We start from the raw sequence: 144,179 nt of genomic DNA, 5'->3' as shown, positions 1-144,179 counted from the left end.
TTTACCTCGACCGGACCAACTATACGTAAAGACACCATATGTCCTTCTTCAAATTGATGGTTGTCATGCACTATTAGATGCTGAAAAAAGAAAATAATATCACTCTACTTTACATACAATATAGAACACACACTTTAATAGATGTATATACATAGTATACTTACTGCGTTAGCGGGATATCCAGGTTGAGAAGTCGCCGAAGTTGTTCAAATGACATTTTTTTAAATGATTCAAGCCTTGCTATTACGGACTGACAAGACTGGCTGACTGATTGACAGACTGACTGACTGACTGATTGATGCAAGCAGAGCCCATTTACTTTACAATCAAATGTACGTGATTTATCTTCAATATGCTGACATTTCATTGTTCTCATAGTAAATTGAGACCACCTCTATGCAATTTTTTATCCTACCATGCGGCTTAAATTTCCGATAACAACCGCATCTTGGAAGTAGTGATGCAACCTCGCGATACTAATTATGGTATAGGTGACATCATCTGAGGAAGCGCACGTGGACATTTCACGGCGACTATTTTTTGCCGTGTTGATGTTTATTAGAAAAAAAGGGTAAGGCCTAGCAGAGCCATCTAGCCAATACAAACGTAATTCTGAACTGGCTACAATAGTAACATTGGTAACTATAGAGAATATATATATATATATATAAAATCAAATTCTAATATAAAAGAGCAGCCGAAGATTTTAAACGCATGTGATAACTTCAAACATATCCGCCAAACACAGTTTTGGAAAACAAAACAGCAATAATATAATATTACAGTATAAAATAGAGCTTATGTAAAAATAAGAATATAATACATTGACAAGAAATTCGAAGTAGGAGAAATCATGAAAAAAAAACTTAAAGACGAAGGATTTCGAACTTATGTGATTACAGTTAATTAATCCTAAAGCAGTATAAAACACTTATAAGAAGTAACATTGTATAGTATTATACAAACACCGCCATTACATTAACTAGTCGTTGTACAAAGACGTAATCAAGAATATCACTCCTGATCAACTAAGAGATCAGTTCAGGTATCTTAAGTGGAGAGGATACGCTAAATCCTAACATAATCAATAAACATGAATTATATTTAGAACAAAATAAAAATGAACAGTGCAATGATTATGAACATATCGTTAGTTAGAACAGACTTAATACATACATAAAATTTCCTTGAGACAGCTAGAGAAAAAAAAATTACATTTGAAAATCTGAAAAAATTCGAGTAAATTTAGTCTAAGTGGGGAATAAAATGAGTATATAAAATAGGAAGGTTTCCAATAATAATAATAAAAAATCACACAGTTATTAGATAAGTTGAGGTCGGAGTTCAAGGATCATAGATACTACAGGGGAAAGAAGTAGGTATAAGCAGACGCGAACGACATCACGTTATATCCTGATCGGAATGGTATCAATAAAAGCAGCTAACGCAGAAATAATGTTTGGAACCATAGTATGTAAAAATTATTTCACGCAAAAAGGACCCACTAAATTATGGGCATGTAGAGTGGGGAGAAGTTTTTTTCTTTGGTTGTTAAGCAATTCACATTGCCAAAAAATGTGATTCAGAGACTGAATGTTATCAAATTTGCACAACGGTGAATCAACGACGTTATGTTTAAACAGACATTCCGCCAATGTAGTATGACCAGATTTAATCTATTGATAGATACAATGTTTTTCCGCTTAAATTTAAAATTGTTAAACCATGGTTTGCGATTTCTCACTGGAAAACGCTCAAAGAAATACAAGCCCTTTGTTTACTCTTGATTCTCGGTCCAATCAAATAAATTGCAATATACGAGGTGTGTTAAAAAAGTAATGGGAATTTTTAAATTTCGCGGGTTTGGAGAGTTCGACAGTCAAATTTTTTTTTGTTTATGTTGGTATACATGCCCCTGAAGTATGCTGAAATGTTGAGCTGTATTCATTGTTTACTTTGTCTGTGGCAGCCGCTAAGGTTACACGTGTTTTTATGAGCTCGGCAATTTTCGTTTCTGAAAAAAAATGGATCAAAGAATTTGTATCAAATTTTACGTAAAAAATAACATAAAGTGTAACAAAGTGTGTGAAATGTCAAAAAAGGCCTATGGTGAGTCTGCTATGAGTAAAACAAGAGTTTACGAATAGTATAATCGTTTCCAAGATGGCCGTGAAGACGTTGAAGATGACGAACGCCAAGGACGCCCCAGCACATCAAGAACCGATGAAAACGTCGAAAAAGTGAAAGAAATGGTTATGAACAATCGCCGAATCACAATCAGAGAAGTCGCTGATGATATTGGTATATTAATTGGCTTATGCCATGACATTTTTTCGAATGTTTTGGGTATGAAACGCGTGGCAGCAAAATTTGTTCCAAAGTTGTTGAATTTTGAACAAAAACAGCGGCGAATGGAAGTTGCTCAGGAGTCATTAAATGAAGTCAATGACGATGCACAATTACTGAAACGTGTTATAACAGGTGACGAAACATGGGTTTACGGATATGACGTTGAAACTAAGGCTCAATCGTCCCAGTGGAGACATTCTGGCTCGCCAAGACCGAAAAAGGCTCGACAAGTGCGGTCGAACGTGAAGGTTATGCTCACTGTGTTCTTCGATTTTAATAGCATAGTGCATCATGAATTCTTGCCACGAGGTCAAACGATCAATAAGGAGTACTACCTACAAGTTCAACGCCGTTTACGTGAAGCGATCCGAAAAAAACGCCCGAATTTATGGAAAAACAATTCATGGCTTTTGCACCACGATAATGCACCTGCTCACACTTCATTGCTTGTTCGTGAATTTTTGGCCAAAAACAATACTGTAATGATGCCCCAGCTTCCATATTCGCCAGACATGGCTCCGTGTGACTTTTTCCTATTTTCAAAAATAAAGAGAACCTTAAAGGGCAGTCGTTTTACAAGCATAGATGACATTAAAAGCGCATCGCTGAAAGAGCTAAAGGCTATCCCAAAGATCGAGTTTGAGAAGTGTTTCGGGGATTGGAAGAAGCGCTGGCATAAGTGCATAATATCTAATGGTGACTATTTTGAAGGCAACAACATTAATGTAGATGAATAAATAAATATTTTTTTCAAAAAACGAAAATTCCCGGTATTTTTTGAACACACCTCGTAGTTTGTTCCTCCAAGACGAACCTAAGTTGGAGGGGAAAAGAAGAAGATCGGAATTGATTCTCGTTGAAACAGCCTCCTTCGCCGCACGATCCACTCGCTCATTACCTGCAATGTTCGAATGGGCTAGGACCCAAATTAGAGAGACGTCCTTACCTCCGTGCTTTAACTCTTTCAGGGTATGTGTAAGGTGGTGGAATGATAAGGTTTCGTAATTAATACGATTAATTAATTTAATCTTCCTTTAATCCCATCAATTAATAAAACAGGAATTATAAATATAGCACTGTTATTCTGTGTGATGTGTGTCAGTGTATGATGCAGTCGCCGTGTTGATCGTTTACTTTTCTTCGTATGATCCGTTTCGCTGGACGTTGACTTTCCTTCGTCGGAGAATCGTCGGCGAAGAGGACGGTCTGTCGCTAATCTTCTATGGAGTTCGTCGTCATGCACGGCGATTGAGAAATTGCCGTTAGGCCGACGAGGATGGCGAGATTAGGTGGCACCGAAAGTGCCGGGCAAGTTGTTGCGCCCTTTTAACGCCCCGGTGTTGGGGGCCGAGGAGAATGCGGCGGTCTGTTCTCCTTGTGTTTCTTCTTTTTCTTCTTCTTAGATGAATCATCTAAGAAGACTGATGAATCATCAGTCTGTGTAGCTGTCGCCTTGAGCATCCTCGAAGTATGAGTGGCCTGACTTTGTCGCTTTGGCGTTTTCGGCGGTTGTGGATCCTTCGCAGATTCCTCCGGAATCTCAATAGAAATCAACTTTCAAGGTAAGAAGCTGACTCCAGGATTTAGATGTTGTACCAGATATTCCTGGTAACACCAGTTACAACACTGCGGATCCCAGGGATCCAAGGTGATCGATAAAATCGATTGATAAAAGTCACCGATATACACAGTGGACGCCGAAAAGGCTTCCCGTGTACGGGTAACAGCGGCAGAGCACGAGGGAGCTCTCCACGCGAGTGGTTAGTCGAACAGCGTATCCAACAAAATATTCGCTGGATTGCGAGTTGAAAAATCCACCGCGGCGACGCCTATTTGTAGGCACGGTGGCTGCACTTTACTCCGGAGTAAGGCCTCGCGGCGGCGCTTCAATTCACCTGTTTGTTTGGGCCCCACTTCGGCGGCGGCAGCGGCGGCGGCGACGCGCGCGCGCTTGCTAGCCACTTGCGCTTGTTGTGACGGCCGGAGCATTGGCCGTCACAGTATGCAAAATGCTAAGAATTAGATAGGGTGAGTTTTTCCTGCTCTTTTTAGACAAAAGAAAGGCACGCAGAACACTTCTAGAATCAGAGAAAATAGATATTCTTTTGGATGGAGAATTGGAAGCAAGTCTTAACGCCGAAAAAATTGTCATAGCTTCACAAGTAAATATAAAAACCTCATTCAAAGTACGGTAACAATAAGCATGGTCATGTGATATGTCCACTACCGCAAAGCCCACAAATGGATGATCTACGGATTTAGAACCGTCCGTAAAGAACGGCTCTCGTTTGACAATAAGGGGAACAATCGCTCAAAACAAGCCGGTAAGTTGAGGTTGTCGCGAATGATAACTCCCTCTTCCAGAAGAATCCGTGGAGAGACTAACATAGAAAGGAAAGTTGCAGTAGTATGGAAATTCCGAAACAATAATGAGGTGAGAGTATTGAGAACAATTAACAAAGCACTTGTACAAAAAAGGAAGGGGAGATCTTATAATAGTAGTGAGACATTTGGCGAAATTATGAATACTTTCCATAATTGGGATTAATATATTGTTGTGCTCGACGAGACAAGCACACAAAACACTCGCGAAGGGAAGAACAAACACACAGCACGAAATAATTAGACATTCTCTTTTATAAAAAAAAACACTGACTTTAATTAAATAACTATATACAATTAATTGGTAGCGGAATTATTCAAATATTGCTTGACAGCTCCGTGTCCTGAAACAGAACAAAAGTCGGCCGCGCTTCTTTTATCAAATCGATTGATCTTCCTTCGGCTAGCTTCTCAAGCTCGGCTGAACGGGCACAACACTGCCGGGAGGGTTTCAATAGCGCACATCCCGATAGCCCACCAACTAATCATCTTGACTTATCTAACCCAACCTACGGAAAATCTCTAGGCATCTGCCATTGTGAGTGGTTTGTGTGCGCTATCGGGACCCGCCGAACACTGCCCCCCCCCTCCCTTTAAAAGTTGTTGTCCCGACAACTATTTTCTCTTAAATGCTATCAGACTTCTTGTCGTCTTCAGGACTCATCTGAGTGTTACTGTTCATAAGATTCTGATCCATTTTTCCTCGAATCCAAACGACACTACTGGAATTTTTGCTTATTGAAGAAATCCTCCTTTCTCAAAGAATAGCCTCTTAAGTGTCGTCTACAATACAGTCGTTACGATGTTGCGACGTTGCGACGGGCCAATCAAAGAAAAGAATATATGATTTTTTGTTCTTTGATTGGTCCGTCGCAGAGTCGTAACATCTTAATGACTGTATTGTAGACGCCCCTTTAAGAGAAATTTTCTTCAAAAAACTGATTTTTGAGGAATTTTCTTTCTTCAAAAACTTCGAGCAAGGTGGGGGTATTTACCGTGGACCCAACGTCGAAAGACTCACCAAGCTCCTGCCTCGGCATTTACTCTTAGTCCCACGGGGAAAACCACGGCTTAAAAACCCGGGGCGAAGCAGTCTTCTTTAAAAGAAGTACTATAGTGATCCTCCATACAAAAAACGTTATTTCAAAAGATCCTTAGAACTGAAACGAAAAACAAAATTCGACGAGTATTCAATTCTAAATAACAAAACCTTGCAAAGAAAAACTTTAAAATCAATAATTTTTTCCCCCTACATCTTAAACAAAATTCTAAGATAAAATTTTCCCGCAAAAGACTTAAATCTGACGACTTTCTGCTCTACCCTGTTCTCTTGCCTCAGGTTACCGAGCGCCGTCTTCTACAATTCAGAAGAAAAAGAATCAAAATTTACTCTCAGCTCCTGACAAAAGAACAATCTTTAGAACTCATCTCACAAGACAAGGATTTCTAGGGAAGCTTGACGACTTCCTGCTCTACCCCGGGCTCCTACCACGAGTTACCGAGCGTCACCAGCGTCACTCCCAAACCAACACCTTTCTAGGAGAATAAGAAATCTTAGATTCTTCCGTTCCATTCCCAGCTTTTGCCACGGGTAACCGAGCATCGTCCTCCGCGATTCAGACCAAAATGACGACCCACTGCTCTACCCTGGGTTCTTGCCACAGGATACCGACCGTCGTCCGTGTCTGCAATCACAATCCGCTCGATGACCTTCTGCTCTATCCTAGGCTCCTGCCACAGGTTACCGAGTGTCGTCTCGAGTAAAATCAAACAAAAAAGACAATTTTTTGTTCTCACCCGGGCTTCTGCTTTGGAAAACTGAACACAGTTTGTTGAGAATTCATTCCCTTGTGCCAATCCAAGAAATTCTAAAAAAAGAATCAAAACTCATTCTCAGTTTTCGAAGAAAGAACGATTCTTCGAACCCGTCCCACAAGGCGTGGACTTTCAGAGAAGCACGACGACTTCCTGCTTTACCCCGGGCTTCTGCCACGGGTTACCGAGCGTCGCCCGTGTAATTCCCAATCCAATGTTTTCCAGAAAGAAAAAGAAATGAGAGAACGTCTTCCTCCCCCCCCCTGAGACGAAATTTCAATTTCGAAAAGAAGAAATCCTAAATCTGAAACCGTAACTCTCTCCCACATCTTCTATTTTAAATTATTATACAAAACCCAAACTGAAACATTCTCTACTTCTTTATTTTCCCCTTTTTGAGAAAAACTGTTTTCTTGAATAGTTTTACTTGCTTTCGCCCTCTCAATTGCACAATGCAAGGAAGTCCTTCAAGTTGGAAAGTGCGTCTCAAAAATCCATCAGAGATTGCGATAATAAATTGAGCATAAGCAATCTTGTCGCGCACTTTCTAAGGACACTTGGGGTAAGCTAAACGCGCAAGTCGTTCTAATTCCGCTCCAAACGAAGCCAAATCTTCTCCAGATTTTTATTTACGATTCGTGAATTAAGCGTAAAAAGTTTGAGACAAATGATATTCTCCAAAACGTAATTCAAGCTTTGATTTAATTTCTCCATAACTACAATTTTTTAATTCCGTTATTCCATCTAAAATTGAACGCGCTTTTCCCCGCAAACTCGAAGCTAACGCGACCGCTTTCGTAGAATCTTCCCAATTACTTGCCTGCGCAATCAATTCAAATTAATCATATATACATAATATCTTGCTCGCGCGCGCCACAAACTTGGATCCGCAAGACGAAATTCTGAAATCATTTAGCTAAGCTGTGCAGTGTTGCCGGCTTGTCTTGTAATGAGAAAAAGCGAAAATGCTCGAGACAAAAGAGGATAGGTCGAGACAGACCGCTTGAGAAAAAAGAAGACAATAGAGCTCGTCGCCTTGGCTGCTAAATGTATGCTCACTGTTGAGACGGAGAAGATTTTTTTACTTCCTTTCCTCTCAAGCGTTTCTTTTCTCTCTCCAACTATCTTCCAACGTTTCAAGTTGTCTGCTTTTTTCTTGTTGCAGCTGTAAATACATAATTTTTGATTTCGATTTGCTGACCATGCAACGAAAATTATGCAGTATTGCATTAACAAAAGAAACTCGGTTTCTAGTTATCGATTTTATAAAATTTGATATGATTGTAATATTTATTAATACATTTATTACTGTAGAAAAAGTTATTCAAGCATTCTTGATAAAATACTTTCAGCAGCTATAGTTTATTTTTACATTGCATTAGAAGAATTGTAAATCTATTCCATGGCACAACGGCTATAATACTTGAATATTATGCTGAAGGTACCAGGTTCGATTCTTCAGGACGAGAATGTTTTTTTTTTTTTGTAAAATGGAGTATTTAAAAAAATCCAGAAATTTGAAAATGCTCTTCTACAATTAAATTAACTTAAAATTGAGCACAAAACGTATATAAAAATTGTAACACTTTTTTGACGTTCTTAAAACACTCAATGTAAATTTTCATGGCAAATATATCTTTTGTGTACTCGAGACAATTTAATTCAATTAGAAGAGCATTTTTAAACTTCCTTATATTTTTGTATAATAACGTACTTAGCATTAAATCAGGCATGGCCCCGTGGGCGCACACGAAGCATGCAAGGAGGAGAACATGCTCCCTCTTCACACGGTTGCTTCTTCCCGTCTTTCCTTCTGACTCCGCAATCCACCTATCCCCTCCATACGACCGCTCTCGGTCCCTACTATGCTACAGTATGTGACTCGCGCATGTGGAAGGGGAAGCGGAGAAGCTCGAGCTATAGTTTGTGGGCCATGCCTGCATTAAATAATTAAAACTGATTTTCAAATTATATATATAACGATTTAAAAAAATATATTAGAAAGTTTAAAAATGCTCTTCTGTTATCAATTGAATTAAATTTTTTCAGGAACACAAAAGATATATTTGCCATGAAAACTTACAATAAGTATTTTAAGAACATCAAAAAAGTTTTATAATTTTTATATATGTTTTGTGCCTAATTTCAAGTTAATTTGTTTGTAGAAGAGCATCTTTGAATTTCTGAATTTCTTTTTAAATACTACATTTTACAACAAAAAAAAGAAATTCTCGTTCTGAGGAATCGAACCTGAAACTTTCAGTATAATAATGAAGTATTATGGCAACTGTACCACAAGGCCACTTTTACAATTCTTTTTCCATAACGGTACTATAGCTGCTAAAAGTATTTTGTCATTTTTTCAAGAATGCCTGAATAACGGATTCTACTGCAGTAAATATATAAATAAATATTACAATCATATCAAATGTTATAAAACTGATGACTAAGAACCGAGTTTCTCTCGACGCAATACTACAAAATTTTTGTCGCATGGTCGGCAATCAAAATCAGTATTTAAACCTGTAACGTGAGAAAAACAGACAGTTCAAAACGGTAGAGAATAGTTGGAAAAAGAAAAAGAACGTTTGAGACAGAAGGAAACAGAAGAGTCTTCTCCGATTTTTGATGAAACACGGCCGTCCGGCGATTTGCAAGCATCCCCCTTGCCCTTCACCTCATTTATGCATGCGGCCGTAATGTTGAGCCGCGAAACGGGGAGACGGCAAAACAATATGAAATCGCGCTACATTTACCAGAGATAAAAATCGATCAAGAATATATGTCAATCCCGATAGAAAATAATAAAAATAATAAAAAATAATAAAAAATTATTGTACAAGTTTATACAGGGTGTTTCAGACCACCCGTACACCCCTTTTCTCTTCGCAGGATTAGGACCAATCAAAAATATGTTCAGACGAAAGTTGTTGGGTTTCAAAAGATCTATTCAATGATCTTATCAGTTTGACCTTGGATGGCGTCGCCAAGGTCAGATCGTAATCACATTAAGTTTTTTTAAATGGAACACCCTATTTTTGATTCCAGAATCTAATAGCTGGTGTCAAGACCTTTCCAAAACACTATAAGAATGTTTATTTTCGTTGACTACTTTCCGAGTTGTGCGGCTTGAAAGTTACACTACCGCCAGCATCAGCATTACTCAAGATGTACCATGTGGTGGTTACTTAGTCGGATTTAATCTTGTGTGTGGGTGTGTGCATACGTGCATGCGTATGTGTATGGGGGAGGAAAAGGGGAGTCAAAGTTTTATGTACTCTGCTTTTGTTTATTAACTGGATTGATTATGTTTGATGATCAATCATGTCCAGATTGACTGTATGCATTTTCCCGTGCTTAGCATTATCCAGAATGAACGACGTGGACGTGACCAGAATTTCATCCCATTGGGGTGCTTGATTCACGTGAGTCCCCTTGCCTCTCACGTTTGTGGTGCTTGATTCACGTGAGTCCCCTTGCCTCTCACGTTTGGGGTGCTTGATTCACGTGAGTCCCCTTGCCTCTCACGTTTGGGGTGCTTGATTCACGTGAGTCCCCTTGCCTCTCACGTTCGGGAATGAATGAGTGTATGTTTTGTTAAGCGACTAAATGTTCAAAGTGAGCACCATTCTCTGCGATGCAAGCATCAACTCTATTTTGAAAATCATTGGTTGCTCGAAGAATTTCCTCGGCACGTAAGGATCGAATTGCTTCACTTATTCTACGAATCATATTATCCCTCGTAGTCAGACGTTCATGATAGACCAAGTTTTTTATCCTTCCCCAGAAATAATAATCAAGGACGGTGAGATCTGGTGATCGGGGTGGATAATTGATTGGACCGTATTTGCCTATCCACTTGTCGGGGAACATAGTATTTAATGCCGCACGAGCAACTCTCGATGTATGAGACGGACATGCATCTTGTTGGAACCACATGTTCAGGCGCAATTGCAGAGGAATATTTTCTAGTAAGACAGGAAGATCTGTCATTATCAAGGCGGAATATCTATCACCGTTTAGATTTTCGTCAAAGAAAACAGGACCTATGATTTGACTTCCAATAATTCCACACCAAACATTGACTTTCCAAATGGTTTGATGATCTACTTCTCTCAACCAGTGAGGATTATTTTGTGCCCAATAACGAGAGTTCCAAGTATTAACAGATCCATCACTTTTAAGTGTACATTCGTCAGAAAATAAAATTTTCAAGTGGAAATCAAGTGGTTGCTGTCTTATAAAGCTGCAAAATACAAGTCTCTGTCTAATATCGTTATAATTCAACGCTTGATGAACAGACATTCTGTAAGGGTGAAATTTGTTATTTTTTAGAATGCGCCAAACACTGATTTTACTAACACCAGAATCTTGTTCTCGTCGTCTTAAAGAATCATAAGGGTTCAATTCTGTCGATGCAAGAATTTCCACTGTTCTTTCATCCATAATCGGACGACGAATTTGTGTACCTTTGTTATGTTGAGGCTGAACGATACCTTTAATTTTGATTCGTTTAGCCAAACGTGAAAAAACATTTCGCGAGTGAGGAGTCCGATCAGGATAACGTTCCCGCCACAATCTTTCCGCTGCAATGAATGTACCTCGACACTCACCTAAAATTAGCAGCATATCATATGCTTCTTCATTGGAATAGGACATGGCTAAATAAACCTAGACTAATAAAGAGGGTCGGATTTTTGTTGCGCGATTGATACTGATATGACGGTTATTGAAGACGTAGGTGACAAGTTTGAGAGAGTTATTGTCACTCGTGTTGAGTTGAGTCACAATAGCGTTGTGGTGAATACATCTCTACTACATCCTATGCAAATAACAATATGTATAAAATCACGAGTTAGACATCGTTACGCAGAAAGCCGCGCTCGTTATTGCTCGTGTGCTACCGTTAAAGTAATAATGTAATTACATAATATTATGACATACATATGTATGTGACTATCTACGGTCGCGACAGCTAACTTTCACGATTTTTCATGATCTGTTTTTGTTGGCCCGGCTCGCGTGTTTACTTTCTTTGTGTCGGCTGCACGGCTTTCTGCGTAACGCGTGATTTTATATTGTTATTTACATGGTGTTGGCGGTAGTGTAACTTTCAAGCCGCACAACTCGGAAAGTAGTCAACGAAAATAAACTTTCTTGTAGTGTTTTGGAAAGATCTTGACACCAGCTATTAGATTCTGGAATCAAAAATAGGGTGTTTCATTTAAAAAACTTAATGTGATTTCGATCTGACCTTGGCGACGCCATCCAAGGTCAAACTGATAAGATCATTGAATAGATCTTTTGAAACTCTACAACTTTCGTCTGAACATATTTTTGATTGGTCCTAATCCTGCGAAGAGAAAAGGGGTGTACGGGTGGTCTGAAACACCCTGTATATATAGGGTGTCCGGGAGCTAGGGAACCTACCGCTTTGAGAACATAAAGGAGATGAAAGGGGACAAAAAAGTCTTATACCATTTTGCGATATTCGCTATAATTATCGAGTTATAAAATAAAATGTTTGACCTAATGTGCGGTGACGCCGCGCCATCGCGCCTAGATCGTAAGTAACGGCGCACGGCGGGATAGGTGGCGCATCGTTGTTTGAATTTGCACAGCGCACAATGCGGCCAAATTGGTTTTATTGGGACAAAAATAAAAATTGTGTATAAATTGTAAAATAAGTATATTTTCAAGATTAACAATAATTTAAATTAATGTTTGAAGTTAACAAATAATTATAACAAAGTTAAAATTGAAAGTAACAAGTAATTATAAATGATATTATACAAAACAAAAATAAGAAATCTAAATATGACAACTAAATACAAAAACATATAATTATTATAAATTATTATTATTATTCACTATCAAAATTGGTATCGCTCAAATGTAAGTCATGTAACCCATCAGGTATATCACTTGATGTGCTTGGTGAATCTATATTAATTAGATAATTTTGAATATTTGAAGATTTAAAAATTTTTTTGAAGTATTTCTTCTACGATTTGAAATTAGAGGGTCTGAAGTAAGCAAAAGAATATTCATAAGGTCTTTATTTGTATCCTCTCTATTTGTCTTACGAGTGTGATGTAAACAATGTTTTCGGATTTCCTTATGTCTGGCCTTCAAAACCTCTAAAAGGAGTTCTATGGGTAGATCAAAATAATCTATTACATTTCACCCATGTATTAATATTTTATGCACGCTACTAAACATATAGTACGAACTGTATAAAGCTAAATGTGGCATACGAAAATCTGCCACCAATATGCGCGCGCGCGCGAGCGCGGAGGTAAGCTGCGGGCGCCAGCGTGGGCGCGAGCGCCGGCGCTAGTTCAGGCGCTGCCGCTAGGCGGCTGCTTTCTCGGAAGTCAAATCCAACCACCGAGCGCATATAACACGCGACCGCAACCCGTTAATCACGCATCCTCCGATCGAGGCTGGGCCCTTCGATCACGAGAATCGTCACTAGAGGTGTACTCTTTTCCGAGTTCTTTACCTTGGTGTAACCAGAGGTGCGTTTCGTACCGGGCCCTTTATCTTGATGTATCTAGAGATGCGCTCCTTTCCGGGCTCTCTACCTTGGTGTAACCTGAGGTACGCTCCTTTCAGAGCTCTCAGTATTTTGGTCAAAGAGCTTCATGGCACGTCAAACTGCCTCGTCGACGTCTTCGACGGGACCGTCCCGGGTCGATACCCGCATCTGGATTGTCCGAGCTGCATCTGCCCCGACGACCCTTGGCGCCGGTTCACCGCAGTCTGCGCGAAGAGTCAAGAGGCCCATACATCGCCGTCCGCTCCGACTACATCCTGGGACACTTAGACGTCGCCTACGTCTATCGCAGGCACTCCGTCAAAGTTCAGGCACAGTATAAGAAAGAACAGTAGGCGACTCGGTGTCGGCACCTTTGATATGATGACTACAAAATCGCCATGTTGCTGGGTGTGCGTAGATCCAATAGCGTTTGCGAGCGCAATGGTTTAACTTAACCTGAGTCGGGTTAATGCTGCCATATGCTGGAATCATCCAATCAGAACTTAACCGCCATATTGCTGATTGTGCGATTTGGTCATGCGCGAAGGACAACTTTCGCCGTGCTTTATGCCGGAGTTAACCTACTGTTCTTTCTTATACGAGGTGTGTTCAAAAAGTATCGCGAATTTTGTGTTTTTTCAAAAATTATTTATTTATTCATGAATATCTATTTTGTCCCCTTCAAAGTAATCCCCATGAGATATTACACACTTGTGCCAACGGTTTTTCCAATCTTCGAAGCACTTCAAAAAATCATTTTTTTTTATCTTGTTCAGCTCCTCCTTCGATGCCGTCTTTATCTCGTCAAGCGTAGCGTAACGTCGTCCTTTCATGGGCCTCTTCAGTTTAGGGAACAAGAAAAAGTCACAGGGGGCCAGATCTGGGGAATACGGTGGCTGCGGCATCATTAGTGTGTTGTTTTTGGCCAAAAAGTCGCGCACAAGCAACGATGTGTGAGCAGGGGCGTTATCGTGGTGCAAAAGCCAATTTTTGTTCTTCCACAAATCCGGGCGTTTCTGGCGGATTGCTTCGCGCAAATTGCGCATAACTTGCAGGTAATATTCCTTATTGACCGTTCTACCCTGTGGCAAGAACTCATGATGCACCACGCCCCTGCAATCGAAGAAAACTGTCAGCAAAACTTTCACATTCGACCGAACTTGGCGCGCTTTTTTCGGTCTTGGTTCGTGCGGCAGCTTCCATTGAGATGATTGAGCTTTGGTTTCCACGTCATAACCATAAACCCACGATTCGTCACCAGTTATGACCCTCTGGAGCAAATTTGGGTCGTCGCGGACAGAGTCCAACATCTCATTAGCAATGTTCATGCGATGCTGTTTTTGGTCGCAATTGAGCAATTTTGGTACGAATTTCGCGGCGACCCGTCTCATGCCCAAATCATTGATAAAAATCGAATGGCACGAGCCAATCGATATGTTTAGGTCCTCAGCAACTTCTCTAACGGTGATTCGACGATTGGCCAATACCATTTTCTCCACTTCATTAATTTTTTCGTCTGTTGTTGAAGTGCTCGGGCGTCCGGCACGCTCTTCGTCGTTCACATCTTCTCGGCCTTCTGAGAACATTTTGTACCACCGATAAACGTTGCTTCGGTCCAAGGTAGCTTCTCCGTATGCCACAGTCAACATTCGGAATGCATCCGTGCACTTAATTTCGTTTTTCACACAAAATTTGATACAGGTTCTTTGATCCATTTTTTTGAATAGGTAAAAATCGAAGACGATCCAAAACACGTGCAAGCAAAGCAGCTGTCAACAATTAAGTGAACATTCAAAATGGCCGAGCTTGTCGGCATAAGTGAGAGACATGAGTACCAACATAACGCCACAAAAAGATCGAAATTCGAATATACGTAACCCGCGAAAATTCAAAATTCGCGATACTTTTTGAACACACCTCGTACTGTGGTTCAGGAGTGTCGCCGTCGTCCCCGTTGCATAGATTACACACTTACGCAATTACACTTATACCAAGTAGAATTTTATTAAAGAACACGTGAACATAGAGCGTGTGTTCATTTGTGGAACCTTCTGATGCCATACGCTAACCCACACTAAATACAATTCTAAAGTATCTTGCAAAAGTATTTTAAATTTAATTGTAGTTATTACCTTACCACTAGATAACACTCTTAAAATTAAATAAAATTTGTTTATTTTAAACTTTTATCGATGCCAGTAATATAAGAATTAATTTCTGAGATACTGAAAAACCTCCGTGCAGTGTTACCATCATTGCTCGTACTGTATTCTGGTTTTGGCTTATTTACAATAAGACCTAAGCGAGATTTAAAATTTTCTTGTACTTCTTTGTATATTCAAAAATTTTTTGTACTCTTCACCTCTTACTTGATATTTCTTGAATGAAAGTCTATAAAAAATGTGTAGGAGACATTCGAAGAATATAATCCAACAATGTAGCATAGATAAGCCAAAACGAAAATTGTCAGTATTTGGAAGTTTCTCAGTAACTCTCATTGAGTTCATTTCTTTAGGAGTTGCTCCACATATAAAACATTTAGAAATCGCATTAGTATTGGATAAAATATTACTGACATTACCGTCTAGCATAGTAAAATATTAGGAGTACAAATTGAAAACCGCCGTTTTCCAGTAGATGGCGCCAGTGGTAAATGCTGGCGCCAAACGTTAGATCAAAAATTTTAAATGTAAGGTTGGGCATCTGGCAACAATTCCTTATCATTGCAGTTGTGAATTTTTATCGGCGTTATATATTTTTTTCTGATCGAAAATGTCGAAATTTGTGCCCAATAAGCGTCATTTGCGGGAAGTTTTGCTTTTTGCCTTCAATTCGAAAAAATCTGCGGCTGAGGCGCGTCGAATGATTGTAAAAACTTATGGTGAGGCATCCATTAGTGAAAGAACGTGTCGAGAATGGTTCCAACGCTTCAAAAGTGGTGATTTCGGCGTAGAAGACAAGGAGCGTCCCGGACAGGAGAAAAAGTTTGAAGACGCACAATTGGAAACATTACTGAATGAAGATTCATCTTAAACGCAACAGAAGCTTGCAGATTCATTGGGCGTGACTCAACAAGCTATTTCACATCGTTTGAAAACCATGGGAATGATCCAAAAGCATGGACACTGGGTGTCATACGAATTAAAGCCGAGAGACGTCGAACGGCGTTTTTTCGCGTGCGAACAGCTGCTCCAACGACAAAAACGAAAGGGTTTTCTGCATCGTATTGTAACCGGCGATGAAAAGTGGATCCATTATGATAATCCAAAGCGAAAAAAATCGTGGGGCTACCGCGGCCATGCATCAACATCGACGGCCAAGCCAAACATCCATGGCTCGAAGCTCATGCTGTGTATTTGGTGGGACCAGCTCGGCGTGATTTATTATGAGCTGTTGCAACCGGGTGAAACCATCACAGGAGCTCACTACCGAACACAACTAATGCGTTTGAGCCGAGCATTGCAGGAAAAACGGCCACAATACGAGCAAAGACACGAAAAAGTGATGTTGCTGCACGACAACGCTCGGCCACATGTTGCTCAGGTCGTTAAAACCTATCTGGAAACATTGAAATGGGACGTCTTACCTCATCCGCCGTATTCTCCTGACATCGCCCCTTCAGATTACCACTTGTTCCGATCAATGGCGCATGGCCTGGCTGAGCAGCACTTCCATTATTACGAAGAGGCCAAAAACTGGGTCGAAGCGTGGATCGCCGCAAAAGACGAACAGTTTTTTCGACGCGGGATTCGTATGCTGCCCGAAAGGTGGGAGAAAGTAGTGGCCAGCGATGGACAATACTTTCAAGAATAAGTATGTAACCATTTTTCAACAATCAATCCTCAAATTTTGACAAAAAACGGCGTTTTTCAATTTGTACTCCTAATATAACTGAAAATCAATTTGCACATTATTATCGTTCCAATTAATTATGTAAGGGGAAAGATTTTCAATTTTGGCAGTTATAAGAGATTCTTGTTCTTTTACTAATTTCTCATTTTTTTCCATAAATATAAATTTAATTGGGCGGCAAAAGAATGTAGATGAAGAATGAAGATTTACCCATGACACTCTGTTATTTCTAATATATACTAATTTAAGAAGTACAAAAACAATTACAAACAAATTCATTTATAAAATATGAGATTCATGCAAGCATAAATATAAAGTAAATAAAAGCGGCAAATACGAGTCGAGCGCGGTAAACAGTGCGCAAACGAAGTCAACAAACAGTTATGACTTTCACATCAAATTTAATTACTTATAACAAATACGAACGTTTGGTTCTAATTTGAAGCCATCTTTAGTGCAAATACATTAAGAAGCCTTAGCATTGTTAGATTAGTTTTCGCCTGTAGTGAGGTTGAGGTCTTCCTCATAGAAAAGTAACATGAATTGCGAGTTATTCAGCTTGAAAGATGTATACATGCTCGCACTAAGAATAAAAATGAAAAGAGCCTGAATATTAAAAACAATAAAAAAAAGAGAGAAGAAACTCATTTTAAAAACAGACGTAGTCAAAAAATTTTAAATGATGTACGAATAAAAGAAGTCACAGCATCAAGAGGCGCTCAGAATTTAACTTAAATAAATAAGACGTTGCAGAAACAGTTATGATAAGTGCCATCAAGTACGGAGGTTAAAAAAGCACTGAGCCAAGCAGATGATACAGGTCTGTTCGGTTATGAACTAATATAAACATATATAGAATAAGGGTACATGAGATGGGCAAAACAAATTATAAATCGTTGATGATCGATAAAAAGCGTGGTGCAGACATTTAGTATCGAACTGGAGGTTGAGGCCATTTTTTGTCGATTAATGTGTAGCATTTCTGAAATGAATTGCTTATGAAATAATCTCTCATGGTCAAGAATTCGGACATCGTCCTAATTAAAATCGTGACCAGATTGTATTCTGTGATCTGTGATAACAGAATTAGTAGAGGTATCTCTACGAATGTGGTTTCGATGTTCAGAAATGCGCGTTTTCAACTGCTTGCCTGTTTGCCCGACATAAAATGCATCGCAGTCGCGACAAGAAACTTTATACACGACATTTCTATGAGAAGAAGTTGGAAAGGGGTTTTTTTGAACTTGGATGAAATTGCACACCTTGTTGAAACTGTAAAAGTCAGTTTTAATGTTTAGATTTATAAAAATGTTATTAAATCTGTCGGAAATTAAAGGAAAATAAGGAACTGTAAACCAAGTGATTTTTTTACCTACATCTGAGGTGTCGGATATTTGTTTTTTAGATTTTTTTGAGAAAAGGCATCTCAGTCGTTCACGGATAACATCAAAAATAAAATCCAAAGAATAGTCGTTTTCTAAAAGAATATTAACTATAAGTTCCAAGTTTTTCTCGTGAAATTTTGGATGAGACAAAAGAAAGGCGCGACCAGGACCATAACGACACTACGTTTCTGTGAGACAGGGTACCAGGAGTTAAAGTTTAGATACCGATCTGAGAACATTGGTTTGTGATACCAATCGAATTCAACAACACCCTTGTTCAGAATTATGGTGGTGTCTAAAAAGTTAAGCATTTTGTTTCCTATTTTAATCGTGAATTGTAGACAAGGATGAAAAAAGTTAAAAGATTCTAAAATTAAATTTACTTTGTCAGAAAGTATCGCTAAAGCAATATCGTCGACATATCTGAAATAAAAAAAAACGTGAAAATCAAATGTTACAAGCACCACTGTCTCCAGATCTTGTAGTCTAAATCAGCAATGACAGGAGACAACGGAGAGTCCATGGGAGTATCGAAATTCTGTTTATATATGGTGTTATTGAATTTAAAGTAAGTTGATTCCAAAATGAAGCGAACAGCATCAAAAAACTTATCTCTTGGAATCTTGCAATTTCTAGATGTATGTTCCCACCTGTTGTGAAGGCTGTTCATGGCTAGATCGATGGGTACGTTAGTAAAAAGAGACACCACATTGAAAGACACAAGAATGTAGTTGTCTTCCAAATGCATGCCACTAAGTTTTTTGACCAGTTAAAAGCTGTCTTTAATATTGTTGGTGGATTCCGGAATGCTACTTAATATAACAGAGTGTAAAAAACCGGCCAATGAGTGTAAGGGGCTGTCAATAGAGGAAACTATGATTTGCAGCGGATGATCCTTTTTGTGTAATTTCGGTAACTAATAAGCCCTCGGAAGCAACCCATCGCTGCAATAGAGGGACCTGTACACGTACTGAAAAATATAGTAAAAATTTTTTCATCTTGCGAGCAAAACCCGAGATTTGTTTGTGATTTGTCGGATGGGATCTTTACTGACTCTAGTGTACGTATCATCAACTGGCAGCAAGGAGACTATCTTGTTCTTCATATAGGAACTTATAGTCATCGCGGTCCATGGCTACAGTAATGTTGTCTTTCTCTGCTGTGATAAAAATCAGGTCAGGATTATTGCGAAGAAAGGTGTTAGTTGTGGCAATACGTTTAAAGATAGATATTGCCGGACTAGAGTTGCGTAAAGGAGAAGCATGTTGCAAATTGTTGATAATCGGGGATGATGCGGTTTCTAATATTCAAATGTGAAACAGCGGGCAATTTGTTGGTGTTGTTTTCCATATTTTTTATGAATTTGAAAAGTATTTTTTTGTGGTTATGGCAAAGGAGAGAAAAATTGTCACCAAGCTATAAAAGGCAACAGATGTCCCTAGGAATGTCAGTGGAACATATATCTAGGTGGGAACATACAGGGGTGTCCCAGACCACCCGTCTCACCCGACTTTTTCGTAAATGCGACATTTTAAAGAAAATGTTTTAGACAAAAGTTTTGTGACTGAGAGGGACATAAGATGATGTCATTGGTTTGACCTTGGATAGTCATTTAAAGATCACGTGAAGGTCACTTTTAATTTCTTAAATGGAAACCCCCATTTTTCAATGCATATTTTTGTAGCTTACCTCGAGAGCTTTCCAAAACGCTATAATAAAACGTTTTTAATCAGTACTTTTCGAGTTATGAGGGTTGAAAGTTACGGTACCGCCGGCATTAGCATTACCCAAGGTGTACCGCGTAGAGGTTGCACGGTCGGATTTACACCTTTGGTGTGTGTGTGTGTGTTTGTTTGTGTGTGTGAATGCGTGTGTGTCAACAGAGATAAGAACCCCACGGTTCGTCACGCCCGTAGTATTTATCGACTCCAAAACCTCTCTGCTGTACGCGCGCGCGCGCGCGTGTGTGTGTATGTGTGGCTGATGTTATTAGGCCTGGTGTTCGAAATGTGTACCGTTTGCTTCAATGCAAGCAAGTACTCTTTTCAATTATTTGTTGCATGAAGAATTTCATCAACATGTAGAGAACGAATAGCAAAACGTATTCTACGAATCATATCATCTCTTGTCGTAGGGCGTTCGCGGCATACTAGATCTTTTAGTCTTCCCCACAAATCGTAATCTAGAACAGTGAGGTCCGGTGATCGTGGTGGCCAATGATGTGGGCCTATCCATTTATCTGCAAACATTTCGTTCAACCGTTTACGGGCAACTCTAGATGTATGCGCTGGACATCTATCTTGCTGGAAAAACATGTTTAGGCGTAATTATAGATCAATATTTTCAAGAAAGGGCGGAAGATCATTTTCAAAGAAATTGGCGTACCAAATACCGTTTAGGTTTACTTTAAAGATATGCGGTCCAACGACATGTTTTCCAATAATTCCGCACCAAACATTGACTTTCCAAACATGTTGATGGTCAATTTCTCGGACCAATGAAGATTTTCTTGTGCCCAATATCGACAGTTCCATGTATTTACAAAGCCGTCACTTGAAAATGTGTATTCAACAGAAAATAAAATTTTCTGATGAAAGTTGCGCGATTGTTGACGAATCCAATTGCAAAATTCGAATCTGTATCTAAAATCGTCAATCGTCAATGCTTGGTGAAGAGACATTCTGTACGAATGCAGCTTGTTTTCATGGAAAATTCGTCAGATCGTGTTGCGACTAATTCCAGAATCTTTTTCTGTACGTCTTAATGAATGGCAGGTATGCAATTGAGCGGATGCAAGAATCTCCGGCATCCTTTTATTTCTAACTTGGTATCGAATTTGTCTACCTTTATTGTGATCCGGTTGAATAATACCTGTATTGGTAATTCGGTTAGCTAAGCTAAAAAAAACTTTGTACGAATGAGAAGCGCGATCTGGGTATCGTTTTTGCCACAATCTTGCAGCTGCTCTAAATTGACAATCACATTCACCTAAAATAAGCATCATATCACAAGCTTCCGCGTTTGAATACGACATGGCTGGTAAATAAGAATTTTGTTACACCTTACGTGACAGTATCAGACATGAAAAACGTATATGACAAGACAAGACGTTTTGAATCGATTCAAGGCTGAAGTTGTTTTGAATGAATTTTTGCGGTTGTTTGTACGTAAGAAATGCTCGTGGAGAGTTTTTTTGTTACTACTGACGAAATTACTGAATTAAAAGGAACAAAAGAAAGAGAATGTGCATGTATACGTGTGTTAGACTAAAGACTAAACTAAACGAGAGTCAAATATTTGGTTCTTGGTTTAATTAATGCAGCGCGTAAAATCGGACATTTCCGACGAAATCTACTTTCTTTCCGCCATTGCTTGAAAATATTCTTCTACAATTGCGCCTAAACATGTTTTTCCAGCAAGATGAATGTCCAGCGCATACATCTAGAGTTGCCCGTGAACGGGCAAACACAAACACAAACACAAACACATAAAACACACACACACACCAGAGATGTAAATCCGACCATGCAACCTTCACGCGGTACACCTTGGGTAATGCTAATGCCGGCGGTACTGCAATTTTCAACCCTCATAACTCGAAAAGTACTGATTAAAAAAACATTTTATTATAGCGTTTTGGAAAGCTTTCGAGGTACGCTACAAGAATATGCATTAAAAAATGTGGGTTTCTATTTAAGAAATTAAAGGTGACCTTCACGTGATCTTCAAACGACTATCCAAGGTCAAACCAATAACACCGTCTTATGTTTCCCTCGAAGTCACAAAACTTTTGTCTGAAACATTTTTCTTTAAAATGTCGCGTTTACAAAAAAATTAGGTGAGACATATGGTTTGGAACACCCTGTATATCTAGAAATTGCAAGAGAGATGAGTTTCTTGATGCTGTTTGCTTTATTTTGGAATCGACTTACTTTAAATTCAATAACACCATATGTAAACGGAATTTCGGTACTCCCAAGGGTTCTCCATTGTCTCCTGTCATTGCTGATTTAGTATTACAAGATCTGGAGACAGTGGTGCTTGAAACATTTGACTTCCACGTTCCTTTTTATTTTAGATACGTGGACGATATTGCTTTAGCAATACTTTCTGACAAAGTAAATTTGATTTTAGAATCTTTTAACTCTTTTTATCCTCGTCTACAATTCACGATTAAAATAGGAAACAAAATGCTTAACTTTTTAGACACCATCATAATTCTGAACAAGGGTGTTGTTGAATTCGATTGGTATCACAAACCGATGTTCTTAGAGCGGTATTTGAACTTGTAACTTCTGGTACCCTATCTCACAGAAACGTAGTGTCGTTGTGGACCTGGCCGCGCCTTTCTTTTGTCTCATCCAAAATTTCATGAAAAGAACTTGGAACTTACAGTTAATATTCTTTTAAAAAAACGACTATCTTTTGGATTTTATTTTTGATGTTATCCGTGAACGACTGCTTTTTCTTGAAAAAAATCTAAAAAACAAGTCTCCGACGACACCTTAGATGTAGGTGAAAAAATCACTTGGTTTACAGTTCCTTATTTTCCTTTAATTTCCGATAGATTTAATAACATTTTTAAAAATCTGAACATTAAAACTGTCTTTTACGTTTTGAACAAGCTGCAATTTCATCCAAGTTCAAAAAAACTTCTTTCCAACTTCTTCTCGTAGAAATGTCGTGTATAACGTCATATTAATGTCCTTGAGTGTAATGACCCCCGAGTCCTTCTCGTGTTAGTTGTGGTGCATTTGAATTTACATATTTCACTACGAGATATTGAAAAATGATTTGGTATTCCAAGAAGCACAACTCAGAGATTTTTGGCCTTGCATACAATCCATCTATATCACATAACATTGACTCAGGCACTAACACCTAATGATTATCGTCAAAGACTTGAATTTTGTAATTGAGCTCAGGCTGTTACGGCAGGATCAACAATTTTTTAGGTTTATTATGTTCTCAAATGAAGCTACTTTCTATAATACAGGCACCGTCTAATTGATCACCAACATTGTTGGAGTCTTGTAATGTGGTGTGGTATTGTAAATGGTTACTTAATTAGACCCTTCTTTTTTGATGGAAACGTTAATTCAGCAAACTACTTGCATTTCCTTGCACATGAATTGCCAGTCCTCTTGGAAGACGTTGATCTAGTGACAAGAAAACGCACATGGTTCCAACATGATGGCGCACCAGCTCACAGAAGTTGGAGAGTCCGACAGTTTCTACACCGTTTCTTCCCACGTAAGTTCATTGGACTTGGAGGACATGTTGAATGGTGTCCCTGATCTCCGAATTTGACAAGTTCCGATTTTTTTCTATGGGGATCTATAAAAAATGTGGTTTACGCAGAAATATCTACAATTAGAGACAATATGATAGACCGTATAAGAAACTGTTGCATTTCTATTTTTAGGAATGTCCTTCTGGAAACTGCTCGAAATTTTGTACGTCAAATTTAATTATGTATTTAGAATGAAGAAAAAATTTTTGAACACTTATTACGATAGAAAATTCTTAAAATCTTGCCTTAACTGGTCGGATTTTTTCTGATCTTACTTTGACTGGTTGGATCACCGATTAATCTTATCTTGACTAGTTGAATTATTCTCCGATCTTTCTTCGAACACAAAAGAGGTGTAAATCCGACTGAGCTACCTTCACGTGGTACACCTTGAGTAATGCTAATGCTGACGGTACTGTAATTTTCAAGTTCTGTAACTTGAAAAATACTTAACGAAAAAACATTTAATTAAAATGTTTTGGAAAGGCCTCGAGATGAGCTACAAGAATATGTTATAAGAAATAGGCAGTTCCATTAAAAAAATTGAAGGTAGACTTTACGTGATCTTCAAGCAACTATTCAAGATCAAATTAATAACACCATCTTATGTCCTCTTCGAAACTATGCAACTTTCGTCTGAAACATTTTTATTAAAAATGCTTTATTGAAGAATTATCGAGGTGTGTTTTTTAAAATTAGACACTGTGTATATATTTTATGAAACTTCTTGAAACTTTATGCGTATAAAGTGCTATTTAAAATTTATGTTTATTATTAAAAATAATTATAAATTAGTAATATAATATAAAAGAAACATAAACAAAAATACAACCTAATGGTCTAAACTCTTATTAATTATCTAGTGATTTACTGAAACATTGATGTTGTATCCTGTTAAAGCACACTTTGCCACTCAACTGATCCTGCATCACTCAAAAAATAATCCCGAAGCATGTTACGCTGAGTATTAGCTGCAAGAGTAGCATGATTTGATCCAACCTGATGTAAATTATACATCACCTTCCATATGATCTGATACCATTCCCTAAGCACTACAGTTCCATCATCTCTCTCATGATCAATTAAATTTGCAAGACAATATTTCTTAGAATTACTTGACAAAATAAAGTTGTGAAGTACAATCAATGCAAGAATTATTTTATGAGCTGTTTCTTCTTTACATTGTATTGATTTGCGTAAAATTCTCCAACGAGACACAAGAATGCCAAAACAATTTTCTATGGTCCTTCTCGCTCTTGATAAACGATAGTTAAAAATCTTTTCCAAATCTGTCTTCAACGATTTTCTTGCATATGGCCTCATTAGGTATTGTTTTAAAGGGAATGCTTTATCTGCTATAAAGGTACATGATAGTGTATCTGATGTTCCAGGCAAAGTTCTTAAAGGTGGCAAATCAGCAGTTTCAGATTCTAAATTTTTGCCAAGTTCACTATTAGCACATACTCCACCATCAATATTTGACCCTGCATGCATTAATGTTTCTTTATTTCTTTGTACATAAATACTATTAAAATATACTATAATTATTGTAGGAAATTAAATTATTTAGTGCAAATTCGGAAAATGCGCATCGAAATCAGAACTTAAGTCTCACTAAATTCACACTCACAATATTTTAAAAGGAAATCGCTCAAGATAACGTAAGAAAATGCAACGCGCCAAAAATCACACACACTATATCGTTGCTAACAACAAGCTCTAGACGCGTTGCTCCAATTTTTCTTGGTGCTATCTAAGACATTCGTGCCTGTTCACACACCATACGCACACGCTTGTAATCACCAAATCATCCCACACTCGGCCATTCTGCATGGATATTTGACCTCGAATATTATTATTCTTCATCGTTAGTTAATTCATTATCTGACGAACTTGGCAGGGTTTCATATTGTCACAAGAAGAAGAAGTTGTATATGGTCCTTCATTTCCGCTTTCTCGTTGCACAAGATATCTGTCATTTCGCAAAACTCTAGTTACTTTGTAAGGACAAAGGAACTTTGTTGCTAATTTTAAACCTAGTTTTTGCTGAGTTTGTCTGATTGCTACTAAATCACCTTCTTTATAAACTATCGCCGCAACTCTTTTTTTATTATATACTCGCCAATTTTTTTGTTGTAGCTTTAACATATTTTCTGTCGCACGCTCTCTCAATTCATGACGTTTTCTTTGAAATGCTTTTATCCACTCAGTTTCAATTAATCTACGAATTTCAGGATTATTTTGCAATCGAGCTTTAATACCAAATTGTAACGAAAACCAAATAATAAACGAAAAGGATTCGTACCAATACTTTTATGTACAGTAGTGTTCATATACTGCTGCGCACACTCTAGATATCGATACCACTCATTGCACTTGGGATCAGCTAATTTTGTTAACAATGGTATAAGTGTACGGTTCACGCGCTCGACCTGCCCGTTTGCTTTCGGCACTCCAGTTGTACTCAAAATGTGTTCAATGTTCTCGCTCATACAATATTCAGAAAAGTCTTTGGAGGTAAAGGCGGTGCCTCTATCAGAAATTATTCTACGCGGATTTCCAAAAATAGACGCCTGTTTACGAGGTTTATCTAAGATTTCACTCGTACTCGTAGTTTTAGTTAAAGCCATACAAATTTAGAGAACGCATTTACTACAACAAAAATGTATTTATAATTTTTCTTTGTAGAAGGAAGTGGCCCTAAATGATCCACATGATACGTATCAAGAGGAACATCTCCTTTCGCGATTGGATTTAAGAATCCCTCTTGCCTACCGTGTTTTTTCTCCGCTAAGATACACGCGACGCAATTTCTTATTATTTTTTCAATTTTTACTTTCACATTTGGTATTCAATAATCGTTATGCAATATTGCCTCAGTTTTTGCTACAGAAAAATGTCCTACTTTGTGTGCTTGTCTAATTACTTGTGACTGCATATTTTTTGGTACTACCACTAATAATTCACCGTTATTCTCGCGAAAAAGTAATCCACCCCTGACAACATAGTCAGTCGTTTTATTTGACTCTGATAACTCAAATATTTTTTTGATATTACTATCCTCCAATTGTGTCTTTTTTAACCGTACTGTTAAACTATCTCTTTCTCTATTTATTAAGTTACATTCCGGTAACAGGTAAAGACTTAGGGCATCTATATGTTTCATACTTTTTCCTGGATGATGCTCAACACGGTATTGAAATTCTTCAAGCCACAATGCCCATCTGGCAATTCGTACACATAAGCGGCATTTGGTTACGATGGTGAATGGAATCCCTAATAAATAAGGTCTAAATTTTTTTAGTGCTTTTACTATCGCTAATACCTCTAATTTGTAACTTGGATACTTCTGTTCTGCAGACGTTGTTTTTGTGACTACTATAATAAACAGGATGCAATGCATTGTCAACTTCACCTCTCTGCAACAGTATTGCGCCGAATCCATGCATGGACGCATCTGTATGCAATTCCGTCTCACTACCTATCTTATATATCTTTAATAAAGGCTTTATATATAACATTTCTTTTAATTGAAGAAACGCTTGTCTTTCTTTTTCTCCGAATTTAAATTTAGCGTTTGCTTTCAAAAGATCACTTAATGGTCGCGCGATGAGTGAATATTGCAGTATAAATTTACGGAAATATCCATTAAGACCCAAAAAACTTTGTACTCGCTTAATACTTATGAGGTCAGGAAAATTTTTAACCGCTTCAATTTTATACTCATTTGGAGATACATATCCGTTCTCAATGTCTGAGAAATTCAACACGCTTTTTCAAAAAGCTACACTTTCGCCAGTTAATTATTAAACCAGCTTCGCTTGCAACTTGCAAAACTTTTTCCAAATTTTGTACTCCACTCTTGTAATCAACTGTTGGCACAATTAAATCATCTAAATATGTTAATACAATTTTTTCTTGAATAAGATCTTTGAATACAACGTTAATAAATCTTTGAAAAATAGCCGGAGAATTACATAATCCAAAAGGAACACGCAAAAATTTATAGTGCCCATCAGGAATGATAAAAGCAGTATATTTACGACTTTGTTCATCTACTCTGACATGAAAGAAACCGTTTGTTAAATCAAGAGTACTATAAAAGTTTGCTCCTTATAACGCGTTGTTGTACCCTGTACAACTACGATAATTACACGCATAGCAACAGGAAATTAAGATTCCTATTGCTATGCATACGCATAGCGGACTCGAATTCCGCATACGCTAGAAATATCGAAAGACGCTGATGGTCTGTCGGGCTTCCGGCCATCGCGCTGCGCCAGCTAATGCTGAGTCGCTTTCCGGTATTCGGATTTTGGTTAAGCGTGGGAGCTGCATGCCGCAAGGAATACGATTGGCCAAACCAAACGACGAATTTCCGTATAAATATCGCGACAAAATCGGAAAGCGACGGAAGAGTTTGACAAACAGCTGTCCGGTGTGTTACTCGCCGTGCGTGACTTACACGTCGAGCTTGTAACACAATCCGGAGATAACAGCCAACCTATATATACCGGGCCGTCCGGGAAAAGCAAGCAAACGAGCGACATATATAATCATACTACAAGTGTAACGAGGGCAATACTGAAGAAAATACATTATCTTAACATTGGAAAAAGCAAGTGTTTTATCTTCGATCACCGAGCCCTTCTTACGAGTCCTAACTCCTAAGGCGCCGAAAAGATCCCGATATACCTACCGACGTCCCCGGAGCCATCACTGGGGCACAACAGCGTCAATTTGATCATCTATTAATGGCAGCAGAAATCTATCTTTTATTATCTTTTTGTTTAACTGCCGATAGTCTACGCACAGTCTTGTGGAACCGTTTTTCTTTTTCACCAATACAATCGCACTCGCATAATCCGATAGCGATGGCTGAATTATACCGTCACGTACCCACTCGCTTATTTGTTTTTTGACTGTCTCTCTCAGGCATCGCTAGACGTCTCGCTCGTTGATAGACAGGTTCGTCATCTTTTAGTGTTATTGACATCTTTAAATCTATGTCTCGTTTTATTCGGTTTATAATTACGCACGAGTTTCTCAATTTTTTCTCTATGCTTCGGTTCCGGGACGTGGGATAAATCAATATCAGTATCGTCGACATCTATATTAATCTTTAAGATCTCTGGCAAATTATCGACACACTCTGTCTCCGGTAACGGATTAATAACAATTTTTCCCGGTTTTATCATTAACTCAACTGAATTCAAAAAGTCAGTGCCGACAAGCAAATCTTGGTTTAACAACGTATCTTGCACGACGCGCATAAGGATGGGATATTTGTAAACGTCTATTATTATTTCCGTGTTAAACTCGCCCATCGTTGAATTTCCGGTCGCACCCACGCCACGAAATCGAATTTCTTTTAACTTTAATTTCGGACAACCTAATCGAACATATGCACTAGCTCGCATTAAATAAATGTCGCTTCCCGTATCAATGAAAGCAGGAAAAATGCACCCGGCTACGCTAATATTTTTTTCACATTTTTTATTCACGGTTACCTCTACGTTTTGCACAATATTTTGTTTCTTACTGCATGTCGCGACAATCTTCGCTCACCACACTGAAAACATTTTGGACCCTGCGCTTTCGTAGGACAATCTGCAGCCGTATGTTCTTGCTGACCGCAGTTAAAGCACCGTCTCTCCGTTTCGTTGCTTGCCGCCTCCTTCTTTTCACTCTTGGTTTTCTTGTCCGTCCGCCGATGATGATCTCCGTCATTCCGTCGTCGCCGCTCCGCACTGTCACCGGTATTGCTGACTGAGACCTTGTCCTTTAGAGTCACCTTCTCAAACGCTCTCAGTAACGCTGCCTCGAAATTTGCCCAATATGCGCCTGATCTTGCATATTCGTCTCTGGTATTCCGTCTATGAGGTATTCCACCACCTCGTCTTCTGGGATAGGTACTTGGTTGGCCAATATAACTCTTTTCGTGGACGTATTGATGGAATGTTTCACTTGATTTCCATACACGCTCCTCGAATCGCTTGCGCAATTTTATTTTACTTGGACGATGATCGTCTTGGACATCCCGCGAAGCTCTTCAAGGAGATCATCAAGAGATAACTCGATATACTCAGGTTTTGACCGAAGCCACTCGGCAGTTTTTCCCTTTAAGCGCATGCCTATCAGAATCCTGACATAATCGTCAGAAAGACGATACGTTTTCTTTAGCATATTGAGTTGTAGTTCCCAATTTTCATAATCACCAGTGCTACCATCGAAATGACTTAATAAATCCGCTATGGCTGAGATGCTTGCCTTTGCGATATCACGGGAAATGGTTTCTTCTTCTGCTATTTGTCTTCAATCCGGGCGCTGCTGCGCTTCTCTCAATGATTCCATCTCTCTTCTCATTATTTGCATTTCTCGTTCAACTAACTCTTTTTTTTGCGATATATTTCAATTTCTCGTTCATGCATTGTCAATACTCGCGTTTCACTATTAGTGCTAAATTGATCTTCTCGGGCACTTGTGCTCGGCCCTGGTGTTTCTCAACATCTTCTTCCAGCCATCCGCCGGTCGGGTTTGCCTCTTGCAGACGTTTCAGCAACTCGATCTTGTTTCCGGTAGTTGGCAAATCCATTTCTCGCAGTCTCTCCTTAAGCTGAGCAGTCGTACGATTTTTGAACGGTTGGAAACTTATCTTAATGCACTAGGGATTGACCGTCCCTCACATACACGGATAATATTATGCTTCGATCTTCTCTCACAATTTTGATTTTGATTGCGCTTCCTGCAATGGCTTGTGTTGTTCACAAGGACGAGTCCCCAAAGTTTGTAGGAAATTAAATTATTTAGTGCGAATTCGGAAAATGCGCATCGAAATCAGAACTTAAGTCTCACTAAATTTACACTCACAATATTTTAAAAGGAAATCGCTCAAGACAACGTAAGAAAATGCAACACGCCAAAAATCACACACACTATATTGTTGCTAACAACAAGCTCTAGACGCGTTGCTCCGATTTTTCTCGGTGCTATCTAAGATATTCGTACCTGTTCACACACCACACGCACATACTCGTAATCAGCAAACCATCCCACATTATGTAATACTAACCGTAGTCGCCAACATCAACCCACGTAAATTTGTAACTTGCATCACAAGTGGCCATTAATATAAAGCTATATGTCTTTTTATAATTAAAATGCATGAAGTTACTCTTTGGAGGTATCTGAATTAAGATGTGTTTGCCATTTAACGCCCCTACGCAATTGGGAAAATTCGATTTATTCCAAAATTCATCCATGACCGCTGTTTGTATCTGTTTTGTTGGATATCGTAGATATTCTTTTTGAAGAGCTTTCCATATAACAGCACATGTTTCTCCAATAATTTTATGAGCTGTTGATCTGCCAATACGATATTCTCATGATTTTGATCTCACACTATCACATGAGCTAAAAATCTGCATGAAAACAAAAATTATTATTGTCGTAATTACATACAAGTAATTATAAATTAGATATATGCTATACTCATTGTAAGGTTATTGCCATGCACTCTTCCACAGATATTGATATTTGATAACTTCTTTTTATTAGATATAATCTTATTTTATTACACAACTGATCAAATTGTTTTAGAAGCATTCTTGTCATATTGTAAAATTTCTCGTGGTCTGTTTCATACATTTCACGAAACAGATTATTGAAAAAACCTTACTGTGTTCTAAATCGATTTATGGGACGCACCCATCATCTACATTGACGTTTCTTCTTTTTTATATAGAAATACATTGATTGCAAATGAATACGAAAAGTAATCAAAAGAGATAATGAACAAATCACAGCTTGACGATTCATGTTTAAAGAAGTGCAAAACAGTGCGAAAGAGCTGCATACTTTTTATCTTTGCAACTGTTTGCGACTAATGCGATTTTACAATTTTATGTAGACAGTATTCATATTGCGACTGCGCCTTTATCTACGCGACTCAAAACTGCGACCGCGTCTACGACCTCAACGACTTTTATTGTAGACGATCCTTTACTCTCACGGCCGCGCGCCCGCCGGGCCAACAAACGCATCACGCTCGCTGAATTACGAATGTCGATCGAGTACATACACGTGTACGGGTCGACGACAGTTCGCGTGCACGAAGCGCCGTTACATCCTATTAGGGTTTTTCTACTAATTTTTATGTATAAATAATTCTATATACAATATTTAAATAATTATACATACATATGTATCAAATACTTTTGTTTATAACAATAATCTGATTAGCTTGTATACAAATTAAAGTGAATTCAATCCACTCAACCAAACAAACGAGAAATGGTTCATAAACCTTTCCAAAACCGCAATTCCGAATGAAGTGTCCAACCTTCTGCAGTTGGGTATTAATTTCTGCTTGCCTCACATAAATAATAAAAAAATAGTAATACATGAGGTAATAAAAGAGGGCATCGAGGGCAATACCACCAAATTTAACGCACAACATAAAACTGATATTTGAAACATTATAGTTTCATAATTGCAGCGGTTTTTAGATACTCGGATAAACAATAACGATATCGACAAAAAACTGATCTCCATGTTTAAACACACAACACAATTTTTAAAACAAAATGACGATATTATAATCACGCGGACAAAGAAAATACAGTGATTGCAATGGATAAAGAGGATTATCTAGTAAAAATGCAGAACCTACTTAACGACAAAAACACGTACTCACTAGAAAAAAGAAACCCTACACTTAAATTAGAAAAAACTGCAAATGATTTGGCCAAAAAATGGCATGAAAACAGATATATCTCAAAACTAAAATTCTACTCCTTGCGGGAGTGATTGCATGTTACTTAAAACTTATGGCCTGCCAAAAATACAAGCCTAACATTCCTCTAAGAATTATCGTGTCTTCGGTAGGAACAGCTCTTTATCCATTAGCGGCCTTCTTACAAAACATTATTTTAGGCAGTATTCCGTGGGCGATAGGAATAACAGTTTTGAATTCTGTAAGTTATTAACGAACAAAAACATTCAGGACTCTGAGACTTTGCTCGACGTAACGTCCTTGTTCACTAATGTGCCTGTAGATCTCGCGATCGAAGATATTAGCTCTAGATGAGAATTCATAAAAAAAAGACCAATATCCCGAAAGACGAATTTATTGCAGCTGTGCAATTTGTTTTAACGTCAACGTATTTCACGTTTAATAACAATATTTACAAACAAACGTTCGGAGTCTCTATGGGCTCACCATTATTACCGGTGATAGCGGACATAGTGATGCAAGACTTGGAGTCTAAAGTTCTAAATAATTTAAAAATTATTTTACCGTTTTATGTACGTTATGTAGACGATATTGCCTTGACGGCACTCGTCGAAACAATTAAAAGCATTTTAAACGAATTCAACGGATATCATAGCCGATTACAATTTACAGTTGAACGTGACAAGAAACGTAGCCTCAATTTTCTAGACACGACAATTAGAGTCGAAAACAATGTCTTACAAACTGACTGGTACCACAAAGACACCTTTTCAGGAAGATATTTATCGTACTTTTCTCACCACTCGATGTGTCGAAAAATAGGAACCAATTACAATATGGTGGATAGGGCGATCTTACTATCACATCCCCAATACCACAAGAAAAATCCAGAATTTAGTATTAACATCTTAATTAATAATAGCTACCCGTTGGAGTTAATTTTTAACAAAATCAACATGAGAATCAAGACGTTGATCGATACGAAATTAAATAACAGAGTTCAGAACTCGGTTGACGAGATTGATACGCCCGTGGAAAGGAAAAAGTTCCTGGTCTCTCGTATGTAAAAGACTTCTTGGAAAAAATATCAGAGTCTCTGAATAAAAACGAAGTGACGCTTGGTTTTAGATGTTTAAATAAGCTAGACCAGTTTATCAAAGTTCACAAAGACAGGAGCAACAAAACAGAGTGTAACAATGTCATTTATAAATTAAATTATAATGACTGTAATGCTTTATATGTAGGACAAACAAAAAGGAAATTAAAAACAAGAATTAAAGAAAACATGAATAACATCAAACTTGAATCATCCAAATCCGTTATTAGTGAACATAGATTGCAACAAAATCATTCTTTTAATTGGGATAATGTTAAGATCCTAATGTTAAAACTTTGAGCCCAATTACTATAAACGATTGATTTCCGAAATGATACTTATTAATGAACAGAAAAACGGGCTAAATCAAAAAACTGATACGGAACTTCTCGACGATTGTTACAGCTTTATTTTGAATAGACTTGCCGATATATAGAGAGACAAAGTAAGGTATATTATTGTAAACAGCAGAATATCTTTCGCGCTCGCTCCGCAGCACTAGCAGCGTTCATTCTCTCTTGTCACGCCGACCGATAAAGATATACTTTGTATTAAGTTTTAAGTGACCAATGATTGAAAATGTTTTATAACGACTCTAATGACGAATTGTAAGTCTTAATTACTTGTTACAATTGACACGGTTTAAATAACACTTACAAATATTATTCTTACTTGTAAAGTTTCGATGGTCGAGATTCGAATAAATTGCATGAGTCATATGACGAGATTCGAACGGTTGCCGCTTCGAAAAAAGTTGTTAGCATTTTAATGTAAAAGTCATATACACACTGAAGAAGACTCCGTACTTTTTGTTACAGTCGAAACGACGGCGACAAAAAGTTATTATTAAATACAAACTACACTTTATATGAACATCTTGAATTTTTTGCTCGATTTTTGTTTATATATACATATATGGGATATTCCACCTAAAAGTAAACTGTTTGGGATTTTTAAAATGATAATGAAAACATGTTAGTGGATGTATTGTATAAGGTTAATGATAAAAAAAGTAAGCATTATATGTCTTGCATCAAAGAGGTTGAAGGCTATCGTTTAAATTAAAAACATTTTTTTTTAACATTTTTAACTAAAATTAAAAAATTTTTAGAGACATGATTTTTTTAGGATTTTTTTTGTACTTTTAGATAAAAATATTAATTTTAGTGACAAAAATTTAATAGTATTGAAAAAGGTAATTTTTTAGTTTTAAATAAAACAATAAACAATTTTTAAAAATCTAAAAAAATTTTTACAAATACTTTAATACATGTAAAATATCGCACCATAAAGCAAATTTTGGAATCGCAATAGGATCCTCTCAAAAACGAATATTTTTTTCATTACAAAATTATAAATTTAGCCAAAAGTTAGATAATATCAATTTTTATTGGCTAATTATTTAGTACTACGTAAATAACATATTTCTAACAAATAACTATAAAATAAAAAAGAATTGTGACCTCTGCATTATATATTATTTAGACTTATTTATTTTTTTCTTTATTTTTTTGGAAAAAAGTCTTGTTCCTCATCAAAACTAAATTTTTTTAATATTAATTAATTTTTTCTCGCGGGAATAATTGCATGATATTTTAATGTACACGGAATCGTTTTCGTTAATGCGAATCTTGGTTCTAAATCTTACTTAATTTGTCGTGATTTGTCTTCGAACTAAATATAATTATTTTCATATCATTTTTAGCCAACGAGTACAATATTTCAGCATTGAGGATTATACTTCCTTGCAAAGTAGCTTTTCTTACTAATTGTTTAAAATTTCCACCAATACCATCACAGAGTCCTTTCCCATGTGCTGTAGTAAAGAAGTGCCATTCGGCCGATATCAAAAAATTGATATCAAAAAATCTCGCACATGGTAAAGCAAATTATAATTTTTAAATTATACATATTAAATTAGAATTTGCTTTACCATGTACGTGACTTTTTTTGGTATTACGGCCGAATGGCACTTCTTTGTTACAGCACATAGGAAAGGTCTCTGTGATGGTATTGGTGGAAATTTTAAATGATTAGTAAGAAAAACTACTTTGCAAGGAAGTGCAAGGAAATAATCCTCAATGCTGAGGTATTGTACACGTTGACTTAAAATAATATGAAAGAGACAATTATATTTAGTTCGAAGATAAATCACGACAAATTAAGTAAATTTTTGGAACCAAGATTTGCATTAGCGAAAACAATTCCGGGTACATTAAAATATTATGCAATTATTCCTGCGAGAAAATATCAATTAATTTAAAAAAAATTCAGTTTTAATGAGAAAACAAGACTTTTTTCCCCAAAAAATAAAGAAAAAAATAAATAAGTATAAATAATATATAATGCAAACGTCAAAATTATTTTTTATTTTATAGTTATTTGTTAGAAATATGTTATTTACGTAGTACTAAATAATTGACCAATAAAAATGATATTATCTAGCTTTTAACTGAAATTATAATTTTGTATTGGAAAAAAATATTTGCTTTTGAGAGGATCCCATTCCGATCCCAAAATTTGCTTTATAGTGCAATATTCTACATGTATTAAAATATTTTTGAGAATTTTTTCAGATTTTTAAAAATGAGTAGAATTGTTCATTTTTTTATTTAAAACTAAAAAATTACTTTTTTCAATACTATTAAATTTTTGTCATTAAAATCAATATTTTTATCTGAAAGTACGGAAAAAATCCTGAATAATCATGTTTCTGAAAATTTTTTAATTTTAGCTAAAAATGTTAAAAAAAAATTTTTTTTAAAACTTAAACGATAGCCTTCACAATATCTTTGATGCAAGGCATATAATGCTTACTAAAGTATTATATGCATATAATGCATATAATACTTTTTTTATCATTAACTTTATACAATACATCCACTAACATGTTTTTATTAACATTTTAAAAATCTCAAACAGTTTATTTTTAGGTGGACCCCTTTTACGTGGAATGCCTCATATATATGTATATACAAAAACAAAAAAAGAGTTAAATTTACAAAAGAATACAGAGCTTCTTTATTCAATATATCTCAATTTAATTCGGTGATTCCAATTTTTTTGTAAACTTAAACTAATTTTGTTAATTCCACGTGAGTGGTGGGAAATGACAGAGAGGGGAGATACATATATACACACTTTTCCCCGACACATTATCAGTGTTACTGTAAACACATTACATTCACATTAATCTTGATCTCTCTTCCTAGAATTCAAGGTAATTATTTGTATTATTTATTCTTATTTTAATTCTTGACTTATATTGGCGAAAAAATTCTCACATTATTGTTAATAGATTCAATTATAGATAAAAAATTTTTTTAACTTTGAACTAATATAAATTTTGGACGTAAATAAGTAACGAGGGAGGAAAGCTTATAGCCGTTATCCTTGTTCCAATTCTTGTTCGAATTTTCACTGAGGATCTATATCATGGATCGAAACGTTTGGACGCTATAGAATTATAATAACTGACATCATTGATTTTGTATTAGTTGTTGAAAAGTTATATTTGTTTTTATTGATGACGGAAAATTTTAAGTGGTATTTTATTTGCACCAACAACCGCGTAGGCTCGCATTGGCAAATTAATTTAAGTTATTTTTTAATTTCGGAGCCAATAAATTTATATTAGTTTTATATTTTATTTATACAGTTAGTAAATTAACTTAATCTTATATAGCTAGCAATTTACTGGCAGATTGGCAACAGGTCAATCAGACTTTGACTTTAGATTAATCAGTTCAATTATAATTTATTGATAAAATTTGCTGTATCATGCAAGTTGACGTATTGTATCAGCACTAGTGATAAAAATTGAACAAGATTTGCGCGCGTAAACAATCTGATGGCAAACTTGAAAAGAGAATTTGTTGCGAAAAATAACACTTTAGTCGGTATTTTTCGTAACAAATTTTTCACAGTTTTGTTGTGCCCATGTGGTGAGCACAGCACTAAATTAAATGTATATAAGTTTGGAATTCGCTTTTGCCCAAAGAGTTGGAACTCACGGGATAGTAGCTCAGACGGATTGCAGATGAAGACACACGTTTTATCACAACATATAATGCTGGTTTATTCTTAATGCTCATGTACATATAGTTTATTAGCTGCCCCATTATATTGGACCGATGTTCGCGTTATCGCCATGATATTGCGTCGCGGCTCGACGTATAGTATATGTTACGCACGGCTACGATGCTGTTTTGACGGTTGTTCAAGTTATTCTCCGCCGTTCAAGTTATTCTCCACCGTTTCCAGATTCGGATGACTCTTTTTATCCTCCAATATTGTTGATGCTGAATTGCAGGTCGGCAATCTGAATCGGTGGCGGTTCAACTTCCTTCGAAAGACTATCCGCGTCTTCCGTCGTTTTCGCGTTTCGGTCAATTCCGCGAATGTTCGCTTAAAATTAATATGTATAGCAACGAAATCGCTTTTTGTTGCTATGCACTTGTGTTAGCTTAGGCTACAACACTCTTCCCCCGTTGGAAAAGAAAAACGAAGGAAGTTTTTCTGTATACAACAGTTTTTTTCAGGAGGGAAAGGATTCTAATATTTGGATGCAAGTTAGCATCATTTATTATTAAATTGATTTCAATTTAATAAACGTGATATTACTCATTTTTATTTAATTCAGAGCTGTGGTGGACTGAAAATTTTAATCTATTCGACGCCAGTTTGGTGAATTTGAAGATGTATATAAAATCACACAATTAAATATAAGCACTAAGATCTAGCACTGAAAAATTATTAGTAATGCAGTTCTCTCTTCTATTACCAACCTTCTGTATTTCTCATTTGACATCTCAACCATAAGATAGCAGCCATAAGATAGTTGCCGTATTTTTTCTTATCAAGTAATTAGCCATTTTTATCTTTTTTAAAAACATTAAAACATGTTTTGCGGCACGGAGTGCCGCACGCGCTCGCTTATGTAAATAAAATCGTGTTAATTTATTTAAATACTGTTATTAATGCAAGATGTTCATTTCCTACATTTGAATTTTATTTGATGATAATCCTTCAGATTCGAAAGAATATTGCGCACCGTAAATGACGTGTGCGGGATGCATTTATGCTTTAAATTTAATAACTTTTTAACAAATGGTTGAAAATTAATTTTTCAAAAAAAATTTGAACAAGAAACGTACAGCTATAAATTTAAATAGTCAAATATTTTTTAAGATTCTTTTCTTTCGAATTACTTTTTATATTACGTTTTATATTTCAAAATTTATCATTTTTTTTACCATTTTTCACGACTTTATCAAAGTTTTTTGTTTATGGTTTGCATAAAACATTTATATAAGTTTTTAGCCAGAAAAAAATTATAAAGGAATTAAATATGAAAAAAAACTGTTTTTGCGATTATTTAAAGAAGGAGGATGATGGAAAAAAATGTAGTTGTTTTTAGGGCATCAAAATCCTATAGAAACATCCTTCAAATTTCAAAGCATGAGACCTCCCTCCTAAGTATAGTAAACCTGTGTAATTACTTTTTTCTGCTTTTAGAAGTTTTCTCATAAACAGTTTCTAATGAATAATTTAGGTTTCAGGCCAAAAATTGCCTTCGTTTAACATCCTCCTTTATTAGGAGATAACCACAATATAAAGTAACATATTGAAAAATTATAAAATGGTGACTAACCAAACTTTAAGTTCATCTTTTGACCGTTCTTTTTTTCAAATTCGATAATGTGCAAAAAATAATAAATTTTTATATTTTATGCTTTATTGAGATTCCGAGAAAAACGTTTTAAGTTAAACTGAATATCAGGTAAAATTTATAAGTTTAATCTACATATCTTAGATGTTAAAAATGTAAAGAAAAAAAAGTCAGTTTTTTTTACCAAAAGAAGTAGAAATTGACCTTAAGCTTGTTGTTTTTAAATAAATTTTTTCCACAATTCACCTTTTTTTTTCTTTAATTAGAAGAAAAAAATATATCATACAAAAAATTTAATTCTAAAGTTCGAAGAAAGAATAAATTGATTCTTTCAATTCGACATCAAAGTAATATTGAATCAAAGTAAATTTAATAATTCTGATATTTATTCGACTAGTTATTTTATAACTAATGGATTATAAATTAAAATTAGGAAATAATGAACTCAAGACTCATGCAAGATGTCAGACGCAAATAAATAAATCACAGCATAAATCCGATGTCAAACAAACGTTTCGACCTTTAATGACGGTCTTCCTCAGTACAGATTTACAAGTATATAAAACAACAAATTAATCGCACTAATTAAGATATGAACTTATCGAAATAAACAAATAAAGATCAAAAATAAAAACAAGTTACCGAACTAATATAGATTGTGCGAAACTGCGATGTACATCTTCTTTCAACGTCTTAACATAATAAACGACCTCGCAAAGCATGTGCAAAGACAAAAGTTTCGTAAAGAATTGATTGCTAACAACTAAATAAATAAGAAAGTAATATTAAAATGATGACTTTTAAACTTGTAACAGACAACAATACAAATTAAATAGTTAAAAGAAATAAATGGAGAATAAATAAAAATAAAAATAAATATGAAATAAAAGAAAGCTGTACGAGTCATAAGATATAAAATTATAAAAAAAAACATAAAAAATTATGCAAAATCAAAAATAGAAAGGAAATAATTGAGACAAAAAATTATATACAAAACCTCTAAGCACCAAAACTCGTGTCACAGCATTGTGAGATGGGATGTTACATCTCGGTGAGAATGGATGCAAATAATAATCAATTGCACTCAATAAACAAAGCGATACCGAACTCTTCTCGGATGCGTATTTTCTTATCCTCGATTGTATTCCCCCTTCTTAGGTTCGTCATCCCTTCTCCTTCTATTCCTTTCGTTCGGGCCACCGAGGCTATCTCGTTTCCGTCTTTATTATTTGTATCCATTTTCACCGAGATGTAACATTCCATTTTACAATGCTGTGACACAAGTTTTGGTGCTTAGAGGTATTTTGTATATAATTTTTTGTCTCGATTATTTCCTTTTTCTTTTTTTGATTTTGCATAATTTTTTATAATGTTTTTTTTACAATTTTATATCTTATGACTTGTACAGTTTTCTTTCATTTCATATTTATTTTTATTTTTATTTATTCTCTATTTATTTCTTTTAACTATTTAATTTGTATTGTTGTCAAGTTACAAGTTTAAAAGTCATTATTTTAATATTACTTTCTTATTTATTTAGTTGTTAGCGACCAATTCTTTACGAAGCTCTTGCCTTTGCATATGCTTTGTGAAGTCGTTTATTATGTTATTATGTTAAGACGTTGAAAGAAGATGTACATCGCGGTTTCGCACAATCTCTATTTGTTCAGTAACTTGTTTTCATTTTTAATCTTTATTTGTTTATTTTGATAAATTCATATTAGTGCGATTAATTTGTTGTTTGACGGACTTGTAAATCTATACTGAGGAAGATCGTCATTAAAGGTCGAAACGTTTGCTTCACATTGGATTTATGTTGTGATTTACTATATTTATTTGCGGCTGACATCCTGCGTGGCTCTTGAGCTCATTATTTCTTAATTTTAATATATTTATAAGAGCCTTAACTTTTGTTTATTTTGTTTGTTAATGGATTATGTTAGTACGTATTGAGATGTAGGTCCTTTCAAGTTCCAAAGTTTTTATTGAATTTCTAGTGGTTTCAAAAATTGTTTGACATTTAGCTATTTTCGAAAATTACTCAAAATTGAGCTGTTTTTGATAGAAAAAGTTTCTCGAAACCCAGCCCATCTGAATCTCGAATCGATATTAGATTTTAATCTCTTTTCGATGATCAAATTTCAATATCGTTTTTACTTCTTATTTCTATTGGGTTGGTTTTGGGACTTATTTTCTCAGACATTCAATTTTGCTTAGCTTAAACTAAGAGGGTATTCCCGTGTGACGGCCTGTCAAGGCGATTTTTAAGAATTAATTTTAAGTAAATGGTTAGACCTTTAGACTTAATGTTTTATAATTATATTTATTCATCTTTGAAGAAGTATTTCAATATTTTTCAAAACTTTTTATTAAGTATTATGGCAAGTACAAATGAATGAAGAAAGTGCAATTTTACAATTCTTCTCCATCGGGCGCCACGATTGCTACCGTCCTGGTCATCTGAAATACATAAATTTTTTTTATTTTGTTCCTAATGAATGTGGCTATGCCGTCATCTAAAAGAAATTGATTTGAAAAAAATTGACAAAATGGCAGCACTTAAATTGTAATAATCTGATTTTTACTATAAAATTCTAACATTTTGCCGTAAAAAAATAGTAATTTTAAAGATATCAAAATGATTGTGGATGATGCTATAGCCACATACGTGCACTACATTTGTGTAAATTTTCAAATCGATTGGCCCAATAGTTTTTGAGAAATCATGACGCTCGATTTGAAAAATGTCGTTATGAGAAAAACGCGTTTAAAGTTTTGCAGGCACTTTTGAGATGGATAATGAATAATTTCTGTAACTTACCCTAAGACAATTATGCCAGTTCTCGTCTCCTTTGCTTCATGTGGAGTCTGCTGCTCCAAACATTCGATGCGTTCGTTATCTCTCGTATTGGCAAGGATTTTGGCATTTTGGCCGATTTTTAATCCTACTATACTCATTATTTGCAAAATTGAATAAAAACTTTTATTGAAAATGTAAACGGCCAAAAAAGTTGCAATTTGCACCGTTTTCTTCTTGCAGTGTAAAAGTTTCGATACAAATGTCCAAACTAATGAATTTAAACTTTTGTTATTGTTTTATGTTTATGAAAACATTAAAAAAACACATAAATACTAATAACTCTAATAACTACTTGATATGCAACGATGCATCCACCGCATGGAAATCTCGGTCAGCGCGCTATATGGAGACTGCGTCTTTTAAATCTGCATAACTTCATCAATTTAATGAATTTTGTCTTAATATTTTAGGGACATCTTTTTGAGATTCCAAACTATAAAAATATGAAAGAAAAATTTTTTCGATTTTTTTGACCCGTCACACGGGAATATCCCTTTGATTATTGACAAATTTAAAACGATATTATAACTGCTACATTATCTAATGTATTAGATAATGAGATATTTTCTAATTTATATTTATGTCTTTATAGTTTTATTTTTATTTTTTGTTTAAGAAACATAATTCAAAAGTAAAATGATATATTGGTATGTATTGCGACTTTCCTTCACAAATACATGATTTATATACCATTAAACGTTTATCTACTTGTTTGTGCTACAAATTATTAATGGAAACTTGACGCGCATACGTGTTTTACGATCGTATAATTTAATTTATAATGACCGGAAGTTACGCAGTACATAATTTCCACATTGTGTCATTTAATAAAAGTTGATCCCACGCTTTGTTCTAATTAGAATTGATTCATAATACTTATTAGTATAATACGGAAATTATGTGTTGCGTAACTTAAACTCATACATTTGTAGTAGAAAACCGATTACAACAGTAATTATTAAGCCTCTGGATTGTTCGGTACTAGTTTTGAAAATATTGTATTAAAATACGGAAGAACAGTTGTGAAGGAAAGGAAGTGTTTTTTAATAATAAAAATTAAGATAATGTCTTTGTAAGTATATATTTAATTCATTAATATTTATAAGTTAGCAATTTAGATACATTAATCTATCATATGAACCATATGCATATAATAATAATTATCATGTTCCTACATAAATAAAAGGATATCTTTTCGATTTTTAAGATATTTTGTTATGTCTTGAGATACAATATATAACATTTTTTTAAAGTTGCGAAAAGACAACTTTTAGCGATGTAAAAGATATCTTGTACATTGTGAGATACTTCAGATATGTGTGAAGACATCTTGAAGATATCTTTTAGAAATCTAAAGGACATCTTATGTGACGAATATATTAAAAATATCTTTTAAGATGTCTTTTAGACGTCTTCTAGAAATATCTTAAAGATATCTTTAATAAGGTATCTTTTAGATATCCACAAGTGCTCGATAATTTTTGGATTTGTGATTATTAGAAATATTTTGTTAGTTATTAGAAATGTAAAAATATTAATTTTTAAAGTTTAGGTAATGTATGTTATAGAAAGATAGTGTAATAATAAGATTTAATTAATCCTTTAATAACTTGATCTTTTTGAAAAAAAGATTTATGTAAAGAATATATTGAATGCATCGAAATTATTGTTGTTGCTTTTCCATGATGCCGATTGGTTCTTTCGCTGCGCTAATTTCGTGAGCGGCTCTCACCGGCTCTCACCGCATCATGTATTTTGACTTTGTGTATTAAGGAGTTAATAGTGTAATATTAAATTTATGTAACATCAAAAGTTTTGTAACGCACGCATAGCGCGCGCTTGTCTCGTCTGGTATTATAAAAAAATAATGTGAACGAATAACGACATTACTTGTACATACTCTCCGGGGAAAAAATTTTTATACATAATTATATATAATTATGATATAATTATATATAATTATGCATAAAATATGTGTAGAGGAGACCGAGGTTGGTTGACATTTTTTCTATAAAGTGTCTCAACTCTTTGATTATGTTGTTGTTATAAATGAATCTAGGCTTGCTAGATTCAGTAACTAATCAGGATTTTAATTTAATAATAATTTTATGTAACCGCCCATTAGAAATTACATAAATTAAAAAATTCTGAAAAAAGAGGCATGTAACCCCACACCAGGGGCTGGTTGTTACACCACACGGGGTAAATTGTTACAACAAAATAAAATAAAGTAAAATTATATTCTTATTTAAATAAAAATTCAGGCATACATTTTTTGGTCTTTCTGCCTTATCAAAACAAAATAAAGATTAAATAAAATTATAGTTTTCTTTAAAACAAAAATACAAATAACTTGTAAACTTGTAAACGAAAGTTATAAGCTGTATTAGAGAAACATCTTATTAAGAACCAACATAACATAAAACTTTGGCTATCAAAAAAAAATATAATTATTTTAGAAAAACTATCAGATCTTAAAAACAATAGTTCAGTCACTTCAATCGGAATAATCACTATCGCAATTTAAACAAACATAGGATAGTATATTTCCTTTAGCACATTTCACATGTGACCATTTTTTACAAACAATACATTGCACCCATTTTTCACCAGCTCGACTCTGATCAAATGATTCACAACATATGAGGCAAAAATGATCATCCTCTAAGCTATCTTTGTCAGATTTTTGCAATACCTTCCTTTTCACACTAATCTTTCTTTTCTTCTTAACTGGTTCTCCTGTCTTATTTGTATTTTCAGCCTTTTCCTTCTTGGTCACTTAAATTTTTTTTGATGTATTTTTCTTGCTTTGTTCCACTGTCAATGCTTCCTTCTCCGGCGTGTCAGTTAAAATAGCTGATTTTCGAGTTTTTTGTGTTATCTTCTTTGTTCTAACAGCAGCTTTTGGATAAGGTCGAACGATCTCAGGAGCAAAGGTAGATTCATCGTAGATCAAATCTCTGCTAGAACCTGCAACTGGGTTAGCACAAACAGAGCTCTCACATTCTTCTACGGCACCCACTTCAATATTATCTTCGGTAAATTCCAAAATAAGAGATGTAGTGTCATTCAAGGACACAAAGACTTTTCCTTTGCTTTGTTTCGTTTTTGTAAGTATCTTCTTAGCGTCATATGGCATAGTCCAAAATCTTTTGCGATGCCACGAACTGTTTTCGTTTTATCCTCTTCTAAAACAGATGCTGCTTTGTCATAGATGTCTTGAGATATTTGTCCACGCTCACTCTTTTTTTTATACTTCCTCATCCTGTCAAAAATAACAAATTTATATAATCTAAATTATACCAGTCAGCAAGAAGCACGACGGGGCAGATTGTGACAAATCACAAATTAATTGTGGTTCATAAATTAATTGTCGAGAAAATGTCACTTTTAGCCCCAACACCGAAACTAATCTCTTAAGATTAAATATTAAAATACAAAAATTTGTAAAGCTTATAAAAGTAAAGTTCATTGTAAACAGAAGGAAGTAGAGAGTATATACCACAACATACACATTTCTGCTTATTTAGATAACAAGTGCTAGACCAATTACTAAAAAATGAAAATATTACGAACCTGCGTTTTTGACGGCTGCTTGCACGGGCTCTTCTCACAAGAACGCCAGCGCCGCTAGTTCGCGCGGTATGTCGGCCGACAGTGGCGTGATTATTTATCTCTTTCTAACGTCACTATAGCGGTTTCGGTTTAGCTACCGTTGGCGCTGTAACAACCTACCCCTGTAACAACCAGCCCCAGTCTCCCCTAATTATACATTTTACATATCATTATACATAAATTATATTTAAAATTTGTCCATATATATTAAAATATATATAAAGTTGTACATATTTTAAATATAATTATATATAAATATGTATAAAAATTTTTTTCTGGGTCGTTGGCTGATGAAACATACATGTGAATTACAATAAAGTAAAATTATTATATATGGTGGCTTATATAAAATTTCCATAACAGTTTACTTTTGTTTTGATTTCTCAGGTTCGGATAACTTTTCTAATTCTAACACTAACAGATCAAAACTTTTATCAGGTGTCAAATCCTTAAGAGTCTAAACAGTTTGTTGAGAATTTTCTCGATTAATCGTACGGTGTTAAAAAAAATCGCTTAAAATTACAAGGAAATGTTCCAAATAGGTATTATTTTTATGTTTTACGATTAATCTTTCTATTTCCTCGTAATGTTTGTAATGCTGGAAATGGTATACTATCTCTTAAAGTAGAAATTGTTTGACTTATGCTAAAAGGTTCACATGACAATGGTGATAGTATAGATTTATTATATTCTTTTGGTTGTTTACGAACTTGAAATATTTCATTTTCAAGATTTGAGGCAATAAGTGCAAAATTTGTTTTAGTAATTATTTCTGATTGCGCTGTTGTAGATATTTTTGGTTGCACAATATAAGAATTCTTATTATTCATATATTTTATACACACATACACTTATATATGAATGTTGATCTTTATTAATATATTTATTGAAAATAAGAAACGTGATTGTCACAAAGTGTATCATTCACCTTATTTCTTGAAAAATTTTTTCTTGGGGAACGACTACCAAACTTGGTTACCGAAACCCTCTTAAAACAGGTGGTTGAAGTTTGGAACGTTCCTGGAGCGATTTTTTAAAAATTATTTTTCATGATTCTACTTTGTCAAACAATGACTGTTAAGTACTAGAAAACAAAACGCATCGTACGGTTGTAATTGAAACGGTTGTAATTCTCTGGCCTTGAATTCCAAAGAGGCCCTTTCACCCAGGGCCGATTTAACATCTAACAACGAAAGATTCCGAGGTGTCCCCTTTCAATTTTGACTTTTAATATGCTGTAGTGCAGATAAGAATATGGGACATGTATTTTTTTATACGGGCCTATATGACCGTTAAGAGGGTGAAATACGTTCTTGAAAAAAATCAATTTTTTAATTTATGTGGTAATATCATCGAAACGGTAAGAGATACAAACAAAAAGTTTCAAATAGAACTTCTATTATAATAAATATATATTTTGTATATAGTATATAATTAAGAAATTAAACGAACTTACAGTGAAGTTCGATTTTAATTATGCTGTCTCGTCCGGATGGATAGAATTGTAGTAGCGTTCCGCTGCGCTATCCTCAACAGGTCTTTTACCGTAAAGCAAAAGGGGCGCCACCCGCCTGCACTCGGGTGCGCCCCGGTTGCACCTTCATTATTTTAAAGACAACAAATCTGAAAAAGAAAAAGGGGGTAGGGGAGGGGTGGGACTCCATCCGGACGAGACAGCATAATTGAAATCGAACTTCACTGTAAGTTCGTTTAATTTCTTAATTATGCTACGTCTCGTCCGGATGGATAGAATTATAGATATTCAACGCTCAGATTTGTCATAAAAATGCCTCTATATATTAAAAAAGAACAATATAAACATAAGAAGTGGTAAAACTAAGTATCGCTTAAAATAATATTCTGGAAAGATGAGGTCTTAAGTATCGAACGATTATAAAACTGGGCAAAGACATCGGAGGATCTGCTCCAACCAGCCGTGCACCTGATCTCGTCTAGGCTAATCCCCTTACTCGCTGCGAGGGATGTAGCTGCGTGACGAGTAGAATGTGCGGAGAAAACGCTCGTATCTATTCCCGCTGCCTTGAGTTCTAACTTTACCCAGCGGGCTAACGTTTGAGTCGAAACTGGACCGTGTGGGGCGCGCAAAGAAATGAAAAGATGGTCGCAGCCTTCTCGCCGAAGCGCTGAAGTAGCTTTAAGATACCATTGTGCCAACGAAAAGACACAAACCTCCGGCTTATTCAGAAAAGGTTTGAACAAAAGTAAAGGTTGAGATCTTCCGATCCCGGAGGTCTTTAGACGCGAAGGAATCTTGATAATCAAGGAATCCGAGAAATACATATTTGAAATCCGAATCGCTGCCAGTGTTTGCATCCTCTGTGCAGTGGTGAGAGCAAGGAGCGTGATCAGCTTCCTTGAAATTTTTTCCAATGAAAGATCCTCATGAGGATATAGAGTAGCCAAATACTCAACTACCGGAGCAGGGTCCCAGACGAAGTCGTAACGGGAACGCTGAGGCTTTAATGTTGCGACTCCTTTAAAAAATCTCTTAACTAGAGGATGAGCGCCTATATTATCCGTAGAAATGAGAGATATAGCCGAGCGGTAAGTGTTGAGAGTGGCGTAAGAGCCCATCTCAGCGAAGGCGGACGATAGAAATTCCAAAAAAGAAGGTACTGATGGGGCGAAGAAGTTGAAATTTCTCTTTTTGCAGAACGACCACCACATCTTCATAGGCTTTGCATATTGGGCTAAAGATGCCCTTGAGAGGGAGGCAAGTGTCGTATCCAGTGCTGCGCTCGGAATTCCTTTTAGCAAGAATGCCTGCCGGACAACCTGGCGGCAGCCAGGGTAATCCTGTTCCAAGCGGGATGAGTGCTGCTGAAAGGAGATGACAGCATGTTAATATCTGGAGCCATGAAAATAGGTTGACTGATTAACAACCGATTAAATAAAGGGAACCAAGGTTGAGCTGGCCACCACGGGACAACCACCACTCCCTCTGCCTTGTCGGTAATAATCTTGCGCAGGACTTTGAGAATTAAAATAAAAGGGGGGAATGCATAAAAGTAAAAATTGCTCCAATCCAAGGAAAATGCATCGACTGCTTCCGCAAAAGGATCTGGAAGCCAGGAAACAAAACGAGGGCATTTTTTGTTAGCCGCCGATGCGAAGAGGTCAATCTCAAAATGCCCAAAATATCGATCAATTCTGTCAAAATACTCTTGTCTCAGAGTCCACTCCGTTTGATCCGAAACCAAGCATGATTCCGCGTCTGCTTCAAAATTCTGAGCTGAGGGGATATAAGAGGCATAAATGAAAATATTTCGATCTGCGCACCAATTCCAGATCTTACGAGCAAGGCTCGATAATAAGGGAAATTTAATTGAGCCCATCCGATTGATATAAGACAAGGCAGTGGAATTATCTACTCTTAAAAGAATGTCGGCGTCCCTTAGATGAGATGCAAAACATCTTAAGGCGTAAAAAACAGCTAAGAGCTCTAGATAATTGATGTGGAAAATCTTTTCCTCCGGCGACCAAAATCCATGTGTACGCTCTATACCACAAACGGCTCCCTACCCTGTGAGGGAAGCGTCAGAAAAAATCTCGAGGGCGAAAAGGCCCGATCTAATAAAATTCTTTTGAGATTCATCTGCAAAAATGGCCCTCCACCAAACAAGATCCTCTGTCAGCGACGCTGGCAGGGACATCCGCGCTTCAAAATTTTCTTTCGCAGAGGTAAGCGCTAAAAACTTTTCCCTTTCTAAAATTTTTGTGTGTAACATACCGTACTGAACCGCTGGACAAACAGAAATCAAGGAACCAATATAGCTTGCTAAATGGCGAATTCTGCAACTGTTCCTGGATAACATATCCAAAGTTTTCTGAAGAAGCTTCTTTCTCCTGTCCGGAGGAATGGAAACTGAAAAGGAGTCCGTGTCAAAAACGAAACCCAGAAATTGACAAGATCTTGAGGGAAGCAGAACGCTCTTGCGTTTGTTAATCAGAAAACCTAGAGAAGATAACAATTCCATTGTAGTGGAGATGTTATCTAGGCATTGATCATATGATGCCGCAACTAAGAGGAAGTCATCCAAGTAGATTACAGAAAAGAAGTTTCTTACTCTAACGGAAGATACCATCGGTTTTAAAATCTTCGTGAATATATAGGGAGCCGAGGCAAGGCCAAAAGGTAAAACTCTAAACTGAAAGAGTTGACCTTGAAAACGAAAGCGTAAGAACTTTCTGTGTTTGTTATAAATGGGCACCAACAAATATGCGTCCTCCAAGTCAATAGAGGCTAGATAATCACCCGGCGAGATGAGGCAAATTACGGTCTTCCAGTCCTCTAACTTGAAATGCGGAGCAAAGATAAAGCGATTCAAGTGTTTCAGGTTGAGAATAAATCTCCAACCCCCAGAAGATTTGGGAATTACAAAATACGGAGACAGAAATTGATTCTCGCAGTCTATAGCCCTCTCAATTGCTCCCCTACTTTGAAGCCTGGAGATCTCCTGAGAGCAGATCTGCTCCTCAGACAGAGATAAATGGACAAAGGGCTTGATGGCCTGAGCGGGCAGTTGTCCCGTGAAAGGCAGCTTGTAGCCCGAGATAGCCTCTAAAATTCTTGGATCAGAAGTGATCTGCCTCCAATGGGGCAAGAAAAGGGCTAACCTACCGCCCACTATTACCTCTTCTCCGCTTAATGCCTCCTCGACCTCGACTGAGATCTGGCTCGGTATGACCGGCGACTGGTGCTCGCCCCTGATCTCTTTGTCGCCGTCCTTGTGTGAGACGCAGGGGCTCGGGCATTTCCCGATCTGTATGGAGCCACCCGTAATGGTTGTGACATTGGCTGTTGCACTCTTCTATTTACCGCAAGCGGAGTCCTAACTATGTCCTTGGACGTCTTTTGCATGGAAGCTGCTTTTTTAATCTGCTCACCGAACGAGGAACCAAATAGAAGCTCGTCGGATGGGATAGCATCCGCCGTGGTCTTGGCAGTTAGGTTAAGCGCAGGTGTAATTTGCGCTCGTCTGGCCCGAGAAAGCCGGTGAAAAAGATCCGCCAAAATCTTTGCTCTGTCATTGACCTTAGCGATAGCTAGGCGAGCTTCGAGGCTGAGAGAATCCCGGGTAGCTGGCCTGAGAAAATCCGAAATGTCCTCGCCCAAGGCGCAGAGGGCTATACCTGCTTGATCCTGATTTTTCCCCGCAAAATCGTCTCTTTTGACTACCGCATTATTCTTGAGGGCGACCCTGCATTCCTGATTTAATACAGGGGCCTTAAGAAAAGCCATGGGCTCTGGAGGGGAGTATTTCTTTACAAGTAACTCGCGCTGATTGGTTGCCAAACCTCCACGAGTCAGGTCTCGCCACGTCTGGATCACGATGTCCTCCCAGGGTGAAAACTCCTCATTCTCACGATCACCAAACAGTTACCTGACAAGAGAGCCGGTATCGTCCTCGGCTATGTCCGCTATAGGCGGTGGCGAACTATTTTCGAGAGAGACATCAGGCTGTGCAGGGAGTGTCTCCACCTCACCTGCCTCACCTGCCATTGGAAAACGCAATAAACCGTCTGCAATTATGACAGGGAAAAAGGCTGTGTCGTCATGCCGCCTGTATTTCGCAAATACAGATCCAGCAGTATTCATACACACCTGGAGGGTCCGCTGACTCCTGGGGAGTCAATAGATCCGGATCCGAGAAGGATCTTGTAACAGAGACCTCCTTTGTCTCAATGCGTGACCCTTCCCTCACGGAAAATAAGTATTGAGATCTCAATACTCAGTATTGGCAATACTAAATTGGCTAATACTTTTTTGGTCAATACTCAGTATTGGCGAATACTCAGTAGTAGTATTGGTGAATATTCAGTGTTAGTATTGGTGAATACACAGTATTAGTATTAGTGAATACACAGTATTAGTATTGGTGAATACTCAGTGTCAGTATTGACGGGGATAATAAAAAATGCAAAAAATGTACACAAAACTCATTTTCCTTATTTATTGCACTAAGAAAATTTGTTTAAAAAAACTAAAATATTTAGTCTGATACAATTATTAACTAAACATTAAATTGATCATAAATGTTATTTAGTTGCACAAAAATAATTTATGTCAAATATTCAAATTTTGTAATCAAGGCTTAAACAAACTTAATATTTTAATATAATGTTTAAAAAAATAAATGTTAAAAATAGAATAAGGATAATACAAAATGGCCATAATTTGTACTATTTTTGTATATTCTGATACGAGTATTACTGCATACGAGTATTATTGCATTTGCGACGAATGGCTCTTTGTATTTCTTTAACAGTGTCTTCACTTCTTGTGAAAGTCGATTGCACATAAGCTGAAATAATAAAATACAACGAATTATATAATATATATAACTTTATCTTATATTTTAGTTTCAGTTTCAAGTATGTACTGTTTTCTTACACATAATGGCATCTACTCTCCGAGGGCTGAGTTTTTCTTTTTCCTTGGCTGCAGACGTATTTTTATTTTTATGAATATTGGCTACTTTGCCCGTTAACGATGAGGTAGCAAGTTCTTTTCGAGAAAATATTGCTGAAGTGAGATCTCCAGTCAATTTAGCAATACTCGAATGATTGCATTTATCCAGAATTTGTTTCTTTATATGGAAATGTATTGGTTCCTCACGCATAACGTTCTCTTCCTCATGTTTAACCACGTTTTCTTTCTCATGCTTTACCACGTTTTCTTTCTTACGCTCAACTACGTCTTCTTCCTGTAATAATAAACGATAAACTGGTAGTACATAAACATTTATATATATATATATATATATATATTCATTTATATAAATTCGATAAAACTTATGCTGTAATACTTACAATTGAAGAAACGTTATTACCAATTGCTGGTGTCTCAAGTTCTTGACTCTCATTTTGAATAATTTGTTCGTTGAAATCTTCATTTGTGTGCGCCGTTTTTTTTTAAATTTGTGTCAGATTTGACATTATATTTTTTATTTGGCTATCTATTACTGACAGATCTGAAAAAGAAACATAGTATTGCGTTATCTTATGTCAATTTTATGATCATAATGCCAAAGAATTCAATTTGTTACATTGACTTATTCCATTGAATTGAAATGTATTGTAAATTACGAATGATTACAATTGAAAACATAAACAGAAGTACATATAACTATAAATGAAAACATTCAAAATATTATTTCAATTGGTCTAGAAAAAATGAAACAATAAAGTAATATCTGTAGTAAACCACGCAAATTTGTGAAAAATAGTACCTTCGTTTATTGTTTTTAAAGTTCTCAAACGTTTATTGTCATTTTTTAGTCTTTCGATCTCTTTCTCAAGTGTGACGACTTTAGCTTGTAGCTTTGCTGTCATTTCTGACGAATTGTCATCGTTCTCATCATCCGAAATCTAAATAAAAACCACAAGAAAGTTAATATTGATTTACTGATTTTTTTATAAGAACTTATATTTGTAAATTAAACAGCATACTGTAATCTTTCTTTCGAACTGCTTGTCATTTTTCAACTGCATCCACAGTTTATTTTTATTTTTTACCTCAACGGATTGAGTATGTTTTTTAGATTTGGAGACTTTCTTCTTTGATCTAGTTTTCTACAATAAAAAAATGCTTTTAATGAATAATATTTAATCTTCATCATTCAGCACATACAGTTAATTTTTGAAAAAATCAACTACTCTTTTAATAATTTATTAATATTTAATAATTAACTAATTATTAATAACTTGTTTTCTTTATATAGACCGTATATATGCCGAAGAATGGTAGAGATTATTCATTATCCATTTGAAAGGAATCACGCTTTCACATTGCTGCACAAACATGCTATTTATGGGTAATATTATATCAGTGAAATATTACAAATGAACAACTCAACTCCAAATTATAGCACTTTTCGCAAAGAAAGTAAGAACACGAATCAAAAAGTTATGATTTATAGGGTGCTAGACTAACTCAAAATTTGTAAGAAATATTCACTTGACCATTCATATATGGAAACTTAAAAGTACATCTCATAATTTGTCACTCTGTATATATGACGAAAATATAGTATCTCCTTAATAATGTACAATTGATTTCAAGACATGAAAACGTTTACTGCAAGGATATAATATTATAAATTAAATTGAATTACGTTTTCAATCAACCTATTTCCAGAAGTATAATATACAATACATACTTACATCTTCATCATCGCTTTCGTCACTTACGCATTTTCTTTTTATTTCTTTTCGCTCACTTTTAGAAGACTTCATAAACCCATATTTTTCCAAATTAGATCGACGAGTGCACATGTCTGTCCATTCTGGAATATGATCGAATTTATATAATAAATGTAAGTATACTGGGGCATCGGGTATGCGTCATTAACCTTTTTTTTAATTATAAAATTGTTAATTAATTTTAGCAATAAACACTACAAGATGCTACATTTAACCGATTTAATGAATACATTAAAAAATAAGGGAAATGTTCAAAATATTCAATAATAATAATTACCCATAATTTATTCGTTTAATGTAGTAACCTGATATGCAGGTTCCTGAGTAATTAAAAAAATTTAAGTTAATTTAAGTTAATTTATAATATCAGGATGACTTTAGACTCTGTGCAACTTGTATAATATACGCAGGTGATATGCGGATTTTCGAAAGGCACAGAGTAAAAATTTTTCAAATTCTAATGTAAATTGTATCTGCATGATATTGTTTCGAAATTAAGAAACGTCTTGACGTACTTACCACCATGAGCTAAAATTTTTGCCGTGGTTTGCATCCATGAACATGAATCTATTTTTTTTTTATAGTAGCCGCTGGTCCGACATCCACATCAGGCCATTGCAATGTAACTTGTTTTTCTTCATTGATAATTTCTCGCAATTCACTATCAGTCACTTTCTTACACAACCATTCGCGGAACCCTACTGCAATTTTGTGACTCTCGTTTGTGAACTCATAAATTAAACATTGTGTGTCATCTATCATGTGCAAATTCGTCATTACTGTATCGTTGTTTGTCGTTCACTAGAACGAAGAAACGTAAAACTAACACGAAATCTCTTGCAAGGCGCGGATCGAGATGTGAATACAAGTCCGAAATCACGTAGCACGCTACACACACATGCACGTACGCACGTTGAAATGCTCTATCTATATATGACACACGCTTGGTTAGGTTCAGTGCGCGCCATGCGAGCGTGTTGTGTGCGGCGTGGCCGGTGCTACATGCGTGCTGCATATGTTTTCGGGCGCGAAATTCTATCACTAGTTGGGATTGGTCCGATTTTCAAATTGGCGGTCCAATGCTAAACGCTCATTGGTCCGAATTATATCCTTGCATCTGTATTTGCTGGTGTACGAGCGATATTTTGATTTTTCTTTCTCAGCTGCATTGCTTTGTCTCCCGCTCACATTTGTAAAATTGTAATTGTAAGCCTGTTCTTTTTAGCTGAACTGACTGCACTAGTTCACAGTTTATCTTCTTCCCTCCACGTTAAAAGAAGAAAGATAAACTCTGAATTAGTGCAGCCAGTTCAGCTAAAAAGAACAGGCCTTATGTCTCGTCGTCCGTGTGTAATTGTTGTTTCAAAGTTAATTTTGCGTACGTTAAAAATATGAAAAGAGGACCATATAAACGATTTTTGGAAGATGAAAATATTTTAATTCCAAGAACAACGCGACGTCCGCGTCGTTTAAATGAGGTATGTATACTGTACTGTACAACGATGTTTAACAATTAATATATGCATGATTGCATCATTTATATATATATATATATATATATATATATATATATATATATATATATATATTGTCATAAAATTAAAGTTGATTTATATTATGATCTAGAATATAGACGAAAACGAAGAACATCGTCATGTTGATGTAGGCATTGGTGCAGGCGATAATGAACCAACAAACGACGAAAATCAAGTAATCAGAATACTTATATATAATACTTGTTAGAAAAGTACAAGACGATTAGAAAAGTACACATGAGAGGGACAACGCGAACAGTTTCTTATTTCATATTTCTCAAATCATCGCATTATGTGAAGAAAAGAAATCCTAACCAATTTCATATATATTTCTCAATAGTAATGCATTAACGGTAATTTTATCGCAGCTAACCATAACATTTATTGGGTGATTATCATAACGGATAATAGAAATTAGATGAGCAACGGTAACTAATTTGTTAAAGTATAATTTTTATTATATGAATTGATCAAAACTTGCGTGTTTTTATGTATCTATTTTATGCTCGTATACCTTTGTTTTTGTTATGTATTTATTAATATACGTTTTATAACTGTTAATTGTAATGTAATTGTTATTGTTATGCAAATTGTATTTCATTTACTTTTACTTTGTGTATTTAAGAATTTACGAAGGCTCAGACGTGACAAAAGAAAAATTTAAGTATTAATATTTCAAGATTTACATAACCGAAAAAGACAAACAAAGATATCTGAAATGTAATATAGATATTATTATTTTTTACCATCCTTTCTGCAGATCATAATTGGTCGAGGAAAATATAAATTATATGTTGAGGACAGCAACATTCCAGTTCCACAGAGAACGCAATACAGAAGGAGTCAAATTTATCAAGTAAGGGACACACATATGCCTGTTGTCAAACTTTTGGTACCATTACATAAATAAATAATTTTTTTCATTATGGACATCTGTGTACAGAATATAGAAGAAAACATAGAGGATCATGAAATTTGTAATGCTAGAGTAGATGATGAGAATGATAATGACATTGTCGACAATGTCAATCAGGATGATCAAGTAGATTACGTAATCATTCCACAGGTATAATAAATCATTATACACTTTTACCTATAATATTAATTTGAGGCTCTCTTTTTCTCTCTCTGTCTCTCTCTCTCTCTCTCTTTGAAATAAAGTTATAAAATATAAACTTACATATGCTATAGGATGCTCAAGAAAATACAAGTGAAAATGATGAAGATGACAACAGCGATTGGAGTAACAATGAACATATTGAAAATGAGAATAGAATAGTAGACAATGAAGATAATGAAGAAATTCTGAATTCCCATCCTGTTGGTCCACAGGTGTTTCATGATAATACAAACTATATCGTAATATGACCTAAAAGTATATCAACACATTAAAATACGAAAACGGTTGTACCAGTTGTAAGCAGATCTTAGTTTTTAATAATAATTATTCTATGTGAATTTATAAACATTTACAAGATCTCTCAAATTGCGCGTTGTTTACTTGCCAGACTTAAATCACAGTTTCTTAAAAAGAACTGAGAACTGTAATATCACCAATATTAAATTGTTAATCAACTTAATAATTTGATACTTACAAGCATTTCTACAATATTATTCCCCCTTATTCCCAAAAGAATAAGATAGATTATAAAGAATATTTGTTGAGGTAATATTTTTCGCAACAAATTCTTCACAATTTTCGGGATAAGGATAAGGTACAGCCGTTTTCGTATTTTAATGTGTTTCATAATAATGTTGAAAAAAAGTTGTGCATCCATATTTTCCACGTTTATTATAATTCATTTTAATACATTTCCGTTTAATTGATGTAGACAAAAAACAAACTATTACATCGCTTTTTTGTACAATACTGCTATACAATGTAGAAGTATTAACTTGTGAGTCTTTTGCAAATTCTAAATGTAATGGTAATAATTTTAGTCCAAAAATTACATAAATTTTCTCGTTCCAATTAATTTATTTTAACAATTAATTATTTTGAAATATATTGCGTACGTGGTAAAATGACAGTTAATGAGTTCAAATTGATCGTCTAGTGCATACTGACAGTCCATGCCTAACTGTGAAACCCATAATAAGTAATTTATTTTCTTTTCGCGTTAGAATGCAATTGTTCTAATTTAATATTGATGACTGAATCTATGTGTATGTAATATTCTGACATCGTACGTTTATTTTTCTGCAACAGATAGGTATATATGGTATCGAGCTATGTCTGCATCGAGCTAAAATTTATCTATACTTTGTAAAATTGATCACGAATATATAATTCTATTTGTAATATATAATATTTAACATATATTTAAAATTTTTTTAGGAGAGAGTTCCTTTGTACAACGATTGCAATCTGACGCAAGAAGAAAGTGAACTACTTATTATGGGCTTCGCAGTTAGACATGGACTATCAGACTATGCACTCGACGATTTACTTAAACTTATTAACTGTCATTTACCACGTACGCAATATATTTCAAAATACTTGTTCTTAAAAAAATTTTCACCTGCAGTGAAGACTATATTCCACTTTTACTGTCCTCAATGTAAAAATAGCTTACAATTTGCTGATGGAAGACTTATCGATCGATGCGAAGATTGCAATAATGATTTTAAGAAAGATGATTTAAAAAAAGCAGGAAATTTTTTTTTACATATCCCATTAGCTGATCAGTTAAGAGGAATAATGAATAGTAATCTTTATTACAAACTTTCGAAAAATAGATTCAATGAAAGCGACGTTGTTAATGGACGAGTGTATCGTAAATTAGTTAATAGAGAAGTAATAGGTGAACACGATATAACGTTGCAGTTAAATACTGACGGAGTAGCGTTTTTTAATTCTTCAAAAATGTCGATGTGGCCTATTCAGGTTGTAATAAATGAATTGCCGTATCGCCTCAGAAGACAAAATGTAATGTTGTGTGGTTTGTGGTACGGAACTGATAAGCCAGTTATAGACCTTTTTATGAAACCTTTCGTAGACGAATTAATCATTCTTCATAATGAGGGTATGAAATGCATCACACCGGAACATCCAGAAACAATAAACATAAAAGTACATACCCTTATTGCATCCGTAGATTCGGTAGCAAGACCACTATTACAAAACTTGAAACAATTTAATGGAGAAAGTGGATGCTCTTTTTGTTTAAAGAAAGGAGATAGAATACCATTTGGAAGAAGGTACACTCGAGTCTACTGTGGTGACATAGGTGTACCTCGTACTACGTTGCAGCATGAAGCTGATTGCGAAGAGGCAATTGAAACGAATGCATGTGTACGCGGAGTGAAAGGACCCTCTATATTAATGAAGCTACCGGTTTTTAATATTATAAATTCATTTGTGCCTGATTACATGCATACTGTGCTTTTAGGCGTAACGAAAACGTTTGTATGCAATATTTGGTTCGATCCGGCTAACAAAGACAAAGAATGGTATATTGGAAATAAAATGATAGAATTCGATAAAAATCTATGCAATATAAAACCACCTTGTGAAATAACTAGAGTTCCACGATCGATAACTGAAAGACAATTGTGGAAGGCTTCCGAATGGAGAAACTTTCTTTTATATTATTCATCTGCGTGCTTGTTCAATTTAATGCATCGTACATACATAAAACACTGGTCCCTGTTAGTTTTCAGCATGCATATTTTCCTGAAGGACAAAATTACGGAAAATGAATTCTATGTAGGCGAAAGATCGTTAAAGAAATTTGTTTTCCAAACAGAAACTTTGTATGGACAAGAGTTCATGAAATTTAATGTCCATTTGCTATTGCATATTCCAAAGTCAGTATCTGCTTTCGGTTCATTGTGGGCTCATTCAGCATATCCTTTTGAACATTATAATGGAAGACTAAAAAAATTATATCACAATACTCAAGCTGTACCAAGGCAAATATGCAAAACATATTTTAGATTAAAGACTGTAGATAGAATAAGCAATAAGATTTTTAAGGATGAAAATTGTACGGTTCGTGGGAAATTGCTCTTTAATAAAATGTTTGGACCTCATAAAATAAATTCTTGCGTTGAATATGGACCACATTTACGATTATTACAACCATCTTCCAATATATCATTAAATATTGTACAGCAGGCATGTATTATACAATTATTGCAGGAAGAATTAGTGTCCGCCGATAATATTCAATTGTATAAGCGTTTTATTTTTAAAAATATTTTATATCATTCAGTTGACTACGAACGTTTTACGAAAAGAGAAAACAGTGTTATTCAATTGACAAATGGAGCTTATATTATGATACAAAACATTTGTATGGTTCAAAAAATTAATTGTAACGAGGACATTTATGTAATTTTTGGACTAAAATTATTACCATTAAATTTAGAACTGGCAAAAGATTCACAAGTTAATAATACTTCTACATTGTATAGTAGTATTGTACGAAAAAGCGATGAAATAATTTGTATTTTGCCTACATCAATTAAACGGAAATGTATTAAAATGAATTATAATATGCGTGACGATCATTATATTGTAATGCCGCTTGTCAACCTAATGGAAATTGACTGAATTATTTATGTAGTATTGTATTATTACACGGTATTTTGTAATTATTATTGTATAGTACTTTTAAAATTAAAAATACTTTGTGCTATTTATAATACAAAAAATATTCCATTTTATAAGTATTTGACTAATTCCTTTTGAAATCAGATAAGAAAAAATCAATCGTTTTTTAAATTAATTAAAAATTTTATTAATTCGAATATATGCAAAAAAGTGAGGACGTGTTTTTGTTTGTTCAAAAAAATTTATTTACCGAAATACGAGTTAATTTTAACGAATATTTGTATTTAATTACAAAATACGATATGTCCGGTTCGACTTATCGTAGTGATGAAGAAAATGTCATTTTAAAGCTAAAATTATACACTTTAATAAACAATTTTTCTTATGAAAAACATCAATTATTATTAATAAAAAATTAAACTGTTAAATATTTTTTTTAACAGAAAGCGACCTATTTGAAAAATTTGGAAAATATACATTTATATACAATTCTAGACAAAATAAAAACGTTCAATACGTTACATTATGTCCTATTTTATACTGATTTAAATTTGGACCGCATTTTAAATTTAATTCAGTGCAAAATAAAAAAATGCTTTGAAATCTTAAGTTTTAAATAATTGATCAATAACTGCAGTTTCCAATATTCAACAATAGTAACTATCAATATTTATCTGCAGTATTCATCAATACTTGTCTATCTCTAATATTTAAGTATTGATCAATACCAGTTTCTAATATTCAGTATTCACCAATAGCAACTATCAATACTCAGTATTCATTAATACTTGTCTATCTCTAATATTTAAGTATTGATCAATACCGTTTCTAATATTCAGTATTCACCAATAGTAACTGTCAATACTCAGTATTCATAAACACTTTGACTATCTAATACTTGAGTATTGATCAATACCAGTTGCCAATACTCAGTATTCTCCAATAGTAACTGTTAATACTCAGTATTCGTCACTACTTAACCTTTACCAATACTCAAGTATTCACCAATACTGACATGCAATACTCAGTATTACAACTTGAATACTGAGTATTGAAATCTCAATACTCAGTATTGAGCCTCAATACTTATTTTCCGTGAGGGTTGGCTCGTCTGCGTAATCGCAGAGCCGAATCTAACCTGCGGGGAGGGACATCGGGGCCTCCTAACCTCACTCTGGGAGAGAATGTCAATTAATCGTGACATCTTTCTCTCTAAACCCGCAATCCGGTCCGAAGATGAAATCCTTCTTCTTTTCCTAGATTTATGAGATGATTTTCCCATATCTGAAAACTTTAAATTAAAAGAAATAAGCGAACTGAAGGAAATGATAGAAAGACCCGTGTCGAAGAATCGCACAACAAGAAAACAATGAAGGTGCAACCGGGGCGCACCCGAGTGCAGGCGGGTGGCGCCCCTTTTGCTTTACGGTAAAAGACCTGTTGAGGATAGCGCAGCGGAACGCTACTACAATTCTATCCATCCGGACGAGACGTAGCATAATTTTGCAATATGTTTCATATGTATAGCATTCTAATAAAACTAGGCAAATTAAAAATTTAAATTAAATAGTTTTGTTTATACGCGGTCTATATGCTTTGACATTTTAACATTTGTAATTATAGTTAACCTTACAATCATACTTATAAATGAAATAACGTAAAAAACAGAGAATATAGAATTTGAATAATTTAAGTTATATTTGAGGCTTGAATACGGACGGTAAAAATTTAGTTGCTTAAAGAGAGCCTGAATTCTAATCTTAATCCAGCCCTGGTTTCTCTCACTAAATCATCGCCAGGTAGGGTCTCCTCGTTTTAATGTGCTGGATGCATATGCGTGATATGCGCAGTAGAAATAACACCGTTAACAGACCGAGATAGAATCAGGCCAAAAAAGAATCTAATGACCTAGTTTATATCGTTAAAACTTTGGTATTCGTATTAAGTTTGGTGCGCGTCAATGCTTTAATATAGGCTCGTTTACATCGAACGTACTAAACGTTTCTTACAAGACATTTTTTAATATGTTATCATTTCAGAGAGATTTCAGATTACTCAGACTTCAGATTACCAAATAAGATTACTTATCATAAGACCAATAAGGTCAATTAAGATTATATTCAATAGGTCTGATCCGCTACAAAATACGTTTTAGTGTTTACATCATCATTTGTATCATTCGGTACGCGTATCAGTTTAGTACGATACTCCTGCTTGATACGTTCGTACCAAGTTGATCCGGCAGCGTTTACACCGTGAGTACTAAAAATTTAGTATGAATTTGATACGAATATAGTGCTTAATACGCGTATTAAGTGCACGACGTAAACTAAGCCATTGAGTCGCCACGCCAAGGTGCCAAACAACGATAAGTAAAACAACGCTTTTTTTGTTCATATTTAATACTAAGAATGATTAAGAAATTTATAATGATTAAAAAAAGGAGAAAAGGGTAATATAGCATCAATTTTTATTTTAATGTATAACTTTGTTGTAATCAATATTTTATATGGAGGTAGTTGTAATGCCCACAGTAATATCTTCTTCTGCTGTACTAATAATATTTCAGTGATTATTTGACTAGTGCTTAATTATTAAATACTAACTTAATATTGACTCAATATTGGCTTGTTATTGGTTCAATTCATTACTTACTGTAATAAAACATTGAAAATTATTTATAATTACTGATTACATTAATGTATACGCGTGTAATGTATTACTGATTACATTCATTAATGTATATAAATGAAAAGTTTAATGTCAATTCCGTTAATTCTTTTAATATATAATTAACTAATATCATCAACTAATTATGAATAACGTTCAGTATTTTGTTACCACTATGTGTTTTACAAATTAGAAAGAAATTAAAAGTCATGAACTTTTAAAATATGTTATAATATTGTTTGTATATATATATATATATATATATATATATATATATATATATATATATATATATATATATATATACACACACAGTTATATTTGCTGGTTTGGAAACAGGTCAGCGTAATTTATTTTGGTTTTGTCACCAAGTTGATATAAGGATGGGGGCCATGCCCGCGGAAACAATGTTTTTCTTACTTTTATTTTATTTTTTTACAGAATATATACAATTAATATACAGAATATATATAATTAATATAACAGAACAAAATATACTTTATTTTGCACAATTACGAGCATGCGCTATTTTAATATGATTACGCGTATACCGTTGCGATTATGAAAATTATGCATAGAAGCTTTATTGTAAATCATTTCAAGAGCCTATTTTTTATTTGACACTTTTTTCTAGGAAATCAATATTTTCCGAGATATTTGTAAAAGAATAAAGAAAGCCTAGTTTTTACCTTAATTTTTTACCTTGAAGATGACCTTGTCGGTGATTTTTATTATCATATCCGTAACAAGCGCACTAAAATACAATAGTATACCAATTGGCAACCAAATCGGAGAGTTTACCTTTCGGAACTCTACCTAATATAATTTATATTTTATAGATGATTTTAGTTTAACGTACACGGCGCGATAGCATCCAGTACACGCAATCATCACGCGATCACAGGTTTATTATTTTATTATTATTTTTACTGAAAAGTGTTACAAAATTTTGGGTGGTTATGTATTAGTTATAAACACTTTATTGTGCACGAATTTACAAAGAGCTTTTATTTATATCCTAAAACGTATTGAGCGTACAAGCGCGTGGCACAAGAAGAGAGTAGGGACTTACAGAAGTGAGAGGGGAACAGGTTTAAGCGCGAAGGCAAGGTTAGTGCCAACATTAACATTAGTAAATAATATCTAGCGAGTGTTGCCAATACATAATATAAACTAAAAAGAAACAATTATTAAAACCAACATTATGCGTAGCTATTATAATTTTAAATTTGAAGTGGTTATTTATGTTATCTTATCTTTATATGTCGAAATTTGTTTCTGTAATTTTTTCTAGAAGGTTTAATTGTTTTAAAATTTACGTTAACGAATGCATGCGGATGGTGCGTAAAGTTAAAGGAAAATTTTGGGCACCAGACGTAACAAAAAATATTAATTTTAGTGACAAAAATTTAATAGTATCAAAAAAAGTAATTTTTTAGTTTTAAATAAAAAAATGAACAATTTTATTTTTTTTTTAATCTGAAAAAATTCTCAAAAATACTTCAATACATGTAGAATATCGCACCATAAAGCAAATTTTGGGATCGCAATGGGATCCTCTCGAAAACAAATATTTTTTCCAATACAAAATTATAATTTTAGCCGAAAGCTAGATAATATCAATTTTTATTGACCAATTATTTAGTATTACGTAAATAACATATTTCTAGCAAATAACTATAAAATAAAAAAATAGTTGTGACGTCTGCATTATATATTTTTTTACCTATTTTATTTTTTTCTTTATTTTTTTTTTAAATCTTGTTCCTCATCAAATTTTTTTTAAATTAATTGATCTTCTCTCGCAGTAATAATCGCATGATATTTTAATGTACCCGGAATTGTTTTTGCTAATGCAAATCTTGGTTCCAAAAACTTACTTAATTTGTTGTGATTTGTCTTCAAACTAAATATAATTGTTGTCACTTTCATATGATTTTTAGCCAACGTGTACAATACCTCAGCATTGAGGATTACACTTCCTTGCAAAGTAGCTTTTCTTACTAATTGTTTAAAATTTCCACAAATACCATTACAAAGATCTTTCCTATGTGTTGTAGTAAAGAAGTGCCATTCGGCCGTGATATAAAAAAATCTCGGTAAAGCAAATTATAATTCTTAAATTATAATTATTAAATTAGAATTTGCTTTACCATATGCGTGATTTTTTGGTATCATGGCCGAATGGCACTTCTTTGCTACTGCACATGGAAAAGATCTCTGTGATGGTATTGGTGAAAATTTTAAAAGATTAGTAAAAAAAGCTATTTTGCAAGGAAGTGCAAGGAGATAATCTTCAATGCTGAGGTATTTTTGAAATTCTTATTATTTATATTTAGTTATATGTAAACATGAAAATAAATGGCGGACGCGTAGTGCGCGCTTGTGTTGTTCTAGTGTTTATAAAAATAACATAAAAAAGAATTATTTAGTGATGCATATTCATACCGTTTTTAGGTATACAGAATAATCAATAATTTATTATAACTCTAATTACTGCAATTATAATAACTATTATGTAATTAAATCAGGATTCTTGACATTTAAATAATAAAAAATTTAAATTAATCTAATGAGAGTCAGCGCTGGTATAGGTGCGCAAACACAATTATTAATAATATAAGTATTTATTTATCTTAAGGGGGAACCTACTCTAAACAGCCGCTTCTTCTCGATTTAAAAAGAAATATGGCAAAATTTATTGAATGTAGACAAACTATACGGTAATGTTCACTATTTAAACTAATTAAAAAAATTTTTTTGATGTTGAAAAAGTTTAAAATGGCGACACAGCAACTGTTTGAAGTTGGCTCTTTGAATTTACGCCGGGAAATGCCGAGGTCACAAAATTAATGTGAAACAAAAAGAGTAACCCCAAATTTGGCCCATTTTTTGGATCTTGAATTTCAATTTTTTTTTATGCCAAATAGTACTTTATAATGGAACATTAATACCCGAAAAATTTGAAGATGAGCATAAGCGCAGTTCCGGAGATATAAAGGGTTGAAAGTGATGGTTTCTTATAACACAGGGCGTTTTTAAACTTTTGTTTTGTAGTTTGAATAAAAGTTACCATTTCCTGTTGTATCTTTGTGCGCTGAACACGAATTTGGTAAGCAAATTGTTTTATCACATCAGATTTCTTAGAAAAGTGTCAAAAATGATCATCTTTACCTCACTATGGCGTTGAAAAAAATTTATTTCTATCTATCTAAAAATCTATCTAAAAAAATATATTTAACAAAGTAAAACATTGTTTCTTATGAATTTTTATCCCGGATTGAAATATGACCTTAGTTTTCATCTAGTATGAAAACTTCCCGAGATAGATGGAGTTGAAGTGACTGCCTTTCATGAATCGAGATGCTTTTCTACTGAAAGTTCTCTTGCTTCTCACAGATTGGGGTGCTTTTTTAATGCGAGTCCCCTTGTCTCTCACAGATTGAGGTGCTTTCTTAATGTAAGTCCCCTTGCTTCTCACAGATTGCAGTGCTTTTCTAATGTGAGTCCTCTTGCTTCTCACAGAGTGAAGTGCTTTTTTAATGTGAGTCTCCTTGTCTCTCACAGATTGGAGTGTTTTTTTAATGTAACTCCTTTTGCTCTTCACAGATTGGGTGCTTTTTTAATGTGAGTAATAGATAGAAATAAATTTTTTTTAACGCCGTAGTAAAGTAAAAATGATCATTTTTGACACATTTCTAAGAAATCTGACGTGATAGAGCAATTTGCTTACCAAATTCATGTTCAGTACGCAAAAATACATGGGAAATGGTAATTTTTATTCAAACATCAGAAAAGAAGTTCAAAAACGGCGCCTTGTGTTATGAGAAACTATTACTTTCAACCCTTTATATTTCTGGAACCGTGCTTATGCTCATCTTAAAATTTCTCTAGAATTAATGCTCCATTATATAATACTATTTGGCATAAAAAAATTTTAAATTCAAGGTCCAAGAAATGGGCCAAAAACTTCTTGAAAGAGTGAGCCCAAAAAGGTCTTTTTGGGCTCATTCTTTCAAGAAAATTTTGTTAGTTTATATAAAAACGTACAACATATACCTATCTAATTAATAAAAATTCATAAAATTGCAAAAATGGCGATATAAACAGGAAAAAACCACTTTAAACAATTGTTAATAATTATTGTTTAAAGCAAAATATTAATGAACGAATAGGTATATGTTGAGATAGTTGAAAAATAAACGGTATAGTTGTAAAATTTGAAGATGATTAGTCAAATGGTTTTTGAATTACATTTCCCGGCACGCAAAATTTAGCGTTTTGAGAAAAAGACGTTTAAAGTTATATACCTACGCGCTCCGGTCACTGAGGCTAACTCATCTTTTTTTGACATTAACATAAAAGGAAGTCTCTTATAACTTTCTAATGTTTTTTTTTTCAGATAATTTTTTAATAATTTCAGCAAAAACCAGAAAATAATCGAGTGAAAAAGATCGATTTCAAAGTAGGTTCTCCTCTTAAATAAAACGATGACAGTAACGAACGTTTCGATTCATCTTTGGAGTCATCATCAGTATGAGACAAAGGACCCCGCACGATTTATATGAAAAAAACGTGTTCGGTCGATTTGCTTAAATTTTTTATATGTTGTTGTACTTGCATCCCTAATGAAAAATCTCAATTTTTAGAACATTTCTATGTCTAGTTTCAGAATTAAAAATAATTAAAGGTCTCTTTCATGACATCGGCTCATATGTATACCTACACTAGTTTGAACTTCTATGCTTGCTCATATATGTATATTGGTACGTATGAATATCCGTAGATGACTGCGTGTGCGCGCACACGCGGACGTGTACGCGCGCGCACGCGTGCATGTGTTTGTCAGCAGAGATAAGGATGGTTTGTCATTCCTATAGTATTTAATTACTCTAAACCCTCTCTTCTTGTACGTATTGTGTGTGCGTGCGTGCGTGCGTGCGTGCGTGCGTGTGTATGCGCGTGCGCGTTTTCTGAGTGCATGCGCGCACGCCCGCGCGCGTACGCATACGCCCGCGTGTGCACGCACACGCAGTCATCTACGGATATTCATACGTACCAATATACATATATGAGCAAGCATAGAAGTTCAAACTAGTGTAGGTATACATATGAGCCGATGTCTTGAAAGAAACCTCCAAATATTTTTAATTCTGAAACTAGACATAGGAATGTTCTAAAAATTGAGATTTTTTATTAGGAATGCAAGTACTACAACATATAAAAATATCAAACAAATTGACCGAACACGTTTTTTTCATATAAATCGTGCGGGGTCCTTTTAATAACAGAAAACAATGAACCTGGCTATCGTTGATATGATGTATCTATGAATCACTAACGGTTTGCCATATCTGAAGTGCAATCTATACCCGCGCTGACTCTCATTAGTCTTATTTGCACTTTTTATTATTTAATTACTTCGATTTAATTAGGGAATAATAAATTCATTTCTTAATTTATGCGGTTTGTACTATACGCGTTTTTTTATGTGGTAAATAATTTCACCATTTACGGCGTTTACGCGACATTTTACGCGTAAATGTGTAATGAAAACTGAGTATAATTTGAATATTTCAAGTTTTATTGGATATAAATTAGTTACTATTTTCTAATCTGATTTTAGATAATTAGTTTTTAATTAATTATTTTAAACAAAATTATTGTTTAAAAAATAATTTTGTTTTTAAAAAATTAGAAAATAAATACAAGGTTCAAGGCTCCTAAAGAATAACAATTTAAATGAGACAAGAAGAATTTTGTTTTTATAATTATTTAATAGAAAAGTTTTATTTTCTCACTAAGAGCTAATCAATTTTGCCGAATTTTTTTCTCAATTATTAAAAAAATTCAAAACATTAAAAGCTGACTTGTAATTAATTTTTTTTCTAGATATTTCTTACTTACAATCAGATAGAATTAAATACATTTTTACTACAATTCAAGTTAAATTACAATGTCAATAAGAAGAATAACTTTAGAAGAAGAAATGAAGAAAAATCCACAATTGAAGCTATCAGATATACAATCACTGAAAGAATGGTGCGAGAAACAATCGCACTTGCCAAAAATTGAGGATAGCTTTCTCGCCTTATTCCTTCACAGTAATTATTATCAAATGGAATCAACGAAAAGAACAATCGAGAATTATTACACAACCAGGACGCATTCATCAGAATTTTTTTGTAATCGGGATCCGTTGGAGGAAAAGGAATTACGACAAGCTTTCAAAGTTTCGTAAGCGATTGTATTAAAATTTTATTAAATATTAAAGAGCGAATAATAAATAATAGTAACAATATAATAATAATAAAGATAAATAATTAGGCCTTTAAAGAGATTTATTTAAAAAAATAATACACTTTGAGAAACTTTTACACTATCACAAATTATGAAACCGGAGTAAATTAGTTACGAGTACATTTGTCAAACGCGTTTCTTGCTACAGAGCTTTAATCAGTAAACTTAGAAACTAGTACATTTCAATAAATTATTCGATAACTACATTAATATGTGTACATAGAAAAAAATTTAGTGTCAAATCAACAATTCATTGTTTGACATATAAGCAAGAATATAAAATCTTCTTGGAAAAATCCCAGCAAACACAGAAAATAATAGTTACATAACTTATGTATGTCACGTTATATAACGAATTTTTACATTCTAGCAATATTATAGTTATGTAAAATTGAATTGTTGATATTACAACACTAGACAGTACAACTTATAACAGTCATAACTACCATTTATTAAGTTTATATAACAAACATTATGCTTTTGTCTCGTCCGGATGGACAACTATGTAGTCACGTCTTCGTGCCTGCTTTACCAACAGAATTTAGAGTACAAAAAAGTAGGTAAATCGGGGCGCTCTCTATCCACCCGCGCTGCCCGTGTTGCCCGCGCTATCGCCATGTTTCATTACGTTTTCTGTTTTTGTAGAACCAACAGACTTTTCGTCAGTTATATTGCATAGAGTGTTTTCTTTGTGTAGCAAACATACCTAAACGTAAGAGATATTATTCATCGGATTTTTCTGCGAAAACAGACTTATGGGCGACGTAAGCATCGTCGCCACTCGCGTGATAAACATTCACGTGCTAAACATAACCTCTCCAAAAGCCCAACGGTCGATAGATCTGCATTTTTATTCAGATTTTGCTTGTCTTCTCGAGAAAAGTTGTCCCGAGCCTTATCTGAGTTCCTCGATTTTATGAAGCGTCGAGAGTTCTTCCTAGCAATTAACCCAGGAGATACGGATATAACCAGACAGATCTTATCCGAGGGTTCCTTAGTCTCAGCAGAGGCATTGTCAGAGGTCACGTACTTTTCTGACAGACATGCAGATGAGCAGACGATCCAGGACAAGAATCGGGGGGTGTACCAGGTATGTCCCCTTGTTGACTCGCTACCTTACGCGGCAAAAATGGGACATAACCGATTGTTTCATCCGCAATGTCCTTTCTTTCAGAGGGCTCGCCTATCGTGGAGAGGATGAACAGCGTTACTTCCGACAACTCTCAGGTATCAGATATAATGGACCAGAATAACCTCAGCGAGGTAAAGCAACCGTCGGAAAATTTTTTCGAGAAACTGTTTAGCGTGCCAACGCAATCGCCTGATGTAACCTTGTGGCTCCAAGCTATTCTAGAGGCAACAAAATTTAACGTTTGTTCAGGCCTGAAGAAAGACTTCAAAAAGAGTTTCCTTGCAAAATATGAGCCTGAGGAGGGGCTCTCATTCCTCGCACCACCTAAGGTAAATAAGGAGATTCTCCCTAACCTCAGTGCCTTGTGACACGCGACACACATCAGAGCCAGGCCCAATCACAGGTAGAAGCTTCGCTCAATGCCCTTGCTAGTGGAATTTCCGAGCTCTTAAAGTTAGATGTCCTACAGGCATCAACAGCAGGAAAAGCCGCTATCTCTAAAATAGCAGATGGTATTTGTCTAATAGCGAATCTCCATTATGGACTATCTAAGGCAAAGCGAGCCTTTATAGTACCCTCGCTATATTTTTCGGGTAAAGCCGCCTCCGATTTAGCTGCGGTGGATGAATATCTATTTGGTAATAATTTCTCCGAAAAAGTGAATGCCGCTCAGATTATCGAGAAGGTGGCCAATAAAATGGCCAGAAAATCTCACCATTCAGCTATCCTGAAGACTAAGCCTACAGTACAACAGTCAGCGCAGAAAAATCAATTTTATTGCATTTTACATACACTTTCAAAAAACAGGAGGGCCTCTCCTCGCAGAACCTCGTCAACTCACAGAGCGAGGAGGGGTTCTTACCAATCGAAGACCAGCAGGAGGTCTCGATCCAGATCACAAGCGCGCCGTTACAGTAAGATCCGCAGGCCGCTTGGCTTTATTTTTAGACCGCTGGAAGGAACTCACTTCGGATCAGGTAGTTTTTGAGGCTGTCAGGGGTTTTAAGATTCTCTTCGCCTTATCTCCATTACCTCGGTCTAGGTTAAAAGAGCCTTATCTTTTTCCAAAAGATTCAGTGCTTTGTAAAACAAAAATCCAGCGTCTTATAAGAAAGGACGCTGTAATGAGAGTGGAGCCGTCCGACGATCAGTTTTTATGCTTCTTTTTTGTAATTAGAAAATCCGGAGGCGGGACCTGTTTTATTTTAAATCTTAAAGACTTAAATTCATATATTTTGTCCCCACACTTTAAACTAGAGGACTGGTACCGTCATTTAACTTATGCTTCTTAATTACAGAATGGCTACTATTGATCTGGAGGACGCGTACCTTCTAGTACCCATGCACCCCTCATGCAGGAAATTCCTCCGTTTTCATTTGAAAAACAAAGTGTATGAGTTCACCTTCTTGCCCTTTAGTCTTGCGGTCGCACCATACATTTTTACAAATATATTACGTCCTGTATTCAGAAGTTTACGTGAAGAAGGTTTCCAGTCAATTGTTCTGAGATCGTTGTAGGATAATATGATTTTAAGAAGGATAAAATAGAAATAAATATAATGATTAAAGATAGTTGTTATTAATAATGTCGCAATTTAATCAAATACGCGATTTAAATAGTTACATATACGTATAGAGCGAATCTTGTCGCTTCAGTCGAATTAATAATATCAATCGTCTCTTGCAAAAGTTCACGTAAAAGGAAAAACGAACTCGTGGCTAACTCTGAATTTCCGCACTCTGTCTCTGTTTATCTCTTACTCTGTCCTTATACACTCTGTCTCTGACACGGAGCACTGTCTCGGCTCGCGACTCACAGCGGACTCCCGCTCGCTCGCGCTCTTCCAAATTCCGACAACATATAAGGTCATTACGATTATCGACCGATAACAATCGATCTTCGATCCCTCGATCCTTGTCCGATATCTATTCTCCTACAGCTCGGCCATTCCTGCTGCTACATTCGCCCTCGAATGTACATCTTCGACCTGCGTCATTCGGAAACCTCGTCATCATCTTCAGAATAATCATGATCGTCCTCGCTAACCCATGGCTTCATGTAGTCAGCCGACGTCGTTGTCCGACTTGGACCCTCACTCTCACCAATTTTTTGCACCACATATCTATGGTTGCGCAGGACTCTGATAATCTCGTATGGTCCTAAGAACTTGCCAGAAAGCTTCATCCCTGGGCCTCGCTGAGTGCGCTTGATAGCGACCATCTCTCCTTCGCGATAATCTCTAGGCTTCTTTCTTCTCCTGTCGAAACTCCGCTTGTTCTCCTGCTGCATTTTGACGATGTTTTTCCTCGCCTCAGCTCGCAATTCTTCTCGGGCGTCTTGAAAAGACTCCAGTCGCTCCTTCTCCAATATCTCCTTAATTTCTGGACAATCCTTCAACCTCGGATGTGTCCCTAAAAGCACTTGGAACGGAGATAAACCTAAGCTTCGATGAGGTGCAGCATTCAGATACTGCTGTGCTGTATCAAGGTGCCGATACCATTCATGCGGTTTTGGAGCAGCCAACTTGGTCAGCAGCGGTATGAGCGTTCTGTTGACTCGCTCAACCTGTCCATTCGCTCTCGGTACACCTGTTGTTATTAAAATGTGCTCGATGTTTTGTACCTTACAGTACTCCTCAAACTCGCTCGATGTAAAAGCAGTTCCTCGGTCAGTGACAATCCGTCGTGGATTGCAAAAAACTGCCGCTTGTTTCCTCAGGCGCGTTAAAACCTCATGCGTACTCGTAGACTTTGTAGCGTAGAGCCACACAAACTTGGAGAAAGCGTCGATAACTACGAGAATGTGATGATAAGTCTTCTTCGTCGACGGCAACGGTCCCAGATGATCCATATGCAGGGTATCCAACGGAACCTTCCCCTTCTCAATGGGATGCAAAAAACATTCCTGCTTTCCTTGCTTTCTCTCGGCTAGAATGCACGCAACACAATTGCGCACAATTTCCTCGACTCTTCGTCGTAAATTTGGAATCCAGTAGTCATTCTTTACTAAACTTTCAGTCTTGTTCACCGAAAAATGGCCTTGCTCATGTGCTCGACGAATAATCTGCGCCTGCATTCTTCTTGGTACCACAAGCTGTAGATCACCATCGGATTCTCTAAACAGTAGGTTACCTCGTAACGTGTACTCCTGTGCTTGTCCGCGAGAAACTAATTCGCGAAGCCTCTTCACACCATCGTCTTCCTCTTGAGCTCTCCTGAGCCTAGCTGTCAACCCAGCGTCTGTCTCGTCGATAACCAAACACGCCGGTAACGGATTACGACTGAGCGCATCAACATGCACCATGCTCTTTCCAGGACGATGCTCTATGGTATAGTGGAACTCTTCCAGAAGCAATGCCCATCTGGCAACCCGTACGCACAGGTCCTTTTTATTCATTGTCAACGTGAAAGCACGACAGTCGGTCACGATTTTGAATGTGATGCCCAGCAAATAAACGCGAAATTTCTTCAACGCCTTTATTATAGCCAAGACCTCCAACTCGTAGCTCGGGTATTTAGCTTCAGCCGATGTCGTTTTCCCGCTTGAATAATAAACAGGATGAAAAAGGTTGTCCTCGTTGCCTCTCTGAAGTAATATTGCACCATATCCAAGCGCCGAAGCGTCCGTATGCAACTCAGTCTCTGCTCCCGCCCGGTACAGACTTAATACTGGTCCTTCGCTCAGCATCTTCTTCAACCTCTCGAAGGCATTCTTCTCTGCCGCGCCAAAATTGAATTTTACGCCTGTTTTCAGCAGACTCGACAATGGATGTGCTATTGCAGCATAACCTGGAATAAATTTTCTAAAGTAGCCGCTCAAGCCCAGAAAACTTTGTACCTGCTTAACATTAGTCGGCTCCGGAAAACGTCGAACTGCCTCAGTCTTTTTATTGGATGGGCGCACTTGTCCCGCCTCAATAACGTGCCCCAAAAACTCCACTCTCGTCTGTAGAAAGCAGCATTTCTTCCAGTTGATGTCAAGGCCAGCCTCACTGGCAACCTTGAGCACTCTCTCGAGCCTCTTCAGTCCGATATCAACATCATTTGAAGGAATGATCAAATCGTCCATGTACGCCATCACTATCCCTTCTCGTATCAGGTCTCTAAAAATTAAATTAACAAATCTTTGAAATACGGCCGGCGAATTACACAAGCCAAACGGAACCTTCAAGAATTCGTAGTGTCCGTCAGGGACAACAAAAGCCGTATATTTTCGACTTGACTCCTCTACTGCTACGTGGAAGAAACCATTTCTCAGGTCAAGCGTGGTAAACAACAGAGCGCCTTGCAATAGGTCTATCTCGTCCTCTATTAACGGTAACGGATACCGATCCTTGAGAATCTTTTTATTTAGATGACGATAATCCACACACAACCTCGCCGCCCCGTCCTTCTTCCGGACCAATACCACAGGACTGGCATACTCCGATATCGATGGCTGAATAATTCCCTCCGCAAGCCATTCGTCGATTTGTGCGTTGACCTCCTCTCCCTCCGACGGAGATAATCGCCTGGCAGACTGGTAGACTGGCTCTTCGTCCTTTAGTATAAGTTTCATTTTAATATTAGTTTCGCGCGCTTTATTCGGCTTATAATTTTCAATAAGGTTTTGTAACGATGCTCTTTGCTCCGCATTTCCCGCGCCGGTCACGTCCACGTGATTTATCTCAAAATCCGCGTGTGTCAAATTTATATTAAATATTTCCGGTATCGAATGCTTATTCTCGCATGTTGACTCTTGTAACGGACTAATGGAAATTTTTCCTGCTTTGAAATTGACCTCGACAGCATCCAAGAAGTTGGTTCCCAATAACATTTGATGTCGCATTAACGTGTCCGAGACTACTTGTATACACACGGAATAGTTGTGTTCGTCAACACGAATTTCGGCCTCGAATTCTCCTAGGGTCGTGTTATTATCTGATCCCACTCCACGGAATCGCATTCCGCCTAATTTCAATCGCGGTGAGCCTAATTTTACGTATTCATCCGCGCGCATCAGTGTAAGATCGCTTCCGGAATCTATTAATGCCTTTATTTGATGACCTTGGATCGAAACGTCTTTGACATATTTTTGGTTCCTAGATCGCGTTGCGATAAGACAGCTTTTCGAAGTTCCCGCTTTTTTCGGGCATTTAGACGCAATGTGTCCGCGTTCGTTACATGCAAAGCATTTCGCGCCTTGATCTTTAGTCGGACAGTTTGCCCCCAGATGATCTCGCATACCACAATTATGGCAATGTCTAACTGTATCTGTCGGCCTTCTTTTCGCGTCACCTTTCTCAGTCTTCTCCTCTCTATTCGCGACACCGTTTCTTTTTTCAAATTTTGCCGAGTTAAACGCACCTCGCTCTCGCAGGGTTACCTTTTCAAATGCATTCAGAAGCGCCTCCACTGTGTCAAACCTTTGGATACGTGCCTGGTTTCGAAGCGCATCGTCTGGTATGCCCTCGACAATATATTCCAGCATCTCGTCGTTGTTGATAGGAACACGGTTTCCGGTAATGATCTTCTCGTGGACATACTCATGGAACGTCTCTTCTTTTTTCCACATCCGGTCCTCGAATTTTTTCCTTAGTGCCATCTTGGACTGACGGTGCTGAAACATGCTCCGCAATTCACCGAGAAGAGCGTCGAACGACATCGCAACATATTCCGGTTTCGAATGTATCCATTCCAGCGCTTTGCCCTTCAGTCGCATAGCGATTATTAGTCTAGCCGTATCATCTTCTAGTTTATACGTTGTCTTCAATAAACGGATCTGATTTTCCCATGTCTCGTAATGCACTGATTTACCATCAAAATAACCGAGTAAATCCGCGATAGCAGTTACATTTATCTTTGATTGTGCAGATTGAGTTCGTACGATATCATTGTTAGCGTTTTGATTTTCGTTAATTGCCACGCGTTCCATCCGCTGATTTTGTCGCAACATCTCTATTTCGCGCCGCGCTAATTCTAACTCGCGTCGCGCTATTTCTCTCTCTCTTTCGTAAAGCTCAATTTCCGATAGTCGTGCGCTTGTACCTTGCTGCGTCCTTGAAACGCTAGCCTGTGAGACATCCTCCGCATCGCCACGCCGATCGCGAGACTCTTCGTTATCCTCGCGTAGCCACTCGCCATTCGGATCAGCCTCCATCAGACGACAGATCAATTCGTTCTTCGTTCCCGCCGTCGATAGATTATGTCTTTTTAGCATCTCCTTAAGTGCCTCTACTTTGTACTTAGTCGGATCCTTCATTATTGCATGCTGAATATTGTCCATTGCGACTTGCACGCAACTCACTTATAAGTCTCACAATATATTACACAATAACAGGTGTCTTTGTCTCTCGCGAAATTTCCTTGTGAGTCACTTATGTACACAACACTCTGTTTTCGTGTTTGTCTCTTTGTCCGATATCACTGTGTAACGACGCGCGTTGAACTGTTCTCGCATTCCAACGGTTTTCGCATGTAATATGTAATATAATATAATATGCGTTACGGCACTTATCGCTGGACGAGCTTTATCGCTGGACGAGCTTTATCGCTGGACGAGCTTTATCGCTGGACGAGCCTTATCGCTGGACGAGCTTTATCGCTGGACGAGCTTTATCGCTGGACGAGCTTTATCGCTGGACGAGCCTTATCGCTGGACGAGCCTTATCGCTGGACGAGCTTTATCGCTGGACGAGCCCCCAGATTGTAGGATAATATGATTTTAAGAAGGATAAAATAGAAATAAATATAATGATTAAAGATAGTTGTTATTAATAATGTCGCAATTTAATCAAATACGCGATTTAAATAGTTACATATACGTATAGAGCGAATCTTGTCGCTTCAGTCGAATTAATAATATCAATCGTCTCTTGCAAAAGTTCACGTAAAAGGAAAAAACGAACTCGTGGCTAACTCTGAATTTCCGCACTCTGTCTCTGTTTATCTCTTACTCTGTCCTTATACACTCTGTCTCTGACACGGAGCACTGTCTCGGCTCGCGACTCACAGCGGACTCCCGCTCGCTCGCGCTCTTCCAAATTCCGACAACATATAAGGTCATTACGATTATCGACCGATAACAATCGATCTTCGATCCCTCGATCCTTGTCCGATATCTACAAATATATTACGTCCTGTATTCAGAAGTTTACGTGAAGAAGGTTTCCAGTCAATTGTTTATCTTGATGATTTCTTGTTTTTAAGTGCTTCTCAGGAGGATTGTAAAAATAATGTGCAAGCATTCATTGAATTACTATCTTCCTTAGGTTTTCTCATCAACTACTCCAAATCTCAGCTGTTACCTTTGACCAAATGTAAATATTTAGGGTTCATATTTGATTCTGTTTATCAATTAGTGTCAATTTCAGTTGATAAAAAAGAGAAGTTATTTGCACTAACCCAAAGCTTTGCTCAAAACTCACACTGTACCATTAGAGACTTTGCAGCCTTAATCGGATCACTAATGTCTATTTTTCCAGCTGTTCAATACAGCCTCCTCTATACCAAGAGATTCAAAGGAGAAAAGTTTCTAACGTTGGAATCGCATGCGGGGGACTTCTCAAAACAGATGACAATCCCTGCATATTAACAAGAGGATTTTGTCTGGTGGCTCAGAGTATTTTTTGACAGAAAACAGGCTAATTCCATTTGCGCAGACCAGTTTGCTTGTGAGATTTTTTTAGATGCGTCGTTAACAGGATGGGGAGCATTATGTGATATCCAACAAACTCATGGCTGGTGGTCAGACGAAGATAAATGCCTCCATATCAATGCTTTGGAGCTAAAGGCTGCCTTTTTCGCCTTGAGGTGTTTCGCTCTTGACCTCGCCGATTCCAACGTGCTTCTTCGAATCGACAATACCACCGCCATTTCGTACATAAACAGATTTGGCTCTGTCCAGCACCCTCTTCTATCAGACATTGCCAGAGGTACCTGGAGGTGGTGTGAAAGCCGAAAAATATTTATTTTTGCATCTTACATTGCCTCAATAGAAAATATTATTGCGGATACCGAACGCTTTTCCAATACAGATACGGAATGGACCTTATCGGATCAGATTTTTATTCAGATTAAGGGGGGTATTTGGGTCTTTTGACATAGATCTCTTTGCGTCGTTAATTAATGCCAAGGTAGACAGATATGTCTCTTGGCACCCTGATCCAGGGTCTTGGACAATTGACGCCTTTATGTTGTCGTGGTCCCCGTATTACTTCTATGCCTTCCCCCCTTTCATTTTGCTTCTTAGAGTTTTACGCAAAATTTGTGACAATCAGGCGACAGGAATCTTAATTATACCCTGGTGGCTTTCTCAACCGTGGTTTTCCATGTTTAAGCAATTATTAATTTCTGATTCGTTAATTTTTGAGCCTTCTCAATCCCTGTTGTTTTCTTCTTTCAAAACCTATCATCCAGAATGGAGACGTCTTTCTCTGGCAGCAGGGAGATTATCAGGGAAGCATTGACTCGTCAGTCAGTTCCTCCGTCAGCTTTGGAGATCATGCTAGCATCCTTATCTGAAGCTATGATCAAACAATACACAAAACCTTTAAGATCCTGGTGTCATTTTTGCTAGGTATATCAGACACCCCTCTACTTGCCGGAGATAGACAGAGTCCTAGAATTCCTGACACAGGAAGTAAAGGACATTGGTTGCTATTTTACTTTCAACACCACTCGATCAGCCATTTCCCTCATTTTGGAGGGATCGATTGGTAGTCATTATTTAATTAAGAGGTTTGCTAAGGGTGTTAGCACACTTAAACCGCAGAAATCAAGATATAATTTTGTTTGGGATCCAGCCCCGGTAATCTCAGAGGTAGCAAAATTTTTTCTTTACGATAACTAGTCATTGGAGATTATTACCAGAAGATTAGCTCTGCTGTTAGCTTTAAGGTCAGGTCAGCGTTTGCAGACATTAGCAGCCATTAGAATTACACACATTTTTAGGGAAAATAATAGGTTGCTTATCAGAATTCCAGATCGTCTAAAAACCTCGGCGCCAGGTCGTACTTAGCCTACTCTTACTTTTTCTCAGTTTCTGGATCGCCCAGACCTTTGTATCATAACGTTGTTAAATTGCTATTTACAGCGAACAGAGGATTTGCAGCTCCAGAAGTGTGACTCTTTATTTATTTCTTGGGTAAAACCACATAAACCAGTTGGAACCCAATCAACAAGCCGCTGGATCCAAAAAACCTTGAAAGAATGCGGAGTTCAGACAAATATGTATTCTCGGCTCATAGTACGCGACATGCATCTATCTGGCTCGTGGTCAAGAGAGGTGCACCTCTTGACATTATTAAGAGAGCAACGGGCTGGTCTGGGGAATCTCAGATCTTTGCTAAATTTTATAATTGCCCCATTATTAATCCGGATACGTTTTGTAACTCTGTCCTTCTTTCTTAGGTTTTTTCACTTTTGCTATTGTCAGACTCTAGCGGCTTCAGACTAATTGTTATTGTTTGTACGAGTTTAGATTTAACCTCACTCTTAGATAAGATTATATCTAGTGTATACACCACAGGATGTACGAGTATAATAAAACACTCTGTATTATTGTAATCTGCAATTCATAAAAATGTAATATGGATATTTACATTAGAGTACGATTAGTCGCAAATTGCGCTATAAACAACTACATAGTTGTTCACCCGGACGAGACAGAGGCATAATTGTAAGATTAAACGAACTCACCGAGTGAAGTTCGATCTTAATTACGCCCTGGCTTGTCCGGATGGACCTTCCACGCCCTAAACAATCTTTACGCTTCTCCCATCCAGTTAGGCGATTTGTTTCAGTGCTTTAAAATAATGAAACATGGCGATAGCGCGGACAACATGGGCAGCGCGGGTGGGTAGAGAGCGCCCCGATTTACCTATTTTTTCGTACTCTAAATTCTGTTGGTAAAGCAAGCACGAAGATGTGACTACATAGTTGTCCATCCGGACGAGTCAGGGCATAATTAAGATCGAACTTCACTCGGTGAGTTCGTTTAATCTTACAATTTTATTTTAGTAATGTAATTGTTATAAAACTGAATTATTAATACTCTTGTATAACAAATAGGATGCAACTGTTATGTAACTATTATTTTTCTTATGAGTGGGAAATTACAACTAACATTACATGTACCACACGTAATGTTAGTTGTAATTTCCCATTAACATTACATGTGCGTTACATGGACATTACATGTAACGCAATGTTATATTGCGTGTTACTTCCGATTTTATTCTATTAACATTGCTGTTATGCAACTGTGTTTACTGGGATTTATAATCTTAAACAAACATAATTTGCTTATATAAACAGAAAATTTTTTTCACGTAAGCAAATTATGTTTGTTTAAGATTATAAATTCTTCCAAGAAGATTTTGTATTCTTGCTTATATATGAAGCAATGAATTGTTGATTTAATATTAATTTTTTTCTGTGTAGCAATTTCTCGTGTTGGTAACACGGTTATCATCGCGAATCACAGAAATCCTACATGAGCCTTCAATTAATCTTAATTTTGAGATAAATACGCAATCAAATATGAATAAATAATTAAATAAATAAACAATTAAATAAATAATAAATACATAAATAGTAAAAAATAAATATAATTCAATTTTATTTATTATTTCTTCAGAAACAAGGGGGTTTGTTTATTGAAATACTGGATAGATGCGAATTACAGAGTCATAAAAGCCACATCCAAGTTCTTTGAGACATTGTAAATCTATGTCACATCGACTCATCTGACAAATAATTTTAATCAAGGTACAAATCAATGCCGTTACAGTCAACACCAGATGTTCGCGTGTAAGAATCAATATAATGAACAATTATTGTTACATACAGTCTGTTAAATAAGAGCGTGGTTGATCTTATTTACAACTAGAAGAATTGCTCTCAATTTTTTGTGAGCCGATAGAGGAAACCTTTGTCTTCAATGCATTTTGAAGAAAGATTTGTTGTGGTTGATCTTCTGTAAGAAAAATACAAGCGCCATGAGTGCCAAATACGCGATGTGCAACAAGATTACACATATCTTAAATATTTTCAATACTTATCAGAACCGTCTTAAATTCACAGTTGATTTTGAAAAAAAAATAGTAACAAATTTTTTAGACCTTACATTGACAATATTAATAAAAAATACGCGATACGAATTTTGCGTCGTTATAGTTATTGAATAATTTATTGAAATGTACTAGTTCATTGATAAAGGCTCTGTGTAGCAAGAAACATGTTTGACAAATGTACTCGTAATTAATTTAGTCTTGTTTTATAATTTATGATAGTGTAGAAGTTTCTCAAAGTGTATTATTTTTCAAAATAAATCCGCTCGTCAAAGGCCTAATTATTTATCTTTATTGTTATTTATTTACACAAGCTTGACTTTATTAACGTTATTAGTAATAATATAACTTATTCATATATATTTAAAATGACTAATTTATAATAGAGGAAGAAAGGGGGTGGTGCAATATTTATTTTATTTTCTTAAAATAATTCACAAGCAGTTAATATTAACCCGACACAATTCTTATCAATACCAGTTGACCAGTGACCATCTTATACTAGCTGTCTGAATAGACTATAACAAAGTATTTTTCACAATTGTTTGTAGAATTCAACGCGAATTATATACGAGACATCATAGTATCTTACTACTTTACACCTATTTTACCACTCCCTTCTTTTTTTTACATATTTTGAGGTCTGTACAGAAAATAAAATAAATCCTATAATATGTGTGGATGTATATTTAATTATAAATTTTTAAAAATAGTATAGAATACTTTTTTGATAATAATTTTAATATAAACTAACATATTAATAAATTGAGAAAAATTGATTTTTGTTTAAAAAGATCCATTTTCCGCTTGAATGGAGTAACAAAGAATGGCTACAAAATGATATATAGAACATTTCTGGATGCCGATCCTTCTCATTATATTTTCAAAAACGATGTTAAATATGGCCTAATGTTACTCGACATGAGTTTTTTAATGGATGGTACAAATAACGGTTACGTCCTTATCTGCGACGCTAGTAAGCTGTCTTTCGGTCATGTCATACGAATGAATCCATTGGAAGTAAAAAAATGTTTCTATTATATCCAAGAAGCAGCACCGGTGCGTCTAAAGGCAATGCATATCATTAATACTCCATTTGCCATGAGATTGTTCATGAGAATTGCTAAACCTTTCATAAAGCAAGAGCTGATGGACATGGTAAGTATAATAAATTGATTAATTTGATTTAATTGTAATAACTTTAGTAGTAATATGTCTACGTTTATAAGAAATGCATTTAACGGTTATAATGTAACGTAGTAATTATACATATAATTCTACATCATAATTACTTTTGATTGTCACTTTTATACTTACTATTAGGGTGAGTCAAATGAAAACAAAACAGACTGTATATGTTATGTTATACAGTTTTTCTCGTTTTTATTTAACTTACCCTAAGAGATTTAAGAAAATCTGGATTTATAAAGAATATAATTCTTAATCTGTACCGATAAACACGTATTTTTGTCTAGTTATTTGTAACATTAAAATTTTAATTTTAAAGAATTACATTGATTTTTAATATTACAGTGCTTCATTTAGTACTGAGATTAATTTTTCTGAATTTATTCAAATTTATTCTCTTCTAGATACATTTTCATTTATCAATAGAAAGCATTTCCAAATACATCCCGGTGGACGCGTTACCAAACGAGGTGGGTGGAAAAGCAGGTTCTGTACAAGAATTAGCCGAAATTCAAATAAAGCAACTTGAAGATTGTCGTGAATGGTTTTTGTTGGACGAAGCAACAAGACGCGTTAACGAAACTTTGAGAATCAACAAGCGCAAATAAGCGAGCCGTTCGGTGCAAATGATACTTTCAAAAAACTCGATATATGTATCACAAAATTCGTTTATGTATGTCAAAGTACAATTTATAGTGTGTAATAAATGAACATGTGGGTCTAACATTGGCGTTAAGTTTTAATATAATTACTAAACATCAGATTTATTGACATATATCTTAAGTTGTAATTATTAGTAATTATGTAACTGTAAGTCATTATATGTTCTGATTGTTATGATTTTTGTTTCCCATTTCTTATATTGTTCAGGGACATATTTCTTCCCACATATAAATTGATCTCCAGTGGATGTCCATCGCCCTTCCATAGTTCCATGGGACGTCTATCTCCATGGTGAAAGTTAGATGGACGTTCATTAGAAGTCCATAAAACATTCATAGCTCCATGGGAAGTCTATCTCCATGATGAAAGTCAGATGGACGAACATTAGAAGTCCATGAAATTTCCATAGCTCCATAGGATTGTACTTCCATCATGGAAGTCAGATAGATCTCCATTAGACATCCATGTAATTTCCATAGCTCCATGGGATTTTACTTCTATTATGGAAGTCAGATGGACGTCCATTAAACATCTATCTAATCTCCATAGCTCCATGAAATATTATTTTCATTATGGAAGTCAGATGGACGAGCATTAGAAGTCCATGACACCTTCATAGCTTTATGAGATTTTACTTCCATCATGGAAATCAGACAGACCTCCATTAGAAGTCCATGAAACCTCCATAGCTTCATGGGATCTTACTTCCATCATAAAAGTCAGATGGACGTCCATTAAAAATCCATGGAACCTCCATAGCTCCATAGAATTTTACTTCCCTCATGGAAGTCAGATAGATCTCTATTAGAACTTTATCTCAACTCTATGACAAATATATTCTATCAATACATTATAAACGTCCATTGAACATTTGTTATAAGTTAATGTACGTAGAATAATAGAAAATTATATGTTGAGATATTTACATGTAGTTTGGTTTTACATTTATGTCTCGTTATGCTGCGCGGCAAGCGTTTCCGCGTCCAGTGTGCAGGAGCCATTAGATCGTCTTAAAGTACATATACGATCTTTTATTTATTGTCAAATGGCCGTATTAGCTTTTTAAGATTGTGCTTAAGACGATTTTAAATGTCTAATTTTAAATTGAGAATAGACCCACATAGAAATTGACCTCCAGTGGATGTCCATCACTCTTCCATAGTTCCATGGGAGGTCTATCTTCATGGTAGAAGTCAGATAGATTCCGTAAAGCGTATAATGCGCATGACGTAATTTTTGTTGATCACCGAAAATTAAACAAGGATAAAATGTTACATTACGAACATCATGCGCTCTCTTTACGGAATTTGGTCATTATTTCTTTATCAAAACAATTATGCAATTAATTTATTTATAACAATTATAACAACTATGATAACTAAAAAAGCGTCTTATATGTTTTTTTAGTAATTTTTCCCGGTGAATCGATCGGCGTAATCAGTTTTTCTCTACAGTCATTTTTGACAATTGGTTTATAACAATTAATTGCAAAATTAACTTTGGCAACGGGCTCTTTACGTTATTACTGTTTTTTCATGCTCCGATACTATTTCTAATTGTTGTTTTTTGACTGATTTGGCCATGAGTAGAGACAGGTTTTAATTATTTATATAATTTATATTAAAAATATTTAAGGCTAAATAAACAAAGACTTAGTAAGAGTGTTTGCGCAATACTCAAGACGCCAGTTTCTTCTTGTTCTAATCACCTTTACTTCAAATATAACTTTTTATTAATAATCTCACAAGTGTACGTTTAGCTCAGTGTTAAGATACTAGGTTATCGTTCCAAAGATCTTAGTTTCGAATTCCGCCGGCGCCGATGCATTTCAAAAATTTATAAAATAATGCGTAATTGTAATTAGTAAATTAAAATGTTATATGTTAAACAGTGAATACAGATTAAGCTATAAAAATAATAAAATCTGTTAAAAAAAATTTTTTTTTACCGTCCATTGGACATCCACTAAAAGGTACAAACCTCCACAGGCAGACGTCCATTAATAATCCATGTAACGTCTGCTAAGACTCCATAAAGCCTCTACTAATGATCTACGTGACGTCGGTCAACAATTTGTCATTCACTAAGGCTCTATGAACTATTTATTAATAATCTATGTAACGTCTAATGGACATCCATTGTTAACGTCTAATGGACGTCCAATGGACGTGTGCAATGCGGAACTGTAGATGACTAGTTGCCGTCCATTGGATGTCCATGGAACGTCCACTGGAAGGTCTGAACCTCCACGGCAGACGTCTATTAGATGTCCATTGGAGGTTTTTGTTCTATGTGGGTTCTTATTTATTTATGTTTACTTGTAACAAGAAGAAACGACATATATTTCAGCTAATAATAAAGAAACTGATTTAATTTAAACATTTAAACATATTACATTCTCCTTTGTTAACTACTATGATATTTTTAATCATAGTAATCGTTAATGATGTTAACGCATAGTATAAACTTATCCGTTTTGTCCAATCTTACAATAACTGCCGTAACGAGACGGGTCATTCAAACTGCGGTACGAAAATATTCTCGACCTTGTTTACCGTTTCATGTTTGAAAATTCAGCTAGTCACGTATAAACGCCGTGTACTCCTTTTCCTCTTTGTGCCGATTCGCGGAAACGACCATCCGATTCCAAGAAAAGAGGGGATTCCCGAAGAGAAATCGGAATGCTCCTGAAAACTGGAGATTCAGATTACCGCAAACCGTCGTTCTGGTCAAGTTCTTCGATTCTTTCGTGATCTAACGACGTTGTAATAATGAAATAAAGATACTCTGCACATTATTAGCTAATTAAAGATACTTTCTTGTTAATTGATTGTAAGAGTGTACATCTAATCACCTTTCCTCTCAGAGCGAGTCTCTTACGAGGCTGAACAAGCTACTGGTCGGTTGAGAAAGAATTTTGAACTTAGAGAGAGGATATCGTTCCTACCGATACCGACATTAAACAAATGAAAATAATTAAATTCTATCTTTAATGGGAGTAATACAAATTTGTGAATTAAACAAACATGAAAGAAATTGTCGAATAATTGCTAAGCGTTAAATCTTTAAATCACGTTGCAATTTATCGACCTCTGATTAACTGCCATCATTTAGGCCGAGATTGCCAATATCATTCTGTAATCACCCACTATTTATTTAGATAGATAAGCCTTTGTTTTTGCCTCTTTCTTATATTTCTGCAAAATATTGAACTAAAATCATTTAAAGTATGATATTTTAACCGGCAGAGACGATGTTATTGTAGCCGAACAACTTTTTATCTATTAATAATATACCAAATTATAAGTTAATAAATGATTGAACAAAGCTGCCAATGCCTCACTAAATCTGTTGTTTCATCAATGAAGAATGAGTAGAGAAACTTGTTAAAATCTCTAATGAGAAGTGCATTGAAATGACTCTCGAGTCCTTGTCGGATGAGATTAGTTGCCTTTAATTTTCCTAAAGACACATTTTTTCCAGTTTTAATGTTAGGCAGAGATTTTAAGAATAGTACAAGTCTTTCAACAATTGCAATAGGTATCGTTTTCAATAATAATGGCTGTTCCCAAATCTTAAAATTTTTTAATCATACTCGTAAAATTTATATTCCTAACTGGATATTCTTCATAGATTTTTTTTTCTCAAATAATTTTATTCGTTTAAATATTTAATAAGATCTGATTTTCTTACAAAAAAATTCAAAATCTGAAAATAGAACTACACTACTCAAAAGATAAAAAAAAAGGCAACACTTTCCAGACACCAAAAATTAAGCTATTTTCAAATGACTGTAACTCGGTGAAAAATCATCATAGATAAAAAATAAAAAAGCATTTTGAAGTTTGAAGATCCAACTTTAACGCTCTATCAGCAGATTTTCAAAATACTTTTAACTTCCTTGTCTTATGCAGTAAAAAAGCACACTCTGTTATGTTCCTTAAAATTTTGTATTTTTGACACTTTGCAGCTCAACTAACAAATTTTTTTCAAATAATTCAAGTAAAGTTTCATAAACTACATTTTGCCTACAAAATGCTTTTTTTTAAATTTCTTTACGATTTTTTTTGACCGAGTTACGCAATCTTGAAGCTAAACCTGCATTTTTTACAAATGATATCCGTACTCCGTAAAAAATCATCCTAGACAAAAAATCAAAAAACCATTTTAAAGCTCAAAGTTTCAGCTTTAACATGTTATTAATGGTTTTCAAAAATTTTTTCAATTTCTTAGTACTATGCCCCCAAAAAATACACTGTTTTTTCCTTAAAATTACGTATTTTTAACAGCCTGTAGTTCAATAAAAAATTTTTTATCAACAAATCCAATGCAAGTGCCATAAAGTATGACATTTTTTCAACAAAATACTTTTTTTAAAATTTTTTCTACGATTTTTTTTGACCGAGTTACAAGACTTCGAAGAAACACATTTTTTACAGTACATTTTTCCAAAAAATAACGTCTCCCGGCGACATTAGCATTACCTAATGTGCACCACGTGAAGGTTGCCGGTCAGATTTTTGCACATCGTGTGTGTGTGTGTGTGTGTGTGTGTGTGTCATATAGGATCAAAAAGTGTTTGATTCACCCACTTTTTCAAATATAAAAGAGGCTGACATAGAGAGCGGAGCACTTTAAAATTAGATTTCTTTTTGCTCAAGTCTACGTTCAATTCCGCTTGAACTTATAAAAGTCCTCGAGTGTTGACCGCAAGTGATCGAAGATTTCTGGCCGTATAAAGACTTTGTTACGAAGATCTGGAACCATCGGCTCTATCGACTAATTCAAGCAACCATCTATTGCCTTGCCGCCTCAGCCTCAATAGCTACTTGCTGTGCGAGAGCCTCATTGTATTTCCAAAATCACTCCGACTATTTGTACATCTACGTTTCTAAATACCAACAAGTTGACTAAATTACCAGAGCGTTTCTCTCCTCGAGATATAAAACCCTTTTTTTCACTCAAGATTTCACGCAAAATAAGCCCCATATTAATTATTTATTATTTAAAACTACCTATTCGAAGTAGACTAGGGCTGTCCTCTAAATCCGATAATGTTTAACTTCATATTGGCGGATTTGGAGGAAGTCTTTAAAAGGAGAGGGTGGGAAGGGGTGAGACTGAAAGCGGAAAAAATATATTCTTTGGCATACGCGGATGGGTGTAGTTTTGTTGGCAGAAGAGGAAGCGGATATTAGATTAGTTATGGCTAGGTTTGAAAGATATTTGAAAGAGAAAGGTTTAGAGTTGAACGTAAAGAAATTAGAGATCCTGAGACTTGGAAAAGGAGGGGAAAAAAGAAAACAAGTGAGATGGAAATGAAAAGGGAAAGAGGTGGAGGAAGTCAAGGAGTTCAGGTACCTGGGTTACATTTTTCAAAGGAATGGGGGTGCAAGAGGCGCAGGTCAGGGATAGGGTCAAAATGGGGGCGGCGGTGCTGGGACAAGTGGGGGATTAGGAAAAGGAGGTTTAGAGAGAATTTATATAAGAGAATTTAGATGTTTGACGTGTTGGTGTGGGCAGTAATGGGATAGGGTGTGGAAATATGGAAGAAAAGAGCAAGAATAGAGCGTTTACAGGAAAAATACTTGAGATGGGTTCTGACAGTAGAGTACGGAACACCGGGGTATATGGTAAGAGAAAAATTGCAAAGGGACAAGTTGAGGACAAGGGCAGGAAACAGGGCGTTAGGTTTTGAAGAAAGGCTGGCGGAGTGGAAGAGCGAAATTGCGAGAAAGTATTGGGAGGAAATGAGGGAGAGGAGGGTTAAGTTAAATTGGGAAAAATAAAGATACAGTTTTTATGAGGACAGGAGATTGGAAATGGGAAGGATTGAAAAGAATATGGAGAAGGAGAGAGTGGATCAGGCAGAGATAAGAAGGATAGACAGGGGAAAACAAAGGGAGGAAAGATGAGAAAGAATTAGCGCTTCAAGATCTAACGAGTGTTACAAGCAAGTTAAAGGGTCTCGGGTTACCTGAAAAAAGGTTGGTCGGAAAAGAGATAGTCGAGATTAGCAAAATTTAGACTCGGGAATGGCATGAGAACGGGGCGGTATTGGAAGGAAGAGGAAGAGAGGAAGTGCACAATGTGTGGAAGCAAGATGGAAACCTGACAGTATGTATGGGAAGAGTGCGGGGGGTAGGGGCAGAGGAATGTTAGCAGGACAGGATGAGGGAGGTGCTGGGGGAAGAGAAGGAGGGGGAGGATTGGCTGCGTAGGCTCGAAGAATTTAAGGGAGTAACTGATGTGGAGATTTCAAGGGGAAAGGGAGGGGAGATTGATGGGGGACGTGATTGTGTGGGGGTGTGAATGGGGAAGAGTGTGTGGGTATTTGTGGAGAGAGTTTCGGAGGAATTTTGAGGGTAGGGTGGAGAGCTGTCTGAAAGGGCAGAGAGCGCACGTATGCGACGGAAGCGGAAATCCGGCACGGCACAGAGAGAGAGAGAGGCGTTAGAGTTAAGTAGGCTTAAGATTGCGTATTTTTGCGTAGCGAAGGTTAATCATTTGCGTAGGCGGGATTGTTATGTGTTAAGAGATTTTTAACGGCTTTTGTTTCATGGATAGTTTATTTGTAAATTTGTAAGTGTAATTGATTTGCGTTATATGGTTCTGCTCTGTTTTTGTTCTTATATTATGTTATGTATATGTCCTGTTATGAAAATTGTAAAATTATATTCCTGCGGGGCTCAATACAATTTACTACTACTACTATTCCAAGTAGACAAGACAAAGAAAGAAAGAGAGACGGCAGGTTTATCTTTAAAAACCCGATACTTGAAACACCGTTAATAATAGTGAAAAATCAACGAGCCCCGACTCAACACGGAAATAAACCTCGCGCCGTCGCAAATCAATGGTCCTGCAATCGTTGGAACCGCCGAGCTTTTAGACCGTTAATTCAACACCAATCGCGAGCAAATCCGAGCCGCCTCCGGAGTTGGCAAACCGGCTCAACGCCTCAGCAATCATCGTTTACCGTAACATTATAAGAGTGTACTTCTCCTCCTCCTTTTTCCCCTTCCGAACGCATTTTTGAACAATCTACTTCTTCTCCTTCTTTCATCTCTTCCAAACGTACTCCTAAACAATTTACTTCTCCTTCCTCTCTCTCCTTTTCTTACTCTCCCATATCGCACGCACGTTCCAGACCTGAACTATCCCCAAGATCATTTTCTCATACAAAATTCTCTATTTTGACACCTCTGAGGAGCGCTTTGCGCGTTCTCAAAAACCGACCCCTTCTACTACTATTTTCCCTCCAACGCTTTTGCCTTTTGACTTCTTCTAGCGAAATCCCGATTCCCCGTTCCGAAGGTCTCCCGACGATCCTTACTCTCCCGCGTTTGAATTTCCTTCGTCTTCTCACGAGGATGAGGAAAACCATATAAATCGACTCCCACCCGAGAGAATCGAAGAGATTCTTCAAGTTTTTGATTCTTTTCCTCCAAATTTTCCTGAAGAGAAAGAAGAGTTAATTTAATTCTTCTAATGTAATACGTTTAGAGTTTAAGTTTCCCATATTCTAGATTTTACTATCTAACCTTTTCTTACTTAAATCAAACATCCCTTAACCGTCTTAATCTTAAGAAATTATTTTTAAGCTTGTTTTTCTTTCGCCACCACACTCACGGAATTCCCCACTCTCTTCACACATGCATATACACGTTCATAAACTCACGATTATACAACGATTAAATACGTATAAACTTGTAACAAAACACCCCTCCACCTCACGCGCACCGTTAATTCGCTCCGTCCACCCGAGCACCGGCGAGACCCACGTGCGCGCACCAAGCTAACTTCCCGTCGCGAGCACGCGGCAGCACGCGCGCCGTCCGTCGCGTTTCGTAACGTTCCCACTTTGAGCCCGCCGACCAAGCGTGCGGATTGATCCGTCCAACCGCGCGTTCGAATATATAAACAGTGGGAACACTGGAGCAGATCTTCCCGGTCCACCGAACCTGACAGATCGAGAATCCTCGACCGCGATTCCGACTCCCGAGAGGACGAGAATACTCGCCTCATCCAGAACCCTCGACAAGAATCCTCGTCGTCCCGACCAGCCGAGAATCCTTACAAGCATCCGAACACCGTCTCCGCAACCAATCACGGCCTGTACCCTCGCCGAGCTCCGTAGCCGAGCATCCTTGGCGAATTACGGCACCGTCCGCGACGAGCATCCTCGTTGAGGCATCCCTGGCTAATCAACCTAGTCCTCTCCCTCAGGGTAGACTCACTTGTGTAACCTAAAGCATCGTCAAGGCATCCGCACTCTGACGATATCCTTGCTTTATTTTGCACGAGGCGGCTCGGGCGAGGCGCGGAAAAGCCACCGTCGCTCCGATCCCGCGTTCCGCGGCTCCCCGATCACCCCGGACACCGTGTCCGTTTGAAACCGCGCATCCACCGTAAAATTCTCCGATTAGTATCGCTCCTCTCGATCTTCGGTTTAAGTTAGATTATTGTTAGTACTATGATGCTTATGGCATTGCCATCATCCCGTCAGTATTATCGCGATTATAGTTATTGATTATTATTTTGTATTTTTTTCGGTTCTCACTTAGCATTTTGTTACCCCGAGCGGTGCCGTACATGTTCCGTTACTAGAACTAGTGTTTCGGACCGCTCAGAGGCGATTGGTTGTCGCGACCACCAGCCAATCGCGTTTTTGCTTAGGCTAAGTCCACTTGTCGTGAGGCGTTCAAGCCAACAGACTATCTGTTCACATGTAGCTATCAAGTTCTAAATAAAGATCTAGTATTTTTGCCATCTAACTCCGAGTGTGATTACTCTACCGAACCCGGTCAATCTGGCGAGCTTATCCGCAATCCTGATCCCCACCAAACCGCGCGAAAACCACCAGCGTTACAAACTACTTTAAGTTCCTTAAGTTATAAAGTCTTTTATTATAATGCTAAATCAATTTAAATGTTAACTTAACTTTATGTCAAAGTATAATTTTTATTATTAAATAAATGTATAAATTTTAATCAAAACTTTCCATCTTTATTTGACTCCCGAATCTCCGATTCCTTGCTCTTAAAAAGGATAGCACTTGGTCCGATTCCGTGTAAAAGCGATTTGATTTGCTTATACAAAATAAGGATGAACGTGCGAGTCGAGTAAGCGTCATAGGGTCGTTGTGACACTGACAAATTGAGCTCATTTGCTGCGTTTGACTCGTTGCACACGCCCTGTAACATGTGTGCGCGAGACCAATGGTTTGTTCCATCCCTTTTTTTTTTTTTTTTTTTTATAGTTGGGAAACGCCTTTATGGGTCCTCGGTCCTGTGGGGACAGGAACGCGGGGTATGTGAGACTCGTCGACCTGACTAGCCGACATACTCACTAAAACCCAACTTTTTCCGGCATCTGGGCTCGGGACGGATCACGGGATCGAACTAAGCATGCACCGCGATCCGTCCTAGCCCAAACGGGTCCCCGCCCGAGGGCAGGAACCCCCTTCCGGAGTTAGCGGCCAGAACTCGACCGAGATCGAGCCCCAGTCGCCCGAACCGGGACGCCGGGAGTGCATCGGACCTCCTTGGGAGAGGGCCCTAGGTATGCACTCCCGCGTCCCAAGCCCCGAGACGGGTCAGCCGGGCAACTACCCCGCCGCTGATTCCGCCCGAGGCGTACCTCCTCAACGGTGGTTTGTTCCATCCTACTCTAAGCCTCTCTTTAGTCTCTCGTAACATAAACTAATGTGAAGACATATTTGAGGACTCTGGACGTAACATTTATAAAGAGAAATAAAAATTTTGAAGAAAACAGGTAAGTGATGGGGAAAAGTATAAAAACATTAAGGACAGTTTTTTATCATTTTTATAAAGTATTTCTCAAGCCATTTAACTTTTAATCAGAACATTTGTTTTTATCTTATAGTTTCGACGATGTACGTTTTGAAAAAAAAAATCCAATTTTCTTTAAAGGGTGTTACTCCCCTGAAAGTGAGATTAGGCACGTATAAAAAAGTACGTGTCGCTTATTTTGATCTATACTATAATGTATTAAACGTTAAAATTGAAGGAGGACACTTTCGTAGTACATGGATGGATGCGAGTACCATGGGTTATGGGATAGTTCCTAATTATTTTTGGAAAATGAAAAGGTCGCATTATAACTTTGTTATATACCATTAAATTTGTAATAAAATATGCTTTAGTTTGGTTATAACAAAAAATAAAAATTTTGAAAAAAATGGGTAGGTGGTGAGAGAAAGTATAAAAAAAATTAAAAAAAATTTTTTTGCTATTATAAAGTACTCTTCAAGCCATTTAACTTTCATTTAGAACATTTTTCTCTATTTCTTATAGTTTCGACGATATACACTTAAAAAGAAAAACGATTTTCTTCAAAGGGATGTTTTACCCCCTAAAATTGACATTCGACACGTATAAAAAAAGTAGTATGTCTCTCATTTTTATTTATAATTCAACATATTATGAGCTCGTTTAAATCTGAGGCGGACACTTCACGTACATTCTTTATTAGTATAGGAATGTTTGGATTCATGTGAGATTTGAATTCTGTTAAAAAATTTTTGCTGTTTAAAAATTATTATCAGACAATAACCTAATATTATTTATTTGGTAATAATATTATATACCTGGTAATAATATTATTTACCTTGTTTAAAGACAGAATTGTAGTTCTTGCATTTTGCGTGTACTTTATTTTAAACAAGCCAATTTTTCAACTCAAGCGTAGCAAGCCATTCCTGTTAAAATTTTTTGTTCAATGACTTTGTTATAGTTTAGCTATAATTTGGCGCATGGCAACCATAAGCAGGTCACTATGCCCCAAATAAAAAAACTTGCAAAGCATTTTCGTAACATGAGACAACCAGAAAACCCTAAAACCCAAACACCCAACGGTCTATTAACGAAATCGTGTCACGAAAATGCCGGTCACACAGAAAATAATTGCGCCAAGTAACAGCTTAGCGCAATCACATTTGTATAAAGAGGTCGCCCGACAATCGAGCGGCGGAGTAGCAATTACACATCTATACGTTACGCATCAATCCATTAAACAATATTCAAGAAGCAACCACCCACATCAGGAGTCACATACACGAAGAAGCAATACTAGCAGTCCAGTCACAAGCGTACACTCTCGCTTCGCCCAAAATATCAATATTGTAACACGAGCTTGTGAGTGACGTCGGATACTGCCGAAATATATACATTTATTCTAAATGGATTCTTTCCTCTGTAAACCTTCTCGCCGGTTCTTACCTCCCTTTCCGGCGTCAATCGAACTTAGGTCCGACATCGTACACTTAGATGTACCACATCGATATCAGAAGTGGGATACGACACCAAAGGGGCTGACAAGGAACTCTTACGGAGAACCTACAACGAGGAAAATGGCAAGCCAGAGCGAAACATCTCTGCTAAGTGCCGAAGAGGTCCGTCATCGAGCCATTAAGCCGTAGAGCCATTGAGCCACGGAGTTATCAGAGCCATCGAGCCACAGAGCCATCAGAGCCATCAAGCCATCGAGCCACCGAACCGCCGAAACACCGAGTCAACGAATTGCAGAGTCGACAAGGACAGCACTGACACACTGCCCTGCTGAGATAAGTCACCGAGCATCGGATTACACAGTGCAGCCAAAGATGACAACATGCGAGCGACCGTCACTGCCGTACTGTAAGTCTTTCATACCTTCATACATTCTCGCACATGTCAGATGAGATAAACAATTTACTGACCACGAGCAAAACCAAAATATACAACTCACTAATTGCGAGTGATATCAAGACAAACGCGCTTAGAAAAATACGCAACAGCGCGGACAAAACGTCTACCGATTCAGATGACTCGACTCGAGTAATTACCAAACGCAACTTTAAAATTCGACCACACGACTTCAGCCTAATGGATCACGATAATACTAACCTAACAGAAACGCGAACATCGTTCGATGCCAACTTCCGATTGACACGCTTTCCCATCGAAACGGCCGCAAGACCGAGTAATCCCGGCTCATCTAACGCCGCGACAAATTGGAGATTCAACAAATGCACAACGTACCGATCGCCGACCCGGACAATAATTTAACACTGCAAGATGTCATGCGTGAAGTAAAAAGACTGCAAATACGAATTGACAAAAACGAAGCACAAGCTCGCATCCTGCGAAATAACACGAACCGCCGACTCAACTTTCACGAGCATGCGTTTGACACTATGCACGATCGATAATCGCAAGACTTAAGGAACCAACGGAAACCCACGGTTAACTTTTTACCGCTAAAACACGCACGGAACCCGAAATAGACGGGACAAAACAAAATTGCGTTAATGAATTTACAAACACATACGCGATGAAGAATATTCATCTCGTCGAAGAACACACGATGTTAGAAGCCATTCTGTATGCAAAATTCAAAGACAAGGCACTGACCCTCTTCCAAACCCGCGAAAAACACAACAACTTAAACGAGAACTCGAACACAAGGATCTCGGAAAGAGAAACAGCAAATCGTGCCTGGGTTCTGCCTGACTTTTGCTAACATAATGTAAATCATACATTATTAATTTGTGCTTTTGTCAGGTTTGGCTATCAGGATAGAAATACGTTAAAGAAAAAGAAACAAATAATCCTATATAAACAAAAAATTAAAATCATAAACTAATTAGATTACTTAAAGACATAACACGAGATACAAAATATAGCTCGCGGAAGACAAAAGAGACAATGCGTGCGAGCGAAATAAAAATGTAATATATACCATAAAGCAATAGGAAAAAATAATAATGAAAATAATATTCAAACAAATACCAAAAAATTACCGAGTAGAAAAACAAAGTGAACAAATTACTAAATGCAACGATTAAACAAAAAAAAAAGAACGTGAAGATAACGAAAAGAGCGACAAAATGCGATTAGAGAAAAAAAGATAGCAACGCAAGCGAACAAAAGAAACGCGACGCGACTAAAATTGTAACGCAAACCGAAAACGCGAGAATGAAAAAGAAATAGTCAACACGACCAATGCGCGAAAAAAGTAGCTGCCATCAGCGAATGACAACGAACTTTAAAGACACAGCGAAATGAGCGAAGAAGAGCAAATTCCCATTACAAATATAATAACAGGTATAACTATGCATACTGACAAAAAAAGTAAAAACAATGTAACCAAAATAACCATACACAGTTATAAAAGAAACAACTCCTATACGAGTACCACGATGCACCTACAGGAGGGCATCAAAAGGCAGAACGCACCCTAAACCGCCTCAAGATGGAACACAGACAAAAGGGCATGACAAAAGATGTGGAAAACCATATAACAAAATGTGAAAAGTGTCAGAAAAATAAATTGATAAGAAAATAAAAGGTGCCGTTAATAATTACAGACACGTCAGACAAGCCATTTCAAAAATAGGCTCTAGACATAATAGGACTATTAACAATAGCCTCAGGCAATAAATACTTATTAATCACATATAGCTACAATAATTATGCCCAAGAGTTAAAAGACAAAATACGAACCGCTAATCAAATAGCAAGAGAAAATCTCAAAACAGAGAAAAACAAAGCAAAGGAATACTATGATCGAAAAACAAAAAATAATACTCTAACGACGCGAAATTTGTATCGCGTATACACATGCGGATGCAATACACAGGGTAAGTGCACCTATTATCGTGGCCTGCCCTACTACCGTGGTTTTCGAAAAATAGAAGATAGCTCGTTAAAAAAAAAGTACCTATAAAAAAAAATTATTTCACATTTAACCTAATCAAAAGTAAAATAAATTAAAATCAAATAAAGACGGAAATATGAATACATTTAATGAGTAAATCAAATTTACTCACGAAATTAGGTGCAATGCGCATGTTGTTGATACTCGTATTACCGCGGTATTCTCGTTTCAATGAAAGTGCAAATAACTTGACACATAAGTATTTAGTTTACTATCATTCTATCATTTTTTCACGCTACGCGCGTGATACGCAGCTTTTGATATTATAAATTACAAATTTACTTGATATACACATAATTCTTGATAACTGTTAAAACGCGATCTCCACGATGACAATAGCTCACGAAGTAAGCACAGCATAAGAACTAATCAGCATTACGAAATACATTTTTTTCATCAACGGTATTTGGGACACGGTAATTGGTAAATTCGTGGAAACGGGTACACGATAATTTGTACATGACCACAGTAACAAGCACATTCCGTTTTTATTAATTTTAATATTAATAAAATTGCATTTTGTTAATAATAGATGGATTTATATATTCTTTTAGTTTTTTTATAAACGTTAAGAAAAAAAAGTTTAAACTTTTCATTCATTTATTTTTTTTTAAGATGCATTGAAGTTGGGATTTTCAGAAAACGCCACGATAATAGGTGCACTTACCCTACATCAGAAAGAATAAGCGACAGTCGGACGGCGCGGCACAATAAAACACTAAAAAGGGATTATAATAAAACGAAAAAAGGAAAATTTGGACGGCCTTGAGTATTTCCTGTTTACACGCAATTATTACCCAAAGATAAATATCGTTCAGACAATGCGGCGTCGATATTACAATTGTAAAGGCAGTTGTAAACAATTCCTTTAAGACAATATCGGCGTCGCTAGTTCTGAGACCGTCGGCAATCGTTTGTCGGTCGATCGTCTTTTATTGGCCGCGCTTGAAAACCGAAAATCCGGATTACCCAATTGGGGCAAAGATTTTGGAAATTGAAACCAAGCGGGGTGAGAACGCGGCAATTCGTAAATTGATAAATAAGGGGTCCGGAAGGCTCTCCAATACTTACGTATTCCGCTTTGATCGAAGTCGACATCCAAGTCTTCTCTCTCTCTGCCGTGCCTCCGCGAGTCATAATACGAATACACGCGAGTTCGCTTATTTAAAAATAACCGTATCTGTAATATAGGCTCAGAGCAAAATACGCTCCTGAGACAACTCCGATAACACAAGACAAAATTGGTATACGGCGTTGTTGCCTCTCGCTCAGCGAGGAACTCGGCCCATGTGAATAATATTACACGATAATGTTGTAATAAACATTATAATAGTGATGGTTGTCAAAATAAACAATAAACGAAAACACAGTAGTAAAAATTTAAGTTTTTTCCCACCGAACATTTATTGCCTTCTGTGAGGTCGAGACTTCGCACGAGGACAAGCCGGTAGCGGCAACCTGGCACGCTTTGACGAGAAAGGGATCAGCAACACGACAGGTCACGATCACACGCAGAGTGTAGCCGATTCAAAATAAGTTGTTTGGTTTCAAGCCTATTCTCATCACCCACAATAACGATGACAGACCGAGTTAAACTTCTTGTCCATAAAAGAACGTACTTAAAATCCCAGTTCACTAATTTGAGTAATCTCGTCGACAAAGGCAAGATCAGCGGCATCGCGTTAATATTGCGGAGCGCGCGTTTATCTGAATTGTACACCCAAGGACTTTAATTCTGTCCATGGGAAAATTTCCCAAATTGAGAAGTCACTACTTTCTACATACACATAATTCACGATTAATGAAACGACTAAAGCTTATTGGCCGTTACGTTAATCATGAACTGTAAGTATGTAGAAAGATAGCGACTTCTCAGTTTGGAAAATTTCCCCATGGACAGAATCAAAGTCCTTGGGAGTACCATACGTACGAGGGATACAATGAGGAGCTTGCGATGTTAGATTCGAGCGACGCGTATGTAGAAAAATTCAAATATCTTCAAAAACGTTTCTATATTCTCGCAAGTAAAATCAAGGACATTTTAAGTGCTGTGGTCACTTCGAGCGCGGGTTTCAGCGTGTCGCACGACGAGGCGCGGTCTAATGACTATAATGTAAGCATGACAATAAAGAAGCGCATCAAATTGCCTGAAGCATCTCTGCCGACGTTTGACGGCCGGTTCGAAGGCTGTTAATGAATTGTCTTGCAAATAAATCGACTCAATTGAAGATAGAATTTAATATACATTTATTTGTCACACACTAGGTATAGTCAACTTTACATTGCTGTTGCTAATAGTATATATTGTCGAGGTTTTCTTGTTCGCTTCTCGACAACAACTTACGATGCTATGATCAACACGTGCATCTTTCACGAAATTCTTTTCCTACTTTTCAATTATTTACATGCTATTCAAATCTTTTGACACAGTCAAAATTTGTTAAATTTAACGTAGTCTCATTTTATGAGCGAAATATTATACACTGGCTATCCTTTAAAAACGCGTTTCAAAACATAATCGGTTCGCAAGCGGATTTGTCGGACATCGATAAATTACATTACCTGAAATCAGCGTTGACCGGTGACGTCGCAAATAAAATAAATATCTTTGCGGTAGATAAGATTAATTATTCCAAGGCGTGGAATTTGCTTGAGCGTTCCTACGAGGTAAAACGCATTTTGGTAGATCGTCATATTTCCTTGATCTTAAACTTGCCCGCGTTAGACAAAGAGAGCACAAGCGGATTATCGAAGCTTGCGGACGATGCGCAGCAACACATTGCGGCCTTAAGCGCGCTAGAAATTTTTATCACGCCCGAAGTAGTCGTCCACGTCTTAAAAAGTAAATTACCGAAAACGACATTAGAGAAAAGAGAAGCTACTCTCGAAATGGGCGAATGTCCAGGCTTTGAACAGATGTACAATTTCTTATACAAAACCGCGTTATGCGTGTCGATGCGTGAAAGGGTAAAGAAAACGGAGAAATGCAAGGGTGAGTCCCCCGCAAAAAAGAAATGGTTTCACCCAAAAAATAAGGCTTTGATGTCAAATGTCGAGCACAAAAAAAGCTACATTGTGCATAAAGCAAGGCGGCATCCGCTATTCTTATGCAATACTCGTAAGTTTAAGCAGTTACCGATACCTAAGCGCATTGAGACAATAAAAAATGCAAAACTTTGTTTACAGGAATTTGCACACAATTTCTCAAATTTCAATGCTTACAATACAAGGCAATACGCATAACGCATAGATATAGAATCTTTAGCTTAATTAATATCTTGCTCGCTAAATTCCACGAGCCTACAACAAAACCCAAATTTGCTTTATTAGCCCGTAAGTATTTATACAAGATCTATGTCAATCCCAAAAACTAGGTTTATTCGGAACTTACGCAAAAAGATCGCTATGTTAAAAACATTCTGAGCGCGCCAGAGACCTAGCTGGATTTCCTCTATTCAGTTACTTTTTGAGGCTTGAGGGTAACTATCGTGACATTCATTAATCTACAAATTGCCCAGGCATTCACGCCAAATACTCAACTGGCATGCACATCCCCAATATTTATTACCGCCTCACCAAGATTTCGAGCGAGGGGTCATTCTCGACCATTTTTCCGCTCTTTCAAGAACAAGTGAATAACAAATACCAGGAGTGCACTCAAATGTTCACTGATGGTTTAGTAATAAACGAAGAAAACTCCGTTGTCTCCGGTGTTTGGGTGTTCTTCATTAATTTGATAATCATGCATAAATTGCCTCCTGGCACTTCTGTCTTTTTGGCAGAGGCATGGGTGGCTCTCCAGGCTATTAAACTTGCCCTTGATAGAGGATGGGAGAAATCAGTCATCTTCATCGGTTCCCTCAGCTGGCTGCACGTTTTAAAGAACTGTCTCTACTACTTTAATCATCTCTTAGTTAAAGTAAAAAACGTCTCCCTTCAAGCACAGAAAAAGGCTTACAGATCACCCTCGTCTGGGTTCCTGCACACAAGGGCATTCAGGGCAACGAGGAAGTTGATCGGGCGGCTAAAGACGCTGCGCGCTTAAGAAATAAGATATATTTCAAAATTCCGCATTCGAACTTGCATGCAGAGGCAGTGAAAGTCGGAGACACTGTGCTCCGGGCGCATCTCAAAGATTTCTTCAGGGTCAAGCGTAAAATGTACGGCCAGCTCTATCTGAGGCATAATAAAAAGCCGTGGTTCTATCACAAACGCTTTAAACGAGAAGAGATTGTCACCGTTAATCGCATCAGATGCGACCACTACAACTTAGCATTCAGTCTACATAGGAAAAATTTAACTCAATCCCAAGACTGTCACTGCGGGGAAGGCAGAAAAGATATTAACCATGTTATATTTTACTGTCCACTGTACAGAAATAAAGCAACAAATTTAATTAAATACCTCAAAGATAAATTTCCTTCATCTTCAATATGCATTTTTCATATTCTCACTACCCCACAAACTATGTCGCCTACTCCTTGCCTTTTTAGAATCTTGTGCATTAAGCATCTGATTTCTTTTATTCAAATACCCTCCCTGCCACCGCGACTTACACAACGCAGGCTGCTAGATTAAAGGGGGGGTGGAGGGGGGGAAAGAGAGCCACTCCGCTAGCTTACACTCCCGTCAAATAAGCTGAAGACTATGACGTTGCCAACGATATGATACCAAACTTCTAACCGATTGGAGGTACACAGGGCAATTTAATGCATCCCACTTTACTTGAAGAATGACCGTAACGTTTCCGACAAAGTGAAACAGGAACGGGTGTCAAGTTGTAAGAAGAAGAAGAAAAAGCGGAAAGGTTGGTCGGGCACACACACCTGCTCGGCTTACACATGGTGGTTGGGTGTTCGGACTGGAGCGTTGATGTGCGGTGGAGGAGCGTATCGTTAAATCGTCTAAAGTATCAATTCAAATAGCAGTAAATAAACTTTCATACCGAGATAGAAAAGATAATATTATATTAACAGGTTTGTAATGTAGTAAGAAAAAACCTGTAATGAATATTTATTTAATACTATTTATAGACGAATTGAAGGATTGACATAAAAATGGAATTAACTGTTTACCGCCAAATTTTGCTGAACACATAAACATTAAAGTGCTTATTTTCTTGTCACCCGTAAATTCAATTGCCAGATGTTCTTTACAAAATATTAATCAATTTAATGTGAAATATAGATGTTTTCTTTGTTTGCATCGAGAAGAACATGTAAAAGTTGGAAACGGTTATGCCCGAATTTATTGTGCTGATAAACGCCGTGCAAAAACAAAATAGCAGTACAAAATACATACTGAAATGGCATTAGCAGAAAGTACATCTCTTAAAGGGCTTTCTTTATTTATGCTCGTATCTATCTTTAATATTACAACTTCTTTTCCAACGGACTATATGCATTCGGTATTATTAGGCGTTATCAAAATGTTTTTTATTGCATGGTTTGACAGTAAAAATTCTTAATGCCCTTGGTACATTGGATAAAAAAAAGAGACTTTAATTACCGTGTACTAAACATTTTGCCGCCATGTGAAATAACTCAAGTACCTTGTTCTTTTGATGACTTAAAGTTGTTACCGTGTTTACACAATTTACTCCCTGGACGTTATTATAAACACTGGTTGCTTCTCGTGTATAGTATGCAGAAATTATTGTCCTCAAAAATTAGTGATCATGATTTAAATAAAGCTGAAGGAGTAGTGCGAAAATTTGTTTTCGACATAGAAAAAATATTGTACTCGACAAGCCGAGCACACAAAACACTTGCAAAGGGAAGAACGAACGCACGACACGAAATGATTAGACACTTTTTTATAAAAAAGAACACTGACTTTAATCAAATGACTATGTACAATTAATTCGTAGCGGAATTATTTAAATACCGCTTGACAGCTCCACGTCTCGAAACAGAACAAAAGCTGGCCGCGTTTCTTTTATCAAATGATCGATCTTCCTTTGGCCAGCTTCTCAAGCTCAGCCGAAAAGCGGGCATAACACTATATAGGGCCAGAGTATACGAAAAATGTCTACCTACTGTTACATACCATATTCCTAAAGCACTAAAACTTTTCCGTGCCCTATGGGCTTGGTCAGCCTTTTCTTTTGAATCTTATAATCGGATACTGCAAGATATGATTTATAATTTTCAATCGGGTTTACATCAAATATGTAAGTCTTACTTAAGATTGCAATCTATTAAATATAATATGGTTTCTCAAAAATAAAATTGCAGTACTGTAGGCAAACAGTTATTTGATAATTTGTTAAGAAAATTAAAAAAAAACTTGAAGTTGTTTACTATATAGTGATAATTTAAGAATATTTGGGTGCGATAAATTAATAAAATTAAAGATACACTCGTTAACCAAAAATAGGGAACATTTTCCCGACACCAAAAATTAAGTTATTTTCAAACGGCTATAGCTCGGCGAAAAATCATCGCAGACAAAAAATAAAAAAAAGCATTTTAAAGCTTAAAGTTTCAACTTAAACACTGAATTGACAGATTTTTAAAATTCTTTTAACTTTCTTGTCTTATGCAGTAAAAAAGCACACCTTGTTTTGTTCCTTAAAATTTTGTAGTATTGACACTTTGCAACAAAAGTATTATACATGACAGTCTTAAGATGTCCTCATAAAAATTCAAAGGATTTAAATCGGGAGAACATGTAAGCCAAGCGATGGATCTTTCTCTACCAATCCATCTATTAATGTACTTATTATTTAGGAACTCTTGAGCAATGCGACTGAAATGTGCTGGAACTTCATCATTCATAAACCACATTTGATTGCGTATCTGTAGTGGAACATGTTCTAATAATATAGGGAGTTGCGTTTCCAAAAATTGTCTGTAGTTGTTACCACTAGGTGTAGAAGGGCCCAGAAAGACTACAGAGATTCTGTGGTGAGGACCAAGAAAAGAAGCTGGAGAGAGTTCTGCGAGTCGGTAGAGGGCGTGCCCGAAACCGCAAGACTATGCAGGATTCTAGCCAGGAACCCAGACGCCGTCCTGGACTCCATTAGTCTCCGTGATGGGACAATCATGGGTCACCGGTCATGGAGAGAGGCGGCTATGCGGTGGGCATCTTCCTAGATATAGAGAGTGCTTTTAACAACACCCCGCACAAGGTGGTGTGTGAAGAAGCGTTGCACAAGGGTGTGCCGGAGAAACTCGTGGAGTGGATCCGAGGCATGCTAGGGCGACGGGTTGTAGCTTTGTTGGGAACAACGAAGGTCAGTGGATGGGTGGAGAGGGGGTGCCCCCAGGGTGGGGTGCTCTCTCCACTGTTATGGTGCCTGGTAGTCCCTTTTGGGCTGCTCGAGAGACTGAGTGAGAGGGGCTTCTTTGTGCAGGGCTACGCTGATGACGTGGCTCTGCTAGTGCGAGGACCCTTTCTTGGACCTCTTTTGGAGCTCATGCAGAACGCACTAGGAACAGTAGAGCGGTGGTGCAGGGGGACCGGTTTGTCAGTGAATCCGCTGAAAACGGGGCTCGTTGTTTTCACCCGCAAATATAAAGTGAGCACTATAAAAGGGCCCATCTTTGAAGGTACAAGACTAGCCCCAGCTAAATCAGAGAAATATCTGGGAGTGATCCTAGATAAGAAGCTGTCCTGGAGGAAGCATCTTGAAAGCCGCTGTAAGAGTCTGTGCTCTTACTTCTGGATGTGCAGAAAAATCGTGAGCCAGACGTGGGGGCTGAAGCCCAGGATGGTCTGTTGGATCTACACTGCAATACTTCGACCCAGGTTCACGTACGCAGCAGTTGTGTGGTGACCTAGGGCGCGGAAGAAAGCGGCGGTGGTAGCGCTTGAGCACGTCAGCCACCACGCCGGTAGCAGTCATGGGCATTCTATTCGGGATTGAACCACTTCACCAGGTGGTGGGGGGGGGGCGATCGCTGCACACCGACTAGCCTGTGAACTGAAATGGAAGGAAGGGACTGCGTTTCCCAACACACTAGGTTCCCCAACGGCGTGCTGACCGATTCCATCTTTGCAATGAGGCAAAATAGGATGCCAGCAGTTCGGGCCCTGGACAAGGCCTGCGCTTTAAAGTGCAGGTTACAGGGCTCGTGGACTGGAACGAACCCGGGACACTGGTTCAGGCCTGGGACGGGGACGTCTGGTTTACAGATGGCTCCAAGACGAGTACGAGCTCCGGCGCGGGCATCGTTTGGCGACAAAGGAGGGTGGCGGAAAGCCTGCCCCTAGATGGGTATGCCGCAGTTTTTCAGACGAAGATCGTGGCGATCCTAAGATGTGCCCAACTGGCCCTGGAAGGGAAGGAAACAGGTGGGCGCGTGAGAATATGGACAGTCAAGCTGCTATCAAGGCACTTGAGGCTCCGATTTGCACCTCGCAGCTGGTCTGGGATTGCAGGAATGCACTGGAGAATCTAACGAGGGATAAAGAAGTTATCGCGACCTGGGTCCTCGGTCACTCGGGGATCGAGGGCAATGAGGAGGCCGATCGGCTTGCCAGGGCTGCATCAAGAATGGAGGTGTTCGGGCCGAGACCGGTGCTGAGGGTTCCTTTCTGTTTTGGCAGGAGGAGGCTTTGGGCCTGCTTACGGAACGAGCACCTCGAGTTTTGGAAAAATGAGCTGAGGACCAAGTGTCGACAGGCCGGGGCTCTACTGGAGGAAACATCTAGTGAGGGCCTGGTCGGGGACATAAGGTCCTTGAGCAGAAGAGACGCCAGGCTAGTAGTGCAAATACTGACTGGCCATGGAGCCCTCAATTACCACATGCACAGGCTGGGCCGATTTGATACGGCTGAGTGTAGGGTTTATGAAGAGGAAGACGAGACAAGTCTCCACATTCTTTGTAACTGTCCGGCCTATGCGGGGCTGAGACTAAAACTGCTAGGCTCGGCATTTCCCGAGCCAAGGCAGATTAGCAAGCTACCTATGAGAGATCTGAGTCTCTTTTGGAGGGAATCGGGGCTCCCGTAGGTGGCGAACGACTGGAGGGTGACACAATGGACAAGAGTCTGCGTGTCGTAGGCGGATCTTTGACCCGAGGACCGCCTCCTCAGTTCTATTATTATTATTATTATTATTATTACCACTAGGTGTAGGTGGAAGAAAAATTAGTCCCAAAAAAAGTTTTGGAAAGAAATCATTTTTAGCAATTTTTGTAAAGTCAATAAAAAAATGTTTATAACTTGAAAAGAAAGAATTTTCGAACCCATGTCGATATAACTTTTTTTCATTCTTATGAAATGAGTGAAATATGCTTTTAAAGTTTGATCAACTATTTTTGAAACAACCTGTGTGCGTGTGCGTATGCGTGCGCGCGCGCGCGCGTGTGTGTGTTAGTGTTCGTGCATGTAGGTGCGTGTGCGTATACGTGTGCGTATATGCGTGCATGTGCGTGCGTGTGCGTGCGTGCGTGTGCGTGCGTGTGTGTGCGTGTGCGTATGCATGTGTGTGTGCGTGTGCGTATGTGTGTGCGTATGCGTGTGCGTGTGCGTGTATGCGCGCGTGCGCGCGCGTGTGTTTTGCGTATATATAGTATAATTATTTTTTTTACTATTTTTACAAATTAGGAATAGCATCTGGAATAATTTTTCTGTTATTCGTTTAAATAAGAATGCAGCTAGAAATATACATGTATGTCAATATAATATAATAATTAAATTTAAATATAAAAAGATTATTATTAAAAAATCGTTTAAAAGACATTTAAGAAGTATTGTCTGCTAATTGGGATGTTAAATCAAGGTTTCTTTATTCATGGATTTATTTTGTCTATCGATAATATTCATGTTCCTCAACAGTACTGTGCTCAACAAAGGAAATCTTGGGCTTCAAAATCAAAAGAGTACAAGCATAAGTTTCAAATAATCATTTTGACGTTGAATTAACCTTAAATCAAAATGCTATTCTGAAAAGGGGCGATCGATATTGCAGGAATATCGACTTTTTATCAGCTTAACTAGCTATCAACTGTATCGACGTCGAATCAGCCTTGAATCAAAGTTACCAGGTTCTGACTGGGCGGTGTTACGACCTGGATGGGTGAATTGGGTATTTTCAATAGAAAATTCCTGAGAATGTAATTTTTTTTTATTGAAAAAATGTTTTTTTAAATATTGTTTTGCTCACGTAGATTTCACTTGGATGATCTACATGAAAAGAACGTGGACTCCACGTACCTGTTTTCATCGAGTTACTTCGACGTTGAATCGACGTCGAAACGATATTTGAATACTCATTGATATTTTGTATGCTTTCGACGTCGAATTGATCAGCATTTTAACCTTAGTTAGGTTCAACGTCGTATGAACTAGACGTTTCTGATTGGGTTATTACATGTTTTCCTTCGAATTTGATCGCTTCACGTTTGAATTTATTTACGCGTACTTTGTATTACATAGATACGAGAAATTAGTCTACATATCAGTGAAGATTTTAGGGTATTCGTTAGAATACAATAGCAACACTTTCTTTTCTTTTTCTTTATCTTATATACATATTACAAGCAAGTATAAAATAAAAAATTATAATATGTATACAAAATTTATACTTTTAATTTTAACAGAACTTATTTAGAATAGATCAATATATCTTTATAAAATATTGTGCAAAAATATTGCGAGAAGATAAATTTCGATTGATCATGTAAAATTGTAGAAAATCTGACAAAATAAAACAAATAAACAAATATTGGGTCATTAAGTATGAAACTTTACACATGTAAATATCGAGATATTCACATGTGTAAAGTTTCATACTCAATGACCCAATAGCTCTTTCTTTGCTCTTGTGCGAGTATAGAAATGGCATATCTTTGTTCTAAAATAAGCGTCATTGTATTATAACAGGATGTTTAAATCAAGACCATTGCTCGATATAATTATATTTGTTGCACCGCTAACCATTTCAATACACAGTTCATAAATGATAAAAGGTAAAACTGTAACCAATCGATCTTGAACACATAAATACTGTTATCAAAATAATGCAATTTATCACTTGAAAATGTAGAAATCAAAGTTAGTTTCTTGTATATTTTGTTACTCCAAAGATAGGACCTATTTGTATAATTAAAAATACGTTCAATTAATGGTTGAGATAAATTAGACTGTGCTATTTAATTTAATATCTTTTTTTAGACTATTTTTATTTATAACAACAAACAATTGAGAAAAAAGCTATTGGGAGTCAGCGCGGATATAGGTGCGCAATTAAAATTATCTACTTTATATTTCTTACATTGATACGATGAAGGTGACTCCAAAGCGAGTCGAAATGTTCGTTTGATTTTGTTATTTTGCTTAAGATGAATAAATAATTATAAGATCATTAGAAGAATCATTAATAATTTTGATTGCGCACCTATATCCGTACTGACTTTTAGTAGCCATTTTCTTAATTGTTTGTTATTTTAATTTTCAAGAGTCTTAAGTTATATCAATAGTTTTTATTTATGACATTAAAACAAAATTTTTAATCGGTATAACTTAAATGCACAAGAAATGCTAATAAATGCAATAAAACTCCTTCACCTTTCATCACTATGATACTACATAATGTTAGAACACCCCTTTTCACCCTTCTTAAAGAAGAGGAAAAGAGTGGTCTGCCTCGCTTGTTACTTAGTCGCCTTGGGCGGACAGTCAGCGTCGGGTTGATTGTTGGGGTGAGTCTCAGTGAAAGCCGGATGGTGTTCCAAATGACGGTCAACCCTCAAAATAGTAGGGAAAGGAGTCAAATCAACATGATATCTTCGTGCATTGAATACTTGTGGAACCAGGCAACAGTCCGCTAATGTTATCTCGTCGCCGACACAATATTTACCCGCATTCGACGATAATAATTTTTCCACAGCTAAAAAACATTTCTATCAGTGCTTATCAGAGTAATTATAGATGTAAACATGTTATGTCACTATTACATATATTAATAACTAGGCGTGTCATTTTCTTTTTTTTAATAAATGCAAAAATTATGGTGTTACCCAATATTTTTCTCGACAATCTTGGTATTTAAATAAGTGATTATAATTTCAAATCCTTACTTTCCTATTATCACAATTTTAACATAATACACTTAGATATACAAAGTTATTCAATATTGTTTATTAGAGATCGATTTATCTAAATTTGAAGATTTGAAGATTTTGGAAAAAAATTCAAACTCGCTTTTATTGCAAAAGTTTTACAATTACCTTACTGCAATTTTTATTATCATTACGATACCTGTAAACCCTTTAGTAATCCAATGCTGTGTCCATTCTTTCTTACGTTCTTCTCCGACATAGCTTAAAAGACCGACATTTTGCAACGGTTGTATACCACTGGCAATTACTTCACAAATCTCTCTTACTCTAGCTCTTTTAATAGGATCCGCTGGCATCAATGGACGATTCGGCCTAGTTTCTTCCAAATAATGTAGGATATTTAGCTATATTAAAAAAAAAAATTGTTTATTATTATAAATTCTGAGAAACGATCAATGACAACAAAAGTATTTGACTCTGACTGAATTTACTCACAGACTCTATCAGGATATGATTGTCGATATGGAGTGCGGGGACTTTCTCCATTGGATTAATCTCGCGAAATTCATTGGAATGTTGTTCTCCACCACTCTTCTCCAGATGAACAGGCTTTATGTCATATGGTATCTCTTTTAGATTCAATGCTATAGAGAAACATCAAAAACACATTTAAATTTATAAATATTAAAAATATATTTAAAAAATAAGCTGTCTATACAGCAACATAAAATTCTTTCTATCTAAGAAATAACATTATGAATTGCAACAATAAATTCATAATTCATTAAAATTTAAAAATTTTAAATACAGCTCACATATTTGATATTGATATTTATCTTCAATGTATAAAACAATTTATATATGTAAAATTCACATGTACAAAATTATATATGTAATATAAAGGAGCGAGCTTTTACTCACCAATTCTTACCCTCCAAGAGCAAGAACTCCGCCAATAAGAGTAAAGCACCGCCTATAAAAAGAAATAAGAAAATGCATGAATATACTTAATGGTTGGATTGTGTAAACTGGCCTTAAAAAATTGACATAATTAAAGCTAAAACCTGATTAACATACTGGAAAAAAAATTAATATCATCAGTAGATGTAAATAGAAACGAGTTATTGAGTTGAAGCTCTCATTCATTAAACATGCTCGTTACAACCGTTGATACTAATGACAATAAATCTATTTATAGCTGTGTTTCCGTCTGATTTAAATAAATTTCAAAAGACGATTAGCAGAACTTAATTGTCACGTAAAAAAATTTTTTTACATTTTTTTGAAAAAGGGTTAATAGTAACAGGCAGTATGCATAAAAAATCTGAAGCTAGCTTTTAAAATTATGCACTTTTCACAAATTTGTTCGTGTAATTTTTTATAATTTAATAGTACTAAATTTAAAAAAAAGAGTAAGAGAACTCATTTTGTAGTTTGATAGTAAAAAGTGCAGAAATATTGGATTTTTTACTTGTACAAAAATAGTATTAAAAAATATTTCAACTTATTATAATAATTTTTGCGAATTTCATTCGCTTACACTCGGGCTGGAATTTCGAAAGAGATAGTTTCGCGCACAGGCATGCACTTGCACATATACAATACGTTATACGCTGTATCGGCGTGTTATATTCTCGTTGTCATAAATTTTTACTGGCCGAGAAGAGTTTTGCCAACCCGTAATTCTCTGGAGTTCCTCGAACAGGAATTGAAACCGACTAGCGTTTGTTTTTCTGTATCTCGGGACAATCGTTGACGCGCGTCCATCGCGACAATTATCGCGAATAAACGTAAAGTTTTCATATTTGCATGTGGCTCTCAGAATTTTGATAGTGAAAGTACACCAATCCTGAATACATCATCGCCGACGCGTTCAACGTTTCTTCGAGACGTTGCGGCAAAATAATTATATAATTATATGTGATCACCGGCAACGCAGATCGGGCTGTTTTTTTTTCTCCACTCTCTCTTTCTCTCTCTCTATTCTATTTCTCGGCACTTGTCTACCCGATTGTCCATTTACCTGCATCAAAAGAAAGTTAAATCGCACGCATGTACTCACCTTACCCATCATGGACATTGTCGGTCTCCCGTGTACAGCGCTTACTTTTCGCCCAAGTCGATTATTCGATTGGCGACTTCGATACTATGCCGTCGAGTTCGTCAAAAGTAATTGAAAGAATCGCGATGAACGGGCGAAATTGTACCTCTTTTCCCTTTTCATTCGATTGCCATCCGTTTCCTCTTCCCTGCTCCACTCCGTGTCTGGCCGCTCCGTTCAAGCCGGCGAGTCGCGCGTATACGCGTCACTTTGCCAGCCGATAGTTGTAATCACAGAACACAGTTATGTAAGAGAATTGAATCTCACAACAAGAATGATAATATTAGAGTGCACGCTCGCGGTTGCAAGTGTCTTTGTCTTTGTCAGAATGTGATGTGGATGCGATTAATCACTATCTTTCTCGATAATTTGTATAGAAGCGAACATTTATTTAAAGCACACAAGAATATTGGTTTACGAATTACTTTGGCTTAATATTCAACTGATTTTGCCACTTTATAGAAAATACTGAGCCTATTACTGAATCGAGGAGAGTAGCAGTGCACGTGAACAGTAGGCGTTACACGCGTGATCTTTTTATTTCACTCTTCTACTTGAATTCAAATTTACTCTTAATTAATTAATGGATTTCAATACAAATAATAAACGTAGGAGGCCATTGCGCACTCCAGAGCTTTCCTTCTCTTCAATTTTAATGTTAATTTGACACTCTTTATTATTAGTTATATTTCTAGAATAACTTGTACATACTTGCAATCGTGACTCGCACTGCTCTCTCTGATTCTAAATCTTCAAATGTTCGTTACGGCGCTCTCACCTACCGTGTGACCATGACTACTAAACATTACCTTTCTTATTACTCAATCGATATCAGTTCTGTGATAATCTTACAGTTTGGCCATTCTGACTGCTTTATTCGTCTTCGAATGGACTATAAGTACGATACAATTTTCTTTATACGGATTACAAATTCTTCTATTTAATAGCCTCTTGCAATTTTAGTTTCTATTTTCTGTAACTAATAACGACTTTTAATTATTTATATATTATCTTTGTCTTTCCTTCCTTATATAACCATCTTATATAATTTGTAACTTTGACAATTTACACGCACACTCCTTGCACCTATATTATTTAATAATATTATAATAACACATTTGTAATACTGCTCGTATTTCTTATCATATTCTTTTCATTAATGTAAATACTGATTTCATATGTTTTTAATGAACTTAGTTTTAATTATTTCTTTAAATATATTTTCTTTTCTTTATACTCATCCATAATAATTAATATCTTATTTCTTTCCTAAACATTTCACCTAAAAGAGAAAAAATGAAAAATGAAAATTTCTTCTTACATCTAATAATGACATTAATGATACAACATATTTAAAATTTGACATGTATCATAGTAATAATATCTTTAATTCTATCTTAATTCTAACGTAGTCGTTCCTTTCAATATTAATTTAATAACTCTCTATTCACTTCTTCTAAATATGACTCAATTCGCAAAAAGAATTAATATATTTTTCTATTTAAAAAAAAAGAGTTACATCTTATATTAAGAATTTACTCATTTTTACACAAATTCTTTTCCTTCCTTTTATCAACTATTAATACACTGTAGAAGAATGTGAATAAAACTTTTCATTAATTTTACTTAAATTTAATTTAGCTTAGCTTAAGATGAGAGCCTTAAGGTGACTTACTACCTTAAGGGCACTTGAGATGACTGTGATTTACAATTGATTTCGCGCTATTATTTAGATTGATCATTATTTAGATTTATCATTTTCAGATTTATTATTTATCATTTTACTGCCGGGTCGCATACCGACACGGTAGACGACTCTACGACCTACGACTCAGGCGGGTGACCGCTTGTCTCTCCTTATTCGTCAGCCTTTAATATTTTATAACTTAAAAATTATTGTAAATATCGCAAAATGGTATAAGACTTTTGGCTTATATCGATCTCTTCTACTTCATCGTGACAAGTTATTATACAATATTCTAGAACATCCTGTATATGTGCGTACGCTTCGCGTGTGTGCAGCAGCCGTGCGTTGCGCGCCGAGAAATACTACATTTATGCCGGTGCGTGTATGTACAGTTAGGAGCTAAAAAGTTGCAACACATTTTCTTCGATGGTTTTTGGAATGAAGACTTGCTTATCGAACGGCGAACGTAATTTGTTCTTACCTGTTCTGGATCCAACCAATTACGTTCGCCGATCAATGAGCAATTCTACATTACAAAAAGAAGTGTTGCAACCTTTCAGCTTCTAACTGTACATACAAAAGTTAAGCTATGTCCATTCGTGTAACGCGCTTTTTTAAAGCTTTACATATATTACGCTCACTTTTATTGGAAAAAATTTCATGTTTATGTGTAAACGTAAGCTAAAAAACATGAAACGCAGATCTTATAAATCATAAATGAAAGATTAATATGCACGCATACCGATAACAACTTTTCATTCTCGTAAAAAACAAAGGCAACTATTGAAACGTTTAATTTAGGTATATTTATTTAACGTTCCCTAAGATGACTTGGTCACAAAAACCGGTATTCAGAGTCCATTCTTATTTTAAAATTGTCTTAAGTAATGTCTTAAGATGCTAATACAGTTCTCTAATTGGTTGATGACATTTTAATATAATACTTAAGACAATCTTAAATAAAAAAATAGACTATGAATACTGGCTAAAGTCACAAAAAAAACATTTTTGAACTTAAATGTTTAAGAACCTAAGCATATGCAAAATTTGAAAAGTATAGTAGAGACCACATTAAAACGAAGGAAAATGTAGAAAGTCTAATTATTATCCACTGATGTGGAAAACAGATTTTTTTAAGGATTTATTGGCATGAGACTTTTCATGTCAAATCGAACGAATTAACTATCAATCAGGTTTTTTTTAATTTTAAGGAAATAAATATATGATAAAAACAAACACAAAAATAAATAAATACATTTAAAAATATGTGCGTGTTCGTTTTTTATCATACATTTTTGCTTCGTCAAATTAGAATTAAATCGGGTGTGTTGATGGTTAATTTTGTTCAATTTTATTATATTATTTCAATTTATATTAAATATTTAAATTCTATAATATTTCTTCGATTCGCGACTAAATAGGAAAGAAATGAAGATGGTGATGTGGAAATAGACGAGGATATCGACTATGCACTACCTGTATACCTTAACAAACTTGCATCAGAAAAGGATAGTTCTGACGAAGTTGGAGCCAATGATAATGATTTTCAACAAAATGAAGATGTTACAGAAGGATCGGTAAATACACATTTCTTATCAGAAGTAAAACATATATTTTTGTATAAGAAAAACAACAATACAATCTGGAATTATTATGACAAAATAGGAATAATTTACAGGATTTGAGTAGTAAATGATGATATTAACGATTATATGATTAATATGGACGTAAAAGACAAACGTGACATAAATCAAGAAATCCAGGATGACAATGAGGACTTCCAAAATAGAGATCGAAATTTCAATGAACATAATATAGAAAATGTATTCAATGATGAGGTTTATGATATTGCAAATTAATTGAATACTGGAAGAATTAAGAATTATTTCCTGTAGTATTTTACTAATTCTTTAATATAAAAAAAACAAATAAATAACAAATAAAAAAATATATATGTATATACTACCAAAAAAAAAAAAAAAATAAATAGGAAACACTTTCCAGACACCAAAAATTAGGCTATTTTTAAATGGCTTTAACTCGGCGAAAAATCATCGTAGATAAAAAATAAAAAAAGCATTTTGAAGCTTGAAGTTTCAACTTTAACGCTGTATCAACAGATTTTCAAAGTTCTTTTAACTTCCTTGTCTTATGCAGTAAAGAAGCACACTTTGTTTTGTTCCTTAAAATTTTGTATTTTTGACACTTTGCAGCTCGACAAACGAATTTTTTTTTAACAATTCAAGTAAAACATCATAAACTATAACATTTTGCCTAAAATGTTTTTTTTTGAATTTTTCTACAATTTTTTTTAATCGAGTTACGCAAGTTTGAAGCTAAATTTGCATTTTTTTACAAATGATGTCCGTATTCCGTGAAAAATCATCGTAAACAGAAAATTAAAAAAAAATTTTAAAGCTTGAAGCTTGAAGCTTTAACATGCTATCAAAAATTTTTTCAATTTCTTAATGTTATGCTCATCGCTATTTTGCAATATTTCAGTGCTAGCAAGCTAAATTTGCCACATAACGCGTAGACATTTATCGGCAGTAAAAGTTGTACGCATAATCGCGCTTTTGCAAGAAGGTTTTAGTATGCTTTGTGTGGCGCAAAGTATTAGTGCATCCGTGTCCGTAGTGATTAGAGCTTGGTCACGATATCCGGACACGGGACGTTACATAAGACGCGAGGGCAATGGTTGTTCTCGAATAACGACAAATAGACAAGATTGAGACATTGTTCGTTATGCATTACAAAGACAAATAATTACCGTAAGAAGTATTCGTGATGATATTCAGTTGCGCCATGTATGCGAACAAACAATTCGCAACCGTTTGAGAGAAGCCAGTCTTCGTTCTCGTTTTTGTTCTCAAATAACGACATAAAAAAGTTTAGAAGAATTGCAAGAAACTTGAAGACAAACTTAGCATGACATTCCGCAGGATTGGATTGTAAGATGCATAATAGGCGAAAACGTTTACAAGCGGTAATTAATCAAAGAGAAGCAAACACAATATTAAACACACACATGTACACACGATGTGCAAAAATTCGACTGGCAACCTTCACGTGGTGTACATTGTGTAATGTTAATGTCGGCGGTAGACGTTATTTAACGGAAAAACGTACTGTAAAAAATATGTTTCTTTGAAATCTTGTAACTCGGTCAAAAAAATCGTAGGAAAATTATAAAAAAAAGCATTTTGTAGAGAAAATGTCATACTTTATGGTACTTGTATTGTATTTGTCGAGAAAAAAATTTTTTATTGAACTACAGGCTGTCAAAAATACGTAATTTTAAGGAAAAAATAATGTATCTTTTTGAGGCATAGCACTGAGAAATTGAGAAAATTTTTGAAAACCATTGATAGCATGTTAAAGCTGAAACTTTGAGCTTTAAAATGCTTTTTGTCTACAATGACTTTTTATGGACATCATTTGTAAAAAATGCACGTTTAGCTTTAAAATTGCGTAACTCGGTCAAAAAAAAATCGCAGAGAAATTAAAAAAAAAAACCATTTTGTAGGCAAAATGTTGTAGTTTATAATAATTTACTTGAATTGTTTGAAAAAAATTTGTTTGTCAAGCTGCAAAGTGTCAAAGATACGGAATTTTAAGGAACAAAACAAGGTGTGCTTCTTTATTGCATAAGACAAGGAAGTTAAAATTTAATATAACATTTATATTTATTATCAATATTTATTAATTTTTTGAAGAAAACCAATTACATTTAATTTTGATTTAAACATTGATTATATACTTTAATCTAAGAAAAATTTAACTAAAACTAAAATGAGGTAAATTATTGTTAATAATTTAATTGAATATAACCACCAGATGACAGGCATGATATAAAAATATCTAGAGTCGGAACACGCCAAATTTACCGTATCGATATGCCTTGACATGCGTACAAGTTCATATGTTAAGGCACTCGTGAAACCTAGTGTACATGATTTCAGTTTTTAACGATATAATTATCGCCGTTGGTGTCATTGCGCAGCTTTTTTGCCATGTAAAATATCTGTGTAACGACATCAAAAATTATCGGAACAAAAAAACATGTACAGAATACATACCTTGTGCACGATTTCACTGCGCATATTTACTCTACTTTCCTCTACCCCAAAATGTCCATTCTTATCTAATCAAAATGACATCTATAATTTCTCAAACATTCTTGCAAAAGTAGAAACTCAGTGGCGTAACTAAGCCTATGTGCGCCCTCCCGCAAATTTATTTAGGCGCCCCCTTTTCTTTCGCCTTAATTTTTTGCATTTGAACCTTGAAAAAAGTGTAGTCACTTTCAACTTCCCCGGAAGTGTAAGGCAATAAAATGTTTTTTCATAAATATGTTAAAATAAATTTTTTGGTGTAAACATTAAGTTTTCACCCGCCGCGAAGTCTAATACGTAGCATTGACATTCTCAATAAAAAGACACGCTGAATAAAATAAGTTATTAATCGCTGTCAAAAGTAGTACCAACAACTAAAAGAGCAGTTTTCCAGAAACACTAAAGGGTCATATATAGCAATTCCTACTAACGAGTTGGTGGATACTACGATCTATTTTTTCCCGTACAATGCAATAGAGACGTATTAGTCTTCGCGGGGTCGACATAGTAATGTTTAGCGTATTTGAAAACGCTATCCCTCAGAAATCAATCTGGGATTATATTTCTATCCGGGATCCAGGCTAAAACCAAGACTGATTTCTACTTTGGTTTTAACTATTAAAAATGTTTATGGAAAGTTGTTAAAGTAAACATTAAACATTGGATACATTAATTTATTTGTAAATGTATGATTAAATATTAATGTTTAATACAAATCGAAATATCGTAAATCTACAAAATCTGCTAATTACGAAGCCAGCAAACCGCGGCGATTTTTTGCGCTAGCAAATTCCTTAATTACTTTATCTAAATCGAGTTTACTAGCTAATTCGTGTTCTATGCTTAAAGTTGCAAGTCCGCTCAAGCGAGATTGGGACATCGTACTACGCAGATAAGTTTTTATCAACTTTAGTTTCGAAAACGAACGCTCTGCTGAGGCAGAAGTGACCGGTAACGTCAAATACAAAATAAGTGCTGTACAAACATTTGGTAAATTCGAGGCTAATATTTTGTAATCTATGAATAAAAATTGCGCAAGATCACTTATGGTTTTAAGATTCCGACTTGTTATCACTTTCGAAACGGTACACTTTAAACTTGCAATTTCTTCAATTAGGCAGTTAGATAAATCATTTTCGTATTTATCGCATAATTGCCGAGCCGATTTTTCAATTTCTCGTTCGCTTGAGTCGATCAATGTCGAAGGATTTAAAAATGAAAAATTATCCTTAATCTTCCGCATACTCGCGAATCGTGTTTTCAACTGACTAATCTGTACATCTAAGGACGCGTTGAATACAGTAATACGGAATTTTTCACTAGGCTCATTGAAGCGAAAGTCCTCTGACAATTCGTCATAAAATCTTTTGACTTTACGTTGCCGGCTCTGAACGAACGATATATCTATCTGCCAGCTTTTAGCAACGACTTCAGCTTCTTGTAAAAGAGAAGAAAAATCATTTCGAAGAGCCATCATATTACAACTAACACTTTCGAGCAAATCACAAGCTTCCTCTAAAGTGATATCGGGACTTTGAAGTGTCTTTGAAGCCAAGTTAATGTAAGACAATACTTTGCTCTGAAATACAAGCAATAATACAAACTCAAAGGAGTTCATATTTTTTTGGATATTAGCTGCTTCTTCAATTTCATGTTTTTTTTCGATATAAGAATTATTTTTGATAAACAATTCATTACAGATGAAAAATTGTATTTCAGAGCATTAACTGAATCATTTTGACTTGACCACCTAGTAGGACACATTCTTTTCAAAGTTTTTTTAACAATACAATTCGAATTTTGCGCAATATCATCATTTAAATCGTCCCATCGTGGTAAACTCTCACTAAAAAATACGTAAACGTGGTTAACTTGCATGTAAAATTTCGAAAGTTCTGGTATTGTTTTAACCGAATCTTGTAACACCAAGTTTAAATTATGGGAGCTGCAATGAACAAACTCAGCATTGGGAGACATTTTTTTGATACGCGACTGTAAACCTGAATATTCTCCACTCATAACTGCAGCCCCATCATAACCTTGTCCACGACATTTATGTATCGGAATGTTGTGTTTGCTCAAAAATTCAATTACTTCGTTCTGTAAATCTGCGGCAGAATGTTTTTTTACGGCTACAAACCCTAAAAAAGATTCCTTTATACAAACATTCTTATCAAAATTCGCAGAAACATATCGAATAATAAATGAAAGCTGATCAGTTTTAGAAATATCTTGTGTCGTATCAACGATGATTGAAAAAAATGCAGCTTTCGCTATTTCGTCTGTGATTTGGTTTATTACATGTTTTTCTGCTGTCGAAATTAGTTCATTTTGAATTTTCGGGCTCAAGTATTTTATTTTAGAATTCTTATTTTCTAAATGACTACTTAACAAAGGATCATATCGCGACAATAGATCGATTATATTTAAAAAATTTCCCGATTGACTGTCTATTACTGTGTAATTTTCACGGTGCCCTCTCAATGCTACGTTACAACGTGCTAACGTTACAATCACATCCAGTATTCGTTTTAAAATTTCCTGCCAACGATCCATTAAAATACTCATTTGACTTTCGATATCGTGTAGATTTTTCCGCTGAGAATAGTTTACGCACGCATTTATATGTACTTTGCTGTTCTCATGCAATGAAATTTTTGCAGTTAATCCTTGCCAATCGTTAATTTTTGCTTCGCACCAAGCAGATTTAAAATTTGGATCTCGTCTGTCCGCAAATAACCAACATGGTTCGCAATAAACCGCATCATTCGTTGGCGAGTAGCATAACCAAAATCTTTCAATTTTTTGATTTGATTTAGTGAGAACAAAATAATACTTTTCGCTAAAAGATCTATTATTTACATTTTTGGGAAACGGTCCTCTTGGTCGGCTTGGTTCCAGTGATAAAATAGTTCGTTTCAATTCATCAGAAATTTCACACGGATACAATCCCCTATCAGAATTTAAGACAGTATTGTTACCTTGTTCTGGCTCTAATATTGATATAACTTCGAGTTCAGCAGATTTTTCGCTACTTTGATGTGTAGATTCTTCCTCAAGTAAATCCTAAAATTAATTCAACATATACACATCAATCACACACAAATATCATCAACGGTCCCCACGTTCCACGTGTTTGGACGTGAAATTTCCCGCTCTTTCGATATCCCGAATAAAAAATTGGGGTTTCCATTTAAAATTCACAATTTGATCCTGAAATAACCTTCAAATTTGACTTCAAGGTCAAAGTCAAGGTCACCGATGGACGACCCCCTTCAAACCCAGTAACTTTCGTCTGAAATATTTTTTGATAAAACCATCACCCTCGAAATTATTTCGACATCACCGCTAAAAAATAAACGGATAAAAACACAAATCATAATAATCACGGTACTTACTTCATTTTCCACTGTTTTTGGTTTTATTGGAATACAAAATGCATCCATTTTTTGTAACTTTTTCACTTTTTCCTCCATTTCTTTCTTCCTTTTTCGATTTTCACAGCCAGATTTCTTTTTATGTGAACTATTCATTGTTAATAAGATAACATATAAAAAATTGTGGCACTATTAATTATTATGTAGTTATTCTGATTTCTTTAGAGCGAGCGGGTTCCACGTGTATTATGCAGCGAGAAAGTAAATAAATATGAAATAATATCGAAACAAAAACGCGTCACGACACGATTTTTCACTTACCGCGCGGCAAATGTTTTGCACGTGTACACGCACCGGCAGAAATGCAGAAATGCTCTCCCTCCGCGCTCCACGCCTCCTCCGCGCTCCCAGTAATACGTACGTGTGCGCCTCGGTACGAGTGTGTAGCGCCGCGCGCCGAACGCCGAGGGACAGCATTTCTGCCGGTGCGTGTACACGTGCAAAACAATCAAAGTGACCGAATGCATTAGTTAACTGACATTTTACTTAACCTTAACGCATCAAAATAAATATCTGCCCATCATATACATGCAGTTTAAATAATGTCAACACTAAGTAAAGTGTGGCTGCGCACCGAAAATGAATTTTCATGTAGGTAACTAGTTCAAACAAAATCAATCACAGATTTAAGTGACTATTCTTCTTTGCGCGGAAATTATCCATAGACAGATACAGTTTATTACAAATTAAAATTGTTTGTTAATACTATGATACCTAGATGCGATCATACTCCTCATTTTATATAGTTTTTGTAAACGACAAGAAAACCACGAAGATTTTGCTCACAACTTGATTTGTTTAAAAACTATTTTTATTTTAAAAAAAAATTGAAAAAAAAACATTTTTCCTGTAAGTGATCAAGTATATTCTTTACAATGGCGCTGACTATGTTCATTTACTAAATTCGTGATTGTATAGTTTTCAGGGCGTTAAATGAAATTTTAGCACGAAGGTCGCCCCATAAAATAAAGGTAAAATTTCAACGCCTGTGATGAAAACAAAATTTTTTTATTTAAACGAGGGTAACAATGGCCATTTCGCCACTCGGCTTACGGGGCGTCAAATGTCAATTTCTTGCCATTGGGGCGTAAATTTCATTTTACGCTCCCGAGACTTCAAAGTTATTGTATGCCCCCTGAATCGGAAAACATTATGAATATTTCGTTGTTAATTTTTGACGATGATACTTTGAGATTGAAACCACTATTTTACTTGACCTTTTTTAATGGCTCTTTATATTTTACCGTTTGCAACAAAGGGGCGCCCGGCGCCCCCTCCTTTGGTGCGCCCCTCCGCACCGCAGGATCTGCGGGGTCGTTAGTCTACCCCAAAATGTCCATTCTTATCTAATCAAAATGACATCTATAATTTCTCAAACATTCTTGCAAAAGTAGAAAATAATATTCTTATCTCATAGCCTATTAAATTTTGTCTTAGAAACATACATTTACAAGGGAACTACTACAATTTCTTATTAATATGAAGAAATGAGATAAAATCATAAGGAAATCGTAAAATTAAATTATGGCTTAACTCAATAACGCAGCCTACTTTGCTGGCTCGTGAGTAATTTTTAACGAGGGGTTTATTACGTCACATTTAAAGCCTCTGCTCGATCATAGCATATGTTCTGTGTGCTCAATTGTGATTCCTGCATTTGAATCGCGTGATACAGAAGATATCGTCTTATCCTATTATCTTCTTTTGCTCTACCTTCTTTTTTTGCTGTTTATGCATTTTATGTTCGGAAGCCTTATGTGTACATACGTATATATATTTGTACATATTCTGCATTTTTTCTCCTTATTTTGAATAAATATATAATTTTATAACAAAAAACGGTAGTTTTTAAATTAAAATTATTTTTTTTTTAATTGATGCTTGTGAGGGGGCCATTTACTATCAGTTCCTCTTCGACATATTATTCAGTGTCGCTACATTTTTATAAATAATATTCAATACAATAAATGTGTCATAATTTTGAGTCTTCATCAACGGAAATAATTTTAATAATTAAGTACAAAATTCTACCAAAAAATTAAATTTTCTGTAGAAACTTTTATTTTTTGTAGCAATATCTACATGTAATTGTAATACAAATTACAATGTTCTCAAATCAATAAATTATTTTTTAGAAAAATTGAAAAACTTTCAAAATATGATTAGCAACAAGATTATAGTTAAAACATCTACTTGATAATGAAGATGAAGATGATGATGATGATGATGATGGTGATGAAAATATCTACTTATTTATGGAATATCACAATTAAAATTGATTATGGAAATCCACCAGAATTTATACATAAAACTGGAATCCAGATTTATTTTTAGTTGTGCATAACATATACAATCAGTTCGTACGTATAGCAACAAAAATTGATTTGTTTTTATAACTTTAACATTTATTGCTATTATAGCTAATTAAAATTTGTACTTTTTCGGAGATTTGTGTAGAAAACTTATAATATTAAACAACCCTATCAAATTGCGTCTATCAAATTTTTACAATTGTAGATTTTTATAATATTTTCTAACAAAAATGTTGGTTTTCTCTAATACTACTACTTTTACTAATGTACAATTCTTGTTTTGTAAACATAGTGATATGTGATATTATTGTATAGATCTTTTTAAAAAAAATAACTAAACATTTCTATAAAAAAAAATTTTACAAATTGTTATTTTTGGTAAAATTTTGTATTTGTTGAACTAACGTTTTACTAATATATCTATAAACAACAAATGTTTATTGGAAAAACTGACCTTTTTGTAAATTACAAATATATAAATCGTAAATAAATTTGTACAATCCTATATTACAAATATATTTATATATTATATGATAAAACATACATAATAATATATATATATATATATATATATATATATACATATATACAGGGTATTTCAGAACGATCCATGTGTCCCTGTAAAGACGTGTTCTTGGATAAATTCTGAGACGATTTTTCCTGTACGAAAATTTTGTCCGACGCTTACTTTTTGAATAATAAGAAGATAAAGTTAGCAAATCACGGGCCGTGTACACATGGTAGACAAAGGCGGCGCAACTCACCGTCCGACGCGGACGCTTACCCGTATCGGATGGTGAGTTGCGCCGCCTTTGTCTACCATGTGTATACGGCCTGTGATTTGCTAACTTTATCTTCTTATTATTCAAAAAGTAAGCGTCGAACAAAATTTTCGTACAGGAAAAATCGTCTCAGAATTTATTCAAGAACACGTCTTTACAGGGACACATGGGTCGTTCTGAATCACCCTGTATATATATATATATATACAGGGTGTTTCAGACCACCCGTACACCCCTTTTCTCTTCGCAGGATTAGGACCAATCAAAAATATGTTCAGACGAAAGTTGTAGGGTTTCAAAAGATCTATTCAATGATCTTATCAGTTTGACCTTGGATGGCGTCGCCAAGGTCAGATCGAAATCACATTAAGTTTTTTAAATGGAATACCCTATTTTTGATTCCAGAATCTAATAGCTGGTGTCAAGACCTTTCCAAAACACTATAAGAATGTTTATTTTCGTTGACTACTTTCCGAGTTGTGCGGCTTGAAAGTTACACTACCGCCAGCATCAGCATTACTCAAGATGTACCATGTGGTGGTTACTTAGTCGGATTTAATCTTGTGTGTGGGTGTGTGCATACGTGCATGCGTATGTGTATGGGGGAGGAAAAGGGGAGTCAAAGTTTTATGTACTCTGCTTTTGTTTATTAACTGGATTGATTATGTTTGATGATCAATCATGTCCAGATTGACTGTATGCATTTTCCCGTGCTTAGCATTATCCAGAATGAACGACGTGGACGTGACGAGAATTTCATCCCATTGGGGTGCTTGATTCACGTGAGTCCCCTTGCCTCTCACGTTTGGGGTGCTTGATTCACGTGAGTCCCCTTGCCTCTCACGTTTGGGGTGCTTGATTCACGTAAGTCCCCTTGCCTCTCACGTTTGGGGTGCTTGATTCACGTGAGTCCCCTTGCCTCTCACGTTCGGGAATGAATGAGTGTATGTTTTGTTAAGCGACTAAATGTTCAAAGTGAGCACCATTCTCTGCGATGCAAGCATCAACTCTATTTTGAAAATCATTGGTTGCTCGAAGAATTTCCTCGGCACGTAAGGATCGAATTGCTTCACTTATTCTACGAATCATATTATCCCTCGTAGTCGGACGTTCATGATAGACCAAGTTTTTTATCCTTCCCCAGAAATAATAATCAAGGACGGTGAGATCTGGTGATCGGGGTGGATAATTGATTGGACCGTATTTGCCTATCCACTTGTCGGGGAACATAATATTTAATGCCGCACGAGCAACTCTTGATGTATGAGACGGACATGCATCTTGTTGGAACCACATGTTCAGGCGCAATTGCAGAGGAATATTTTCTAGTAAGACAGGAAGATCTGTCATTATCAAGGCGGAATATCTATCACCGTTTAGATTTTCGTCAAAGAAAACAGGACCTATGATTTGACTTCCAATAATTCCACACCAAACATTGACTTTCCAAATGGTTTGATGATCTACTTCTCTCAACCAGTGAGGATTATTTTGTGCCCAATAACGAGAGTTCCAAGTATTAACAGATCCATCACTTTTAAGTGTACATTCGTCAGAAAATAAAATTTTCAAGTGGAAATCAAGTGGTTGCTGTCTTATAAAGTTGCAAAATACAAGTCTCTGTCTAATATCGTTATAATTCAACGCTTGATGAACAGACATTCTGTAAGGGTGAAATTTGTTATTTTTTAGAATGCGCCAAACACTGATTTTACTAACACCAGAATCTTGTTCTCGTCGTCTTAAAGAATCATAAGGGTTCAATTCTGTCGATGCAAGAATTTCCACTGTTCTTTCATCCATAATCGGACGACGAATTTGTGTACCTTTGTTATGTTGAGGCTGAACGACACCTTTAATTTTGATTCGTTTAGCCAAACGTGAAAAAACATTTCGCGAGTGAGGAGTCCGATCAGGATAACGTTCCGCCACAATCTTTCCGCTGCAATGAATGTACCTCGACACTCACCTAAAATTAGCAGCATATCATATGCTTCTTCATTGGAATAGGACATGGCTAAATAAACCTAGACTAATAAAGAGGGTCGGATTTTTGTTGCGCGATTGATACTGATATGACGGTTATTGAAGACGTAGGTGACAAGTTTGAGAGAGTTATTGTCACTCGTGTTGAGTTGAGTCACAATAGCGTTATGGTGAATACATCTCTACTACATCCTATGCAAATAACAATATGTATAAAATCACGAGTTAGACATCGTTACGCAGAAAGCCGCGCTCGTTATTGCTCGTGTGCTACCGTTAAAGTAATAATGTAATTACATAGTATTATGACATACATATGTATGTGACTATCTACGGTCGCGACAGCTAACTTTCACGATTTTTCATGATCTATTTTTGTTGGCCCGGCTCGCGTGTTTACTTTCTTTGTGTCGGCTGCACGGCTTTCTGCGTAACGCGTGATTTTATATTGTTATTTACATGGTGCTGGCGGTAGTGTAACTTTCAAGCCGCACAACTCGGAAAGTAGTCAACGAAAATAAACTTTCTTGTAGTGTTTTGGAAAGGTCTTGACACCAGCTATTAGATTCTGGAATCAAAAATAGGGTGTTTCATTTAAAAAACTTAATGTGATTTCGATCTGACCTTGGCGACGCCATCCAAGGTCAAACTGATAAGATCATTGAATAGATCTTTTGAAACCCTACAACTTTCGTCTGAACATATTTTTGATTGGTCCTAATCCTGCGAAGAGAAAAGGGGTGTACGGGTGGTCTGAAACACCCTGTATATATATGTGTATATATATATATATATATATATATATACATACATATATATATATATATATATACACATATTTTGATATTTGTATTTTTTATTTTTTTTCTGTTAATATATGTATTTACATAAATATCTAAAGATTAAAAATAATTTCTAGTTCTAGAATATTCTATAAATAAATATTTTTTACATTGTAATAAGCACTTTTTCTGGATATTCTTTGAATATAATAAATTTGAATATAACAAAGAATATTCTTAAGATGTTTCTAGAATATTTCAAATAATCTTATTTTTTTATTCTATGTATAATATATTTATAAAACGTCTTTAATAGGCTTTAGAATATTTTAATATTCTTGATAATAATAAATATTTAGAAAATGTTCATAGAATTATTTTGTTATCTAGGCATATAAATTAATATATGTTTAAAATTCTGAATGCTTAACAATTATTACTTATTTAATTATATACATATACCGTGTCATTTTTTTTAATTTTTTAAAGATAATTTGTTTAATACTATTTTAATGTTGCAGCAACATTAACAAATAACAAAAAAATTTTGATATATATTTAACGTTGAAAAAATTTTCAATTTTAATATTTAATTTTGCTACGTTTCTCTCTCAGAGAAAGAGAGAGAGAGAGAGCGTGCAACGTTTTTCCTGTTCTGTTACCTACTGAGTTACCTACGAGTTTCATAGATATTGGCTATATAGTTCAATACCTACGTTTTATAGACATAGAGGCGCTTCAAAACAAGTCACTGCTACATCGTTGAGTGGTCATTTATTTGACGCATGTGCAGTAGGTATAAGCAGAGTCGTAACTAGTTTTTCATGTATCCTGACCAAAGTTTTATTTTTAAGCTTCTTAATTTTTGAAAAGTGGGAGTAAAAGAAATAATAATACAATTATACGATATAATAATTGTGTAATTTGTTTTTAAGTAATTTTTATATTTACAAAAAATGTAAAAAGTTATTCACATCTATTAATGTATACAAATAAAAATATAATTATTTTGAATTACAAATATGTTTTGGACTGATAGTGTAACAACACAATGATAGTAAGAAAGCCTTCTTTGATCGCAGCTAGATCTTAGTGCTTATATTTATTTGTGTGATTTTATATACTTCTTATATAATTATTTTAATTATACTTTTTTATTTAATTACAATATTTAACAAATTGATGATATCATCATAAATATAATGTCTTTAACGATGCTATATTTAGTTAAAATTGTAGAAAGATTGAATAACTGTTTTGTTCTAATCTAACTTGTTGACAGTTTGTTTTAAATAATGCTTAATTAATTTCAATTTGCTATAATTCTTTTTACTTAAAACAGTAGAAGTAAAAAGAGTAAGAAATTCGGTAAGCCAACTTTAATATTCGGATATAATTTAATTAATTCAAAATCATGAAGAGCTTCTGTAATATTAAGGAATTATAATTTTAATTTTGTATTAATGTTAAGGTTTCTTAAACTTAAGAGTACGGCCGCAAAAATTAAAATTTAAAAATATATTTGACAATTTTTTGGTCAGTTTTATTTTATGGCTCTCTTCGATCTAAACTCAGAATTCGTGCCCCTCTTGCCCCCTTGTATAATTACGGCTCTGGGCAGAATAATGAGTGAGGGGAAATTTTAGAATAGAGGAGGTTTATTTTATAGTGTCAGCTGTGTGCGTCATCGGTGCGTGTCCTGCAGAAGCTGCGATATTAAATGTCGATTACTGGTGAATAACAAACGTGAATGAAATAATCGGAGTGTTGTCAGAATCCGGAGCAGCTAAAACGATCCAACATGGGCCTCAAGGATTTCCGAATAGCGTTCGATAATCAATGGAGCACGTATTATCCTGGTCAAACTGTAACGGGTAACATCATTGTTGTCCTGGACAGTACGAAGAAGATTCGTGGTAAGTCTGGTTATTAAAAATTCTTTGTACCTTTGAAACATTGTTTCAAGATGTCTTTCTAATGATGACTTATGTCTTACTTGCGGAATTACTTTAGATATTTTATAAAATTATTTAAAAACGCATTAATAAAATTTTAATTGCTTTATAAATCAGCACAGCAGTGATTTATTATTTAATTAATTTATTCTTGACTTTGTTAGTACGCTTTATATGTATATATAATAAAGTGCAGTCTATATGTCTATAATATGCCACCGCATTCCACAAGCAATTTCTTTATTTTTGCCCTCTTTCTCTTCTTCATGCCAATATGTGAGAGTTAATTATAGAACTACCACATGTAACTCCCCCGCGCAATCTCCATCGCTGTTTGGCTTTGTCTCTTTCGAGTTTTGCATCACAATGCTATATCGAATGAATAGCATTTAATTAATAAAGCATTGTAATTTAATATAAAGTCATTAATTTAATGCAAAATGATAAGGAAATAAGAAATAAGTGGATTAATAGAAATGTACGGATTCATTAAAATTAATTGGAAAGATAAAATTGATGAATTAATAATGAAAATGAGTATTAGCTGATGCTTATAACTATGCTTTTTTAATGTACATTTATAATCCTTTCTATGCAGGTATAAGCGTGAAAGTGAAAGGCGAAGCAAACACTTGTTGGGCAACTGCAGAAGAAGAAATGGACGAAAAGGGACAATATCGGGATGACAGCCAGACTGTCACTGCACACGAAGAATATTTTGAAACGAAATATTATTTGGTTGGATCATCCTCAGGTAATTCTAGATTGTATACTGATAAAATTGAAATGAAATGATAAATGATATGTTTAAGGATAAAATGTTGGGTGAACAAGAAAATAATCTTGTTTTATAGGGGTAAGGTGACAAATTATTAATTTTTCTAAGGTTACAACAAATGATGAGACTAATTCATTACAGCCTTTAGATAATAATAAATATTCTCCGGTAAAGAGTTTGATTTTAATCTGTCCACATAAGTGAATAATACATATAATAAGAAATGTGTTTTGGCTGCACATATGTAATTTTTCGGTTTATTCATAAGGAATGACGTAATTATAATAAATATTTTTGTTTTTTTTATAAAATCATAATAATGTATGTTTAAAAAAATACAGAATATACATTTTTTCCCCTTTTTTTTCTTATTGTAACATTTATATTTAATAGAAATAAATATGGTGATTATGGATAAGGTGACAAACGTTGTGTAAGGTGATGCATTAGTTTTTTCAGTCTTAACTGCGTTTTATATGTAATGCATTTTTAATTGAATTATGTATTGCAATTTAATAATTTTATTTTATCTATTACATGAATATTTTTTTCTATTTATATCTTCTTTTAACTGAACTGTAATATCAAAATAATAAGAGTTTATTATATTATAATAAATCTTGTTTATTCATAAGGAGTACATTTTTAACTTTATTTGATTGTTTGTCATCTTATCTGTATGTTAGTCGGAAGTAAGATGACGAAATTAATATGTCCTTAAAAAATATAAAAAAATGTAGATTTATTACATTTTCATTTATTGATAATAGCTTTTAATTCTTACAAATGATAAATAAGGCTTTAATGAATCTGAACAAAATAGATTATTTATTTCTATATTATTTTTATATTATCACAGAAATTTTAAAACATCGACAAATCTTAATGTCGCTATTTTATTTCGCTTTTCCCTATTAAACGAATTAGTCAAAAATTTACTTAATTTAAACAGAATAAACTTTATTTTGAAATTTTGATTTCTTTACTTAAAAGATTTTACATTTAAATTTTTCAAATATTTGTAATCGATTTGAATTCTAAACGTCTAAACTAAATAAATTTTAAACGAAAAGCTAGTACTGATATTTATTGGGTAATTTTATATACCTTTTCACGTTCACGAAACTGCGCGCCTAAGTTCAATAAGAAATAATAATATTATGTTATTAAATTAAAAGTCCATTTAAGAATAACTGATGCTACAAGTTTTTAAATGTGAGAACCTTTTCTTCTTTAAAAAACTGTAAAGAACTATTTCACTTATATTTAGAAATGTGTTTTAAAATCGATAAGTTATTTAGCAGGCAGTTGTATGAACTTGAAAAGAGACATATAAAATCACAACAAATATCAGCATTAACAATAAGATCTAATTATGATTATTAAGGTTTTACATTGAAAAAATTGTATTTTTACTTATCAATCGATGTTCTCCATTTAATTTGATTAATAAATTTTATTTAAAAGCTTTGCTAACCAAGGTTCAAACTTGAGTCATACATTTTTTGTTCAAGTTTATTTATTACAACTCACTGTAATAGCTATATATATTACGATTAGCTTTATTAGCTTTTTATTTATACTTTTGTTAGGTGGAGAAATCGAAATACAATCAGGAGAACACAAATTTCCATTTACTTGTACTTTGCCGGCAAATTTGCCAAGTAGTTTCGAATCAGATTTTGGACACATTCGTTATACCGTCAAAGCCACGATGGATCGGCCTTGGAAATTCGATCAAGATGTTAAGAGTCCTTTCACAGTTATCGCTCCTTTAGATTTGAATCAGGAACCCAGAGCGACCGTATGTATAAAGATTCATAGTTTAATGAGTTTATATTACAAATTTAAATGTAAATTTACATTTACATTTAATTTAATCCTATTTAATTTAAATTTTACACCGATATTAATGTCCATTTCCACCAATCTAGATCAACTTTAAACTTTAACTTTTTATTTTTTACTAGTTCTATGAATTAGAAAAAAATAAAGAGTAAGTTAAACTGAGATCGAAGTTAATCTACATTAGTGAAAAAGCACATAAATGTAGAATTAATTTAAATTATTTGAAAGTATGTACAACTTTTAGCAGATATTTTAAAGTTGTCAAATTATCAGTTGTCAAATTTTACAAAATTTAATAAAGTGTATGATTTGTATAATATGACTTTAATAATTAAACAGTCGTCAAAAATTGAGGGTTTATGAGGAAATAATTTCAATCCCGTCACATAATACTTTATTTTTTATATTGTAACGTTTGTTACAAAGATATTTAAATATCTATTAAATTAAAATTTATTTTTATTGCAGTAGAGGAGACTGGGATTCGTCGGCACAAGAGACAAGTTGGCAATGGTGTTCCGTTTATGTATTTATCGCGAAAGAAATAATGGAAGAGTTGTTGCAAAGTTATCTATCTTTTTTTATAAGTATTATTTTTAAAGTTTTACTTAAATAAAACAAGTATTACAACATAAAAAGAGAAAAATCTAATTCAAAAAAAGGTAAATAAATTTCCGAGCACTTCAAAATTTTGTATTAATGCTTCAATTTGAGCGAATAAATTATATATTTTTCTTTCGAAAAAATCAATCACATATCATTGGTTAAAAGAAAAGTTTCTGTTACAGTAATATAATATATTACATGTTATTTCGAATAAGTAATTTGTTATAACAAAATGTATGATAAAATACATATCATTTCATGATAAATCAACGTACGTAGAAATGGAGCACGTTGACTTATATTTAAAATAAGCACTTGCGAGTGAAAAATGTGTGATCATTCAATTACAATTTATTATAACTCTAACACAGGGTTTGGTACGATTTGCACATTTCGGCCGATTTTCAGCTACCGCTAATCCTCTTACTTTACCTACGCGTAGTCCGAGCATCAATCGGCATTTGGAATACGCAAGAAGTAGTGAGGTGGTGAAGGCGTCAAGCTGAAAATAGGCTGAAATGTATGCAATTTGTGTCGAGCCCTTGTCACTCTAACAATTTATAGCATAGGCCACTTAGAAACGTCCACGGGACGTTCAAAAGAAGTTCAAACAACCTAAGGACGTCCTTTAGTTAAAGTATACTGTGTAGAAAAACGCTTTCTATTTAATATTTAATAAGATGAAGAAAGTTAAATTTAAAATGATTTACATTTGTTTTCTGTAACAGCATTTTGCTATTTGATCATAAAATAACTTTAAAGTATATAATCTTTATAAGAGGTATATATCTGTGATTTGTTTTTTCATTTCTATATTTTCATTAATTTAATATGGAGTTTGTCGTATAGATAACTAGATCGTGATATGTGTCAATTTATTTTGATATCCGGGCAAGTTTGCTACATGCAGCATTCGTATTTTTACTTATTACAAAGAAACTATATCATATGCAAAATCGTTCTTGGTATGAAAATGTAGAGAAAAGTCCTTTTTACAACATTAATATAATTTGCTCAATTTATTTAATTAATTGTTAAATTTATTTAATTAATTGTTAAATTTATATTAATTGTTAAAAGTGTTGAATACCAAAAGTGTGAAACTTGTGCCATCGATCTCTGGTCTCTCCTAATACGAATAACAGTGGATTGTAGAATTGAATTTTTAGGAGCTCGTGCAGCAAGAAATGAGTAAAACATTTTGTTGCTTATGCTGCGGCACACCACCTTTGACTGTGAATTTTTCACTACCGGCTCGAGGTTACGTGCCTGGACAATCAATGCCAATCAAAATAAACGTCGAGAATGCATCAAATATCCGTGTGAACACCATTAAACTCGTACTCCGTAAGGTATGTCATTTTTAGATTAAAAACTTTTGTTCATTGAAATCATTCGAAGGACACTTGTCGATGATTTCTTAATTCTTTTGTGCTATTTATTCAAAATCCTGGTGTGACGTACATGTCCTTCAGAAACGTCTATATTTTCCACAAAAAATAGAGATATAATACCTTTTGGGCCTAGTTTGAAATGAAGGATGAATCCTTTATAAAAAGATCAACATCTTCGTGAGTTTTAACTTTTGATTTGTATACTTATAGTTTAATTATTGGTTTATTATAAATTTTCTATTAAAAATGAAAAATGCGTATATCTTTCACCAAAATTAGGATAACAATTTTTTCTGGACTTGTTTTTAACTTTTTAAAGCCAATGTAAGGTTATGACATAATCGCTACATGAAAATGGCGGATTTAATATAGATCTAAATACTAAATTTCGTATTTACATAATAAGTAAGTTAGCATATATGTATACATTTTTTAGGTCGCTGATCTGCAGTAAAAATTTCAAAATTAGAAATAATAGAATTAATATAACGGATTAAATTACTACATAAAGAAATTTTTGGCATTGCCGTCTTCAAAATAATAAATAATAAATAAAATTTATCAATATAAATAATAATTTGTTATTTAAAATACTTTTTTATGATATTGAGAGGAAAAAGGTAAAAAAAGTTGTGTATATCAATAATATACGTCGTCATTTTAAAAAAAAATTGTATAATTTATAAATATTTCATAATTTTACAAAAATAATATGAAGAAACCTAATTTTTTGAATTCCAAAATGTTTTTTAAGTTTCATTCTTTTCTAGAAATATAGTTTTTTTTAAATTCTCAAACTTTATTTGTGGTTAAATTATTTAAAACTTTCCTGCTTATGAAACTCAATGCTATGTTAGAAAACTATATTTTAAATTTAAAGAAAACTATAAAATTTTAAAAAATTTAAACAATCAAGAATTTTCTATATATTAATTATAAACTTATTTTTTTAAACTTCAACAAGTTAATTTTTATTATATGAAAAGATTAAAGAATCTTTTTAAGGCCTTGTCCCTACAAGCGCTATAACATTACTTAATATTATTTGATGTTTATAAAATATTAATTAATATTAATAAAAACATTAGCATTTTTTATTAATATTACAGCTTTCATAGTAAATTTTTCGTCAATAAGTAATAACATATCGTGAAGTCTAGATTGTGACTTATCGTGCTACTACGCCACGCACGGCTACTAAAACGGACGAAATTGTGGTGACAGAAGTTAGTAAAGGACCAGTCGAAGCCGGTGGAACCGCCGATTACGAGCAACATCTGGATATTCCGCCTCTTCCGCCATCGAATCTGACTAATTGTCATATCATCGATCTTGAATACAATTTGAAAGTAGAAGCATGCGTTGAAGGATGGTAAATATTTTTTTCACACATGTGTTCATACATATAATTTAGAATATTTTAATTACACTAGTTTACAATTCTTTAATTATTTTAAATTAGACAAAGTTATTAAATGCTGAAAACGAGTCAATTTTCATCAGCACGTCAGGTTTCAGAAATAATTGAAACTTAATATGCAAAAAATGGCTTTTTTGTAATATTTCAAATTTTTTTGCAAAAATAGTCAACGTTATCTTGAAATTTTTATGAGAAGTCATGAATATATTGTTTATTTTTTATAAAATGCATTTTCTAAAATTTCGGTATTTTATTTATTTTTTAACCATAATATGAAAGTTTTAAGTAAAGGAGAAGAGGGTATTATGGGTACTGTTAACAATATAGCTACGCCTATTATTTCCGTTATTAGGTAACGTATTTTAACAATTGCTTATGGAGTTATTCGTTTAGTAGCCCGCCGTTTTCTAGTGATGCTAATATGCTAATACATAATGACTGACAATTGTTATAAGTGCACACTTCCTCATTATTCTTAAACTTGAGTGTATTATCACACAAAGGTACATACACTCGAGTGTTTTTTTGTTACTTCACTTTTTATTTGGCCTTTTTTTATACATTTTTCGAGTTATACTAAGTTAAACCAATAACATGGAATTTTGTTAATACGGTTTTTTAAGCGAAATTTTTATGTCGAAATATTTCTTCGATAAATCGATTGTAATTCTAAAGAGCGATATTTAGAAACATTAGAGACATCATTTTATGCTTACTGTTTAATGGTAAACAGAGATAAAATGATATTTTTAATGAAATTTCTAATGGTACTTTTAAAGCTTCTAAACGCAGGAAAATTATAAATCAGGAAAATATTAAATAATGGAAAATTAAAAATATATAATTTTGTAACAAGGTGCTGTGTTTCTTTTAAACTAAACTAATTTTTTTTAATTATTTTTATAGATAGCCATATTACAACTACTTTATTTCTTTCACCAATTATGCAGTACATCAGATTTTTATAAATCATGTTTTAAATAATAAATATTTTATTACTTTGAGTCTAGAATATGTCAAACAACACTCTGACGAATGTAATCGTTCAAATTTCAATAGAAAATATTAATTATAAACAAAGTTATTCAATCAAATGAAAATGGGTGCCATATTACCCTCTTTTCCTCTATATAATTTGCTGAGATAACATATATTTTGCTTATGATAATAAAATCATAAATTTATAATATTTGTAGTTTAGGGTTATTGATACATAATTTATCATAATATATTTTATGATTTAATGTATATTATTGGGTGTCTTATTTTAATTGCCTAAATTGTCGAACTTTTTGAAACAAATGTATTTACAGAAAAAATGTTTCGGACATAAGTTGTATGATTTAAAGAAGGACAAATAATGATAAAATTATATTTTTTACCACTGCCGTTCAATGGGCTACATCGCTGGTCATGCGTATATGACGCTATCTCAGAAGTAATTTTCAACTTTAATCTTTCATATAGCACGGCTAAAAAATAAAATAACGAAATAAAGAATTGCATTTTATAAAGGATATATAATACATACAAGGATATATAATATTATGATATCTAAACAGAATTTTTAGATAGTATTAATCTTTTCTACAAAAAAATTTGAAAAAGCATCAGTAAAAAGATGGCCGTTTTTTGGCCCATTTCTTGGACCTCGAATTTCAAACTTTTCTTTATGCCAAATAGTACTATATAATAGAACATTAATCCCAGAAACATTTGAAGGTGAGCATAAGCGCGGTTCCGGAGATATAAAGGGTTGAAAGTGATGGTAACACAGGGCGCCGTTTTTAGACTTTTTTTCTGTTGTTTGAATAAAAGTTACCATTTCCCATGTATTTTTGCGCGCTCAACACGAATCCGGTAAGCAAATTGCTCTATCACATCAAATTTCTTAGAAAAGTGTCAAAAATGATCATTTTTACCTCACCATGGCGTTAACAAAAATCTGTTTCTATCTATCTAAAAATCTATCACTTATATTAAAAAAGCACTCCAATCTATGAGAAGCAAAAAAACTCTCAATAGAAAAGCATCTCAATTCGTAAAAGGCGATATAACGTGTCACTTCAACTCCACCTATCTAGGGGAGTTTTCATTCTAGACGAAAACTAAGGTCATATTTCAATTCGGCATAAAAATCCATAAGAAACAATGTTTCACTTCGTTATATATATATTAGATAGATTTTTAGGTAGATAGAAATTGATTTTTTTAACGCTATGGTGAGGTAAAAATAATCATTTTTAACACTTTTCTAAGAAATCTGACGTAATATAGTAATTTGCTTACTAGATTCGTGTTCAGCACGCAAAAATATAATGGGAAATGGTAACTTTTAGTCAAACTACAGAAAAGAAGTCTAAAAACGGCATCCTGTGTTATGAGAAACCATCAACCCTTTATATCCCCGGAACCGCGCTTATGCTCATCTTAAAATTTCTCTAGGATTAATGTTCCGTTATATAGTACTATTTGGCATAAAGAAAAATTTGAAATTTGAAGTCCAAGAAATGGGCTAAATTTACTGATGCTCTTTCGTGAAAATGCTACTTTTATACATTAAACTCCAATTATTTTGGAAACCTAACATACTGGTGAAATTTGGTTTGTGTCATCATTTTTAACACCCAATAATCTATAAGAAATACTCGTACCTTGTCTAATTTAAAATAATTTTTGGATGTAAACTAGTGTTATTATCATTTAGAGATGTGCGAACTTTTAAATGCAATTCAAATCAAATCGAATTAGGTAACATTTTTTAAATAATTCGAATCCGATCTATTAGAAAACTTCGAATTTAAGAAGTTGAATACGAATCACATATATTGACAATTTTATAAAAGTATATTTTTGTATATTATTGTATATAATCAATATTACTTTTTTCACATAAAATTATTTATTTATGTATTAAAATTTAATCTAACAATAATTATAATGTTAATTAAATTATGTTTTATTGATTCAATTTGAATAAAATTTTATTGATTTGGATTCGGAAAAAGAAACAAAATTTGATTCAATTTAATTCGGCTTCAAAAAACTTTAATTTGCACGTGTCTATTATCGTAGTGTAATTATAAAATAATTAATCCATCTTAATTGGTTTTTTATTCTCTTGTCTTCTTTAAATAGATTTTAACTTGTAATATTTTGTAGGTATCATTCCAATCTGTCTGCCAATACACTTATCTTCGTGGGAACAGTTCCACTTGCGGTTTATCATGCTCCGAGTGCTCCACCAGCGGGAATGGATGGCGATTACTCAATGAAGCCACCGGCAGCTGGTTTTGTTATACCTTCGACAAATGCCGCGTTGCCTCCATTGCCAGACGCTCATTTGTATCCGAACTTACGTAAGATTTGCACAACTATTAATGTAGTTTTTCCATGTAAAAGGCAGAAAAATCAGGATAGGATTTGTAATGCAATAAATAAAATTAATTTACAAGACAACTTTACATCGTGTAGTCTTAACAAAATTATTGCTTTGAAAAAATAAAAATCATTCTTTTGTGAAAGTCTTTTTAGAATTTTTTGTAATAATTTTTCAAAATTTTTATATAAATTTTATATCATTTTTAGAGAATTTTTCAAATTTCAAATTTTTTAAGCATATTGGAACATTTTTCAAAATCAAGGTAAAAAAATCTTTTATTTTTCAGATTTGTAATCAATATAGTACTTACATATTTAAATAATAATATTTAAAAGACTAATTTAAACTACTAGACATAGGTGTTTGTTGTCATAATACTTAATATACTATAGTATAGTTAATATAGTATTTAATATACTTTATTATTGTTCAAATATTTTATTTACTTTTATATTAGAGTCCAATTTTGAAGACTCACTTTCAAAACGTCACTCTATTATCGCTTTGTTTAAATTTAATACATATAATTGAGAAATATCATAATGCTGCGTTTCTATTCAGTGCAGATTCTTAATTAGAAATAAAATTTCGTCGCAGCAATCTACCGCATTACTGCCCGTTTGATTCTATTATAACAGAAAAAGAACTTCCCAAATAATTGAAAAAATATGAAAAAATTCTTTTTCAAAAATCTTTATACATGAGAATTCTAACATATTCTAATAATTTCTTATTCTATATTTTCTCTAAATAAGACTTAAAAAGTTTGAATAGTTTTTTTTTCAGAAATCTTTATAAATTTGAAATATGAAAAACTCTAAAAAATTACAGAAAAAGTTCCGAGAAGAATTTTTACCAAAATAAAGATTATTATTTTCAATTTTTCTTTTCAGCTCCGCCGTCCCTCGAGGAATCGTCAAATGGAGCCAGAAATCTTCGCGAGCGCGGAGAATCAGAACACGTTTATGGCCTAGCTAATCATTTTGCGCCAAGATATCCAGTGTACAATTTTGCACCTGTGCAGTAACACAAAAACAACGAACTGTTGCTGTATTTAAATTAGCTTTTGCCAAAGTTTCTGGATCGCTTGCTTTGCTTTTTTATTGATATAAATTTTGACGTATATACATAAATCGCAAAGTGTTCGAATTCATTATCGCTCCGCGATCTAAATACGTGAATTACATGAATAACGCACAATTTTTAACGCACATACATAATAAATTAAACAAATGGAAGTGTCTTTAGCATTTAATTTGTACATATATTCACGGAAGAACTATGAATGTGTTAATACACATATGCGATAATATAATATATATATTTATACCAAAGTATTCATATTTGTACAAATGTATTGTATCATAAGACAAGAATTATAAAACAACGATACGCTTTTTATGTTTAATTTTAAAAGCATTACAAAATAAGGTTATTTGTAAGTATATTTTATAATACATATTATATATTTACTTTATGTGATGTGTTAGTCAAATAAAAGCTTGAATATATGACTGCATTATGTATTATGTAATAATATAATATATACATATATAAGCAAAAAATAATCTTTAATAGTTTAACGTAAAGAAGGAAACATTTTATTAATGATTGCCTTCTAACAAAAAAATCTTTACCTAAATAAGAATAATATTTGATAAACAAGACCTTTTTCATTGATAGTGTGACAATAAGTTCTTATAAATAGTAATTTATAAGTGTAGAATAAAATTTTTTTATTGAAAAGATATTGTTTAGAGTAATATTTGTTAAAATAAAGAAAACATACATTTCTCCAAATGAGTTTTTCTTAAATAAAAGAAATATTTGTTAGATTTAAAAAAAACACTTGTACATTCAATATAATATTTTTATTAATATATAAAGAAATTTTTTATTAGAGTTTAAACTTTCAATTTAAAAAAGATCTTTTAAAATGTGGCAATATAAAAAAAATTTTCTTAATTAAAAAAATTGGATATTTTTAAGTATAAAAATTATAGTTAAATAAATGTTTATTTGTTCGATAAGAAAGAAAGATCTAAATAAATTATTTTTAAATGTAAATATTTTATTTGCAAAAAAATTGTGTTTTATTTGCAAAAAAAATGTATTTCTTTTAAATAAAGAATCTTTTTGTTTAAGCTTATTTTTAAACTTAGTTTAAGCTTAGTTTAAGTTAATCAAAATTTGTATAGTAAGGTGAGATGTTGTGCAGTTATTTTTTTGTTTGCCAATATTTCAAAAATGGAGAAAAATAACACAAAACTGATTGATGTTTATGAAAGATGTAAGTTATTTTTCAGTTTTAAAATGTGCTATGGTAAATTTTGATAGCTTGTGTCCAACTGAAGCTACAGAATAAAATGTAAAACAAGTCCGATGTGCACAAAGCCACCCCGACCCCGGAGTATTTAGTGCAACATAGTACATCCGGCGCTTCTTCATTGCAATGCATTTTTTATGTGTCTTGATTGTGTGTTTGCATGTTGTTATGGTTATATTTTTATTTGTTTCAGATAAAATGTCGTAAATATGCTTACAAAAACCATCAAAACGTTTGAAATTATTGCAAGCATTAAATTGCTTCATTTAAAATAAATAAATTGTACTTTTATCGTCTAATTGTGTTACTTTTGTTTATTTTTTTAAATTTGTTGTATAGAGAAAAAGAGGGTCTTATAGCTACTGTTGACAATATGGCTACCCCTATTATTTCCGTCATTAGGTGACGTATTCTAACCTTTGACTATCTAATATGAACAGCTAGCAGCAACTTTAGACTAGATGTCAAGCAGATATTGTGTCATCATCAACTAATTGAGAAATGCATGAAATACATAGCAAGCTACGTTGAGAAAAAGATTTTAAATTAAATATCAAATGTCTTATCAACTATTGAATGAATGTAAGGGAGTAATATCGAAGTTTATTGATAGAAAAAATGATGGGTTTTTAAGATATCCTCGAAAAGATACATTAACTGTTATAAGTACTGCAGAAAAAATTTTTAATTTTTTTTGAGTGAATAATAAATTAATTAGTTTAAATGTATTTAATATAATGACTTCGAATACATTAAGGAATATACACATAACTGTATTATTTAATAGTTTTGATTTGCATAGTCGTGAGGTTTCATAGACATTTGATGTAATGGAAGACCATAAATTTATGATAATTAAATTAATTATTACGTTACTTTTTAAAATAAAATTACATTATTATGGCAAATAAGTTACTTTGAAAGAATAACACATTTATTAGGCATTATTTTACCAAAAATATTATTTTTCAAGGTTAATAAAAATATGAAAGTGTAAGAATATTATGTAAAAGTTATATTGTTTTATGTTATATTTTATGGATAAATATTTCATGTATTTATTTTTTCGGAATATAAAATGTTATATTTAATAAATTTTTCTTGTGTTAATTTATTAATTTATTTACAAACTTTTTTTAAGTTTATATTATTATATTATTAATCTTTTCATAAATCGCATTTTATCACTCGATTATATATTTAAAATAAGAATAAGTTTTTTTTTATGTTTTTCCTTATATCTTTGTTTTTCTTATATCTTTAAAATGTTTCAGTATTTAATATAATATTTTATTTATGTAAATGTATTTAATAAAAGTATATAATAAACATTAAAAATTTAATAAAAATTAAATTCATATTACACGTTCAACCTAAAATATACGTTTCTTATAATTGATAAAACTGAAGACTTATAATAGATAAAACTATATTTGAATTTACCAATCTTTAGTTGATGGAGCGGGGCTTATTAATTATTGAAAATGTCCCTCTCTGTCTATTGCATAGGTTAGCTACTCGTCTGAAGTTACTGCTAGCTGTCTATATTAGATAGTCAAAGCGTATTCTAATCTTTGACTATCTATAGTCAAAAATTTTAACAATTGCTTATGGAAATATTCGCTTAGTAGCCCGCCGTTTTTTAGTGATACTAATATGCCAATACATAATGACTGATAATTATTGTTATAAGGCATTTTTACTTTTGAGCACTTCTGAACTTTTTCAAATTACACTTTTAATTACATACACTTCTTCAATATTTTTAAACTTGAGTGTATTATCACACGAAGGTACATACACTCGAGTATTTTTTTGTTATTTAACTTTTTATTCGGCCGTATACATTTCGAGTTATACAAAGTTAAAACAATAATATGGAACTTTGTTAATATGATTTTTTAAGTGAAATTTTTATATCGAAATATTTCTTCGATAAATTGATTGTTCAAAAAGCGGTGTTTAAACACATTAGAGATATCGTTTTATACTTGTTTAATATTAAACAGGGATAAAATGATATTTTTAATGAAATTTCTAATGGTATTTTCAAAATTTTTGAACGCTGGAAAATTCTAAATTAGGAAAATTCTAAACAACTGAAAATTAAAAATATATAATTTTGTAACAAGGTGTTGTGTTTCTTTTAAACTAAACTAATTTTTTTTAATTATTTTTATGGATAGCCATATTACAACCATTTTCTTTCTTCTACCGATTATGCAGTGCATTAGATTTTTATAAATCATGTCCTAAATAATAAATATTTCATTACTTTAAGTCTAGATTTTGTCACATAACACTCTGACGAATGTAAATGTTCAAATTTTAATAGAAAATATTAATTATAAACAAAGTTATTCAATAAAATGGAAATGCGTGTCATATTACCCTTTTCTTCTCTAGAATTACAATTGCATACTCCACTACATAATAGGGGAGACCAGGGCAATTCGGGAGACGAAGTAATTCGATAAATGGAAATATCTTTTTATTGTATACACATATTAAAAATTTACTTTAAATACTGTAAACGCATCTTAATGTAACGATGATGCTACCAAAGTTTTGTTGGTAACAGAGTCATATTGAACGTAGTAGTGAAAAATGTATTTTGCGACGAAGTATTTTCTAATAGTCAGCATTTCTTCGAAATTTAAGTAAGACAAATACGATTCTTTTTGAAAACTTTGAATGTATCGTGTCCAATTGAAAATATTTGAAACATTTCGTGTTTACTTTTTGCTGTGTGATGTCTATTTTTTGTCGGTCATACGCAATAATGCGCACAGTTGATGTCTTGATTATTCGAAACACCAAACGTCAAATCGTCGTTCAGATGATTTTTTCCTTTTATATTTGCGTTCTACGTACCAAATACACAATTTAATACAACAGATGTACAATAATTACACGAAATACGAATAGTCCCTGACTTGTTCCGAAAACGCTAAAGCAATAAAATTCTTTATTGTTTGTTTGTGTTCTTTTATTGTATGTAACATTTCTTCATAATATTATATATCCTTATCTGAATAAAACAAAGTCTTAACAATAGCTTTCATATATTTTTTTCATCTTAAAACATAAATTTCAAAATATTTTTGGACTAGCTTTGAATTACCCCGGTTTCGGGGCTATTCGAAATATTTGGCATTGGTTGACATTTTTATATCTACTTCAAAGCAAGTACATTTCCGTGTTCTATCTATAATGGCATTGTGAAGGGGAAGGTTTAACCTTTCAAACTGTCCAACCTTTTTTTTCAATGAATATAGGACTCAGGAGACGCAAAAGAAAAAAAGTCTTCCGAATTGCCCCAGTCCCCCCTACTTTGTTATGTCGCACAAAACATCCTCAATGCTCATCTGTCATCATGCTCTGTAGCAAAAACACCAAATATTTCATCGCAATGTATATTTTTTTAATAATAGATATTCCAATGACTACGCATGATGCACAGGTTATGGAGAATAACAACAAGACACTTACTGAAAATAGCGATACATTTTGCAGAAGAATAAATTTGCAGTGCCATAAAATAAACTTCTGTCCATAAAATACGTGTGGAACGTCCGATCGGTTTGAGACTTCGCAGTTTATTGCGTATTTGAACGACAAATAATGTAAAGAAGAAGAGGATAATATGGCACCTTTTCCTTTTATTGAATTACTTTGTTTATAATTAATAATTTTTATTGAAACTTGAACGATTATATTCGTCAAAGTGTTGTTTGACAGATTTTAGATTCAAAGTAATGAAATATTTATTATTTAAGACATGATTTATAAAAATCTAGTGCACTGCATAATTGGTGGAAGAAAAAAAGTGGTTTTATTATGGCTATCCATAAAAATAATTTTAAAAAATTGGTTTAGTTTAAAAGAAACACAATACCTTGTTACAAAATTTTAAATTTTCCTGATTTTGAATTTTCCCGCGTTCAGAAACTTTAGAAATAACGTTAGAAATTTTACCATATTAGAAATATCATTTATTAGAAATATTATCCCTGTTTAACACTAAACAACAAGCTTAAAATGATGTCTCTAATGTTTCTGAACAGCCTTGAGAATAACAATCGACTTATCGAAGAAATATTTTGATATAAAAATTTCACTTAAAAAATCATATTAACAAAATTCCATGTTATTGCTTTAACTTTGTATAACTCGAAATGTGTACAGTCGAATAAAATGTTAAATATTATCCAAAAAATGTTCGAATGTATATACGTTCGTGTGATAATACACTCAAGTTTAAGAATAATGAGGAAATATGTGTAATTAAAGCTTAAAAGTGTACCTTGAAAAAGTTTAAATGTGCTAAAAAAGAATGCTTTATAACAATTGTCAGTTATTATTGGCATATTAGCATCACTAAAAAATGGCGGGCTACCAAACGAATAACTCCATAAGCAATTGTTAGAATACGTTACTTAATAACGGAGATAATAGGGGTAACCATATTGTTGACAGTAGCCTTATACTCTCTTCTCCTCTACTAGAACGCCAACCTTCTATCTACTATATCGTCTAGAAATATTAGAGTTGCACTGAACTCTTTTAACATCCCATCCTATTCTAATATATGAGATCAAGTGAGCAATACGCGGCAT

The 144,179-nt window shown here is 34.8% G+C and overlaps 6 protein-coding genes and 2 long non-coding RNA genes across 15 annotated transcripts in view; 4 read left to right on the top strand and 4 right to left on the bottom strand.

Moving 5' to 3' along the window:
* The window catches only part of LOC120357949, a 3,514-nt gene extending 1,737 nt beyond the window's left edge, over positions 1–1,777 (bottom strand). The window contains exons 1-2 of the long non-coding RNA XR_005574947.1: positions 165–1,777; positions 6–80 (exon numbers count right to left, since the gene is read on the bottom strand). This is a non-coding gene — a long non-coding RNA (uncharacterized LOC120357949). The remainder of the gene's footprint in view (positions 1–5; positions 81–164) is intronic.
* Positions 1,778–40,318: 38,541 nt separating this feature from the next.
* On the top strand, positions 40,319–83,093 carry LOC105202909 (alpha-tocopherol transfer protein-like). 3 transcript variants are annotated; one of them, XM_039448981.1, is made up of 4 exons: positions 40,319–40,417; positions 68,475–68,819; positions 81,860–82,223; positions 82,658–83,093. In XM_039448981.1, exons 2-4 carry the CDS (start codon positions 68,539–68,541, stop codon positions 82,859–82,861), a joined length of 849 nt encoding a protein of 282 aa, XP_039304915.1. In that variant the 5' UTR covers positions 40,319–40,417; positions 68,475–68,538; the 3' UTR covers positions 82,862–83,093. The 3 variants fall into 3 exon arrangements, with proteins under 3 accessions (XP_039304915.1, XP_025997247.1, XP_025997246.1); XM_026141462.2 differs by lacking the exon at positions 40,319–40,417 and adding an exon at positions 62,053–62,167 and having other exon boundaries at positions 82,680–83,093; XM_026141461.2 differs by lacking the exon at positions 40,319–40,417 and adding an exon at positions 62,060–62,167 and having other exon boundaries at positions 82,658–83,091.
* Positions 44,501–50,424, bottom strand: LOC105201915. Its single transcript, XM_039448984.1, has 4 exons — positions 50,249–50,424; positions 47,050–48,434; positions 45,555–45,715; positions 44,501–45,243 (listed from the first exon to the last, which is right to left on the bottom strand). Exon 2 carries the CDS (start codon positions 48,285–48,287, stop codon positions 47,430–47,432), a length of 858 nt encoding a protein of 285 aa, XP_039304918.1. The 5' UTR covers positions 48,288–48,434; positions 50,249–50,424; the 3' UTR covers positions 44,501–45,243; positions 45,555–45,715; positions 47,050–47,429.
* LOC105202911 (transcriptional regulator ATRX homolog) lies at positions 49,311–61,398 on the bottom strand. Of its 6 annotated transcripts, none has more exons than XM_026141455.2 (8): positions 61,051–61,271; positions 54,339–54,620; positions 53,781–53,902; positions 53,067–53,189; positions 52,847–52,985; positions 52,428–52,588; positions 52,009–52,321; positions 51,789–51,919 (listed from the first exon to the last, which is right to left on the bottom strand). In XM_026141455.2, the coding sequence occupies exons 2-6, from the start codon at positions 54,370–54,372 to the stop codon at positions 52,530–52,532; spliced, it is 477 nt and encodes a 158-aa protein (XP_025997240.2). In that variant the 5' UTR covers positions 54,373–54,620; positions 61,051–61,271; the 3' UTR covers positions 51,789–51,919; positions 52,009–52,321; positions 52,428–52,529. The 6 variants fall into 6 exon arrangements, with proteins under 6 accessions (XP_039304916.1, XP_025997240.2, XP_025997243.2 ...); XM_026141458.2 differs by having other exon boundaries at positions 54,339–54,520; XM_026141456.2 differs by having other exon boundaries at positions 61,081–61,271.
* LOC120357714 lies at positions 55,167–61,054 on the top strand. Its single transcript, XM_039448980.1, has 6 exons — positions 55,167–55,297; positions 55,446–55,529; positions 56,115–56,210; positions 56,298–56,420; positions 56,546–56,686; positions 57,693–61,054. The coding sequence occupies exons 1-6, from the start codon at positions 55,211–55,213 to the stop codon at positions 59,910–59,912; spliced, it is 2,751 nt and encodes a 916-aa protein (XP_039304914.1). The 5' UTR covers positions 55,167–55,210; the 3' UTR covers positions 59,913–61,054.
* On the top strand, positions 69,271–80,284 carry LOC120357715. Its single transcript, XR_005574728.1, has 3 exons — positions 69,271–69,972; positions 70,057–71,500; positions 77,160–80,284. It is a non-coding gene; the product is annotated as an uncharacterized LOC120357715 (long non-coding RNA).
* Positions 83,094–106,695: 23,602 nt separating the features above from the next.
* On the bottom strand, positions 106,696–111,488 carry LOC105202908 (probable maleylacetoacetate isomerase 2). Its single transcript, XM_011171598.3, has 5 exons — positions 110,712–111,488; positions 109,571–109,622; positions 109,145–109,293; positions 108,849–109,053; positions 106,696–108,477 (listed from the first exon to the last, which is right to left on the bottom strand). The coding sequence occupies exons 1-5, from the start codon at positions 110,727–110,729 to the stop codon at positions 108,242–108,244; spliced, it is 660 nt and encodes a 219-aa protein (XP_011169900.1). The 5' UTR covers positions 110,730–111,488; the 3' UTR covers positions 106,696–108,241.
* Positions 111,489–127,490: 16,002 nt separating this feature from the next.
* Positions 127,491–138,753, top strand: LOC105202907 (arrestin domain-containing protein 17). The gene is made up of 7 exons (XM_011171595.3): positions 127,491–127,767; positions 128,405–128,560; positions 130,177–130,388; positions 132,208–132,390; positions 133,593–133,804; positions 137,015–137,211; positions 138,128–138,753. Exons 1-7 carry the CDS (start codon positions 127,653–127,655, stop codon positions 138,259–138,261), a joined length of 1,209 nt encoding a protein of 402 aa, XP_011169897.1. The 5' UTR covers positions 127,491–127,652; the 3' UTR covers positions 138,262–138,753.
* Positions 138,754–144,179: the final 5,426 nt, after the last annotated feature.

The sequence above is a fragment of the Solenopsis invicta genome, chromosome 5, assembly GCF_016802725.1.
Source record: "Solenopsis invicta isolate M01_SB chromosome 5, UNIL_Sinv_3.0, whole genome shotgun sequence".
In the NCBI taxonomy this organism is placed as follows: domain Eukaryota; kingdom Metazoa; phylum Arthropoda; class Insecta; order Hymenoptera; family Formicidae; genus Solenopsis; species Solenopsis invicta.
This window is presented reverse-complemented; position numbering and strand designations above follow the sequence as displayed.

What these genes read in the sequence shown, in the direction of transcription:
- LOC105202908 (XM_011171598.3), bottom strand. An exon ending in CTCTTGGAGGGTAAGAATTG is followed by an intron (nt 109,294 to 109,570) that starts GTGAGTAAAAGC and finishes GTTTCTCTATAG; the next exon opens with CATTGAATCTAAAAGAGATA. An exon ending in GATTACTAAAGGGTTTACAG is followed by an intron (nt 108,478 to 108,848) that starts GTATCGTAATGA and finishes AATGTTTTTTAG; the next exon opens with CTGTGGAAAAATTATTATCG.
- LOC105202909 (XM_039448981.1), top strand. Translation starts at nt 68,539, where the DNA reads ATGTCAATAAGAAGAATAACTTTAGAAGAAGAAATGAAGAAAAATCCA. An exon ending in CGACAAGCTTTCAAAGTTTC is followed by an intron (nt 68,820 to 81,859) that starts GTAAGCGATTGT and finishes TTGTTTAAAAAG; the next exon opens with ATCCATTTTCCGCTTGAATG. An exon ending in AGCAAGAGCTGATGGACATG is followed by an intron (nt 82,224 to 82,657) that starts GTAAGTATAATA and finishes ATTCTCTTCTAG; the next exon opens with ATACATTTTCATTTATCAAT.
- LOC105201915 (XM_039448984.1), bottom strand. Translation starts at nt 48,287, where the DNA reads ATGAAGATGTGGTGGTCGTTCTGCAAAAAGAGAAATTTCAACTTCTTC.
- LOC105202911 (XM_039448982.1), bottom strand. Translation starts at nt 50,856, where the DNA reads ATGGCTTTTCTTAAGGCCCCTGTATTAAATCAGGAATGCAGGGTCGCC.
- LOC120357714 (XM_039448980.1), top strand. Translation starts at nt 55,211, where the DNA reads ATGAAAAGAGGACCATATAAACGATTTTTGGAAGATGAAAATATTTTA. An exon ending in GTCCGCGTCGTTTAAATGAG is followed by an intron (nt 55,298 to 55,445) that starts GTATGTATACTG and finishes ATTATGATCTAG; the next exon opens with AATATAGACGAAAACGAAGA. An exon ending in ATTACGTAATCATTCCACAG is followed by an intron (nt 56,421 to 56,545) that starts GTATAATAAATC and finishes CATATGCTATAG; the next exon opens with GATGCTCAAGAAAATACAAG.
- LOC105202907 (XM_011171595.3), top strand. Translation starts at nt 127,653, where the DNA reads ATGGGCCTCAAGGATTTCCGAATAGCGTTCGATAATCAATGGAGCACG. An exon ending in CAGTACGAAGAAGATTCGTG is followed by an intron (nt 127,768 to 128,404) that starts GTAAGTCTGGTT and finishes CTTTCTATGCAG; the next exon opens with GTATAAGCGTGAAAGTGAAA. An exon ending in ATCAGGAACCCAGAGCGACC is followed by an intron (nt 130,389 to 132,207) that starts GTATGTATAAAG and finishes TTGAATTTTTAG; the next exon opens with GAGCTCGTGCAGCAAGAAAT.